Genomic DNA, 122,921 nt, shown 5'->3' with positions numbered 1-122,921 from the left:
TGAGTTACATAAGCTGATTGGTTTAGATGGGTCACTAAAATGCCAAAATCAATGATCACCTTGTCATCTAAGGGATCAAATATGGAGCCAATCTAAAAGTAACATTTTCTTACAAAAGATGCATTCGAATGAGACATAGGAGATGCTAGAGAGAGAGAAGACATGGTCGGAGAGAGAGATGGGGGGAGTTAAGGAAATGCCAAAGAGAGAGGAAGTTGAGAAGAAGCCGTCGGAGAGAGAGAAGAAGAGTTGATGAGAGAAAAAATGTCCGAGAGAAAGAGAAAGTGAGTTAGAGAGACACTAAAAATTATCATGTCAATGCGAGTGCATATTATTTGTTAGATAGGTGTTTAAATGAATAATTTTTTTTAGAATCATAAAAAAATTTAAGGTTCCACAAGAAAGAAACCAAAAGTTTAGAGGCATAAATATACTTTTCCTCAATTTATTTTATTATTGTCACATGCTATCCTATTTTTTGTTTTAGAAGTATAAATTCTTTTTATTCTTATTTGTTTGCTACTAGCGAAAAATAAATGGGGACCTAAGAGGCAACCTAGGCCAACATAAATACCCTTCAAAATTTTGTCAAGCATATGCACCATTTTGATATTTTATTTTGTAGAAAAAAATATTTTTATTATTATTCATTTACTTTTTATGCTGGTGTAATATATTTAATCAAATTAAAACTTATGATTGTTGTTGTGATGATATAATTACTAACTATGGTTAGTTATAGGCCGAATGACAAGTAACTATTAACTTTTACTTTATTAGAATTTAAATATATAGTAATGAATGAAATTTTCAATTAATCAAACAATTAGAACATGTTGATCAATTTTAATATGACCAAAATAGTTTCTTATGTGTTTCAATTTATTACTCGAATAAACATAATTTGTTTCAAACTATGACATAGTTATAAATTAATGAGAAAAAAAAAAATCACCTATTATTAAGAATTAAGACTAGTTATTATATGCCCCCACGGATATAGTCCAGCGGTTGAGGGCGAGCATGAGTTGCTCCCAAAGAAGCTTGAACTGTTGACTATTATATAGTTAGTTGTAAGTTTCGTATTCGAACATTGACCATAATTTTGTGATTTAACCCCGCTGCAAAAGTCTTGAGGACTAAGTTACGGGGTCCCGAGGCGAGAGATTTTACCTTTTGCTCTCAAATACTAGTTATTATATTGATAATAAATTTTAAAATTATTATTATTATTTTTTATGAAATAAAAGGATAAATTTGAATTTTAAGAAATGTCTGAATATAAAAAGAATAAATTTGACCCCGGTTAGCTTCGAGGGTATAATTTCACACTAATCTTCTCCCATTACTGCACCAAGTGCTATTCACGACAATTTTCCCCCGTTACTACACCAAGTGCTATTAATGGCACTAAGAAGTAAAAAAGATGATCATTACTAAAAATTAAGATTAATTATCACGCAGACCATAAATTTTGAAGTTATTATTTTTTTACTAAATAAAAGAATAAGTTTGAATTTTAAAGAGTATCTATATATTGAAAAAAAAAAATGTTTAACCTCTTGTCTCACTTGTTAGATTAAGCTCGACGGGATAGTTCTCACAATAATTTTTTTTTTTTTTATAACGTAAAAATCAAAGAAGCTCTAGCACACAACACCTTTGGCGAGGATTGTCACATTTTCCTTATAAATTGCAAACTAAACCCACACAGACAAGTAGGGCCGGCCAAGTAAGTCTAGGTCAGAATCTGTGCCCTAGCCCCTTAATTAGTAATAATTGACACACAATCGCATTGCCTAGGATTTGAACACGTAACTTTCACATACCTAGTACTTGAATCCCGTGCAGAGGATCACTTTTGTTACCCGAGAAGTTAGTTTCACCCTAATCTTGCCAAGTGCTATTCATGACACTACAATACCCCGGTTAGGTTTCATTAGCAACATCAAGAGAATTGGGGCATGTTTGGGTGGAGTTATTTTGCACCAACACTGGAACTCTCACAACATAAGCATCATGTTATTTAACAACCACAAACTGCTGATACATCCCAAGTCCCAAGTTTTACAATACATTACATTCGCCAAGGAGTTTGAAATGCAGACTCATAATACTGACTTCACAACATCATGTTCAACAACTTGAAGATCACAAACATGAAACCATAGATTCAAGGTCTGTTAGGATATATGGGAACAAGCCCATTTAAGGAGTAATCCAAGTTTTTGCTGCATTGAGGCTTACAGCATCTTTAGCCAAACCAAGACTGGGAGGACTGCCAAGGAATAGCAAAGACAACCGCAATGCAGATAAGCCAAGAATGAATTGCCTAGCAACCAAATGGAGTGGTGGAACAGTGCCCGAAGCAAACCTGCTGTGGTCTCCACCCACAACAGAAGATGCAACGGTAGCGTGCTCCATTTGGTCACAGAAAGGGTGGGGCTGATGCCAAGGTTTTAGCACCAAGCCCATCTGCCCCTTTGCTGTCAAACTTTGAGGTTGCAGCAGCCATCCGCTGCTGCAATCCACTTGCTGGTGTGGCCATGCCGTGCCCAGTATTGATCATGTCAGAGAATGGGAAGACTGATGACCGGAAATGATTCAGTTCAAAGCGGCCAAGATCTCCCCTGGAGAATATGCTAGTCACCTCTGACCCGGAGAAGTTAGATCTGCCGTTGGCTTCCTTTGGTGAGTTCAAATTTCCGCTATCGGATTGCACAACTTCAGAAATCTGAGATTCAGTGGGTTGGGAGATTTGTCCATTCCCAATCTTCTCGGTCTCAGTTCCACATTTACCATCGTCTGAAATCTTTGTGTTGAGGAAGCGGCCACCAATGCCTCTTGGGCGGCGCATCGCATGGAGATGACGCGACAGGTGCAGATACGGCTGTGGAATAAACCAGAACATTCATTATGTCCAACCATAAGGCGAACAGGAAAGCATTTATCAGGAAAGAAAGAAGAAACAGGAAGCTTGTTCAAAGAGAAGAATTAAAATTTTGGATTAAAGCATTAGTTTTAGTAATGGTCCAAAGTAAAAGTGTGTTTGTTCTTAATCCTCCATGTTCAAAAGCTTTTGAGAGAACTTATGAAAGGTAGGCCAATGTAATAAAGTTGAATGAAAGCATAAAACGACGACGAGCCCCTAGTCCCATTGATGATTAAATTAGATCTTACACGAAGAAATTGATATATTGGCCTTTTGATTAGCAACAGAAAGTCAATAGTTAGATGGCACAAGCAGAGCATCAGTTTTTACTTCAATGGCAATTCTTCATTAGAGCTGCACTGTAAGAATCACTTATGCCTGTGATGCAATCATGATCTTAAGATTTGTACATATTCTTTGATGTCACTAACAGGAAACTATCATAGAAAAGGATGAAACTAATACAAGCAAAAAGAAAATGGAATAATCTAGGAAGAAAAAAGGAACAAAATACTAGAAGCGAACATGCTAATACAGCTCGTCAACACAATCAACAAAGGATGCGAGGCAAAATGAAATGTTCTCCTCATCGCAAGAATTGGAAAGGGAAATGGTTAATTACCAGATTCCAAATCGTATAACTTTTTCATTTTCCAGCAGAATGGAGAGCAATATAGATTTTTGTTAAGGATCTTAGAGTTTATACCTTACGGTGAATTCTTGGAACTTTATTTTCTGATTCTGCCTTTGCACGTGATAGCCGACGCCTGAGTATTCCATGATACTGCTTGGCATTTACATACACTGGTCCATCATTTGTGGTCAGATCTGACGGCAGCATAATCCGACCCTAGATGATATGAAGGATAAATTTTGTGAATTTGTAATTGTTCCAACTTTATTGTTGTGAACATTAGTAAGCAAAGATCAGACACCAAACAACGTAGTTTGAAGCACAGTAACCAAGTTCCTTGCCTTGCAAATATTAGATAACAACAACTATCACAAGCCCTGCAGTATCAGATCTGAGAATATAACAACAGAAGCTAGTTATTCTAGCCACAGTCCCAACTATAAAAGTCATTGTTAGTCCAGATTTCTGTCTTTCTGCTTAGGATTTATTTTCAATCAGCTATTTCCAAGCCTTTGCGACAGGAAGGTCGCAGGTCTCAAATGTGAAAACAGCCTCTTTTTGAAGCAATGGCAAGGATGCAAACAAAAATGACCCTCTCTCGACCCTCACAAAGTGGAGAGCCTCATGTATTGGGGATGCCCTTTTTAGCTATTTCCAAGCCCAGATAACAGACAAATATCATAAATGTAAGAAAGTTCACTGTTCAGGACAAAACTCTGTTCGCGTTGTCCATATCCCATTCCCTTTGCTTAACATTTTCTTGTTTTGTTAAATAATAAAAAAAAAAATTCCACCTCTCCAGGTTTCTTTCCTCTTTTACATCACACAATCAGAGTCTAGCATCTTCAATACGGAATGCAATTTTCTCCATTATCAAGCCTTTTTGTCACCAATGGAGTTTGCATTCTGTGATGCTATACCACTGTTGGTTGAACCAAACCTGAAGGTATTCCAATTAAGGTCGATTCTGGTAATGTCCAATAATTCAAGAAACAATCACTTGCCAAAATTGAGTTTAAGATCTTTTAATGTTTATTCTCATACTAATCACCAACCACTAAAGTCTAGAAAAGTTTGCATTGCTAGACATTCTTATATTACTTGATCTCCTTTGGAAGATTTATTACATCATATATCCATTTGTTTCTTCTTTGGGATTTCCATTTTGATGTTCTTAACTTTGTATCTATTGACCGTTTGTGACTAGTTTTGTTTCAAGAACAAGATTATTTGCCTTTCCATTATACCGGGTAAGAGTTAAGCGGTAAGGCTGAAGTCTTTTGGAGAAATCCTACAACAGCGGTTCATTTTCCTTTGATTTATTTGTTCTGGTGCTAATTGCACACCAATAATGAAGTTCTCCTTATCTTATTCTTTTCATAAATTTCTTGCAATTTTGTGAAGGAGCATATCACTTATGATCCTATTTTTGAATTTTGAGAGTTCATAATGCATCCTTGACAAAAGATTAACAGTCTAGATTCAATCTAAATGAATGACTCGAACGACAAAAAAAAAAAAAAAAAATCCACAAATTTAAAATAATAGTTGCTAGTTATTTCTAAAATAGGATATAACAAGAAAATATACATGTCCAAGAAAAAAAGAAAATAAAATAAATAAGTACACAGATTTATTCAATAGAACTGCTTAATTTAGATAGACAGGAAAGGTTAAAATATATAGTTTATGGGCTGAGAAAGAACATCAGAAGGAAGACAAACCGTAATCTGAGATCCATAAGTTGAGAGTACACCATAATACTGATCTCCGTAAGGATACTTTGTGCAGATCTGTATCAGTGCCAGAGACCAAGAAATTGTAAGCACCGGTTAACTAGAAAAATACACACACACACAAATGAATGCGGCTTAAAGATATTACCACAGGTTGACCAAATCCTAGCTCAAAATGGCTTCGATATCCTGGTGTGGCTACCTGCACAGGCATGTTCCCTGAAGTTTTGCAATCACCTGAATGAGAGACTACTTGGATGGTTGAGGAAAGTTAGAAAAGAGTGACACAATTTCTGTAGCAGCTCTCAGAAACTTATTCTAAGCTTTACAACATGATCTACACACTCAATTTGAACTAAGACTTCCTCAACTACTTGGGGTAGGCTACAGTATTCAAACAAGACCCAACAAGCGCAAGCATAAGAATTACTATAGGTGTGGGTTGTTTCAAGAAATGAAGTAACCAACAGTGCCTACAAAGTTGAGAAATATAACTTTGGCATAAAGTTAAGCATCCTTCACAGAATTGAAGCACATGACAAGTATGAATTTGAGGACAGAAATGTTTAGTAGCTTAGCATGCCTTTGGCTTCGCCTTAATAAACAAACAAGCATAAATGATTTAGTAGTTTAGCATCGACATTCTTTTAGTACTTAGTGTGGTGGAAAGTTTCTCTTACAACATATTACTTTTATTTAACAATTCATTTTCCTAAACTTGGAACAAGTTATGAAAGTTGAAAAGAACTGAGTTCTATAGGGTTCAGATGAAGAAAAGACTAAGCTACTTGACAGAACTTGGTTTTGGATGCAAAAAGTGCATACTAGAGTAGTTCGCGGAAAAAGCTCTAAAATGGGGCACAAGCAGAGCATATTTCAAGCCAAGGAACAAACCCAGAAGAGCCAGCTCAAGTAGCACAGAGAATTATGAATTCCTGTCAACCTTGGTTTTCCAGATTTCCTGTTCAATACAAGATCAAGTCCTGCTTGAATGAGGTCATTTGATTCCTGTCTTAAATAGAAGGTTGTATTGGCAAGATATTGTGATGGATGCGAACCCACTACTTCACTGACTTCTATATATATATATATATATATATATAAAATGTAGGAAGTTCAAGGTGATACCAACAGAAATAGAAGAGCTCAAAGTCCAATCTATTCAATTGTGAAAACAAGCATCCAAATACCTATCTTCAAATGAAGATTTTTGGTGATTAATGATTGGTGTACCGGATTTCCTTAATTTTGACTGGTATTAAGAAGTTGATACATATTTTTAAGCATCTTGGAGAACAGGATATGAATTCAACAGGGGTATATCTATTAGGTTATGAAGACAACTGGTTGGGACTGTAAGTTGTCTTTTGTAACTCTTGGAGTTCATTATAGTGCTTGCTACTTGCTAGGTGAGGAGCTGGGATCGGTCCTGTCATTTCCCTGGATTAAGGTCCTCCATGTAGGTAAATAGATAGCATCTAACCACATCCAAAGTTGAACAAGAAAATCCACAGCTAAAGTTCATATGCCAGCAAAATTTTTGCAACATATCAATCTTAGGCTACTATTACATGGAAGTCTAGAATTCATATAGCCGACCCCACATAGTGGGATAAAGGCTAGATATGTTGTTGTTGTTGTATATCAATCTTAGGCTACTAGAAATTCCAACATGATACCTGCAAGAAGACATGGCTAAGAAAAAAATCAGCTTAATCCAGCATTCTAAGCCTTAGCAGCAACTTTTAGAAGGTGCCCGGACCACTCAAAAAGCCATGCCCATACTCTATACCACTCTACACAAGGAATTTTCAGAATGTAACCGACTTACAAGTTTCCTTTCTACTGCTACAGGCCCTTGGATCTTAAGAATCCCACTCTATGGATGCCTTGAATTAACAAACTAGGTCTGCTTGCAACAACTTCTCATTTCCTGATTTCCATATTATTTTCTGATAAACTCATCTTCATAAATGCAAGTGATCTTAAGCAAGATGTCTATCACTAGAAAGGCATAAATGTCTCCACTGAACCAATAATTTTGTCAAGAACTGCCGATAAGATCAGAAGATGCTATCCTTCCTTGTTTAACAAAATCTTTATTACATATTTTGACATTCCCACTGTGTGGCTTGACAATTGATATTTTAAATTAGCATTAGCATGCCAACCCCACATAGTGAGATTAAGGCTTGGTCGTGTTGTTGTCAATCTCACAGTGGCTTGACAATTGATATTATTTTCTGACACGATTGTCTAACCACATCAGCTGACTGTGTAAAGTGGGTATTTTACCCAGTTGGCTGACGCGTTTGGACCACTGCATTGGACTCAAAATTATAATCGATTCATATTTAATCACTTGATAAGTTGCTCTGATGACCGTCACAACTGCTTATTTTCTACATTTTCTACACGTAGGTGATGTAGGTAGAATAAATAATATCTTTATCTTCCATGACCATATAAGTTTGGCAAAAGGCTAATACCTACAAATGTTTACCTAACCCATTTGGTCTATTACATTCTATCAACTTTCGGTATGAAGTAAATGCAACAGATCTCTGAATAAATAGAGTATTGGTATATCTTCATGCAGACAGCAACTACACCAAGGTGATGCGGGCAAGTAAGATTCTGCTGTAATCAAGACTGTATATGTTGGCATTTTCAGCTGTGAATTTAATATATTGTGGAATGTGAATGTACTAGAAGTACTCCTCTGGACCAAACTGAATTTTTCTCAGTAATGCATCCAAAAATGGTTGATTTGATCTGATTCGTTAAGTAGTGCACCAGAAAGAATATCTACACAACTGTACACAGGAAAGCAGAGAGTCTCGTGCAGTGGAGACGCTCTCTTTGTGCGTGCGTGTGTGTGTGTGTAACTGCACACTGGCAATAGCAGAAAAATTTAACTTGGAGATAGCAGTATCGGACATATGAGAAACTTGGAAGCAATTTATATTCATTGAAAATTTGTTAGACCATGCTGCTACTTGCTTCCCTATGACTAATTCAATCTTTCCATTCTGAAAATGTAAATTATGAGCATCAATGCTGCAAAAGTGAACAAAATTACCTGGAAAGATGGTGAATGGAGTTGGATTTCCCTTCTCCAGCCCCTTTTCACTACCATTCTCAGCTTGGTTAGTGGCAGTGTGTTGGCTTCCATTGGAAGGGCGTCCCACAGATGAAGACCTAAATTGACCAAACGATTCAGAATGCGACGATTGAGATCTGAGCCCACTCCACCAAGGTGCTGCAGCAGATGATAACTGACCAATGGGATTTTGGACAATCCCTTCATATTCTTTAAGATATGCAGTGTGCATGGCCATTGATTTCCTCCGAATTAGATTCTGGTCTATGGATTATTGAGCCTACCCCCTGCAATTTAAGTTCGTAAAACTTTGTATTTTTCTCCAAAATTGATTTAAAAAGGAATAACACCCTATCAGGTGATCTTCACCAAAGATCTCTAAAAACTAAGTTATCCCACAAATTTAGTCTAAAAAATTCATGAAAACCGTAATTTGATCCAGGGGAGCAGATTAACATGAAACAAATTGGGATGATTTGGGATTATTGAATTTCCTTACACGGAGATGGGGGCTTTAACTGTAGTTAAAATGAAGAAATACCCACACCAAGTTACCAACTCACTGCAAATACAAGATGAAACCTCCAAAGAAAGAAAGAAACATAAAGATCACCCAGATAGTTGCAAAAACAACAAACCAACGTTGAAACAGTTGAAATTAAAACCTCCTATAGAGTAGAGATTTTCCCGAGATCAAACCATAGAGAGAGAGAGAGAGAGAGAGAGAGAGAATCCTGAATTGCGTAGAGAAGTAGCGAGTACAAACAGACATACCCAGCTGCCCAAGAAGCTTGAAAACCTCAGAGAAACAAACCCCATTTGGCTGGAGCCATGTCGGTACAATTTCAAGCAGGGAGGAGAGAGAGAGAGAGAGAGAGGGGGCGGGGGTTGCAAAAGGACGCGAACAAGTGTAATGGAACTACACGGCACGGCCCAATCAAATATAACTTTCATGCAACTCCTTGTTTTGTGTGCAAAATATATATTAATCTCTCTCTCTCTCTCTCTCTCTCTCTCTGTACAACCTTTTTCCTTCCCCCCGCCCCCCCCCCCCCCCCCCCCCCCCCTCTCTCTCTCTCTCTCTCTCTGTACAACCTTTTTCCTTCCTTTCTTTCCTTGTTTATTAAATTGCAGTCGAACCTTGAGGCCACAAATCATCCTGCTTCTGTTCATTTCCCAACCACCGGAGAAATGGTTGTCCCAATGGTACTACTGTTTAGTGAGTGAAATGACCAAACAAATGCCAACCTCTTAACTGCCTACTATTCATAGTATAACGGTAACTGTTTCAAGATCCTAAAACAAGTAGTGGATTTCCTAATTAGTACAAGGAATTGAGGACACGGCGTCCCAAGATTCTTTCTTTCCGTACCATTCATGAGGGCCCAGAAATGGCCATCTTTCAACACTCCATCAAAAAGGGCACCACAACATTTTCAGTGAGACAGAATGTATATAAAGTTTAATTTCAGGCACCATATTTCTCCATGACATTTCCATTCCAAAATGAGCAAAAAAGATTGAGGCACTATTTTATTAAATGAAAGCCCATAAATGAATAATCTTTTATTCATGAATTGATCTTCTTGACATTTTTCAGGGTCTGTTTAGTCATGCAGTCGATCAAACGTAGCTAGAAAAGCGTTTTTCTTTGTTTTTATAAACATTGAACATCTGTGATATCTTTAAGAAATGTGTATTATTAAGTTTTGAAAACCCTAACATTCTTTTTTTTTTTTTTTTTGGAAAATAAATTTTTGGTGGAGTCCGTCTAGGTACTTCTTGATGGTAATACAAGAATATGACTATATATATAAGTGCTAAAACAACTGAACTATACACGAGTCCAAGCCATCTTCCAAACTGCTAGGTCCTTTGATGTGGTCCGTTCTTTCTTCTTGTCACAGATCTCCCAATCATCATTGAATGCATATTCCAAACTGCTTGAATTTCACATTGTGGTCCATGGTTGATTCCTTCTTTGCTTATGGCTATTAGGATAAATTTTCTTTTTCTTGGTTCTAGTGGGTTAATTTGAATTAATTAATTCTTTCTTTGCTTATGGCTTCAGTTGTCACATGAGCTTGCAATCTATATATATATATATAATCAGCATGTTAAGTGCCTATTTAATCTACATATGCTGCATTGATGGGCTCACCATGGGAATTTTTAAACCAGCCTAGATGGATGATTATAGTTGTCTTTTTAATTTGCAGTCGAACTTAACTGTTAATGACCTTGTCAAATTATGTTTAATTAATGATCCTCCAGATGTCAACTGCTAGCTAGCTATTGGAATTTTCTGCAAAATGTGGATGCCTCCAGCCACGGCTTCTAGCCAGAACTGTTTATAATCACCTCAAATGTTAGCTAAGTACAAAGATTTGAAAGGTGTTTTACTTAATTTTCTAAGAAGCTGAAGCATAATTCGCCTTTTTATAGTCAACACATCCTATGTAGAGAGTCTTGTAACTCATCGTTATCGAATATAATGTTGGTTGATCGATAAGTCTTCTATTTATCGCCTTTGTTGTACGTAGTCGTCGTCATTGTTGTCATGTCTTAAGGTTTCTTGATTATCCCATGTAGTTGTCATGTGACACAGAAAAGATTAATTAAGAACTTAACTATCAAAAGTAATGAACATGCCCCGTAATGCGCCAGCTAATAATCCATATCATGCAACTGATAGTTAATACATACTGCCTCAGATATTTTTCTAATTATTCCCTAGCTTTGATGATGTTTCTCTGTTCCCTAATGCAATTTATCAGGGCTGATAATTTCCCTTTTAACTTAAAGTTACTGCTTTTCTATGATGATGATAAAGAAAAAAAAGAAGAAGAAGAAGAAGAAGAAGAAAAACTAGGGTTCTAAAAGTGAAAAAAGCAAAAGAATGGCTGTAACAAAAGGCTCAAGTGGAGCATACTATTCTCGATAATTTCATGCAGGGGAAAGCTGGGTATTATCTGGATTAACTCAAGGCTTAGTGGCATCTAATGTCATGATAATTAGGTTTACTTCATTATTATTGACTTTTGTCCTAATTATCGGATCCAAATACACATATATATATATATATGTAATGGCCAAATGCATAAATAGACAACCTAACTTTCACTTTCGTTTACTGTGATACCCTTAATTTTACTCCTTAACTTTACTCAGCTTCATTTACGCTAAGCTAGTCATTTGTTTCATTTACACACCTAAACTAGTTATTTTCACACCATAATAACTCTCGGCCAATTTTGCTCACGGTGTTTGTTGCTCACGCGCCTAGAGGAGAACGACCAATTTGACCCCGGTCCATCCACGTAGCTGGCCCCGGCGAGCTGTCAGCCAGAGCCACAGCCGTTCAGCCACCGTCGACACTGCCTCCTGTTCGAAACGAGCTGCTTTCATTCACAGCAATTGGAATGAGATGGCAGCAATTGGCAGCTCTATGGAAGCATGGAGGTGGAGCCGAAAGACTGCTAGTCCGGGAACCCTGAGAGAGAGTCCGACCCTGAGATCAGGAGGGAATGCGAATCCGAATTCTGCTCCGGCTAGCTCGAACGATCAAGGTCGGACAAGCCCGACTGGACCTGGATTCCGGAGCTCTTCAGCTGGTGGGTGATAACTTTGTCTGCGATATATAGTAGCGAATGAAAGCAGCTCGTTCCTGACAGGGAGCGGCTTTGACGGTGGCTGAACGGCGGAGAGTCTAGCTGACAGCCGGCAGAGGCCGGCTATTTGGGCCGGGTTCAGACAAGTTTTGCTCTGCTGGTGTAAAAATGGCTAGTTTAGATATGAAAATGGAATCGAGTAAAATTAAAAGTGTCACAATAAAAAAAAAATAAAAGAAAAAGGTGAAAGCTTAGGTGTCTATTTATGCATTTGTGCTATATATAATGTGAAACGATGAGCATAAAGCATTTGAGATGCATTGGCTCCCACTTAGTATCAGGTCTTAGACTGTGATGCTTTGTGTCAAAGTACACATCAAACCTTTTATTTTGTTTGTTTTTGGGTATATTCTGCCACCATGCGAATTTTGAGGAGATTAAGAGAGTGGTGGGTACAACCTTCCTATTCTAGGTTTTTGTTTTTGGTTTTGGTTTTGGTTATATACAAAGAAAGTCAATTCACAGAGCTTTCATTTGGTCACTAAATTAATTAAAGGTTGATAATTATTGTGGAAGTTCCTCCATCACATCATTAATCTTGTTAATCTAGATCGACCCAACTTAGGGTTTAAGGTTTCTCTTAAAAAAATTCATTCTCTGGCTTACTAGCTAACCGCCAGCCACTGTATGAATAGCTGCTTCTTAATTAACTAGCTTCTGTACGTACATATATATCATATATAGTTGCAGGTCAGCATGAAAGTGCAGAAATGTTAATTAAAATTATTTATCAACTAGGTTTTGAACAAAGACTTAATAAATTATACCATAGTACTAATTGAATATTACATATAATTTACAAAAATATATTTATACGTGACTACGAAATAGTATATGTTGTATTTAAGAAAATGGGTCCAAAGTCAATGAGAGGGGTTCAAAAACCTATTGAGAGAAAAAATTTACAAAAGGTATCGAAAGTCATCAAATGAGCAAGAGACTTAAGAGACATCATCAGAGTAACCAAGATCGAATGACTGAGACCAAGAGACAACTGAATGACTTCACTCGAGAGCCTCTCTCAAGTCCTTCAAAGAGTCCCTCTCGAGACCTTATTCAAGAGTCTCTCTTGAGGTTTTTGAGAGACCCCCTCAAGAATTCATATGTCACTCAACCACTACTATTTGGAGCCTCTTGCAAGCCTCCAATATGTATCCTCACCATCTTGAGAAAAGCCCGAAAAATGCCTATAGAGAATTGTGGCTCTCCTCTACTTGTCAATCTCTTCCCTCTCTATAAATAGAAAAATTCTCCTCTAGTAAAGGTATGCTCATAACTCTAATATTTTGCTTCTTTGCATTCTAAACTTTCGTCTAGATACTGATTTAAGTATCGGAAGGCCTGTGGGTGACCTCACTCGTGCCCCTAACTGGTTTATTTATCAGTAGATCTCCCAAAATTAATTATACCTAAAACACTTACCTATATAAATGAATTTATTATTATATCTTAATAACAACACTATCAAAACAACAACATATTCAGTCTTTATCCTATTATGTAGGGTCAGCTACATGAATTCTAGATTTTTATGTATTTCTGTCTTTTGTCACATCTTCATTTAGGTCCATACACTTCATATCAAACTTTAATGTCTCTCCCAAAATCCTCTTGGATCTGTCTCTACCTTTTTTTTGACTAATTATTCCATTTCATCAACTCTCATCACAAAAGCGTCTCTTGGTCTCCTTCTCACATGATCAAACCATCTTAATCTATCAAACCAAGTAGGAGGCACAATGCATAGTACCCACAAGGAGCCACCCCCACATGAGGATGAAACTCTCACATTGCGACTGTCATGACTCGAACCTGCATCCTTGTCTGCAATCTGCTACCTGACTGTCATCTGTGCTACGCTCGTAGGGGCCCTTAAGGTGAGGGACTTCACCTTTTGCAGACAAGAATGAATGGAAATTATTGGATTATATAATTAGTATATATCTTACCGTTATTTAAGCATATATATATATATATATGCCACCCTGCATGCCCTGCGTAGCTAGCTAGCATCAATTGCTCATTGGCATTGCTTCGCAAGTTTCCCAAACTTGCCTTAAAAGTCTTTTAACAATCTTGTAAGTTAAAGTGGCCTTTTTCCCTTCTTTGTTAATTAGCAAAACAGTATGGCTGTACTGGCTAGCCGTGGGGACGGCTTAACACATATATAGGCAGCAGCCTCCACTTGATTAAGCAAACTCAGGTGGTCCAGCACCTCTGCTCACTCATACTTACTTTTTAATTTTAATTGTCCCCCTCTTCTACTACGTACTTGCCTCTTTATGCCATCTCTTATCAGTAACTATTAACTAGCTGTTGGTGTTGAATCCCGGGGAAAGTTAAAAGTATCCCCCATTATGTTTGAGAGCGACGCCTTCCACGTGTCTGATCGAGCTAGGTAGCGACTGACATGGCGTGCATGAGATGGTTCCAAGTGGAATTCTCTCGCGAAAAGGGAAGAAAGAAAGGCATCTGGTTTGGTCTTGCTGCTGGATTTGCATTCCACATCAGGTAGAGCCAACTTTTTGAGCATTTTTATAGATAGCAAACAATACCCTTTGACTCATGTGGATGGGTTAAAGCAATTTTGAGGGCAGAAAGGGATCAGAAGGAGGTAGAGATCGATTCAGCTGGTCATTCGCGTCATCAATGAGCTCAACTCCTCAATGTTAATTTGTTGTCTTCTTTCTGCAATATCATATGTCTCATGCCCCCCACCCAATTTTGTGTACTAGAGGGGAAAGTGTTCTAGTGCCTGGATGCACAGATCTACCTTGTTTTGTTGGCACAAAAATATATACAAGGAAAGAAACTGTGTTGTTTAATTAAAGAGATCAAGCTAAAGTTGATGTGATTCCTACAGTTGAATTGATTGACCTTGCATATCAAAAACCATTTCTTAAATTTGCTTGCTTAACTCTCTGGAAAGCCTTGATCAATCAATTTTTGATGAGCTTTCAAAGGGGTGTCTGTTTAGCTTTTTGTCATATTAATTAGTACAGTACTCTATATATAATATATGTCTTACTTTGGGGGAATTATATAACTATAAAGTCCTAAAGGGTGGATCAACAAGGACTGCCACTAAGCATTCGTAAGTGGATTGAATTTGCATCCCAACCTTTGTCTTTCTCAACTAGTGGTGATTAGATCTTGTGCTGTTACACGATATATATGTATGTATGGTGGTTATTTAATTAATTAAACTTATAGAGAATCTTCTCTACCGCTAAACAATATCAGATTCTTTTTTCTGTGATGGAGGAGCCAACAAGCAAGTGGAATATAATGAATAATAGCATTGACATTCTTATATACCCACATAATTATAATTATATATAGTTTATGGAGGTCAGAAATCAATCAATAATGGTGGATATAATTAAGCATAATCAGGGTCTTTTGGCAAGCACTTCATGTAACCCTGGCTGGCTTTTTTTACGGCGAATGGGTCAAATTGCAGGATTAGAGATAGAGCAGCAATTAATTTCCATGGCCATGTAGAATTATTCTTAAGAAGTATAGTTGAGTCTGCAGGATACACTAGTAGTTTGTTAGTTTGTTTGCCTTGTGGTTTTTGGTTTGCCTGTAGTTTCCTTTTGTTGTGTTTAGTTGTATTGTTGTTTTGATGTTTGCTTGGGGGCATCCCCCAGCTTATTCTGTGTTAATTCTATTTCTGTGAAATCAAAATTTTCATTTACAGAAAAAAAAAAAAAAAAAAAACTCATCTTATGATCATCAGAACATAGATATATATAGTTAATATTTTATATATATCTATAGATGAGTTTTATATCTATAAATAAATACCCAATACTTTGAAATTATGATATCAATTTTATCATAGTAATATCCTTTCTATTTGCCTGTGATTTTTTTTAATTTACATTTTTCACATAAATTTTTTTTAAGGAATTTTGACAAATTTTTATTTTAAAATCTTCCAGAGGTTGTATTCATTATATCTAAGGCAAGTGCTAGTAGATCATTTAAAATGGACTTGAAATGTTTTCTAATATTTAGATACATATCTTATATCTATATTTGGTAATTTCACCCAGAATTTGTTCTCATTTTTTTATTATATCCACCTTTCCTAACATGCTTAGCTTTCTTGGAAAGACCATGCTTTCTTCTTTTTAAGGCAATCTTTCTTGAACAATCATTCACTATTCTAGAAAAGCTATACTTTCTTTTTTCTTATTTGTTTTAGGTGTGAAGGGATGAGTTTAATGTTAGAAAATTTAGATATGAGCAAATAGAAGAATACATGTTGACGAAATTTAAATTTTTATCTTGGGCCACTTGTTAAATCTTTGATGTATAGGATGTCGAATTGACACACTTGAAATCACTTTTGATCCAAAAATGTTTCGAGAGAAGAAACAAAAAAAATATAAATTTTTTTGATTAAATCTAAATTCACACTCATTGATTTAGGGTTTGTGTTCTTATTTATAGAACACTATATAGAAACCTTAAGTGCTATTGGGCCAACCTTAATGTGATAGCATAAAGCCTGATTCAATTATTAATAATGAAATAATTCTATTCATAATATAATTATTTAATTATTTTTATTTATCTAATAAATAAATATGCCAAAATTAGTAATTTATCCTTCTTCTCTTTAAAAGTGATTTCTTATTGGGTGAAACTTTCTGACTTTACAATTAAATTAACAACGAGAATAATTAATTATTAATTCTCGTAAATTATGAGTAACATCTAGCAATATATCATGATTATCCAATTTAATATGAAACGAGTATAGAGAACATTTTACTATGATACCATGTAATGTAATATGATTTTTCTATCATCTTATATTCCGACAAAATACTAGATCATGGACAGCAGGTCAAATCCCTTAATCTCGTCATATAACCAAATATGAAATCAATCTTGATTAATATGACACAACTTATGGAACACACATTCTATCGTCATATTATCTCGACTAAGAATTCATCGTTAAGTGATTATTGGACCGTATAGTATATCCTCATTGCAAACTTCGAGATGATAAATTTCATGTCTGATGCACACATACCTCATACACTACTGAATTAGGCACATAGATACGTATAATCATTCTTAATTAGAACAATCATATAGTATTGCTGATATTCTAATCCACCAATGCACATATATTTGTCATCTCATGCCTAAGAACTAGCTGCACATACACACCTAACATTATATTTTAATCCACCAATGCACATATATTTGTCATCTTAGGTCTAAGAACTAGTTGCACATTCACACCTAACATTAAATCATTGACCCATAAAGAAGAACCCATGTGATTCAATGTTAATAGTTTCATTCAATAAACTCATTTCTATAACGATCACCCACTCATATGTTCATTTTATATCTCATATAGAATGGTACAAAACTCATCAACATTATCTTTCAGTATCTCATACTAAACAAGGAGAAAGACGATGTGTTATCTTTTACGAGTTACTACTATCCAAGTTAGAAACTTTATGATTAGAAATTTGTTAATAGTATAACAAACCGTAAATTAACCATTACTCATATTCTTAACACTTAAGAATGATATTATCTCCTTATTATACTAATAAATATATATATTCAATTTAAATTATATTACAATTTAAATAAAAACATAAATTTATTATTTAAATAATATTTAAAGAATTATAAGATCAAATTCCTTTTATATCACTACAATAGATCTTGAGAGCTTATATTCAACATTTAAGAGGAACTATAAGATAACAAAACGTGTAGATTTTAATGACAATTCCAAATTATCTATTTGGTTGAGCCCATTAATTACCTTTAACATGTGAATAGTGTGGCACATCTAAAGCAAGTGCACCTATTGAGCACTTGCATATACCATATTACAAGAATCACAATCATTGATAAAAAAAAAAATAACTCCCTTTATTGACCTTCAAATTTTGACAATCTTCATAATATTTGGTTAAATTATAAACTTGGTGGAAATGCTATCACTATATATATAAGGTAAAACATTCAATGGAAATCAACCTACCTAACACTTGTAAATATCTATTATAATAATCACAATCATTGATCAAAAAATAGCTCCCTTTTTGACTTTCATATTTTGGTAATCTCCATAATATTTCAAATATTACTAGAAGAGTGGCCTGTATGTGCTATGTACGTGCATATTAAAAAAATAAAAAAATTAAAATTAAATTCATTGGATACACTTGATATAATATAATTTTTACCTTTTTAAGCAAAATTTTAAAAAGTAAGATTTAGTTTAACAGTAAATATCGAGGGCATTTTGGTGTTACGAAACAATGTCAATAAAGTGCATTCCTAAAGTAACTTTTTATATTTTTATTTAAAAAACAAAAATTTGATCTCATGACCTTACAAATATAAAATATTTATTTTAACTATTTTACTAACTTTAACCTTCATTTAAAATTTTTCTTTAAAAAGAAATATAAAAACTAGATAACAATTACTAATTGTTACCTAATAAATCTTTCTTTAAAATATTTTATTTTTTATTTGCACATATATAGCACAGTCCACACTTCCAATGATATTATAAGTATTGATAATTATCCCATTTAAACCATGATACTCATCCTCCTCTTAATGTAAATTAATCTCTCACTCTCTCCCTCTTTGTACACATTATATATATATATATATATTGTGTATGTGCATGTGCATGTGCAGAGTTTGTGCTATATTTTCGCACATTTCTCACCTATAAACTCTATTTAAACCTAGCAGAATACTACCCAAATCTCATATAATACGTCACATGAACTTAAGATTTTTAATAATTTTTACCTTCAAAACACAACTCGAGTGGTTGGATAAACAATATGTTAGTGTCAATCAGGTGAGTTGCAAGTTCGATTCTCATCTTGCATAAGGGTCAACGACTCAACCTATGATTAACTCTCCTAACGTAATCAAGAACATAAACATCAGAGGCTGCATGTACAAGTACGACCATCCCAAAATTTTTAATTCCCATTTGGCTCTTACCCTCCCAAAGTTGTGACCTTAGGTACATTACTTGCTACTATTGTAAATTGGCCTATATTTAGAATTTGTTATACGATTCACATATCATCCATCCAATAATTCAACCCTTCCATGTTATATATTACAAAAAAACTTGGGCATTTTTGTTCTATGTTTACTAAAATACATACTAAAATTTGCAAACAAAACAGCATGCATTTAAGGAAATTTAGGAGGAGCTGGAAACACTGGATGATCAGGTGGCAAATCATTGTCTTCCTTGTTTCCAACCCCACTTCCACTTGTGCCAACAACATTCTCAGATGGCGGCGGCGGCGGCGGCTGTTGAGACTCGTTATCTCCACCACTTGGACCAGCATTAATGCTTTCGAGCTGGTGACCAAATGTCTCCATAAACCACTGATTGTCCATCAACATTTGCTGTATGGACTGTGGGAAAGGCGGCATCGGGAACTGTTGGGGCAGTGTCGGAGCTTGTTGAGGTGACGCATGCACCTCCTTGTGCCCCACAAGCTTCAACTTCTCATCCATCAACAAAACTAGATTATCCAACCCCTCTATTGTATACGGATCAAGATTTGATGTACCTTCAAAGATCCGATTCAACATCTCTTGAGCTTCTTCCGCGTTATTTTTCTTTCTACCTCTATTAATTGCGTCAACTTCTTTAATGGCAACCTCAAAGAGGTAGCTTTCATGGTTCTCCATTTTTTGTGTTTGTTTAGTCGGTGACATCATCATCAGTAATCTGTCAAACATTGGTTTGACAGTTTCCTCAGAAGGCCAAACCGTCCGTTGGGCCTCATCTTGGCTGGTGAGAACAAAGCCAACTTCTGCATCACACAAAGAGGATAACTCCTTAGCTTTCTTGGAGAAACCTTCTTTTCTTCTCTTCAAGGTAGCCTTTCTCGCAGAGTCATTCACTATCCATGCAAGCTCTAACTTCTTTCTCGGCATTTTGCTTCTGGGTAAAAAGGAAAAGGAATATTGAGAGAGAATTGTGAGACAATAGGAGGAGTTTCAGAGAGCACTTTGAGCCAATTGTGTTGCAAAAAACAAGCAATTCCTGCAGTGCTATTTATACTGCTTTTAGAGGGTGTTTGTTGTAGAGTTTAATGAGGGAATTCCAAATTATAACATGCACATGATGATGGTGTGATGGAGAATTCCAAAGTCGTCTAGTTGGTTGAGCAAATGGTGTGGTTTAGAATTCCAAAGTTATCTAGTTGGTGAGTGCATTAATTATCAAAATTCTCCACCAAATTTCACACCCTTTTATTGACCTCTACATTTTGGCAAGATCCTTAAAATTTGATAAAATGAGAATGATTGAAAATGTTTCGTCATATTTTGTAATCTCCGTAATATTTTGTCAAATTATGATTATCGTTGGAATGTTATTGTCCTATAAGAAAATGTTACGAAAAAGATTTTGTAATTTAAAATATTTACATTTCAAACTTAAGTCATTTTAATGAATGCCCTCTTTATATGTATTTCAAGTCATTTCATTTTGTGGGTCTAAATCCACCATGTGTTTGAACTCAAATCTAAATGATTCCAACAATAATATATCCAATTAGGAATTTGAAATTTTAAATAAAAAATGAAATGGTCAAGGACATATATGATAGCACATTCTAGAAATAATTTGTTATTTTTTTTGAAATTTATGCAATAGCATATAACGAAATTAACGGTGATAAAGTTTATGCTATTAGGTTAGGTATCGTATATGTACTTGAGTCCTATTAAAATATAAATACGACATAACACACAATATCATAAATGCCAAATACTTAAATTCGAATACGATAAATTTATTCTACGAGAATTTAACACGACAGAATAACTCACTTAACTAATAGATTCTTTTAGAACAAATTAATAAAACAAGATGTACATTAACTCCGTTTAATCAATGAATATAATACGACATAACATGGACAATCTCTTTAATAACTTAATTATTTTAAAGTTAGTTACATTTATTTTAACCCAACGAATTGTCTAATAAAATAAATAAACGACGACAAAGGGAATATATGTAAAACTAAGTTCACTCGTTAAATTGTAAAATTCAGATAATATTTAACAACAAAAATAAAGAAAATAGTTAGAATAATATGTTATGTTCATCCAAAAGAATGAAATTTGGTACATCAATGTTTTTTGCCAAAATACAACAATCTATTTTTTTTTTGGTGGGAGAATACAATTGATGCGTGGTTGATCGCGGTCGTCTCGCTCAGGCCTCGTGAGCATTTTGAGAGTTTTGTCACCAACACACGTTGAGAGTCTCGTCACCAATGCGCTGTAAGTCTCGTCACCGTGTGCTGAGAGCTTGATGAACAAGTGGGTCTGATAGGTCTAGTGATCTGGTGGGATCACGAACAAGTGGATCTGATGGGTCTGGTGATCTGGTGGGTCTGATGATCTAGTGGGTCTGGTGATTTGGTGGCCCAAGATAACCGAGTGGCCCAAGATAACCGAATGACCAAGGATAACCGAGTGCCCCAAGATAACCAAGTGGCCCTTGATAACCGAGTGGCCTGCAAAACAAGAGCACCGTTAGGGCACAAATGGGGGTCCCCACACAAACCCTCCAATGCCTAAGTCAGCTCTCAAGAGCAAAAGTGTGAAATTGTGTTGAAGGGTCTAAGAGTGTGTACCTTGTGCCGGGAACGTGGCCTCCTATTTATAGCAGAAGAGAAAGGGAGATGTGTGGCAATCGCGACAAGAATCTCGCGGCCCGTTTCGATGATTTCGTGGCCCATCTGAGAGGGAAAATAGGAAAGATTAGCCCAAGCCCACTCGGTCATGACCGAGTGCGTCTTCTTCCCCTTGGCCTCGATGCCTTCTTTGGGCTTTTTTCTTGGTTCGATCTTGAGTAGTTCTCATGCCTAAACTTCATGCCTGATTTATATCTTGATGTAGCTTGAATCTCTCAAAACTCAAAACATGAAATTTGTAGATAATTCTCTTATCTTTCATAGAACTTTGAATCACCTCAATTGAAGCTCATATGAGAGAGTTATGCCCAAAAAACCAAAGTAATATCGTACCAACTCGGTCATGACTGAGTGGGTCTTCATTCCCTTGGATTTGAGGGTCTCTTTTTGCCTTTTGTCTTGGTTCGGATCCATCTTCGCTCCAATACTTGACTTTGAGCCTTAATAATGCGGGTGCATCAACTTAGAGTCCAATTTCAACCTTGATGTGGTTGGGATCTCTCAAAACTCAAAACACGAAATTATAGATAATTCTCTTGGATTTCTATAGGATTTTGAATCACCTTACTTAGTCATGACCGAAGTAATGTCACACCCACTCTGGTCATGACCGAGTGGGTTCTCCCTACTTGGCCTTGGCTTAACCTCTTACTCCTTCGGCTTGTTTCCTTGACCTCTTGCAACCCATTGGCCCTTTGGACTTCATGTTCATGTCTCGCGACTCTTTTAGGTCTTGTGACTTTCAAGTTTACAGGGCATATCAATCATAAATGCCAAATACTTAAGCTCGAACACGACAAATTTATTCTACGAGAATTTGACACAATAGAATAGCTCGTTTAACTAATAAATTCTTTTATAATGAATTAAAAAAACAAGATGTACATTAACTCCGTTTAATCAATGAACATAATACGACAAAATATTTAATAACTTAATTATATTAAAAGTTAGTTACATTTATTTTAACCCAACAAATTATCTAATAAAATAAATAAACGACGACAAATGGAATATATGTAAAACTAAGTTCACTCGTTAAGTTGTAAAATTCAGATAATATTTAACAACAAAAATAAAGAAAATAGTTAGTATCATATGTTATGTTCATCCAAAAGGATGAAATTTGATGTTAAAAAGACACGTGGTCGGCAGGATTCGAACCTGCGCGGGCGAAGCCCACATGATTTCTAGTCATGCCCGATAACCACTCCGGCACGACCACAATTGCTTTGTTTGGCTGTTAATATTTCAAATTAATTAGTGATATTTCCAATAAAGGACTTTGAAGACTAAGAGTACACAAAAATAAATTTCTTCATCCACATAAATAATTCATTCGTGACCCGCTATGATGCATGGATACATCTCGAGGGTGTCATTTTGATATTTTTAAAATAATTGGGACATCAAGAAACACTAAAAAAATGTTTCTGGGTCATTTTTATAATTTTAAAAACATATCGAATCGTTTCGTAATATTAAGAAAATATTGAAAATGTGTTTTCGTTTACAAAAATATTAGGAAGATAAAAAATTATATTTTTAACTATATTTATTTTTATATTAAATAACTATTTTTATATTTTTTTATATTAAAATTATATTTATGAAAAGACCCTTGTATTTTTTTTATTTACGCATTTCCTCATTTTTTTGAAGAATATCGTTTCTCTTTTTAATTTTCATATAATCTAAGTAACCCGTCAACAATTGAAGGTACAATCTAACTAATTATAACGTTATTCTACAAATGAAATTAAAAGATAAAATCTAACTAGTGTTTTAATTTTATAACAACTATAAAACTTATTATTTATTATTTTCAATTTTTAACTTTATGTTAATTCTACAATGATAAATTTTAAATAATTAATACCCTTTTGAGGTATTATTGTATTAATGTTTGCTATTATACTCAGACTACATCTATTACTTTAGTAAGTAGAATCCCATTAAAGATTTTGAAATTCTCTATAAATATTTTAGGTTACAAACCACGACCCTTTTACACTAACTAAGCAAACCTTACTAGTTATTCTAGCACAACCGTTACGAAAGTTTAGAATACAATAAAAACAATGAGAATAATGACTCTCACAAGCACATCGCGCTCTCTAAGATAACAAGCTAATACAAGATTTTTAAAAATAATTTACAATGAGAGAAATAGTTTTGATTGAAAATGAGAGTGAAAAATGAAACACTAGAGTGTTTTAATTGTATACATTTATCATAGAAAATGAGTAATTATCACAATATTTTTTATGAAAATAATTAAATACTCTTAACTTTTTTATAAAAAAATATGTATGGTACAAGTATTTAAAGTTTATTTCTATGAAATTCATTTTCTAAGCAGGTGAGGTGATTTTGTTTTCTAGACAAATATTATCTAGAATTAAATTCTAAATAATGGGGGTGAAAAGTGGAGCGAAATTCCAATTCCATAGAATTCTAATTCTCACTCCACCTCTCTAGGAATTTCAATTCTCACCCCATTCTTAGGAATTCCAATTCCTTGATTTTAAAAAAAAATCTTCACTTTTTAAACTAAGATGGAATTTGAAATCCATGGAATTAAAAAATATTTGATAGAATTTCTTGAAATTTAGATGAAAAATGAATTTCACCCTCATTTTCTACCCTTATCTTATAATTTTAAATAATTTTATTTGAAATTTATAATTTAAAATATTTGCATTTAAAATTTAGTAATTTTAACGAACACCTCTTTAGAATGATTTTAATGAAAAGAAGTCCAATTTTAAATTTTAAATTTCAAATAACAAATAAAATGGTCAAAGACATATCTATACTATTTTTTTTTTAGGTATATTAGTATAGTAGTGACATGTGCTACAAACGTGCTTGTTAAAAAAATAAAAAATAAATAAAAATAAAAATTTATTGAGTACACTTTATAGTTATAATATAATTTTTACTTTTTCAGTCAAAATTTTAAATGAAATAAGATTTTATTTAATGGTAAATGCGAAATTATAAGTTGATTATATTTTGATGTCACGAGGTTAAATCATCTTAACAACTTTTTTACTTTCTTAAAACAAAAGTTACATTAAGGGTGTATTGTTGGTTTGCTCGTTAACATTCTTTGGTTGGTGGGAATCCCCATCTCTACTGCAATATCTTTTTACGCTCAGCAGTGATGTTATATATTTAGGTAGCGTTTGTTTAAATGAGAAAGATAATTTATCTGTAGAATTCAATAATTTATTTGAAGGGAGGAGAAAAATAAATTTATTAGAAAAGTCCAAAATAAGAAGTCATATAATTTTTTTTAGATAAATATAATAAAAAATACTTTTATCTGAGATGCTTTTTATATCCTACTTTCTTTTATCTATATCTTAATTAACAAACACTATTTTAGTGAATATAGAACACATTAGATATATTATTGTTGGAATCATTTAAATTTGAGTTCAAATGCATGGTAGATTTAGAACCACAAAATCAAATGAATTGAAATACATACAAAGAAAGGCATTCATTAAAATGGCTTAAGAGTTTTAAATGCAAATGTTTTAAATTACAAAATATTTTCTGTAACATTTCCTCATATGGTAATAAATAACATTTCAATGAAAATTATAATTTAACAAAATATTACAGAGATTACCAAATATTATGGAGATTGTTAGCATCTATAGAGGTCAATAAAGGAGGATTCTGATAATTAATGCGTTCACCAACTAGATAACTTTGGAATTCTAAACCACACTATTCGCTCAATCAACTAAATAACTTTGGAATTTTGAATCACACCATCTGTTCAACCAATTAGATAACTTTGGAATTCTTTACCACAGGTAATTAATTAATGCACTCAACCAAATATATAATTTGGAATTCTGTCATTAAAATCTACACTTAACATCCTTTAAAAGCAGTATAAATAGCACTATGGACATGCTCTGTCTGCACACAATTGGCTTAGAGTACTCTCTAGAACTTGTTCTATTGTCTCATAATTCTGTCTCCACCTTGCTCCTTTTTACCTAGAAAACCAAAATGGTTATGAAGAAAGTAGAGCTTGCATGGATAGTGAATAACCCTGCTAGAAAGGCTGCCTTAAAAAGAAGGAAACATGGTCTCTCCAAGAAAGCTAAGGAGTTATCCTCTTTGTGTGATGCAGAAGTTGGCTTTGTTCTCACTAGCCAAGATGATGGCCTACGGACGGTTTGGCCTTCAGAAGAAGCCGTCAAACTACTGTTTGACAGGTTTGAGATGTTGCCACCCACTGAACAAACCCAAAAGATGGAGAACCAAGAAAGGTACCTCTTTCAGATTGCTATTAAAGAAGTTGACAAAATTAATAGAGGTAGAAAGAAAAATAATGGGGAAGAAGCTCAAGAGATGCTGAATCGAATCTGTGAAGGTACATCAAATCTTGATCCATTTACAGAAGAGGGGTTGGATAATTTGGTTTTGTTGATGGATGAAAAGTTGGAGCTTGTGGGGTATAAGGAGGTAGACGACGCCGCATCGCTCCAACAAGCTCCAACACTACTGCCTCATGAGCAGTTCTCGTTGCCGCCTCTTCCACAGTCCATACAACAGATGCTAATGGACAATGAATGGTTTATGGAGACATTTGGTCACGAGCTCGAAAGCCTTGCTGGTCCAAGTGGTGGAAACAACGAGCCCTTAATTGGCAGCCGTCGCTACCGCCGCTGCCTGAGAATGTTGCTGGCACAGGTGGGGTTGGAAACAAGGAGGACAATGATTTGCCGGTGGCACCTGATCCAGTGTTTCGAATCAAGCTCCTGAATTTTCCTTAAATGCTATTTTGTATGCAATAGTTTTAAGTATTTTGGTAAACACAGAACCATATGGCACATGTTTTTTATTGGATAATATGGAATGGTTGAATCATTAAATAGATGATATGGGAATTAAATAACAAATTCTAAATATAAGTCAATTTACAATACTAGCAAGCAACCAATGCACCCAAGGTCGCAACTTAGGGAGAGTAAGGCTGAATGGGGAATTAAATATCTTGAGTTTAAGCCATGTGTTGTATGAGATTTGGGTAGTATTTTGTTATGTTTAAGTAGGGTTTAATGGTAAAGGAACGAGAAAAAAATAGCACAATTTATGCGTACACATACAATATATAGAGAGAGAATATATATAGTGAGAGAGAGAAGGGAAAAGAAAGAAAGAGAGAGATCAATTTACAACAAGAGAATGCACACGAGGGGATAGCTCGGAAAGAGTTTGATTTGTAAGAGGGGTAATAAATTTTGAGATTTGAGTAATGTATTTGGTTATGAATGATCAATGCTTTATAGACACAATAGGTTTTTAGTGACAAAAATATAATAGAAATGGTATTTTGACATTGTTGAGTGACACTTTATATTAATAAGAAAAAATCCATAATCGTCTACATAAACAAGTCGGGACATACTCCGCTAGGAAACAAGAAACAAAGCAACCCACTCACAAAAAAAATAAACAAAATGAAAACTAATGCAGCCTCAAACCATGAAAGGCAAAGGGGATGTATTTATGCAATAGTGTAGAACGAAACTAATAGTGACAAAATTTATGTTATTTGGTCATGTACATATATGTATTTGAGTCCTATCAAGTTATAGCCAAATCAATATTTTTGTCCATGTATTTTTATATTTTTTTGTTTGGCTAATTAAATTTTTTATTATTTCAATTATACCTCAAAATTTAATTTTTAAGTCAATTTAACCATTATACTTTGACTTTTTTTTATGTAACAATATGAATTTTTCGTTGATTTGATTACACTCCTACACATATATTTTTAAATCAAATTAACTCTTGTACTTTCATGTGCCAAAAAAAAATAAAATGAGAGGATAAACTACACGTTATACTTTATTTACGTCAAAGTTATACTTTATTTACGTCAAAATATAAAAGTTAAATTGATTCGAAAATAGAAGTCTAGAACTTAATTGAAATAATAAAAAATTTAAGTTGTCACACAAAAAAATAGTCAAAGTATAAGGGTTAAATTGATTAAAAAATAATAGTTCAAGGGTGTAATAGAAATAATAAAAAAGTTCAAATAATCATATGAGAAAAGCTTGAAAGTAAAAGAGTAAAAATATAAATTTGGTCGTCAAACTATAAATATAACATAACACAACATCATAAATACCAATTAATACCTAAACTCGAACACGACAAATTTATTCTACGAGAATATAACACGACAAAATAGCTTGCTTAACTAATAGATTCTTTTAAAACTAATTAATAACATTAGATGTACATTAACTTCGATTAATCAATGAATATAGTACGACATGACACGAATAACCTCTTTAATAACTTAATTATTTTAAACCTTAGTTACATTTATTCTAACACAACAACCTATCTAATAAAATAAGACAAATGGAATATATGTAAAACTAAGTTCACTCATTAAATTGTAAAATTCAGATAATATTTAACAACAAAAATAAAGAAAATAGGTAGTATCATATGTTATGTTCATCCAAAAATAAACAAAACAGACACGTGGTCGGCAGGATTCGAACCTGCGCGGGCAGAGCCCACATGATTTCTAGTCATGCCCGATAACCACTCCGGCACGACCACCGATGGAGCTAAAGCTAGTACTTATAAAATGTGTTCTCTAAATTGTTATCAAAGTTAATTGAACCAAGTTTAGTTAAATTCAGACTTGACTCATCAAATTGGGTTTTATTTGGTCTCAGTGCCTGACTGCGATTTTGTTCACCCCTTTCACTGCTTTTTTGTGAGGGTGAAAAATAACGGAATGATATGAGGATAATATTTTATTGTCGTTCCATTATTTTTCACCCTCACAAAAACAATGAGAGTGATGGTTACCCCTGTTAAAGGGGATGAACAAAATCGCACTCGGTGCTCGCTCGTCAGAAGGTATTAAAGTTTGATAATTTATATTAAATAAATATATTAATATATTTATAAACAAAATTATTCGCTAACTTTTAATCGAACTTATAAATTTTCACAAACATGTAATCGAATATCTTCGTTAAGTTTAATGAATCAAATTTTATTGAGTTTAAACTTATCTGATTTACAAATCAAAATTTAAAATTAGACTTAATCTCAATTTATTTATCTTAACAAATGAATTTAAATAAACTTTTATCGAGACAAACATTGATCTGCTCACGAACAATTCAACTTATTTATGACCTGTAATAATTTTGTATAAACTGTGTGTGTATTTATTTGTTGATTTATTCCTGTATTGATTTTAATAATTATGATTGTTAAAATTAATATGAGAGTATATTAAATATTTTACTCATAAAACTTTCAATTTTGATGTGAAATTTGGATATTTAATATGTTTATATATTTTTGTAATTTTAACAAAGTTATTATACTAAAGGCATTTTAAGTAATAATAACAAATAAAACTTAAATTTTAAATTTATTAAGGTGCAATCGGTGCATTTTACATACAGATAAAATATATATTTATTACATCTTACTTTTAACATCTAAACAATCTAATTGATTAATTAAATATTTCAAATCATGATAAATTTATTATCAATTAATTAAATTATTTAGATACTAAAAATAAGTGTAATAAATTTATTTTACCTAAAAATAAAGTGTGTTTATCACATTTTATACACGACGAACTTTGAAGTTATTGAAAATCTCTTAAGAAGGGTTTCAATTGACATGAAACAAGAATTTTTATGACCGAATTCAAATTCTTCACTCATTTATATCCGTGACAATTTCTTACTTCCCACCTATCATCAACAAAATCGACAATTAATAGTCGGATTAACAATACAAATATTTATAAAAAGGATAATGAGTGTCACACAATTTTATATCGGATACCCTAATTGAGCAACTCTTTAGCGAAAAAATATTAAAATATATTCTAACATCATGATTTGAAATATAAATGCAATTGAAATATTTTTAAATATTTATTGATTATATTCATCAACCAAATAAAGCATTAATTATAAATCTCCTAAAAGATCTCATAAGATTTGGTTTGATCAAAAGTCTATTTCTAGATTGAAATTCTATTGTCATATAAACTAAGATTGCATTTGAATAGATGAATTTGAAATATTTACATTTTAAATTATGTTATTCTAATAAACACCATTTTAATACTTATGTATATCAAATCATTTAATTTCTTAGGTCCAAAATTTAAATGCTTTTAACAATAACGTATCCAAATAATGGATTTGATATTTCATTTTCAAATGATAAATAAAATAGTCGAATGATTATATCCAAACACAAACTAGGAGATATTTAAGTCTTTTGTGATTTATTTAGATTTTATTAAGGTAGCGTTTATTAAAGTGAATAACATAAAGTTATATTAATATAAAATTAGAATGATCAAAATAAAACTGTAAACTATTCTAAGATTTTTATTAAACTATTTGTTAAATTTTTTGGAATGCACAAAAAGACACGTGCGTTATTTTTTCTTATTTGTAAGAACCAAGATAAATTTATATAAAAAAAGAAAGATAAATTTATCTTAAAAAAACTCAAATAAGAAGTCACGTAACTTCTTTTTAAAAAATCGTCAGATAAATTTAACAAATACAATAAAAAATATTTGTATTTAAAATACTTTTCATATCTTATTTTTTTCAATCTATATCTTGATTAATAAACATTACTTAAAAAATATTTTTTGAATATGAATTTACCTAATAGTGTAGAATGAAACTAGGTGTGACAAATTTTGCGCTATCATATTTTGTATGTGCCATATCAAACTATATATATAAATATAATAGAAGAAGCATGAATGAATGTCAAATTCCTATAAACCCAAGCCCAACAAAGAAAAGACAAATATTTTCACTACGAAGAAATGGTAACAATACAAAGTCTTAGATTTTTTAGACTCAGAATATTCCCATACACTCTAAAAAAAATCACATTTGGGTTTTTCCCCAAATGATCTGAGCGAGGTCAAATTCTGATAACGGACTCAAATCTAAGAATCAAAACACATTTAACACATATTCATTCAATCGTTGGTTACACCATAGTTTCCTGCATCACTATCATCAGTTGGCTACTTTCAGTTGAAGATTTGTCATCTTTTTCCTGGTTGGCAAGAACAGACCAAGCCCAATGACTGCTTTATTTGGAGAACTCTTCTAGTCAATAACTAACCAAGAAGATGCATTTCTACTCCAAGATTAAACAGACGTAAAGACCACAAGAAACATATCAAGTGTGGGATACTCCGGTAACTTACCCTAGTCTATTTGAGAGATCGTCAGTAACTTCAGAGCTCATCGCGAATCCTATGTTCAAGCGGTACAACCACCTCGGGAGCAGCGTCGTCGCGGCGTCCAACGAGGTTTACGCCATCTCTATCACGTCTTAGTTCAACAACGTTTGCTGCTTGTCCAGCCATGCCAGCCTTCAGAGCGGCAGTAACTTTCCTCTGTAACTTGAGTATCCCCATGCGCTTCGAAACAACATAAAGAACCACACAGGAGAACAACAGAAATCCAACGGCAAGTATCAACCTGCCCAGCAAAAGCTCAGCTTGAAACTTGCTTTGTAGAGATCGTGAATCATTATGAGGAAGAGGAGCGGGAAAGAGAGAGAGGGTTGTAATGCTTCTTTCCACTCCATACCTGTCGAGGACATCCTGACGTTGCATGTTTGAGAGTAGGTTTCTGGTTCGCATGAGCAACGAGCGGTGTCCCTTGTATTCACTTTCAGCCTTCCTCAGTACTCCAGTTGATTCCTCTGCAGTATTCACGCGTAAATTGTCATCTAGAGTCGTCTAGTACCCACTTCTCAAAGAAATGCAGAGGAGAAGGCTAAAATTTTCAACTTTGCAACTACTAGTTTTCTGACAAAATATCACTCCCTCACACTTCAAGGAGCGATCATCTATCAGAACTGATGCTATAGGACTCACATATGACAAACCTAAACAAAAAGAAAATGATAAATCAAGTAATTAAGCATATGATTTAACCGACATGATGAACCTATTTACCAAACATATAGCTCACATGTCAATATATAATTTTACAAAGCAAAAATGGTTTCCCTTAGTTGATGATAGGTAAATTTGAAGGACCAGATTACATACATGGCTAGAAGCTGAATGCCGAGACTCAAGTATTCCATGAATTTAGCCAAAAGCAATCATCAAGTCAATGACCAAAAAGTGGCAGGCTAAGGATTTAGGCTTAATTCAGACCCTATCTAGCAGGGACAGCTCAATCAAACTAAACTGATCCAGCTCAGTCAGAAATGGGCTTTGGAAGGCCCACAGTTTTTTACCTGCAAAATTGAGCTCAAATGACAAAAGGGGAAAATTTGTCCTTTAGAACTTATTTGATTAGGGCAGTAATTCAGGCCCCTGGCAATCAGACCCTCTCCAAATTTGACCTAATGGAAGTTATGTTATTGGTATCCCTGACATAGTTGAGTTTATATAAAAAAAAAGGCACCAATGAATATGGTTAAAAACAATAAGAAACTATGTGAAGCAGTTTTTTCTTTATACAATTTTTTGAACAGCCCCAACATCCTTTTTTAAGCTGGGTGGCAAGATGTACAGGGGTAGTTGGAGAGGAAATATTGATGGCAATCAAGACCTGATTTCATAAAAGGTGCTCAACACCATGCTAATTGCTCTTCTTCATTCAATTATAGCAAGTTAGCAATCTCAGGAACATATTGAATAGTTAGTATAATTGGTTTCAACTGACATGAAACAAGAATTTACATGATCAGGAACTAGGACCATATGGATATTTACAAGAGCCAGGGAGAGGAACATTGATGTCAAACTAACAGGAACCCAGATGTTTCAGGTTTACATTGGTAGATGCAAATGATATTGCAATGAGCAGAGGTAATTTAGACATTCAGGCATGTACATGTATTTCCATAATAATTAATTTCAATGATGTGGAGCAATCATGCTAGTCTTGTATGAAGTGAGATTCTTTCTCATATTGGCATCTTCCTTTGGCTACATGTTACGAAAGAATGGGATCAGCTAAATTCCCAAAAAAAGAAAAACACACACACCAAGCATTAATCCCAGTAAATGGGACAGGCTCCATGGATTCAAGCTTGCAATTCTCTTTAACCATGACAATTCATAACACAGTCGGGAAAAGCTGGGCAATTGGCCCAAAGAATAATGAACAAACCAGCACAATTAGTTACGAACAATTGGCCATTTATTCCATCACTTCATACTGATCAGATTCATTGCAGGGAAAATTAAAAGCCTTCCCTACTTCTTCTGGTTGTGGTACTGGTACCATAATTTTTATGATTCCTGAAATATCTAACTGTTTTCCCTCCAAAAACATCATTTGCATACAAAAAACTTGCAGGTGGGTGCTATAAAGTAACCCTTAAAAGTGCAAGAGAAGACCACCAAAACAAATCCAGCAGAAGCATTGGCATTTTTACATGTTACGGCAGATTTATGTGGCTTCTGAATCAGAACACAAGAAGTAAAAAAAATCATACCAACAGTCGCAAGTGTGCTTGCACTTCTTTCAACCTCCTACAAGAGATAACAGCAGTAACTAAAAATTAAAACAGTTGGATGTCCAAGAATAAATCTAATAAAGCCATCCAACTTTCATGTGTTATCTATCTATATATATATATATATATATATATAGAGAGAGAGAGAGAGAGAAGCACTGATGATAACCTGAACCATCAGTTGACGAGTTCTCCGAAGGCTTTCAGTGATGCTTTCTGCAGCTTGTGTCATTCCAGCTTTTGTCCTAATCAGCAATTAGCAATCAACATTCTCCACCGTGCATTTATCAACAAGAAGAAAGATAAAAATACAGATGTCCCATCCATGTTGATAAAGGAGTTGGTCATTCACTTCTACAACTACCATGCTATGACAATGTGATTCGAGACATTTATAGATGAGTAAAATGAAATACATTTGCTAAAGCCAACACAGCAGCACATACTGTAAATTGCGCCGACGAATTGTGGACTCTTCTCCTCCTCCCAAAAGACGTTCTCTCTGCAATTAATACAACCATTAATATCAACCCACACTGCACCATACAAATTTTCTAAAACAGGCATCACATAGAGGCAAAATTTCAGTGAATCTCAAGTACTCGGGCATAAATACATATGCATACATATGCACGTATTGCTTCAAATTAAACCATAACTACCACCAAAAAGGAGAAAACGTATATTACTGATAAAGTTAAATAATCAGCTACCAACTTCATAAGATCAACTTAATTGCAATTGATTATACGTTAAACGCACTAAACCAGTAAACATTTGACAAAGGTGGTTGATTACCTCTTCCTGAGCTGTTTTCCTCATGTTAGCCTTTGCTTGCAAATTAGCATTTCTCAAACTCACCCGCAAACTGAATAAACAGATTACAACAATAAGGAAAAAGAAAGAGCACTCCTATTCCGAGACGTACATAACTATTTAACTCATTTGGCAGTCCAGAAAATGCAGGAAAAGGAGAAACAATAAGTTCATCCCAGATCTTCAGTTAACCGATCCCATGTAAAATCTTGAACTTCCTCTAATTCAATTCCGGAAAATACGGCCAAATATTCCTTCCTTTTTCTAAAAACATTTACTTAACAACTTGTCAGGTAGGTGACATCACTTGTTAGGATCAAATCTCGCACAATCACATAAAGATGTCAGGAGAAAAATATATGGTGTTTCAACCTCAATCATGCCTACATCCACGATCTCATGACAATTGGATAATCCACTCAATGTATGTTACAAAAACTACATTGAGTGGAGCGATCGAAAGTGGACATTGAGGCTGAACCACATCTTAATTTCTGTTTTCTCTTTCTATTGATTTCTGTATATGATTGTGCATGATCTCATCTTGACAAATGATGTCAGAACTACTCTAACAACTCACACAAACAATTGATGCCTAGATAGAGAGAGAGAGAGAGAGAGGGTGCGTACGTTTGGATTTGGGTTTTCCAGGATCCGAGCAAGGACTGGGCGGCCTGAATTTCATCGTCCGTGGGTAGCTGAGGGGCGAGAAGATCGAGATTGAACTGCAACGCCTTGAGTATAGCGAGGTCGTCTTGTGCGATCCCATTCAATCTGGGAAGCGAATTCTTCTGCTCAACAGTGGGCGTTCCCGTGGATTTACCGTACTCTTCGATCGACTTGATCGTCTCTTTGATTCTTCCGCACGCCTCGTCCCAATCCTTCTTCGCCTTCTCCACGGCCACCACAACTTCGTCCATCTCAACGATGTTCCGTTTCCGTTTGTTTGTTTGGGAGGCGAGAAAACGCTCGGGAAAACGAGCAGCAGCTTCCACGCATTCCAATTTGTTTTTCAGTTTCCAGAGAACCACATCCTATCAGCAGCGTGGCGTACAACTCTGGCATGCTTCAAGGAGTTGTACACTGGAGTCGTCACTAGCCAAAACTAGAAAAGCAAAAGGTGAATTCCTATTTTGCTTAATTTAATGAGTTTTAATTGACAATTAAATATAAATTTATCTTTATTTAAAATTTTTAGCTAAAAAATGAAAAACAATTTTTAATATGCATTCAATAACTATATGATTTTTTATAATTAAATATTATTTTTGTAATATTTTTTATTTTTATAATATAAAAATGTATTTTTATTAATTAATTATTTTTATTATTTCATTTCATTAAAATAACGGCATACCAAATATAATAATAAAATGTAATAGTGATTCTATTTGGTTTTCATTCCCATTCTGATACTTTTTTCATTTTTCATTCAAAATATTTCCATCTAACTAACGACTTATTTGAAAGCATACATTTTCAGCATTCCATTCCATTCCAAAATTTTGAAATGGGAACAATAAAATTGGTGTTTATGTTTAAAATTTATTTTTAAAATTTAAAAATACATTTATGAAATAAATTCTCAACGATTTTCATTCCTTCCATTCTTATCTTTACATTTCAACACTATCATCTTTTTTTCTCTTATTTAAGAATTGAGAACCCATTTTCATCGTCGATCAATGCATGACAGAAGACACTATATCAGTTCTAGTAAAGTCAAGTAATCATTATGTTCTTACAACAATGTTTTGTGAACAAAACCAAATTATGCAATTGCGACCACCGAAGTTTATCAAATTTGGTTGATTTTTAGTGATATCAACCAATTATAACCTCTAGTCCCAATGAACCCCTTGAAATCTAGTCATCCTTCCAATAAGTGCCACTAGATCCAACCATTCTTGAGTAACATCGATCGTCCTCAAGTGAATTCAAAGAACGATAATTAAAGCGAACTTAAACATTACAAATTCAATTACAATCAAAGCAAAGTCAATCATTCATTATTTAGTTTCGACAATAAACTCACCAAATTCACATAACGATCACTTAGGATGCATTTGATAGACATAGAAAATGAGGGTGGAATTCATTTTTCATCTAAATTCTAGAAAATTCTATCAAACAGCTTTTTAATTCAATGGAATTCGAATTTCATTTTAGTTCAAAAAATGAATATTTTCTTTTAAATCAAGGAATTGGAATTCATAGGGGTTGGGGTGAGAATTAAAATTTCATGGAATTGAAATTCCACCCTCATTTTCCAACTCTATCAAACGCACCCTTAGCATGAGTGGGTATTCTAATAACTTAAGGCTCCAATGAGTTTTTTTTTACAAGTTGTAGCTGAAAATTGTAATTTGAATGATTGTAGCTCAAATAATTGTTTTTAAATATACTTAAAACTAATAATAAGGCCAAGTTGGGTCAAGTATAGCTTATGTTCTAGTGGAAATAAAGTTAGGTCAAATCACAATTGAACCATGGCACAATGGGTTGCTACATTATAAAGAAATAAGGTTACTTCTCTATTTACAACTTAAACTTTTAACTTGATGATTAGTATTTGTATGATTCAAATGATATTGGCCTTCTAATTTTTCTTTGTATTTTTTTTCTCTATTTTCTCTTTCCTCTTATCCCATTTCAGTCTCTTCTATTGTAACGTCCCATTTTTTCGAGCGTTAAATAATTTAGGAATTTTAGAATTTTTTTTTTTCAATATAAACAATTTCCCGACAATCTCGTCTTACCTTCCCAACATACTAAATAAGAATCAATAAGTCAAAATAGGTAATCATCATAAATGCGAAAGTTTAAAATCAAAACCTAATATGATACATAATTGAATTCACTTAATCATAACATAAGAATCTGTACCATCATATCATTAAATATTTAAATACATGGAGATTTATCTGTACAATCTAATGATTTCTCAGAAATACATAAAATCATAACAATTATACATGATCATCAATATAATAATATATCATTAATCCTCATGAGGAAGCAAATACCGAGACAACTCGCCAAACCTATCGGTCACGTCATCACTTGACGTTATGTTTCAATCATCTCCTTGCCATATCTACAAGTCCTAACTGGAATGTTTGAATGTTCTAGAGGGCATAACCCGATTAAAAGATGAATCTTCTAGTGATGGTTTAGAAACATGATACATGAATACATTATGCAATAATATAAACAATCATATGCCCCAGTGTAACTTCTCTGGCCCACCAGTCCGGCACGGAACCTTAGGCAAAATCTCGACCTCCTTTTCAGGATAATGCTAACGTTGTTCCATCATTTTCTATTGGGGAATTACGGCTACACTATCGGGCAACATCTCAATTCCATGCACGAGTATCAATATGCCAATAATATCGTGTAATACAAAAATCATGACTTTCCATTCAATATGACAAAATGATCATAACTTTAATAAATATCATGCATAATGAAGCAATCATGTCATATATAGGTTCTTGGGACAAAACCACTCACCTCACCACAAAATTCGAAATACCTCAAAAAACGTGCATCACCTCAGTTTGCGTGCCAACCTAAAAAATAAAGCAAATCGTCAAGATCATTGGCCAAATCACTTCCTAGCCAATCATTTCAAAGGAAAAATCAATAATCTAATTTGTTCACACTTTCTTATTTTTTCTCTATTTTTTATAGTCATAATTTCTTCCAAAATCCAAATAAATACTAATCAAGTAATTTATTGAATTTGTCTTCATGAAAATTCCTAAAATAACATTTCTAACATCCATAAAGTTTCTGGGAATTTTATTAAACCTCTTCCTATTTTTTTCTAATTAAATTTCCTTTCAAAAATTCAAAATAATTATTTTCTCATACAATTTCCCAAATAAAAATTAATAAAAACAAACTATTCATTTTTTCTGTATTTATGGACATTTTTCCAGAATTTTATCCATGTTATTTTTATTTTTACTCTATTTTATTTTATTTTTAGTATTTAAAAATAATAAAAGTTATCTTCGATCATCTTCTCCGGCGCCGGCATACCGAAAAATCAAACTAACTATACCAGAAGATAGGTCACCTTGATTTGATCACTCTGGCCAAATTTTAACTTGAAACAACATCCCAAATACCTCTCTCATAGCAAAAATCAGTGCGGCTCTGACGAGATTTGATTTTTCTAGCGAAGCTCCAATCACCCCTCAAATGAACTCTAAAATTTCTCAAAATTTTCAAAAATAATCCTAACCTCATGAGTAACAAAAGGCCTATGGTTTGGTGCCTCAATTTATTGAAAATCGATGTCGATTTGAAGCTCAAATCTTGCAAAACTCTCACCCAATATATCCTCTATTTATAGTCAAATTTGAACTCCAAAATGACAGATCTCGAGCAACCCAAGGCCTCTGATGTCTTCCATTGCCATATATCCATCCAAAACCCACCGAAATAGCCCTAAAAAGCTTGATTAAAGTGGCCAATTTTTCGGCTACTTTCGGCTAAAATTTGGCCATTTCGGTCAATGCCAAAGCCGATTGTCGACTTAGTTGTTGCCCCAAGATCCCTCAGCCCACTCCCTCGAGTCTTACTCCACAGAATTCGGTGATGGGAAGGGTGGCAAGAAGCTTGGTTTGCCGTGGCAGCTTTCAAGTTTTGAAAATTGCACTTTTGCCCAATTCATTTTTACTTTTTTACTTTTTGGTCTTTCCATGAAGCCCTGAAACTTTATATAACTTCCATTAAGTCCCTCAAGCTTTGAACTCTTCATTTCATTCTCTAAGATTCCGAAAAAATGTCATTTCGACCTCCCTCTTCCAATTTTAAAAAACTACACTTAAGCCCAAATCTTCATTTTGGCCGTAAACCCTTTTATTTCTTCCTGAAAACCACTAAAGGGTTGTCCTATATACCGAATATGAGCACTCTCAAGGTTCCGTTGATTTTTTAGAAGTCTCTTACGATAATTCGATTTTGCAGCTTAAATCGCAGTTGCATTTTAGCTATATCAAAAATCGTTCCTGATTCAACTTCTCTCGATGCTAAAAATCATTTCTCGAGATTCTCATTAATGTCACATCATTTTTCTTTAGCATCTCGGGTTCAGGGTACTCCTTGCAGTTGATTCAGTCAATATTTCAAACTATTTAGATACCAATTTTTTTCGAAATTTCATTTTCTTAATAAAACACTTATTCTCCAATAATCTCAATTTCTTGAATATTACATCTATCTCATTAGAAGATTGAAAAAAAAAAATCTAGTTGTTGCAATTGTTAGCTTTCAGTAGTCGAGTCTAATGATTGATCGAGTTACGGTTTGACCCAAAAGTGATGTCAAAAGACAGACAAAATAACTTTTATTAGGTTACTTAGATTCAAATAACTTATCATCAAACTATTTCGACTTTGGCAAAGAATTCAATTCTTACACTTTGAAAAACAATGAGGGATGGAGAAATTCTGTCATTACTAATGCTGTCAAAAAATGATGGAGAAAAAAAAGTTGATAGAAAGAGAGATACAAAAAAATTGAGGATTTTTTGAATTAAAAAACTCAAAACGTCTGATTTTTTAAGGAGGGCATTTTTGATATATTAAGAAATTTAATTGTGAGTAGAGTAATTTACTCAATCTAGTTTAGTATTGATTTTTATTTTAAAAAAAATCAAAATACGTATGTAGAGAGGGCTTTCACAGAAGAGTCCAGATGCCCTCGGCGTTGCAAGCAAGGCATTTTATTCCAAATAAAGCTGGAACGACGTCGTGATGGAAGGGCAAAACGATATATCTTCCACTAGCATTGCTGGCTACACCTACCAGTCTTACTCGGTGCCAATTCAACTGTCTCTCTCTCTCTCTCCCTCTCTCCTCTCTCTCTCTCATACGTTAATGCAAGAGCATATTTCTTCAATCTGATACATATTTCTCGCTTGCTACAGATTGGAGAAGCGATGGCGGTGGCGATGTTTGACTTGAGGCTTCTAGTTTCCTTCGTTCTTCTGTCGGTGTGCCTGCTTCCTACTCAGGCTCAGGCCGGCAAGGTTCAGTACTGCGGTGAGCGGATCTCACTTTTCTACTGTGATTCACAGTGTTTCCGCACAACATTGGTGAAATACTTAGATTCACGGCCGGTTATTCTTCCTGATTTCCTGTCGTATTTGATTGTGCCATCGGTGTTAGGTTTCTGAATCTGCAAATATCGTGGTATTATTTTTTTGGATTGGTTGGATCGGTGCTCGAGGTTTTAAGATCACGTGTGACCCTTTAGTCTATTACGAAATTTTTCTGGTGTTTGGGAAATTGTTAGTTTTGTCAATCCCGATTGATTTTTTTCTGATTTCTTTTTTTCTTTTGCTGTTAAAGAAAATGGGAAACTGAGAGAAATTCAACTCATACTTAGTTTCAATACAAAGAAACAGAAGTTCAACAAAGAAACGATGCATTTTAGAGACGGCTGGTTCTGCTAAAAGATTAGTAGAATTTGGATTTTAACCGACTAGAAAAGCTTGCTATTTTCATGGGGGTGTTTGGCTTACCCTTTTTTTCCCCTAGCTTTTAAGTTGTATAAAACTTAGAAGTTGGATAGTGTTTTAAGTTTAGGGTTTGGATAACGTGTTTGAATAAATATACTTTTAAACTATCAATTAATAGTTATGTATTTAGTTTGAAAGAGCTGATAAGCTATCAAAACTTGACAAAAAGACCAAAATAGATATGGTGTTGAATGATATAAAATTTTACCATTAGATTTTGATTAATTATACATAATTATTAAAAATATATTAATACAATATTGCTATATGTATTATATATGTTATATATAACAATATATATTGTTATGTGTTATATATATACAATATGCTATATGTATATATATATATAACATATGTTTATTGCTGCTTTATATATATATATATATACACACACACACATACATACGCACACACACACAAACAATGGCAGCGGAGAGGAGATGAGGGTGGGGAGGGCGACGGGCAGCGGTCGATGGGGCGATGAAGGAGAAGTTGAAGCAGATGGGGGCGATAGCCGACAGAGGAGATGAGGGGGCAGCGGCCGGTGGGGGCAATGGCTGACAGTGGCGGCTGGAAGAGCTGGGGCGACAGGTGGCAGGAGGCAGAGGTTGAAGAAGAAGGGCATGACTGAAAATTAGCAAAAACGATGAGGGTAAAATTGTAAAATAATCGGTCAATGCAGCTTATAAATTAGCAGCGTTTTGCAAAAGCTCCCCTCCACCAGCTTTTGCAAAACGCCATGGTAGTAGCGTTTAAGCTACCTATCTTAAATGCTGGTGAGGTGCACCCAAACACCTCACCAGCTTTGTTTGATAGCTTATAAGCCAACAGCTTATAAGCAGTCAAACCGGTAAGCCAAACACCCCCTAAGTTGATTCGTCTCTTTTGGCTTGTTTCAGTTACAGTCACATAGGAAGTTAATGAAAATTAAATACTTGTAATTGGGTTAAAACGGTACAGTATCAATTAGTATTTTTTTTAATATTTTTATGATATCTTTTGTTTTATTTATTTATTTATTTTTTGCTTTTGGTGGGGGGGGAGGAAGATGGAAGAAAGCAGGTTTGCTGCATTTCTCTTTTGTCATGTCAAATTGATAATGCAACTGATATATTTAGCTGTTTGAATTATATGCAGATAAGGAAACGAAGTATGCTGTTAATGTCAGTGGAGTTGAGATATCTCCTTATCCTATATCCAGAGGCAGGCGGACCACTTTTAGCATCTCAGCATCTACAGGTGGACGGTGGACCCTAGTATTTCTCTTTAATTTTGTGATTTCCGTTTCTCAGGAATTGTAGGCCTAACGGCTTTATTTGCATGGACTAGCCAAATTCCTTCTTGCATGTTACTCACTATCCAATTATTTTTCTAATGGATGACAAAACATTCACACACATGCTGCAGTTTTTTACTGTTTTATATCTTAGAAAAGCATATGGACATGAGAATACAAGAACAGAAAGAGAAGTAGTGCTGAGTAACTTTAGGCATACAATTTGCTGCCTTATGATGATTTAGCTGAAGAATACCCTTCCTTTCTGCATCACATTTGTTGGGGATTAAAAATAACAATAGCAACAAGAAGAATGCCTTCCAGCTACCATTGCTTAAATTCTTTATTCGTTCTAGGGTTACTTAGATATGTGAGGGAAAAAGATATTGGAACAGTTGAGACCCTCCCCTCTCTATATCAATCTATTAGTTGGGGTAGGGGGATTTTATATTCTCCTTGACTTTTGTGTGTGCTTGTGTATATAAATAGTATGCAGATTCTTTTCAATTCTAATAGTATTTGATATCTTAGGTTTGTGGTAAACTGAAAGGAAGATTTGATCATTACTTTTTGGAATTATTATTATTTCTTTTTTGGGGGGGGCGAGAGGGGGGGGGGGGGGATGGGGGAGGGGGGGGGGTGCAAAGGGTATGCAAATGAAGGTATTTTATGATTAGATTTTGTTTGATATGGTGTCATACTATGCAAGATGTGTTCATTACATAAATTGCTAGAAAAATCTAGTCATCCAAAAACTGAAGAAAGGAATGAAAAATAAAAGCACGTTTTTATCTACTCCACACACACAAAAAAAAAAAAAAAATATGAGAATGGTTCATTCCAAAAGGCCAAAGAATGCTCAATATTCTGGAATGGCTCCCATTATAAATACGTTACATATTGACAGCTTGTTTGCAAGCAATTCTTATAGAATTGCAATATTACATAATTCTATTAATTCCAACAAAATTGGAATTTCAATTATTTTGTTTGGAAGAAAACATCAAAATAGAAATTGCATTCTAATTATATTTGGAACTGAAAGAAAATGAAGTAAATAGATTGGCCATATTATCGTTAACATCTTGAGCAAATGAAAAAACTAATATACAACTAAAAAAAATTGACTTTAACTTTTAGATGTTACACTACAAAATAAATAACATAGAATTAAATACTCCTTTGTCATGGAAGAAGTTTAGTGAAAAATTAAAGTATCAAAAATAAGAATACATAAAACCTATCTTGCTGGAAAAGTTATGATTAAAACACGTAGTCCATTAAAATACTGCTAAAATATATTATTTTAACAAGAAAACTGATTACATAATAGTTTTAGTGTTTTTCACAACTTCCAACCATATGTCAAGTTGTCAATCTATTTCACAAACATATATGAGTCATAATATTTAATTCCTTAATTTTTTTTTTGGGGGGGTTTGAAACTCAATTATTGCTTAAAATTTGAGAGTCAAAATTCCATTTCTTGAGTTTCCAAATTGGTTGTGTTACCACAACAGCAACAATCATAAGCCTTAATACCACAAGGAGGGAAGTGATTCCATTATATATAAAAAAAATTGCTTATTTGTGCTACAGACTGCTTATCCTTTATGTTACATAAATTCAGACAATCAAGAAATTACACTGATGTTGTGGTGGAACTTATTTGAAGACCAAGTATGCTGGTATTTAAATCGCCTCCTATAATAATCTCCTCTTTTCTAGGTATCTCTTGTACCAAACCCCCCTAAATCTTTCCTAAAATTACCCTTTATCTCATCTCCTAACCCAAGTTCCAGTGCATATGTACTAACAATGTTCATAATGTTTTCTCCCATTAACAACTTTAGCTGCAATAATCCTATTTCTTGTTCTCTTCCCATCCACTACCTATCTTTTAAAGTCTTATCCATTATAATTCCTGTTCCCCAGTCCATTCGTTGTCTAATCCTTCCCTGAGTACCATATATTAGAAAATTTTGGTATTTTGTCAAACATCTATTCTTTGCCATATACCAGAATATTGACAATACATTGAGCTTGCCGTTCCATTAAATGCATTTCCTAGTATTTATCCTCAAATATGAGGTGCTAGGATGGGAAAGTTGAGTATAAATCTGTACTTTGACAAAATTTTGATAAGGTGGCACCCTCAATCTCACATTTGAGTGTTCTCATGCTAGTTCAACATGGGATTTTTAGGGACTCCCCTTAGCTTGGACGTAAACTTGTAAGCCAAGACTCCTTTATGGGGCACTTGGTATCTAACTCAGAGATGAGGTAAAATGGTGATGGGATTAAATATTACTCATGTTTGGTATAAGGAGGTATAATCGTATAAGCTTTAGGTAATACCATCCCATGTTTGGTGTAGTAAATTTTGAATAAGGTATAGGTAGATTTTAACGGCTAAATAGCTATTCGCCCATGCACCAAAATCAATCTGTTGCTGCTGACAACCTGCCACTGCCAACGACATAGCATTGAGGTCTTCACTCGTCAATGACTCTGACATCGTTGGTGCAATGTATCAGCCAGAGTGGGTGATCTTCTGCCTTGAGAGAAGCTCCCAAATGTGAGAACAAACCAAATTCAACAAGGATGATGCTACCAAAGTAACCGAACCCATCCAATACAATATAATACAAATAGAAATCTTCATCTTCTCCCCAGAGCCAGAACATTTTCAATTAGTACATATTTCCGATATTGTTTTGGATAATTTGTTTGGAAAATAAGCCCCCAAACCAATTGTTTTCGATTCAAAAGGCACAATCAACAGTTGGATGCATCAAATTGTACTCAAGCAACACCCACTGGATCTCAAAAGAACATCCCTAAAAACAGACTGCTCATATACCTATTCTCCCAAAAACAAAACCCATGGTGGCAACAGGATCCATGGGAAGACTTGTGAATACCTGTGGTTCACCTGCATGGCCTTTCTCTGCAAATCCCATTATGAGGGGATCCACGATGGCGACTTGTGAATAGCTGTAATTTTTTGTTGTGTTTTATTTCGTGTTAGTAGCTCTCTAAATGCTGTATTGAAAGTCCTTTGTGACCTTTGGCTTAGATCAATGTTTTTACCTCTTGCCAAAACTGAAGTTATATATGTAGTGTACAGGATACATCTTTATTTAGCCACATGAAAATAAATTGCCAACAACCTCTATTGTCATCAATGCTTGTACATTTGTTATTTCACACGTTTATTTAGAGTTTTGGATCTACTTCTGTTAGTTGATAATGATTGTGAAGCTTCACATCTTGTGGATCGGTACTGATGTTCCACATGAATGAGTGAATTTACTTGAAAAACCCCACCCTACTAAGCAAACTTTCTTTGGGCTTTCTCCTTCTGATACCTGCAAGTTTTTTTGTTGTTTACCATCTAGATGAAGTGATCTTTGGAGGAAAAGTACAGATTGATGTGCTGTACTTTGGAATCAATGTTTACAGTAAGATCCATGACCTATGCGGGAAGACATCTTGCCCTGTTGCTGCTGGTGATTTCGTAATTTCTCACTCTCAATCGTTGCCTTTCTTCACTCCGCCGGTAATTCACGTTTCCCTTAATTGTTGTGACTTTATTGTGCTTTAACATACTGCTTATGTGGTTTATGCATAGGACGCGATGTCCAATTCTCAGTTCCCATTTGTGGTTGTACGGTTCGAAGACAAAGGCTTCCTATATCATGTGGAAGTCCTCAATTCTTAACCTTTTCTTTTTTGTGTCTCAGGCTATAAATTCAACTTTTAATGCAATGCATTATCATGTTTCCTATTGCATGAAATTTTCAGTTGGTAATCCCTCTTGTTTATGTGCCACTAAAAGCTAACTACTTGCAACTTTACAAGGGTTCTATTTGCCTTGCATATTGTTGAGATTAGTGGTGCCAGAATTTTGTTATCACTAGAAACTTCCACAACCTCCCTGCATGGACTTAGCAGTCCCTCAGATTCCAACTTGACCTATTGTCCTTGTGAAGTACGAAGAATTGAATTGTATAGTTTTTATCTTAATGGGAAATAAATGTTTTGGAGCAAACCATATCAAGAAAAGCAACTATCAAAATGGTCTGTATTTTGCTTCACTTAATTGGAAGAAATTGATGATGACTACCAAGAGTCTCAGATATAGTATTGCTATAAATACTAGAATGGAGTGGAATGTAATTGAATGGCGGTTATGGAGACAAGTACCTCTACAACCTCTGTTTCTTTTCTGCTCAGTTTTTAACCTCTGTTTAACCCTAGCAAGAGGGTAGCTCGTTTTAGAGAAGCAGCCTACTTGGGAAGGATAACAATTGTACTCTCTTAATTTTATTGATACTCTGCTGAGGCATATTCGTGGTTACCTTTCCCCGTTGAGCTTACATATTGTCTGGGGTATGCAGGGCTCTTACACACTTCAAATGAAGATGGAGGATGAAAGCAAGCATCAGCTGACCTGCATCACCTTTGATTTTAGCATTGGGTTTTTAGCATCGGATGAGGTTATAGCTGATTCTTAAGTCCCCTGAAGTTGGTTTTAAACCGCGTATGAAAACCCTATGATCAGTGTACATAGACAACCTGTTATGTACTGTTTCAGACAATGCATCTATTTGAGCTTTGCCGGTGTCATGTCATGTGATGCTTACGGTTGGTGAGGCTTACTTTGAAGACTATTACAAGTTGAAATCGTTTTTATGCGTTTCTGGACATAACTTGTGATTGGATTGCTGGTCCATGTTGACATGTAGTTATTTCACCCTCTGATATAGAACTATTTACATGTGATGGATATGGAATGTGGCAATAACTGAAAGCTATGCTCTGCAGGGACCTTTGTGCCCTTGTGTGTTCGAGAGGGTGGGAAGTAATGTCATTGGATGGAATAATGATACAATTGCTATCCCATTGTCTAGTGATATAAATACGTGAATATGCAAACCATTGTTTTTTTTTTTTTGGTTCTTTTAACGCTAGTAACAGCAACTACTCCAAAATGTGTCTCAAAATTCTTTCTACAAAGACCCAGTAACTTAACCCAAAAGAATATATATATGCACAATGACCCAACAGTTTGAACAGAAGAGAAGATATTCAAATGCTTCACAAATGAAAAGAAATTCAAGCATAGGAGTCTGAGTAGTACCATCTCAACCAGTAGGTTAGGACCCAAAAAAACTTGCAACGGAATTCAGCAAAGCTGCTAGAAACAGCTTTCCCCTTTTTACTCTCTGATCACTGAGGTTGAAGTCAGTTCCTGGTACACAGGATTCAGTCACTACAGTTGCTTTATGCCCAGAGAGAGAGAGAGAGAGCCCATTGATGATTTAAAGAGAGAAAAGAAGAAAAAGTTGCTTTTACCCCCCCTAGTGGCTGCATTATAGCTCCTTGGCGCACTCTCCCTGAGTTTAGCTCTGAACCAGTGCATCAATATCCATCATTCTTGGCTAACCAATCGGATCATGCCAAGCCATGTCGCATAAGAACTGAACATTTCATACTTTCTTATCTTTATCCTTTTCATAATGCTTAGGCATATGAAGCATACTAGTTCTACCACCAAGAAGCTAGTTAGCAAGATAAATCCTTTGTTACATCTGCTTCCTAGCAAAACATCCTAGTCATTTCATCCAATGCTTTTTTTTTTTTTTTTTCTTTTTTGTGTTAAGAAAAGACACCAACGAGCCCCACTGCCCCTCTGGGTTCGTAATTGCCCACACCTGTGGACTCATATTAGGGACAACTCATTAGATTAGCCATCTGCAATGGGAGAGTGAAGGATGTAACCAGGCCTACACCTTGAAATTTGACAGATATTCAACAACTATTTTCTGCCCGATATGATATGGGCTACCTGCTTGGTGTGTGAAGATGTCTTTTTTAAATTAGGTCATCCTGTCAATGAAAAGATTCTTGATGCCATAGAAAGAACAATCTTAGCCAAGTCACCTTTTTGTGGATTCCCTTCATGGGCTGTTCTTCTGGCTGAAACCACCCTCTTGTCATCGAAGGAAGCTAAAGGAAAACCTAATTTTTATGTTGCTTTCAGTGCACATTCAGAATATTCCTTAATTTCTCTGTTCTTTTAAGTTCTTCCCCACTTTAACAAGAATGACACACAAAATTTTAATCTTACTTGATGGGTTCGGTTATGTAGGATATGGTTCGCTAAGACGCTAACATTTTATTCTTTGGCCAAACCCGCCTAAAATCTTAATAACCCCAAAATATCTCTTGACTTTTGCAGACAGAAATATGAGATTTACAGGTTGATAAAACTTGATGATTGTTAATTCTAGGAGATTTAAGACCAAATCCTGCATTTATTTGGGGATGGGGATTGAATGGCGAGGAGAAGTCCGTCCCCATTTCTGTAAGCTGTCAATATGTGACAGACTCCACACATCAAAAAGTTATTCCAATCTCTTGGATCCATAAATTATATTTTTCTTGAAAGTACTCCCCAGCCCCACTGGCCACTTTGACATGAATTTTCAAACCTAGGTAACTCTTAGTAATGCCCGGGTCCACTTTCTAGTAACTCTGTTGTATTCACTCATTAGACCTACCTGCCATAACTAATTGCAGAGGCTTGCATTTGGGTACCAAACAAATATTGAGAAATGAATTTATAAACCATTTCTGTTCCATAAAAGACCTAGCCCCCCCAGTGGGCTAGTGAAAAGAAAGAGTCAAAATACAAGGCCTTTTTTCTGCCAAAACCTTCTTGTCCTCTCTTTTGGTAACTGACCCACTCAACCTAAGTGTGGGAAAAGACAGCTTGATTGGAAGCCTCAACCCACCAATTCAGCAGTATCTCATGGTTAGAATGAACATCCTCTAAATTGAAGCTGACACATTATCTGGAATTAATCAATGCAGTGGGGTTTGATTTTGCCGACTGGGTTTTGGCAAATACAAAATTGAGTTTATTCTCAGTTTAGTAATATTTTTGGTTTAGTCTAATTTAGACTTAGACGATCATGGGTGAGCCTTGGCAAGGTTACTCTTTTGCCGTTGAAAGGTAACAGTAGCACTCATTTTGCAAAGTAAGGATATGGGTGCTTGTAAAAAGAATCAATATCAACCCTCTCAAAGCGGGATTATCTTGTATTTGGATGAGAATATTTAGTTTGTACCATCAAGAAATGAAATAGGGGGGTTTGGGCATATTTCAAGACGACCATCTAGCTTCTCGTAAATCTCCTTATAATCAATCCCAAAATCTATGTCAAAATATCTGACTTTGTGCTATAAATAACTTAAAATATTTTATATTCTTCGAGTTAATACGCTGTGTGAATTCACCAAGAGAACTTATTTTTTGTATATGTGGTTACAGCTTTTTGAGTTTATTTAAGAAACACAAACATTTCTTAAGAGTTGTCATACCAGTGTTATTAACTTGTTGAATATTATGGTACCTTACTTATATGTGTCAAACATGCTCACTTTGGCTTGTCAAACATTTTTTTTCAATTTTTTTTTAAGAGGGCACGAGAGGAGACACACACATGCCCCCTCTGCGAACACTTTGAAGACATCAAAAGTAGAGTTTTTTAAGGACTCTTCAATTTCTCAACTAGGCATTTGGCAATTGCACGGCTCTTCACTATTCCACATTTTCATGGCACACTCTTCGGTTTTCACACTCTTCATGTTTGTATCCTCTTCGTCTTTGAACATCAATTGGATTTTGACGCGTTTGCATCCTCTTCAATTTATTTCTAGCTCTAGTCTTTATTTTCTTTGAATCTTAAATGCTTGTTTTGATGTTTGAATTTGAAATGAATAATGACTTGTGAGTTGGTTTGCTAATTAGATTAGAGTTATTGGCTTGGATGCATATTTATGAGTTTGAGATATAATTTTGATACTTTATTGTGCCAAGAAAAAATATAAAAATTAATATATTCTGATCATATCTCGTCTTATTTTTTTTTATTAAAGATGTCGTGCCCAGTGTCTTGTGTCCTGTGTCCCTGTATATACGTCCGTGCTTCATAGTACTGGTTTCTCAAATTGGAGCGCTCCTAGATTCATCACTAGTAGAATTTTGCTATAGAGCTAGCCAGTTTCAGATCTCCAAGATTACATTTCAACATGCTAATATATCAGGCTAATCTGCTAGTTCCTCTAATTACTTGTAGAAGGATTCTGCAGCTGATACATTTACAAGATTACAAGACCATCAAATTCTAAGCACCAATTTGATCTATACCATCTAATATACAACCAGAACCAATTTGAGTAGCATAAAGTGGTGAAGTTGTCAATACTGGAACTGGAGAAGGGAAAGGTGATTGATGATGACGACGACGATGATGATGATGATCATACATTACAAGAACAAGACATTATTTGTAGAGAAAAGGTTAGATGTTTCAGCAGCAAATTGGGCACTCAGTCAATCCATTTTCATTACACACTGAACACCTAATGGGGAATTCATTGGCTAGATCTTGTGGATTCACTTTACAACTACCATGGCAGCTGAGACAGACGACAAAGCGCATACCGCCACACCCGCTGCAGGGATTATTGGATGGCCTCTGTGGGATTCCATGGAAGAGCTTCCTCAGCCTCCCCTGCTCATGCAATCCAACCACCTCATCCGCTCCTCCAATGTCTCTCCCTTTGATGAAAAGCCTCGGGGGGACTACTCGGCCGCCCAAGATCTTCCATAGCTCCTCCCGGAACTCCAAGTGCATCGACACATCCCTCTCATAGAAAACCACATGAAAACTCTCCAACAGGAACCGAATGCTGCTGCAGTCCTCGAATGTTTTCCTAATCCCTCTCAAGCTTGTTGTGTACAGAATGATTGCCTGGCTTCCTCCTGGTGGACACTTCTCCTCAAAGTCTAAGAGTGGTGAAGATTCTTCATTTTCCTCCTCATCTTCATTGACACTTTCATGTTCCATGCCCATTGGCTCAAATGGAACTAGTGGTTCTGGATCAAAGAATTCCTCAAAGTTGTCATTTCCTTGCTCTGGACTCTGTAACTCAGTGTTCAGTAATTGGTTAGGCTGAGAGTGGCAGGATTCTGGTTCTTCAAATAATTGTACAGAGGGCAATGGAACAGTATGAGCATTAGTGCTTCCAAACTCTAACGTAATTGGGATCTGTGAATGGTCTTTGGTTTCCCTGTTACAGCCATGGAGAGCTGAATCAATTGCTTCATCTTTGACTTGATTCCCCACTTTGGGTACACTGATACTTCCGGGAAAAAACTCTTTGGGATAGCCATTTTCATCTGCTTGATCATTGTCAAGAGCTGAGGTGGGGAAGCTTTGATTTGAGGTGTTTACCTGGAAAACTATGCCTTGCTTGAGAGCAGATAATGTTGAAAAGGATCTTATTTTCTTGAGGAATCTTCCCTTCATGCCCTTCATGGTTTACATTATCTCCTGCAGAATGGCTTGATCCTGATACCCATTTAAGGGACTGAACAAAAGCAAGATAAGTGCTGGCTGAGAATGGGCAGTGATTCTAGTGAAGGAAGGTGGAGAAGATAGGGCTGATAGAGATTTTTCATCCTTTTCATTCAAATTGCTTGAAAGTGGAAAACTGGTAAGCTGTTGCTGCTTGCTTTTTTAAGTTTTGAATGATTGCTGGACAGACTGAAGGCTAGGCTGTACTACTCTGCATCTCTTCCTCTGGTGTCCACTAGCTCAATATCCAATCACAACTAACTACAAAACCACTCAAATGGGGTTGATGGTAATTTCACCATGGACAGAAATTTACCATCCCAGCAACTTAGCAAAGGAATAATCTCGAACCACCAGAGTGGTAGCCCAAGTAGCAATGGTGTTGATGACCTTGAGAAAAGGTCTCAAGTTTGAGTCTTTCTGCTAGCAGGGGGTCTATATAATGCTACTAAGAAGGGTCCTAATAGGGTTTCACCCGGCGCACGCAAATGGCCCAACAAGTCATTCCTAAGAGAGGTCTATGGGGGCGGGCGTTGCCTGCAAAACCCAGAGGGTTGGCCGGGTGCTCCTAGTCCCTCAATTAACCGTTGATGTCCCTTTCTTACCCAAGAGAATAAGGGTAATCTCTATATTTGGATGAGATGGCTAGGATGTTATTCCAGAGCTTCATGATAGTAGAACTTGTATGCTTCACATGCCTAAGCATTATGCAAAAGATGAAGGAAGTTTGAAACGTTGATTTCTTATGTGACATGGCATGGCATATCTGATTGGCTAGCCAAGAATGATGGATCTTGTTGCACTGGATCAGAGCTAAACTCAGGGAGACAAGGTGTGCCAAGGGGCTATAATGCAGTCACAAGGGGGCAAAAGCAACTTTTTCTTCTTTATCTCTTTAAATCAATGGGAACTCTCTCTTGATATAAAGCAACTGTAGTGACTGAATCCTTTTTGTACCAGAATTGACTTTAACCTCAGTGATCAGAGTAAAAAAGAAAAAGCTGCTTCTAGCAGCTTGCTGAGTTCCATTGCAAGTATTTTAGGTCCCAAGCTACCGGTTGAGATAGTACTTATTCATATAATTGAAAGTGTAACCCTGTGCTTGTATTTCTTTTCTTTTGTTAACCATTTGAATATATTCTATGCCAGCATGAATATGCATCTTCTTCAAATAGCTGTTCTAACTTTTGGGTTTTCGTATAATGAGGTTTTAATGCAATATTTTCAAGTACTCAATTGCCTACTAAAGTTATTCTCCGTTGGGTTATTTTTTCCATTTACATCTTGTCTCAAACTCAAATAAAAATTAGATTGTTTTTTCTATTTACATCCAGATAAAAAAAAAAAAAAAAAGACTTGCATTATTAGGTAATTGTCAACGTAAAACTCATCAAATCAAACACTAAACACCTATCAATGAAAATTTATAAACTACTAATCCACCACCTTTGGGTGTATATTATCAGGGGCGGATTTACATGTGCGCTGCTCTGGGTAATATAAAAAATTAATTTTTAATAATAAATTAGATAAAAAAAAATTACAACCCACTCCTAAATTTGTAATGTACAATTTTACATCTTAAAAAAAAAATTCAACCTCTCCTTATATAAATTTCTAAATTACTATTATATATTATTGACTACATCCACGGATAAACCCAATAATATAGAAACAGTATAATCCCAAATAAATCATGTCATTGGACAAAGTTCTCTATACAATGATTTTAATAATATCAATCTGTATCTATTCAAGTATCAATTCATTCCACGTTCCATATTCCCCACATGTGAAGACTAGATATGGGTTCAGTGAAATAACTAAAATAAAAAAGGCGGCCCCCAGTAACATTGACCCCGCAATCCATTCATAAACTTGTAATAGACTTCAAAGTAGACCCCAACAATCATCAACATCACATGACAGTCGAGGGCAAAAGCTCAACTAGAATATGCAATGTTTGAAACAGTGGATTAAAGTTTGTCTATATGCATTGATCACAGGGCCTAGGAATGCCACTGATGAGTGATAACCAACTTAAAAGACAAAAGCCCAATGCTGAAAATCAAAGTTGATGCATGTTTCCATCTTCTTCCACCCTCTCATCTGCAAAGTTTAAGAACATGCACCCCACAGTGTAAGTAATCCCAATGGGAAAGGTACCATGAACCTGCTTTCAATAGGCAGCCTTCCCTTGCTTTTTTTTTTTTGGCAAAAAGGTGGTTTTCATTATTCGAACTTGTGACTCCAAGTCACGGAGAAGCAACCTTATTGCTACCAAGATTAGTGGAATAGCATGCTAATTCACTTGACAGATGTAAGCTTGGAGATCTGAATCTGACTCTCAGGACATGAACACGTACAGAACTGCAATTGCATTAGCATTAGCTCAAAATATTTGAAGTATTTTTGTTATATTTATAGCGAAAAGTCAGAGACGCTTTGACATAGGCTTTTGGATGGCTGTCTTGAAATATCTATCTTCTTTTAAGAGCATGAGGAGACCAAGTCCAGTAGCCTTAGAATTATATCAGGCCTCCTATAAAATCAACATACAAGACCAACATAAGGATCCAAAGTAGGAAAGATTGTTGGCCCAAACTTTCCCATTCCCATTATTCAGTGGTCTAAATTGGACCAAACCAAAATATTATTAAGACGAGAATAAACTCAGTAATTTTATTTGCAAAAACCTAGTTGGAAAAATCTGTCGCTTTATACTAATCCAACTGTGATCTCACACACTTAGAGGGTGTTTGGGGCAGCAGTTTGATAGCTTATAAGCTGTAAGCGAAGCTTAAACGTTATATACCCTATTTAGTTACACATTTGTTAAAAATTAAAGAATTTAAATTTTGTCAAACTTAAATGTTATTTGACATCATTTTAGAAAAGCCCCCCCTCCCCCCAAGCTTTTCTCAAAATGCTATTTATAGCCTTTTTAGTTGACCAAGTATTTTAAAGTATTTTCAACTATCATAAAATATTACAAAACTCGCTTTGCTTCCCTCATTTCCTTCTAGTCGCCTCCTCCATCTCCTCCACAACGATCATTGCCTTTAGCCCTATCCCCATTGTCGTCGCCTCCATTGCCACCTCCTCCATCGCCTCCATTATTGTCCATTGCGTCGCCATCTCCTACCCTTCTCTCTGTATGTATGTATATGTGTGTGTATATATATATATAGTTAATATATATATTAATGTCTCAACATATATATTTAACATTTTTATGAAATATATTTTTTAATAATTATATATAATTTATCAATACGATAAAATTTTAATTAGTTGGACATCAATTTATAATTTATTTTTATTAAAAATTAATATTTTTATGAATTTTATTTATATTATTCAGCAATATATCTATTTTAATCTTTTTATTAAATTCTGATAACTTATCAGTTTTTTCAAATCAAATACATAATTATATAAATGACAACTTAATGCATATTTATTTAAATACGTTATCAATTTAAACGTTAAATAACTTTAAAACTTTATATAATTTTAAGTAGAAAACCTTAAAAGCCATCTTAAAAAAGGTAAGCCAAACACCCTCTTAGGATTGAGTGGGTAGAGAGGTCCTCTTGTCACCAAATGAGACAAGAAAAGGTTTTGGCAGAACAAGGCTTCTGATGCAGTCACCAATTAAGACTTGGCCCAAGGCCGATCCAACCAAACCAGAACAGTATCACCAAAATAGTAGTGCAATAATGTTATTTTAATACTTCTTAAGTTTTAGAATTCTACTTGATTTAGGATTCTACTTTATATTTCTACTTGATTTAGGATTCTATTTCATGTTTCTACTTGATTTAAGATTCTACTTCATGTTTGATTGGGGTTTTATTTTTATTAGAATTCTAATTGACTTTTATTTAGGATTTATTTCTATTAGAATTCTAGTTGGATTTTGTTTTCCAAATATTAGATAGATTTGGATTAGCCAAACACTATAAATATAACTAGGATCTAGAGTTTGTAATCAAGTTTTTCTTAATCAAATTTCAGCAACCTATTTGGATTTTCTTAGCAAAACAATCTTGTTTTTGCGTCTTCTTGAAAGTCAAACTTCAATGGCCGAAGCTTGGCTTTCAAGAGTTTATTTTGATGTGTTTTCTTCACACACGCGCTACACGCTGCGTCGGTTCATCAACCAATCAGATGGCCAATCTTGAAGGTAACGGTAGCAACCAGGTCTCATGACAGTGATCGGGGGCTGCCCGCGGTTTAGAGAGCAATCGAAGAACAATGGGAAATAACTCGTACAATGGAACAACAATTGGAGCGAATCCGCAACCAATTGAGCGTTTTACAACGAGTTAAGGATAATCGGAACCGACTAATGGCATGAATCAAGCCGATTATGTTAAACTGGGAAGACCAGCCATTAATCCTGTCCTCATTAATCCTAGAAGACCAATGATGGATGATAGCGACGATGAGGATGATCTTGGTCGTATAATAGCCAACCCTAGTGGTAAAGGGGTTAGGAGGAATGCGCAGCAACACAACCATTGGGGAAACGATGAGTATAAACTAAAGAATGACTTTTCGATGAGTTTGGAGCTTGATTTCGAAGATTATGTTGTCCCAGCAACCTCAACGTCTACAAACTCAGGTCTGATTTATGCTACTAACGTGACAGAAACTCCAAGGTTATTGACTCATACTGGGGTATTTTCCAGTCTCGAGGGCTCAGGCATTGCTTCACAACCCAATGATGGTAGCGTTTCTTCTAATCGACTTGCGACTATAAAAGAGATGGAGGTCATGGTAGCAAATCCTTCTACAGTTTATTCAAGCTCTGGCATGGTTGAATCTAAGGCAATAAGAACATATTCACCTTCGCAATTGCAAAAACAAGATGGTCACATGGGTCGCTTTGTGGATAGGGGTGTTGGATCTCCTAGGCTAGTTAACTCAACTGCTGTTATAGCTGATCAAGTGCTTAGACCAAAGAGGATTCAAGTATCAATATTTTAAGTGATGGAGAGACTGCTGGTAGTCATGGAATAAGTTTTTATTCGAAATAGTTGCAAGAGAATGCTTCTCCAGGCAAGAAAAATTTATGGATGAATTCGGAAGCTGTTGAGAAGTCAAAATCAAGAAAGCTGATGAGAGGAGAAAGACATATGATAAGATCTACCAAATTAGAGAAGCGCTCAAGATGGAAGGTTCAACGTCCTCAATCTAACAGTAATAACACAATGGAGGCGAAGGGCAACAAATATGGTGATGGTTGGACCCATGCCAATGCAGATATGGCTAAGAAGGGGAGGAATGTCTTTGCTCATGTTCCCTTAGCAGAAAAATTCAAGCGGTTCAGGAAGATGTCAAGCAAAAGTTGCACAAATAAGAAATATAAGGCGACAGCTGACAAGCATAGGAAGTACAAGATATTTGAGATTGGAGATGAAGTTATGATCTTTTTTAAGAATGAAGGAATTTCAGCAGGAAAGCAGAACAAGTTCAAACCAAAGAAGTATGGTCCTTACAAGATTCCCAAGAAGACCAATGATAATGCTTATGTTGTGGATTTGCCTAATCAGATGGGTATTTCCAAACATTCAATGTGGCTAATCTCTCTTCATACTTATCGGATGTGAATTTGTCCAAAGAGGATCAAAATTCGAGGTCGAATTTTTTCTCAAGTGAAGGCTTCTAATGCAGTCACCAATCAAGACTCGACCCAAGGCCGACCCAACAAAACCGAACAGTATCACCAAAATAGTAGTGCCATAATGTTATTTTAATACTTCTTAAGTTTTAGAATTATACTTGATTTAGGATTTTACTTTATATTTCTACTTGATTTAGGATTTTATTTCATGTTTATACTTGATTTAGGATTCTACTTTATGTTTGATTGGGGTTTTATTTTTATTAGGATTCTAGTTGACTTTTATTTAGGATTTATTTCTATTAGAATTCTAGTTGGATTTTGTTTTCCAAATATTAGATGAATTTGGATTAGTCAAACACTATAAATATACCTAGGATCTAGAGTTTGTAATCAAGTTTTTCTTAATCAAATTTCAGCAAACTATTTGGGTTTTCTTAGCAAAACAATCTTGTTTTTGCGTCTTCTCGAAAGCCAAGCTTCAGCCATTAAAGTTTGTTCTTTCAAGAGTTTATTTTGGTGTGTTTTCTTCACACACACGCTACACGCTGCGTCAACTTCTGTCTTTTCAGCAAAGTACTAGCAACTACCAATGGGCTAGTTTTTTTATGGAACACAAGTGGTTTGTAAATTCATTTCTCAGTACATGGTTTGGTGCAAAAAGTGCAAGTTTGGGAAATAAGTTCTCCAAAACCCTATTAACTCATTGCACACTGCAATGAGTTATGGTACGTATGTCTGATGAATGAATACAACAAAGTTACTATAAAGTGGAACCAGACATTACTAGGAGTTACTTGGGTTTGAAAATTTGTCTAAGCGGCCAGTGGAGCTGGAGAATACTTTCAAGAAAAATTAAATTGTGGATCAAAGAAATTGGAATGACTTACTTGATGTTTGATATTTATCGATATTGACAGGTTTCAGAACTGGGCAGCTTTCCCTTGCCATTCCACACTCATCCCAGATAAATTCAGGATTTGATCTTAAATCTCCCGGAATGAACAGCATCAAGTTTTATCAACTTGTAAATCTGAAATGTCAGGTTGCTGACATACATGTAGGACATAGATATAGTTTAGCATACATGGGAGTTTCAACTGCAACAATATAATATCATGCAAGTGTTTTGACCAAAGATTTGAAATGTTGGCAAGCTAAAACATGCATAGCAAACCGCATCTAGTGAGATTAACATGGCGTGTTGATTCAATATTAAAATATTGGTAAGCCAGGAAAACAAATATTCTGCCTTCCTCTGGTAATGGGGAAGAATTTAACAGAACAGAGAAAGGAATATCCTGAATGTGCACTACAAGGGGCTAGCGCCCTACACATCACGGCACAAAAATTAGGTTACTAGGGTGACAAGATGGTGGCTTCAAGCAGGTAGAACAGGCCATGAAAGGGAATCTACAAAAAGGGTGACTTGGCTAAAATCTCTTTAAATAACGTGAGGAATCTTTTGATTACCTGCATGACCAAATTCAAAAAGGACATCTTTACACCTACAAGCAAACAACAATCGCATTGGGAAGGAATATTAAGTCACAAGTTAAACAATGGAAAAAGAAATCCAGAGCACCAGCCAATTCAGATCCCATAACTGTCAAACAGGTCAGGTTTATTTACAGAAAAAAAAAACAGGTCAGGTCGCAACAAAATAAATATTATGAAGCACCACAAAAAAGGAGATTATTTGGAGGAATGCAAGAAAAGGAGAGAGGAATATCAAGTTAAAAAGAGTTGATCCAATTAACAAAACAGAAATTATAGTCATGTACAGACTTTATCAAACGAAGTTAAGGGAGCACCAAGACAGGCAGCATACAGTAGGGGAGATTGGTTCACTTCCAAGCCAGTAATGGGGGAAAATACAACTCTCCTCTCGCAAACCATTCAAAAAGCTGAAACGGGCTTCTATTTTTAGCCCATTTGACCCGTCATTAAAGAAAATAAAAACATGTTAGACAAACATACATCCCAAAATACATAGCAAGCCTTTCTAAGCAACAACCAGTGATATGGCAACTTCAGCTACTTGTGGTGGCAACTTCTTGGCTGCTTGCCTCTATAAGCGGAAGTTCGGCTTGTGGTGGTTGTAGCTGGGTGTAATGAAACTCGATCTGTAACCGTTGATGAAGTGGTGTGGTAGCCATCAGACCTTTCTTAATATCTGCCTGCAATTCCCTTATTGGGATTGCAGCCAAGAAGCATTTTATATACTCCTTGCAAGACTCCTTTCCTTGGCACAGAACCTCCTCATGCTCATCAGTCTTCATTAACTCGGTCTTGGCTAGGGCGTCACCTTCAACAACACCCTCCTTAAGGTTAATCTGTTGTTGAGCCGGTTGGTTCTTGGGTTCTGCCGAAGCAGCAACACTCTGCTGATTGCCACCAGGTTTTTCTGCACTAGGCAGCCTGTAAATTGTCGAATCCCTGTCAAATTTCAAGATGTAGGCCTGGTTACATCCCTCGTAGAGCCTTTCCCCCAATGTGTCAATGATGTAGTAAGCTTCTGGTTCAACCTTGAGGATGAAAAAGTGATCATTCCAACTGACAATGTAAACTTGGGGATCACCATTGCTGGGGCATTCAGATCCGGTGTGGCTAATCTCATCCCATATGTTGTCAAAGGACATGGCGCCATGCAAAAAGTCAAATCTCCCCTCCTCCATACCATCTGGATGGAAAAACCCAATGAAGGACTTCCCAGGAACTACTGAAAGAGGGCGTATTGTGGCTTGCAGGACTGTTTCCAGATCAAAATGCTTGTCAGGAAACCGAACCTTGTAGGTCTCATTATCACAAAGGTTCCTCCATTCCAATGAACCTTCCCTGATCAGGCTGTCAAACTGAGACTTAATCGGCAGAAGATCTCGGTTGTTCTGAAACCAATCAGCAATCACAGCTACAAGGGCTGTACAAGCACTCTCACCAGCTGCCCTTTCACTCCGCTGATCAATAGAAGCAAAGAAGACCTGGGTTTGAAGCTTCATATGCCCATCACGACTTATTACTTCTTTCTGTTCCCAACTGCCAATAGCAAAATTGTCATCCCCAAATTCAGATATTGATGATCTATTTGCGCTTGAGTCTTCATCTGTCTTAAGCCACTGCAAAAATGGAAGCCCATTATTTTTGCAAGCACTTTACATGGTTATGTTGGAAGGAAATAGAATTTAAGGATATTTAATTAATATCTTCTAAGATCATTTCAGAGAAGGATCACAAAATATAGAATCTGAAACAACAATAAGAACATTATATTCCACAAGACAGCTGAGTTTCTAAGCAAAATGAAACCCAGTTAAATGGAAGGCAGTCTCCCCAAAGGGAAAACAAGCAGTCTACTAGAAAGTACAAAGACTGGACTATCTTTAACTGTACGGCTGCAACATTCAATGGTTATGTCACTTGCTAAAGATATGCAGAATCTAAGGTTGTTGCTCTTTTATTTTTCTTTTTGTAGATGTACACTCAATAATAAGCGCACAGAATGTAGAATGACCATGACAGAGCATTTGACTACAACTACTGATAAACAGAGAGGTTTCAGTTCAAGAACTTAATTCAAAGAAATATTAACCATAATTATACACTAGAGTTAGGACAGGAAAGAAAATAATTCTTACCCCGAAAGATAGAGATTCATCAGAGCTTAGCTGCCGACGATCATAGTCAATGTCATCCCCACCTTCCTCTCCATAGGCCTTCTTTAGTAGTGGCTCCCCTTTGACCTTGGGAGATCTGAAGCTTAGCTTTCTCTTCCTCCAGGGCAAGATACTACGCTTTGAAGTCTGGAATAAAGATGGGTCAACAGAGATGGAGGAAGTTAAATCCTCCATTTGTGAGCAACCCACATCTGACTTGCGATTGCTGTAGTAGATCCAATCTTCATCCTCACCATAGATCCTTGAATTGGAGTAAAATGATCCACCAGCACAGTTTGCATATGCCAATGTACCATAACTAAATGATTTTCTCATGCTAGAATCCTCCTTGCCCTCATCTGATTCTCGCATCTCAAGCTCATCAAGTGAGTCTGAGTCAAAGGTGTAGGTGTAATCACTGTCTTCGCTCCTTGCAGAGCATCTTCCCTCACTGCCCTCTTCCTCACGGCAAGCCTTTTTGGCTCTTCTAGCTGAGACATAATCTGTAAAAATTTTCACCTTTTGTAAACCAGCCTTTAGTGCAGAAAGTTCGTCTTTCTCTGTTGGTAGCGGGTCTACTGACTGTGCATGGAGAGGTGATGCAGCAGGAACTATTGATCTCGGAACAGAATCTGCAGATTCTTGACCAGTCCTCAGCTCCAATAAACTAAGGGATAGCTGCAGTACAACAAACGATTTAAGGTAAAAACCAAAGGGAGAAATAATACATTATTCTGCTGCTCCATCATATTAAAAAATAAAAAAGGAAATGCAGCAAAATCCATTAGACTTGAAACTAAACCAGGACATACACAAAGTGAGGGATGAGGTTCAGCTGCACTGCATGAGATCAGAGGGATGTTAAGTTCAAAGTCTTTTTCCTCAGCTTTAGAAGCAAACTCAGCAAGGTTCAATGACGCTGTTCCAACAACTGGCACCTTAATTTTCGGCCCTTGGTTCAAGCCCTGTACACATATAAGAATATTCATGACATCCCATTGTAATCACCATTAAATACAAAGAAAAGGCCTCAAAGTTATCATTGGACAATATATATTCGAGCTAAAGTATCCATCCAAATTTCAATGCAGACAAAGCACCGTGGAGATAATTATTTCTATCCAGAAAGCACAAATCTCCAATACAAGACATACGCGGTGACGTAGTCACTCCCAGGTAATATACAAGGAGAAGGCTAAATAATTGAAAATCATAAGCCACAAAACTGGCAACTATATGATCAAAATTCCAACATAGAGCTCTATAACAAACAACACCAAGACATTGTCGCGTAACAGGCTGCCTGCAGAAATATGTCTAATGTTGCAATCACTCGATAGAAACCAGAAAACTAGTCAAACGTAACCTCCAATCAACTAAATTAAAAATTAGGAAGTCGCATACTGCCAGTTTTAATCGGTCCAATCAGATCATTGCAGAAATCAATGCATAACAACAGATAATAAAGCAAAATCTCCATCAGCTTTTTTTTTTTTTTTTGGCTAATTGAGAAAGGGGAAACCCTATGCACGCAAAGGACACTAATGATCTGCCAAGGGATTTAGAACACAGACTGTGCCCGCACCAGCTGACCCCTCTTAGGGACAGTTCATTGGGCCATCCAAGCATGCTGAATGAAACCCCCGCTAAGCCTTGGAGATAGCATCAGGGGCTCCTTTCCCCGTTAAACCCGCCCAGGGAACATCCATGACACAAGGGCAGAGTGTATCTCCAAGAGCACTTGAGCAATAGTCCTCCTAACAGCCCAAGTATTTCTATATTACTTATCTATTTGCTAGCATTCATACATGATACTCCCACCCTTCTATTTCTCCTCGGATATTCTCGGAAAATACAAAGGCATTTCATCCATGAAAAGGGAAACATTCCACAACCTCGTTACAAGCATCAATCAATTCAAGATCTTATCAGGTTTCTAGTTCTCTTCATCTCTTTAGATACAAAAAACTCTCGATTCTCTCACTCTCTCCATATAAACGCACAAGAATTCCTTTTCAAGTGTACCCATACAAAGACCAGCAAATTAGTAACCCCCACGAAGTTCTTGAGGCAAGGCCACGAAAATATGCAAAAATTAGACCAAGAAAGAAAAAAACCCTAAATTTTGCACACGAGAACACCAGACCTAGAAAAACACAAACGAAAAAGACTTACATTGAAGACAGTGAAAGCGATCTCCCAGAAGTGGAAAACATTGTCTTTGTGACCGGAGAGAGTGCAAGCACTCTGAAACTCTTCCTCGTCCCACTCGACGACGCCATTTTCGTTCACCCCGGCGTCCTTGGTGAAATTCCTCTTCACCGTCCGGCGAAACGCGCCCAGCGCAATCTTCGGCCCCTTCCACCGGATCTCCACCGCCAATCGGGGCGCCGAATCCGCCGACGCCGGAACATAGCCCTCGAGCCGGCGCACAGCCAGCTTTACCTCGTACTTCTTCGAAACCAGAGGGGGCCAAGGCCGCCACCTCATCATCTTCACCACCATTTCTCAACGACAACAGTGTACGGGGCGGTTTCTAGGGAAAAGGAGAGAAGATCTGCATAAAATTACTGCTGAGAAAGGGAAAGATGGGACGGTGCGGCGGATCTTGGATAATCTTCAGCGAACCAAACAAAAACGGTTGTGGTGATAGAAAAATTAAATGGGAGTTAAGTTGTGGTCACCAACGGGGAAAATATAGAGAAGAAAGAACATCTTTCAGGAATTGGATTTTCTTTCTCCTGTGGAACAGTCAATGACTCAAAAGTGGGGAGAGAGAGAGAGAGAGAGAGAGAGAGAGAGAGAGAGTTTGTGAGGAATATGCCGTTATTTATTAGCTGTGCCGAGAAAATTTCAGAGAGAGAGAAAGGTTGTTGTGTAGGGGCTTCAAATGTTGTTTGGTTTGACGGAAAGTGAGCGAGAAAATTTTGATTGGGGCCGCTACGGTTAAGGAGACTCGGGTCCCTGGTTAACTGGATAGCGATATATACACATATACATATATATGTATCTACCATATATACACCCCCCCCCCCCCCCACTAGAATTCAATGAATATATTTGAATTTATGATTTATTTTTTTCTAAATTTAAATTACGTAAAAAAAATTAAAATTTTATTTTTTATTCAAATTTATGTTATAGCGATTATTGACAAAGAACAAACATATCGCTTGAAAAATCATCACCCAACATGTAATTAAGTACGATGTGTCTTGTTACGCACATCAATCGTTTTTTATGTACGGACATCATTAACTTTACATGGCATAATTGGAGAGCGATTTTGTTCACCCCCTTTATTGTCGTTCCGTTACTTTTCACCCTCACAAAAACAGTGAGGGTGATGGTCACTCCCGTTAAAGAGGGTGAACAAAATCACACTCCATAATTGAACCTCTTGTTCATCCAATATAACTGTCAATAATATTAGCAAAGCAAAATCGTAAAGAATATTCCTCAAGAAATTGAAGCTTTGATTAACAAATATGGCATTATTAACAAATATAGCATCATTGACAAGATGCAAGGAACAAAGAGTTAAGTTTCAAATAACTTCTTATTTCAATATTTACCATACCCCCGAATAGGGTTTTAGTAGAATTAAAAATCTAAATATCTCGTGTTATAAAATTCAAAAATCGATGAATTGATAAGCCATGATATTTTGCTATGCATCTTAATTTGAGTTTGACTTTGAGTTTGCTTTGTCGATCATCCTTTTAAAACCATAAAGATGCAAAGGTTTGACAAAATTAGGCATTCTCTCAATAAAGAATGGTGGGATTTAACAAAATGAGAATGTTATATGAACACTCAAACTTAATATTTATAGTAACAATGTGTATCGATGATTATTTATTAATAAAATAATTATCAATGAATATCTAACCATCAATATAAAATATAATCACAAATATCAAGTAAGTGTGATTTGGTACGGATTTTTGTCTTTTCCTATTCTACTAATGTCACAACTAGCTTAAAATGTCAAACCCCTATGGAACCATTGACAAAAATCTTAATGAAATCATTCACAATTAATTTCAACCCTATGCTAATAAAATACTAGTTAAATACTACATATTTTTGTATTTATCATAATGAATGTGAAAATCTCTTCATCAATACCTATCAAAATAATCTTAAATAAGATCGAATTGTAAATTAAATAATACAGATATTTAACGTGATTCAATTTTAACAAACTTATATATCATCTCATTATAATAAGAAAATCCAACCAATCGATGAAAAGTACATACAAAAATCGTAAATCATCTTTATCATTATAACTCTAGTTAATCACTCTCTGATAACTCTAATTATCACGTCGTAAGATACGTTATATTTAACTCTACTAAATAATGGTCTATTTATAGGGGCACCTACCCTAATCGGGTCTCTTACCATTTTCTCTTCCTATATTCATAATTAAATTATTGGGACTTCATCTATGTTAAATTAGATTTTTATTAAATCTAAAAAATACTAATTACACCCAACACAATACAAGATCGAAAATAAGTCCTCGAGAGCTGAAAATACCATAACTCTCCACGACCTAAATAGAAAGTCATAATTTCTTACAATTATCTTTACCTTATCTCAATTTAAAAAAAAATATCTCACATTATAATATATGTTCTTCATTAATAATATAATTTTCATGGCTAACCATAAGTCAATGCTTGAGATGATCAATATATATATATGTATGTATGTATGAGGCAAGAATAAGAAATGTATTTTTCTTATGTAGGAAGTGATTATGCATGCATGCATGTGCAGTGATGCCATGGGCATATGGTTTTTTGCTTAAAAGGGTGGGTTGGAATGGAATCGTAGACTTTTGGACAAGCAAGACCTTGTGATGTTTTGGGAAGCACACAAGAAAGGCGTGCCCTTTATTCAAGGGGCAGGTAATTGGCTTTACAGGTTGGCAATTTCACAATTGTGGCTTTGGAGCCATTGAATTTGGGAGAATTAATGATTTGTCTTGTGTTTGTTCCAACTTGAAAGATAAAATATCCCCCCCACCATTCATCAAATTGCATTTTGATCCATAATAGTACTCATATCTATGCTAATTCTATCATAATAAAATATCTTTCTTTCGTGTTGTCAAGTTATGTCAATAAAGTATTTTTTTAAAATGCTTTAAATAAAAATGAACTATGCTAATAACCAGGGGCAGATCTAAGGGGGCAATCACGGGCTGCAGTCCGTGCCCGCTCCAACCCTCTCCCAAATTTATCATGGAATCTGGATCATTGGAGGTTGAAATGGTTTCTGGATCTGGGGGCCAACTCTTCTCCAGATCCATCACTGGATCCGCCCCTGCTAATAATATTAGAATTCGTAAACTCTAAATAATAATTATTTTTTTAAATAACTTCACTACTCCGCTAAGATTATCTTATTTAAAATTTTGACTAAAGAAATAAATTGTAACAATTAAACACCACACAATAAACTTTCGTTAAAGTTTTTTTTTATATGTGTAACACGAACTATCTCTCTAATATATATTTAAATAATAAATATATAGAATATTCTAGAAACACTTTATGCATGGATGGTAATGTGTGGTTTTAGGTGAATCTTTTACATTACTCGTTCAAAATTAAAGGAGTACGATAAAGACATTACGTTTTATCTTCAATCTGTGAGCTAAAGTGATGAATTTCAACTCTTACAATTAATACCAAAAAATTATATTGATGATAATTTAAAATTTTTTAAACGACGACTTCATCTATATATAAACCTAATTAATCAAGCAAATTTGAGCTTCATATAGCGAAGTTTAATTAGTTTTATATTTTGTTTTAGTAAAATTTTTATTTGACCAATATATATGGGGTTCAACTTTTGGTCTTGATTGGGTCTAAGACCAAGAATTGGTTAAAAAAATATTTAGAATCGGTCACCGAATATTCAAACTAAACACCTCTAATTAGAAAAAAAAAATAAATAGATGAAAGGGAAAGACAAATATAGCCGATAAGTTGTAGCGGCGGTCACCGAAAATATAGCTACTGTTTAGTGACAATTACAGATAAGGAAATGAAAAGGTTCCACAATAAATATAAAGGTCGCTAATGGTAAATGGCCAATGGGAAGAAGCCACGTACTCATAAATGAAAGCAACTTAAAAGAACCCTTTCATATTCTCCATTGCAGAATAAAAAAATTATATCTAAAGGTTGATTTGTTTCTCAATTTTTATGTGTCGAATTAGATCAAGTTTATCGTCACCATATTAATTACAAGAATTACATAATTTTTATTAATTTTTTAAAAATAATTTCATGCATAGACAAGAAGGGGTACACAATTAAATTATAATTTATTTAAAAATCTAAATATATATAATAAATTCGTAGAAATTTCGTCCCTAATAAGATTTTAGAAAAGAAAATTATGTTTGTATAAGAAAAAATAAATAAATAAAAATCATAGTTCATTGTACATGTTCAAAAGTTTGACTTATTGTAAGATCGTGAGATCGAATTTGTCTCCATATAATTATTGATAATTTATATTTATTTTATGAATCAGATATTAAGTTTTTGACTATGACTCATTCGTCTATTCATTCAAGTCGAAGAAGTGTCGGATACGAATTTTAGAAAAGTTGAGATAATTTTGATCAAAAATTACGCGTTAATCGAGAACCCTCGAGTTTTTTTTGGGAAGAAGATACTTTTAATAAATTTGAATGGAGTCCATTACCCAACCACCATGGTGTGAATTTATTTTTGCTTGTACCTACCTTGATTGATGCTGATGATAATAATATTAATTATAAGTTCATCTGGAAGCACAGAAAACAGTCAAATTCAAGTGAGCCTTTTTCCATCACTAGTTTTGGTCAAAAAAGTGCATGGAAGACTTCTATAATATAAAGTCGCCTTCCCAATTTATATATATATATTTATAAAATTATAAATAAATATATTAATATATTTATAAATAAATTTATTCATGAATCATTTATAAATTTCTAATTGAGTATGTTTACAAACTCTTAATCGAGTATATTAGTATTCACGAGATTCTAATCGAATACGTTCGCGAGCTTTAACGAGTCAAAATTTATTAAACTTAAATTCAGTTCGTTTATAAATTAAGATTTAGACTTAGCTCAAACTCAACTTCTTTATCTTAATAAATAATTTTTTGTCAAACTAGACATTGAACTATTCATGAATGGCTTCGCTCATTTACGACCCTAATTGTTAGTAAAAAGTTATCAATATATACATTATTATTAAAATTCCGATTTTACTCGTACGATTTTACGCTTTGGAGACCTCCAAACGATTCAAGTCCCATCTCAAATTTTATTTGAGATAAAATCCTATAAAATCTCGATTTTAGGTGTACAATTTTACACTTCAGAGATCCTCAAACGATTTTACGCTTCAAGTATAAATTGTAACTTAAATCTAATGGAGAATATTAGAATCATCCTCTAAAGAATTTTAAGTTATATTTTACCTCTAAATTGCCTATACTAATATGTTAATTTTGAACTATATTTTGAAAGTATCATCTTTTGATTTACGATGAGGAATAATTAGGTTATTAAATTATATTAATTTATTTTTCATAAAATTATGTTATTGTAAACATATATTTATAAAAATTAAATGATATTTTTAATTGTCTCTAAAATTTTACGATTTTACGATTCAATTTTATGATCCGATTTTATGAATCTTCTTTCAATCTTATTTAAAATTTTGATTTTAATTACCTTGAATATATATATATATTATAAAATAAAAAAATGAAAAATTTTAAAACAATGGGTAGGTAAAAAAAATAATGAATTAATTATTAGGAATATGATAATTCAAGTGAGAGTGACAGGAGAATTGAAATATTTTAAAAATATACTATGTTTGAGTGATGATATGTTTTACTTAATATTTAAATTTATCTCCCTTAGAACTCCATTGGTTGGGTACAGTCGTGGGAAGGAGAGCCCTCTGGGCTGCATGCAAATAGTGGTGTCATAGGTAACATCAAAAACATAAATATAGTAGAAGAGATAAAAAGAAGAGGATGCCAAATGTGACAAAACAGCAATCAATACCATTATTATATATATATATATTTATAATAATTATGAAACAGATATCCCTTTCAAATTCCAAGTCAGTCAGTCATGGAGAGGACCACCCACAAAGAATAATATATATATGTGGAAAATATTATTGAGTGGACACTAAGTCCCTTTCAAATTCCAAGTCATTGAGAGGAACACTAAAACATTAATACCATTTTAACATTTAAGACTACGAGGGATTAGAACTTTGATTTAGTCAAATTAATCAAATTGAATCGATCTAGTTTGTTAGTTTGATTTGATTTTTTTTTTTTTTAGTTTGGTTCGATTAATTTTTTTCTTAAATTTAGTTTTTGATTTTTGGTTCGATTTTATAGTCAGAATAACAAAATTAACCAAATCGATTGAATTTTAAAATGATGTTTTGATATTTATACAATGACGTCGTTTTTTTTTTATTTAGTGTGTTTTTTATATGTTATTTTCGTATTCTTCAATTTTTTTATATTTCTTCAATTTAATCGGTTCAGTTTGAATTTTTCGATTATCGATTAATTTATTTTTTCATGTTAATCAGTCGGTTCCGTTCAATTTTGCTTCGCAGTTCAATTTAATCAGTTAGTAAATTTTGATCAGTTTGATAAGCGAACTGACCGTTTGTATACCCCTATTTAGGTAGCGTTTGTTAAAATGAACAAAATAAGGGGATATCAATATAAGTACGGAATGATTTTCAGACCAAAATATGGAATGATCAAGATAAAGTTGGGAAGTATTATAAAATTTTTATCAAACTGTTTGTTAAATTATTTGGAATGCATTAGAAGACACAGACGTCATTTTTTTCTTATCTATAAGAACCAAGATATGCTTATCTTAAGGGAGATGAGAGATATGCATATCTTGAAAAATCAAGATAAGAAATCATTAATAATTTTTTCAAGAATTATCAGATAAACTTAACAAACATATTGGAAAATATAGAAAGTTCAGGATGCATCTCATATCTTGATTATATCTTGACTAACAAACGCCCCATTAAGAGTGATGTTTAGTATGATATTTTTATATTAGTATATTATTTTACAATACATTAATATAAAAATATCACAATAAGTATCACTCTAAATAATATTTTTAATTATAAATATTATTAAAAAATTATAATTAAGTGTTTAAATAATATTTTTAGATAAAGTAATTACCAAGCATGTGCACCTCCAAAATCCAGAGGAGTATTTACCTCTAGAAGATCATCAATGAATACAACAGCCACACAACAAAAATGCAGTGCCGGCAGTGGGCCTTCATCACCAAGAAAATTACAATATATATATATATATATATTGTTGTCTTATGTGCATATAAGTTAAAAATTACACTTGACAAATTTAATATTCTACCTTTTCTAGACAATATTTATATAAAGATAAATTTGACATGTATATTTTTGTCATTATACTTTTATATATTTTATTTTTTAATTATATTTTTAAATCTGTATTTTTAACTTAATTTAACTCATATATTGTGATAATTCTTTCGTGTAACAATCTGAACTTTTCATTGTTTCAATTATATCCCTGAACTTGCATTTCGAGTCAATTTAATCATTGTGCTTTGATGCGAACAGATTTTGATTAAAAATACAAATAAATACAGGTGTGTAATCGAAATAACGAAAAGTTCAGATTATCACACGAAAAAAAAAATCAAAGTATAAAGATTAAATTGACTCAAAAATTAGATTCAAACATGTAATTGAAATATTAAAAAAAGTACAAAATTCAGAATATAGATTGAACATAAATTTGGGTGTGATGGCATAATTGATGTCAAATTAATTTGATGTTAAATGTAAGGTAATGTATGAGAATGCCTTTATAATTAAGGTGCCAACATCAATTTGTTTCTGTGAAATTATGTCAAGAGGAACCCTAAAAATTGAGCATGGATGTAATAATTAATGATGTGTTTTCATGTTGGGCAAAGTGTCTCTCTATGTGTATTATATTTTATGTCTGCTGAGACATCCTGTCTTCGTCTTCCTGATTAGGCCAATCAGATTGGACAATTAAAGGAAAGTAGGTTTGTTGTGAAGTTGGAAGATTATGGTTGGGATAAAGTATTAAGGTTTGTCTCCATATCAGTATGGCAAGAAAAATATTGAGTCTAATTCTTTTAATATAATCTTTTACGTTAAAGCTAAGAATGAAAGACAAATGTATAGTAAAACACTTATGAGTTAGATAAGAATAATGACAAAGGTACAAACATTTATAAGTTAGATGGTTTATTTATAGAGTCCTGAGATTATTATATATCTTTTCGAGATCTCTTATTACTTCTACCCTCGATTTTGATATAAGAAGAAAATCGTAGGTGGAGACTTTGCCTCATTACGCAAGGTTAGGAATCGAACCCACAACCTACTGATGTGAATCTCAATTTATTGTGATCTAACCATTTAACATGTGCCATAATTTATCTATGGAATTTTCCCTTTTATATAGGTGAAGAGAGGTAGAATATTCAAAATTATTTTTAAGATTTTCATATTCAATTATTATAGGTTGGATGGGAAGTTGTCATATCAATTTTTTTTTTTTTTCCAATATGGAAAAGTTGACAAGTTCCTAATCAATGCAATCTTTGGCTGAGACGGTCCCACCTTCTCTAAAACTTACAGCTCGACATGTCCTTGACCTAAGTAAACGGACGGATGAATCTCATATCGAAGCTTGAGGCCTAGTCCTTCAAATAGAAAGAGATTATCAACAACTACAAAGAGGCAAATTTGATCCCACGATCTTGAGATAATTTAAATTCCTGAATATGTGCGGTGGACTATCTACGCTACCCCCAAAGAATTTGTCATGCCAAAATTATATCCATAATCTTAGGCCTAGTTATCTCGAACTGCCTGCAAACTCTCAAGGTTGGTTATCTCTAACTAGTAGTGAATTTGTCAAGTTACCTTGGATAGACGATGAATTTATTAGGCCAAATTGATATAAATCTCAAATTCTACAAATAAGATTATCTTATCTCTTATTAAATAAAAGAAAACACGTGGCCACGAAGGATTAGTTACTTTTTATAGCATCCACTTCGAACAAGTGTTTTTTTTTTTCTTTTTTCTGGCTAGAGAATTAAATCAAAAGATATATATATATATATATATATGATGAAAGTGACTTGTGAAAAAAGTAATCAAAGAGATGAAATAAAACAGCTTGAAGAGACAATGTTTTGTGGAAAAATTAGTAGCCACAGACTAAGAGGCTGAGTGGTGGGTTGATGATTCATTTGTTGAGACTTTAGATAGTGCCACTGATAATTACATCTTAAATTATTATTGACAACTGCCTCACCATTGAAAACATTAGTAACCCACTACTAAATTGAAGTTTAATTTAGAAAATTAGAGTGGAATTAGGGTTATTAAAAATATTAGAAGACCACTGTCTAATTAAGCATAATTTTTATTTTCTAAGTACAGTTATTTTTTTCTAAAACAACAAGTTAAATTATTTTGATATTATTAAAAGTAAGAGATCTGTTTTTCTTGTGGAACTTAACTTAATGGATCGGGTAAAGACCTAAAGTCACATTTGATTAGACAAAAATGGTTTAGAGTTTAGAGTTTAAGATTTAAGATTTATTTTTTGTTATATTTGTTAAAAAAAAAATGAAAGATCGTGGTGATTTCTGGCTATATACAATAATAAAAGAGCATGTTAGTGACAATGGTGTTACCGACAAAGAAGAGGGGGTGGTGGCAACAATTAGATCTCCTTTAAAAGGATTCTTCCTTATTCCATGAAATAAGAAGACTTTTCGTTGATAAATGAATATAAAAAATTCTTAAAATTCAAAATTATCCATTTTACTAAAAGTAAACTGAAGCATCTATGTACCTAATATATGGTCCACACAATATAGGAACATGTAAAATGGAGCTTCAATTTGCACCCAAATCTTTGACAATGAAGGAAGAGGAGTTCCCATCCCTAGGGATCCAAAATTACTGTATAATCATAAATGTTAATAATACGACCATGTATATGTTTTTATGCTTTAATATCGTGCTTGTACTAATAATTTTTTTTACAATAAACAAATATTCTTAGGTCACGATGTTACAAGAACAGTCACTAATTCTTATAGTTTAAATTATCATAGAGTCTCGTTCTTGTACAATAAATAAAAAAAATTATCCAAAGAAATTTGTAAAATGAGAATTGGTACTTAAAGTGAGATATATCTTAATATAAATAATTTCCCACTTAGTCTTGTCCATATGGGGCATTGTCACATACTTCTAATAGTAAAGGAAAATGCTATTCTTATTAATGATGCATGATGTGCCATCTTTGAAAATTGGTGACTGAACCAATCGGAGAGGAAAGTTGACTGTTGAGTTGGATAACAAATAAGAGTGGTCCACTAATAAAGCCTGCCTCCACATAATTTTGGGATCAGTTTTGCACATGACTTGTAGATTTAAGGGTGGTGAAAGTGCAAGAAATCATCTCCCAAAGCATAACTAAAAATATATTGGTGTTTTTAAAGATTTAGTGGGTTAACAATAAAAGCAATTAATAACTAAATATACATGTATATTATGATTTAATCTCGTATTAATAGTCTACTAAGAGTCTATTGTATCACAAACGATATTAGAATTGATGCTTCAATTATGTGATTTAACTTCAAATAATGCTATAGGTCTTATTGAGAAATGAAAAACTTTTCAAGTCCCAAATAACTATCAACTATATCTGATGTTGCTGAGAATAGGACCCTAGAATACCAAATGTTAGAATCTTGTACGAGCGAGGCCTTTGTTTTTCATAATGGGCTCCAACGATCAAGTCAGGAATTAATATTAAGAGAGCGAGTAGCAGAATAATGATTAAGTTCAAGAGTAATTAGTTCATACATTTTATATGGTCCGACGTCTCAACTAATGAGCGAGATCCTTAGCAAGATTTGTCTTTCATGAATCTCGAGCAAAATCCTTGATAATGATTAGCTTGGGCTTGATCCTTAGATTGGATAAAGAAGTATTCGAGAAGTGGGTAATTTCTTCAACGAAATAGGGAAAGAAAGTGAGACATGGCACTCTTAATAAGAAGATAACATGTCACTTTGGAATTGACTCGTCACGATTCAAATCATTATTTGAACCATTAAAAAACTGAAGCAAACTAACCACCCTCCCATCAATATCAATTATATTTCAATTCAAATCATTAATTAAATTAATTAACCGATAAATAACAATAAACATATTTGTCTTTTACTTATAAGATAGGAATGGGTCCAAAGTGTGAAATTGTTCCAACATTGTGGATTGTTCCAAAAGTGCAATTAAGGAGACGACTTGACTTAAAAAGAAGAGGGTCCCATGTCCTATAAAGCGAACTAACCACCCTCCCTCTCTATCATTTGTGGATTACTAATTATCATTTCATTGCTTGTTAGTTTCAAAAGAACACATCTCCTAGTTAATTGAATGAAAGAAACTCTTAAGGCTACATGGATTGAATCTCTTTATAAATTTCTCTAGAGTGATTTCTCACACAAAGGTTTGTATTTTAATTTATTTGATGTGGGTTATTTGTGTGTCGTTACACATATTCAGTATACACTCCAATAATAACAAATATAACTTTTCATCGATCCCTAAAAAAATCATTATTTGCATCTCATGCATATACCTATTATATATGATTAAGTTAAATGATAGATTGTATTTTGAAAAAATTATCTAGTCATAAAACAAAAAGTCCAAATTGATGACTAACTCGATGGCTTTAGAGATGAAATTTATACATATGCATCTATATGAGGTATATAATACACGGGGGTATATAATATATTTGGTCTTTTAACTTTACGTTCTGTAATGCAGTAGTTCTTGTACTTCAATTTGTCTTATAACAATTTTTAAATATTTAATTTCGTTACAATTTAGTTACTCTTCAAAAATTTTAATGAATTCTGTTGAAAAATTATCATGCAGCAAATATATAAAATAAAATAAAAAAATGGTGAGAATTTTTCGATAAAGTAAAAGAAAAACCGACTTAGAATAAAATTAAAAATTTCTAAAAAAGAAAAAAAAAATACGACAGTTACTGTTAATTGCTACTTTTATGTATTTTCTATATCATATATATATAAATGTGTATACAAACTATAAATTAAAACAATGGAAAAGGGTAGAGTGATAATTAGGAAAGGTAGGTATTGGATCCACATATTAATTATGAAGCCCCCACTTGACCCGGAATGCCTGGGACAAGATTAAGATGCCAACTCCATTTACGATGTCTTAATGTTCACACAAGCTGTAAAGAACCAAAAGTGGAGAAATAATAAAAATAATAATAATAAAAATATGCCCCCTCTTTGAGCAATCTCTTTCCCAAGATAAAAAGACACTAATTAGGGATCAATTGAACTAAGTCCTAGCACCTCGGAAAGTTATAAAATGTCACAACACACCCACACAACTAGACCTAGAAGTACTAATGAAACTAGGTTTTTCTAATTATATATATATTTGTATATAAATTAAAATGTGTAACGTTATTTTTTATCTGTATAATTTGTAAATTTATATGACATACGTAATAACTCATAAATTTATAAGACATGCGTGATAACTCACAAACAAATAAATGTATAATAATCTATGTGTGAAGTCACTTGAAAATATTTGAATGTTGACTTTCTTAAAAAATATCTTTATATATTATGCGAACTTGTCGGATATAATTTATTATTATGTAATATTAAAAATGAACCACACAATTAAAAGAGATAATATAAATGCTATGATCTATAGCCATCTAGATCTATTTTTAGTCAAATTATTGGTGGGTACTGACAAATTGAGTTAATGTTAAAAAATTCTGGTATTCTGACTAAGTGTTTTCTCTCTCTGCTCAATATTTGTATGATAATTCTCAACAAGGCAAACCCATAAAAAATCGTGTCCTAAATGAAAGAGAATGATCTAATTTTAGAATTTTTTTAATTATTCTATCATTGGGCGATTTAATAATTTACAAATTTTCTACACTCTTTTTTTTATATCATGAATAATTAAATATTGAGATAGATTTAGGTCTAAAAATCTATTAGATCATTTTAAGTGGGTTTATCAGTGAAATCAATTCATTTTTTACAACCAAAAATTTTAATTAATAATAGCCCATTTGAAGAAAATTCTAACAAACCCTTGAAAATAACTTCAGACTTTTAATAACCTTTCTTGGTGTCATATATATCAAGTTTATACAAGAAAGAAAATGAAGAAAAGGGAGGAAAGGATATATACCATAGCTCCAGCTAGCTGCCTGTTTGAGAGATGCCACCTACCCTACAACTAAAACAACCACATTAAAATGAGAAACAAAGTCACTAACAATTAATGTTGACTCATGAATTCAAACGAATAAAATTAATTAAAGATATATTCTACCTTGAAATAGGCCAAAATCCTATTTGTTCATATTCAGCATTTTTTTTTTCCTTTTTCTAATGATGAAAATCATGGAAGTTGGTTAGGAAAAGGGTTTGTTGTTAGTGAATGATTAGTAGATGCCTTGTAACTTCTGCAGGCATGGAACTTTTGTCAAGATAGTGTTCAAATTTTAGAGAACAAGCATGAGACAGTGATAGTAAATAGATAAAAGTCTTAGGTTCTTTTATCTTCGGAATTATTGAGTTTATATAGTTTGATATAAGATGATCAGACCATGATTTTCACTTAACTATTTCATGTAATGTAAATTAAGAGTATAATCTTGATTAGTGTCTCGTCCATACTTCTCAGTCCACTCTAAAGTCCATATTTATATTAATTATATAAAGAGATATGATGACACGTGACGTATTGTAAAAGGAAAGACATATCATCTAACAATTAGATTATGTTATCTTGATCTCTAAGAGATGTATTTATCTTTTATAAAGTGACTTTTAAAAATAATAAAATTATATTTTTATTGTTTCTTAAAGCTACGTTTTGTTTTTAAAGATGAGCTTATGAAACTAATTTAGCAATTGCATGTCAGTTTGTTTCATTAAACCCATAAATAATTTTGGGAATCATATCTAAAATGGCTTAAGATTCTTCCTTTTTCTCTAATTCTTAGTTGGGTTAGAAAATAGGATGAAAGTGAGAGGGAATCAAAACCCGATCCACTGCCACTTAGAAATTGGGTCAAATGCCACGCCCGGATAAGCATGAATCCTCTAGGAAGAGTTAAACTGCCATTGACTTCCTTTTTTCAAAATTTACAAAAGAGAACAACCATTTGATAAAGTCTTTAGCCTTTTGCCTTCAATTTTCAATGTTTATTTTTAATTTTTGGACAAAAACAAGTAACCAATCACAATTAAAACAATAGACCGAAAACGAAAAGTAAAATACGAGCGGCCCCAAGTTTGTGAAAAGACCATACAAGTGAGCAAAAGAATTCCACAGAAGAAAAATCAAGCAGCTCTAAAGAGCCAATGAATCCAACTACTGTTTCTTTCTTGTGCTTTCCTCTCTGTTTCCTATGGTTCACATTTGATGTGGGTGTGAGTGTGATTGAACTGTGAGAGAAAGGTAGTGCTTGGGGACGAAGAAGACATGATGGGGTTGAGGTTTTGACTTCAAAAATGGAAGCCATGATTACAGAACATAAGTGGGTGGATTGAGCAAATATATATATATACAGTGAGAGAGAGAGAGAGAGAGAGAGATGTAACATGCTCATGGCCACATATTCATTTGGTCTTTTTGTATTTGTGGGGCAGAAAATGGAGGAATCCTACAAGTGGTGCTTTCCCATTTGGTGACAATTTTCTTTTTGGCAGTGTTAAAGGTTGAAATTTTACAGACAATTGCCATGTGCGATCTCCACTATGGCATTACAACTGTACCAAAATCATTTCTTTAACCAATCAAAGATTTAATCATATCCAGAAGAACAAATTCCATATTTAGGGCATAAATTGTCACCATACAAAAAATATATTGAAGACTTAATTTTGATTTTATATAAAATCAGTTAAATAAATTCTAACTTACAAGTCATATTATCCATCATCATGTCAAAATATATGTAAGAGAAACCGGATTAAGCATACTCTTGAAACAGAATGGATTATAGAGGATTATTATCAATTTTCAAGACAAAAATTGAAGTGCTTTCTGATCATTTTATTGAGCCTTTTGCACCTTCTGTACACATGTATCCACAATATATTGGGCCTTTGTCAAACCATATCTATCCGATTAGCTGTTTACTCGTGCAAGCCCATGGATGCATATCTTAGCATGTTTGACACTCTAAAGTTGACCAAATCAAAGATATATCAACACAATGGCCCCATGGCTATATCTTAAACATAACTGACAATTGAAGTATAATTTCACATGTATACCCAGTTGTATAATATCAGCTGTATCTTTGTTGCCAGCAAGACATCTAACAAACGGCTAACTCTTCCTCGGTCTTGATGCCTGCTTTATTTAATTGCAATTTGAAATTGTACGAACAAGCAACTGGCACACAGATAACAAAGTATTAGAATTTAAAAGTTTCAGCATCCAAAAGAGCAGAACCCTTATTCTTATCATAAGCTGAGAAAAAAAAATGCTGTTAGTGGACTGTCATGGACCCAGCCCAGAGGGAAAAACACTATATAATTGGTTACTGTCATGGACCCAGCCCGGACATGAAAGCAGGTGCAGCATCAGTTTGTCTCACAAAATCATGGGTTTCTACCAGAACGGAACAAAACTATAGGTGTTGTTCTCTTTTGACTGTGTTGCCGGCAATCATTTGTCCTACTTAGCCACTGAGCCAACGGGATCAATTGCCTGCAGTTAGGTCAAGAGACAAAAAAAAGCTACTACCTTGATCCTAAATTGTACAAATCTTTTACTCAAAGCCACCTTTGCAAAATTTCACTGGAGGTTTAAGAGAGAGGGAGGGGGCGGGGGGTATCAAGATGTAGCTAGTACCTATGCAAAATCCAATTCTCTTCAAGAAAGGCCAGTGAATATTTTAGAAAGACTTATAAGATGTTTATACATAATCTTAGAATATCTCAAGATTATTGGAATAAATAATATATCAACTTATTATAATATCTTAGAATATTCTTGTACGTATCTTCCTGATTGGTCATGCAAAGACTCGTATATAAACCCCTGTGTATACAGTCCTTAATTGACATGAAATAGAATACGGTTCCTTTCCACACAATGTTCTCGTGTTTGTGTTCTATTGATATCAGATTTTAACTTGGTACCAGAACCATCTTGGCCGTCCAATTCCCAAAATAAACAATCTGAGTCATCCATTTTCTATTTGATTGAATCCTCCCCGATTAAACAATCAGGTTAATCCACCAGTTGGAAGATCTTACCTACATCAGAATGACGACCTTATCCCTCTTGCCGGTCGACATCAGTCGCAATGAAGCCCTCCTCCCTCTTGTTGGTTGACGTCAAGTCTCCATTGGTGAAGGTGTCGTATGTTACTGTTTGGTTTCATCCCGTGAGCACAACTCTTGTGTGCTCGTTTGTCTGGTTGGCATCTCTGTTGCTCGAAGTTGAAGGTGATGTGGGCACACAGATTCTTCTGTGTGCTAAAAGTTCGACTTCTCCCTGTCCCGACAAAGGAAACTCTGTCGGTATGGCAGCTTCTTGACCTTCTTCTTTGCTGTTCAGTTCTGATATCTGTTTGGTTGCTACAAGTCATTATTTTACAGACGATTCTTCCACCTCTGCTTCTCATCATACAATTGCTATTATCACTATGAATCCTCTTAATCTGGTTCTTCTAGTCCCATTGTTCATACTGCTGATAATTCTCAAATGAAAATCTTTAAAATTGACACTAATACATCATTGTTGCATGATATGTTTCAATGTTCCAAAACTCACCCTAAACCTCATATTTGTTGGACAATTGTGTGAACTTGGACTTGGTATTCACTTTTCTTTTTATAGTTGTAAGCGCAGGATTTTCAGAGATGACAAATATTTGGAACAAGTTGTTGGGTTGGTAGCCTGTCTGAGCTTGTTTCACTAAATATTCCCTCCAAGTACCTTGTTCAGTGTGCAGTCATGCCTCTTCTACCTTATGGCATTCATGTCTTGGTCATGTCTCTTTAACTTCAATACATCCTTTGCTTTCTCGTGATGTTCAAGATTTTGTTAAAAATGAACATGTTGATTGCACTTCATGTCAATCTGTTAAGAATCATGCTTTACCCTTGCATAATAGTAATTCTCTTTTTCTTCAACCCTTTGATTTAGATATTAAATCATACCATGTATGGATTTAAATAATTTGTGATTTTTGTTGATAATTATACTCATTATACTTGGCTTTATCGTATCAAAACTCATTATGAATTGTCTCAAATCTATTCAGACTTTGTTGTCATGGATCAAGCTCTATTTTCCAAAACATTTAAAGTTCATTGTGCAGATAATGCCAAGAAAGATAGGAAGACTGCCTTTCTTCAATCTTGTGCTAAACAAGGTATATTCATTCAATGTCCTTGGCCAGGACCCTCAGTAAAATGGACACGCTGAACATAAACGCCAAAAGATTCTCAGCATTGTTTGTGCTTTGCTTATCTCTAATGCTTGTCCTGACAGGTTCTGCAAAGAAGCTGCTCTCACTGTTGTCTATACTATCAATAATGTTCCTTCTCCTGCTACTGATAATGTTTCTCCATACTATGCTTGCATGGCTCTATTTATAATATTCTGTGTCCTTGGATGCATTTGTTCTGTTTTCCTCCTACTATGAACGCACAAAACTTGAACATAAAGGGTATCAAATGTCTTTGGCTGTTTCATCATGTTCTTTTTTGAGAACATAAAACGTTCTCAGAAATTTTCAACCTTCACAGGTTAAATTCTTCTCATCCTTCATTCTTCACTAATCTTGATATTGATTTATTTCAAGCTAACTCCATCTTTACCTCTTTAATTGAATTCTCTTATAGTTTAGGTACAAGCTCCATCAGTGATCATCTGATAGCCTCTCTAGATGTATCTCCTCCTGAAGTTCTTACACCTCAAGCTTCTGCATCACAACCTGAGGAACATTCTTCCTCTGCTCCACAATAGTTCATAATCCACCTTTTCATTTTCAAGATTGCCACTATTATTCTGCAATTGTCCCTTTATACAGACATCACACTTGTAGCTAGTACTAATTCTCTTTGGCAGCAAGCTGCAGTGGAAGAATTGCGGGCTTTGGAAAAGACTTTGTACTTGCGACTTGGTTAATTTGCCTCCTGAAAAATCTATCATTGGTTGTTGATGGGCCAACAAAATTAAGACCCAGTCAAATGGTTCAGTAGAATGGTATAAGGGGTGACTTGTTGCCAAATGGTTCACTCAGGAGTATGGGATTGATTGTGGAAAAACATTTTCACCAGTGGCCACAACACAAGGTCCACCTGGATATTCTCATCCACAACATAAGGTGTGTAGTACTCGATGTGCATTATATGGTCTCAAGCAAACACCATGAGACTCATAATTTAAATTTAGCTCCATTGTCATTAAACTTGGTTTTCAATCTTGCCCCCATGACCATGCTCAATTTGTTCACCCTAAAGTCAAATCTTTCTTTTGCTTTATGTTGATGATATAATTATCACTAGCAGTGATGCTCAAGGTATTACAGACTTGCAACACTCACTTCATCAACGGTTGGGGATGAAAATTCTAGGCTCTTTATTTTATTTTCTTGGCCTAGAGGTCTAGTCAGAGTGTTCAGGTTACTATCTTTCTCAAGCTAAATGTGCTACAGACCGTTTGTCCCATTCTGGTTTTACTAGCAGTAAAAGTTGTTTCTACTCCAATTGAGACTAATGTAAAATTCACTCCAATGGATGGTATGCCTCTTGATGATCCTAGTCTTTATCGTTAGTTAATGGGAAATCTCATTTTATCTCACACTTACCCAGCTAACATAGCTTTATGCAGATCACGCTGTTAGTCAATTTGTGTCTGCTTCTAGGTCTACTCATTTTACTGCAGTCTTGCATATTCTTCATTATGTCAAAGGCAACCTTATTTCATGGTCTTCATTTTTCTACTCACTGGTCTCTTGTCCTCATAGTTTACTTAGAATTAGATGGCAATTTAGCTGACAATCCTACTGATAGACACTCTACCATTGGTCCATTGGTTATTGCTTTTTCTTCTTTGATTCCCTCATCTCATTACATAATAAGAAGCAATCAGTTACTTCATAATCCAGTAGTTAAGCCGAGTGTCATGCAATTCTTAATACTGCTTATAAGCTTCCTTGGTTATGGTGGTTAAATGGGTGCTCCACAATCTTCTAACACTATGATAATAGAAATGCCATTCAAATTGCCATAATTATGTTTTTTATGAGCAGACCAGCACATTGTTCCTGGTGCTATTCAACTTGTTGCTACAAAATTCTCAAAAACCAAACTACTAACATTTTCCCTAAGGCTTGTTCACCTGGGCGCTTTCAGGAGTTTGCAAACTCAAGTTGGTAGATCTTCCATCCTCTTGAGTTTGAGGGGGGATGTTAACATAATCTTAGAATATCTCAAGATTATTGGAATATTTCTTAGTTTATCATCTTGAATATTTAGAATATCTTAGAATGTTCTTTTATATGTTTCCTAATTGGTCATGTAAAGACTTGAATATAAACTAACATGTAAAAGAATGCAGTTCTCAAAGCTCTTGTGTTTGTGTTTTGTTGACCTCAGATTTTTACTTATGACATTTGCATAGACACTAAGACGCAAATATGGGAGAGAAAGAAGAGAGGGGGGGGGGGGGGGGGGATGCATGAAAACAAAATGTAGCCTGAAGACATTTTCTATTAACAGATCACTTAAAAAGAATGGAACCTACAAGCTGAATGAGAACAGAGGCTTTGTGCACTGACCTGACAAGATGGGAATACACTTCTTTGAGTTTGACTCAGGTGCTTCAAGAGAGTTCAGATTAGCTCACACCCCATTGCTCCAAATTTAATAAAAGGACATCCACATCAATGAAGCATAATTGTTTAGCTATGTACGGTATTACATAGCATCCAGTGGCAACTAATACCAATGTGGTCCAGAAGTTCAATCCCAGAAACCAACAGAAGTGAGGTCTACAGACTCCTTTTATTTTTTTTTCTCTCCAAAACCAGATATATAGGCTTTCAGTAAGGCAATAAATATCATGTTGGACAAACAATTAAAGCAAGCACCACTCAGCCAAGCCTTCATCCTGTCATCAAATAATCCAGTTTATATCAGATCACACAGCCGAAGCACCACTCAGCCAAGGCTTCATGACATGGTCTGATTAGTCTCTCAATTGTATATCCATAAGCCATCTGAACAAAAAATCAACTGCTATTTATTCCTCAAAGTCAGAACTCCAGCCTATGTTGTAATTAAAAGAAGGCCTATAACCAGCATCTTTCATCTTCACAGCCAAGTCTTCCAATGTTTCATAAATTTCATTGCATTGAGGATGATTTTGATCTCTACACACAAAACAGTTTACATGACCAGCAATATCAATCCAACTGCAGCCAATATCCTTTGTCAAGCCCTTCTCTCGCATCCCTTTTCTCAGTCTGTTAACATGCTCCCAGTTCCCTTCCTCTGCATATATATTTGACAGCAAAACATGATAACCTGTCATGCTCTTTCCCCTCTCCATCTGAAGCAACTTATTGGCAATAACTTTTCCCAATTCAAATTCTCCATGAATTCTGCAGGCTGCAAGAAGGGATCCCCAAATTCCCATGTTATCCTCTTCACCCAATTCTTTAGCAAACTCATAAGCCTCAACTACCCTCCCAACTCTCCCCAACATGTCTGCAATACAACAATAGTGCTCAAGTGAGGGCCCAATCCCATGTTCTTTCTCCATTGACTCAAATATTCGAAGGCCTTCATCAACCAAGCCAGCATAACTGCAAGCAGACAAGACAGCAACAAAGGTAACAGCATCGGGTTTAATACCAGATTCTTTCATTGAGTGGAAGAGGGATACAGCTTTTTCACCAATCCCATGTTGACCATAGCCCAATATCATGTTGGTGTATGTAACTGAATTTTTCTCAGGGGACATGCAAAACACGTTTTCTGCATAAGCTATTGCACCTGATTTAGAGTACATGTCTACCAGAGCAGAGCTAACAAAGATATTCTGGTGTACCCAGTTGCGAATGGCAAAGCCATGCAGTTGCTTGCCTATAGTCATACTTCCCACTGGATGGCAGGCAGGGAGAATCGATGCTAAGGTTACGGCATTAGGTGTTACATTCTGTTTGTGCATCTGCCTAAAGATGTTGAAAGCCTGCCCAATTAGCCCATTTTGTGTATTCCCAGCAATCATGGCATTCCATGTGGCCTGATCTCTACCATGCATGCAGTAATTTCCAAATAGTCTTTGAGCAGCCTCAATCAGACCACATTTAGCATACATGTCTATAAGATAACTTTCCATTCCTTCAGAGTGAATTTTGTTCCGAATAATGTAACCATGGGTTTGTTTTCCAATTTCCTGGTTCCTGATATTTGATGCCGCTGAAAGCAGGGCAGTTACAGTTGCAGAATCAGCCTTGAAACCTTGCTTCTTCATCTCATATACAAGCATCAGCCCTTCATCATCAAACCCATTCTGCACAAACGCTGAAACCATGGTATTCCAAGAAACAGTATCTCTTTCACTCATTCTACTAAAAACTTTGAAGGACATCTCTACCAAACTGCACCTAGAATACAGGGCAACTATTGCATTTAGTATGATCACACGTGACACTGATGAATTCTTAATTAAATATGCATGGAGCTGTTGAGCAAAATCTAAGCATTGTAACTGTGAAGCTGCAGTTAAAGCTGACAGAAAAGTCACATCGTCAAGAACAGTGTCTTCTGACTCTAGAGCTTCAAGAAAAACAGGAAGTGCTTCAACTGGACTATTGTTCTGAACATATCCACCAATCATAGTATTCCACACCTCTGTATTTCTATCAGAACTGTGGTCAAAGATCTTCCTAGCAAATTCAAGACAACCAAGCTCGGCATACATGAAAATTGCCGAACTCAATGCAAACTGATCGTTAGCAAATTCACTTCCCAATTTAAGAAGCAAACCATACAGCACATTCGCCCTCCTAATGTTACCCATAGCTGAAACAGCAGGGAAGACATTGACAAAAGTCACGGCCGTCAATCGTATTCCCATTTTCATCATCAACCAAAAATGCCTAAATGCTTCTATAAATCTTTTCGTTCTCACGTACCAGGAAATCATAGTATTCCAAGCAATTACATCTCGTTTACGCATTGTATCGAACACTCTACTCACTAAATCATTTTCACAATAATCCAAACCCATTTCATTGTCCATTGAGCTCAAACATGTGGAGTACATGTTCAAGAGCGAATTGCCGACAATTCTACTGGGAGATAAATGAGAACGTAGCACGTGGCAATGCACAGCTTTACCTATCTTAAGCTGCCGGGTCTCGGCACAAGCTTTGAGAACGGCAGAGTAAGTGTAGAAATCGCATTCTGTATCTGGGTTTGACCTCATGCGGGAATAGAACAACAGGGCTTCGTGGGGCAAGCCATTGCAGACAAACCCGATTATGATTGTGTTCCAAATGACTGTTTTTGGCTTCGGAATTGCGTCGAACAGTTGGCGGGCAAGGTGGGGCTGGCCGTCCCGGCACAATTGGCTGAGGCGGTACCGAATGGTTCGGGGCTGGTTCGGTGGGTCGAGCGAGTTGTGGAGATTAGAGTAGTCTTCGTAACACAATTGTTGAATTTGAGAGGCTGATGTCGGTGAGAAGGAAGATTGGTTAAGATGGTGAGTGTGGGGGATGGAGGGGGTGGAGAGTGGTAGAGGAAGAGCAGAGGATAGCATGGCGGGTCGCATTTGGAGCGACCTGTGCAAGGTGAATGAGATATGAGCTAAAGCTGAGGCCTGAACAAATGGTGAGAAATGGATCGGTATGCTTGGATATGACCACTTTTAGTGAAATTCTTCCCCCCTCTCTTTCTATTTAACGGTCAAATGCATAAATTCACACCTCAATTTTTATATTTTTTTTATTATAATATTCTCTACATTAGTTAGTTCTAATTATACCTCCAACCAGTCAATATAGCTAAAATTCGCCTCTTAGCTTTCATTTTTTTTTTTTAATCATGATACCTTAAAATTTTTTTAGATGACATTCAATCATGGATGCCCTCATTACTCGACCCCATGATTCTAGCAATGTAAATCAGGGAATCGAATAACCAAAATTCGAACACTGACACACCGCAAATGTGATGACGAAAAGCCTTTATCTATACTCACCCTAACCATTAAGCTATGCCCCTAGGGTGTCCCTCAACTTTTATTGGTCCCTAATTACGCCCTTGAACCAATCAATCTCATACCATATGAATACTTGACTAATTTTAGAGTTGCGACTGATATTTTCTCATTTCTGATAACTGTTGGAACGGGAGGTGTTATGGCACACACCAAGAAAGGGGTGAATTGGATATTTTAAAAATCTTGATAGAACTTGAAAACTTTTTGACCCAATTGAGGTTTTAGTGATTTAAAATATAGAACATATGAAATGACAAATGTAAAGCAAGAAGAATAAATGAGACAAAAGATTTATAGTGGTTCGGCTTAAATCAAGACTAATCTACTACCTTATATCCCACTAAGGATTTTAAACCAATTCACTAAAACTAGAGTCGACAATTTTGGACACGACCCGATTACACGACACGGAGTTAAGCGGGTTAGGGTTGGGGTTAATCGGGTTCGGGTCATAAATGGGTCAACCCGTTTATGACACGATTATTTTCGTGTCTTAGACGGGTCAACTCGTCTAACCCGTTTAGACACAAAATGACACGTTTAATTAAACGTGTTAACGGGTTGACCCGAACACGTTAACACGATTATATACAAAATGACACGTTTAATTAAAAGGGTTAGTGGGTTAATCTGAACACGTTAACACGATTATACACAAAATAACACGTTTAAAATTAAATAACACGTTTAACAGGTGACACAACATGACCCATTTAAATTAAACGGGTTAAACAGGTTAACAGGAGACATGACATGACATGACACGACACGTTTAGTTAAATAGGTTAAACGAGTCGTGTCGTGTTACACGTTTAATAAACGTGTCGTGTTTGGATTTAAAGAATTTGACATGATTATTAAACGGGTCGTGTTCGGGTTAGCCTGACACGTGTTATACGTGTGTCTCGACACGACACGATTACGACCCGCCAACACGAATTGTAACCCCTAACTAAAACCTCATACTTACACAAGTAAACCCTCTAGTTACACAAGATAGGAAATACAACCTCCTACTTAAACTAAGTAGGCTCTCTAGCTACACAACCTATGAAATACAAGAAGTATACAATTGGAGAGAATCTAACAGATGAATCTCTTAGTTACAATATCTCTCAAAAGTGATACAAGGCTTGAATAAAATAATACAAGTTAAAATCAAAGCCTTGAAGAGAGAAAATTAAAGCACAGAACACTATAAGCTCGACTAAAATGATTTTTAATTTCTAGATCAACTCATTTCCATCCATTTGTCTTCCCTTGATCATCCTTGAGTTGTATTTATAGGCTTCCCAAAATCTTTGACCAAAACTAGCCGTTTTCTGACCGTTAGAGATTGAAAAACTAGCCGTTGGAAGCTTTCTATAAATGATATAGTCGACAAAAGAAAATGCATAGTTGACTATATTTTCAAGTAAAACAAGATATAGTCAACAGACAAAAAAGTATAGTCGACAGACACAAAGACATAGTCGACAGATGCAAAAATATAAAGAGGATTTTGAATTTCATGTGCAAACATAGTCGATAGAAGAAAAGCTATAGTCGACTATCTTTACATGATAGTTAACAGAAGGCTTAAATAGTCGACAGATCAAATCAGCATAATTGATTATCCTTATGCATAATCGACTATTTTCAGGCATAGTCAACAGAATGAACCACATAGTCGACTATCCATTTGAAAAGATTTAAAACTTAACAATTCCTCATTTTGATTCTTTTGAAAGCAAGTTGAGATTATCAAAAATATATTTATTTTAAATCAAAACACACTCAACCACACTTCAACATTTCTCCTATATAAATTTTCATAACTTTGCTTCAAGGAGATTTAAAGATTGATTTTCTCATACATATAATCCATATAGTAGAGATTGATTTTCATATAGTCATTATCAAAACTATTTTATTACCAAGAGTAAAATATCAATCTCCCCCTTTTTGATGATGACAAAAACAAATATGAAAATCAATTCATTCATTTTATCTCCCACTTTTTTGTCAAAATCAAAAAGATTAATACTCCCCCTTTTTGAAACATACTGAGAGCATAAATAAAAGAGGCTCCCCCTTAAATCAAATCCTCATAGAAATCATTCATCAATTTAAGCATATATTCAGATGCAAACATTCATTGGCAAGAGTAAAATGTCAAAATTTATCTATATTTCATAAACTCGAAAGCAAACATCCAAGACTGCCAAGATAAGCATACTTATATCAAAAGATTTGTTCTCCCCCTTGATCAAAGCATAAAATTTGAAAATCATTTTAACATTATAACTCCCCCTTAATTTTAGAAACCAATATAAGTTTTCAACAAAATCATAAAACCACACTTATAACTCAAGATCATCAAAACTTATAAACACAGAGAGTTTAGGGAAATAAATATACCACCAAAGATGAAATTTAAATATCTCTTACTCTTTGTTGGTAAAATGAGAATTTAATGGAGATGATTTTCTCCTTCATCCTTCTTTTCTCTTCATGCTTGATACATCCATACAAATTTGACTTTGAGTCCCATTTGGATGATAAGCAACCTGCAAAAGTAACTATCCACAAGCCTTTGGTGCCCCAACCATTTTGGGTTTACTATTGTTAGCATTGAACTCCTCCTTAGGAACCCAAATTTGTTTAAACTTATGTGGATTATTTCTTTCAAAGCCTTTGCTTCTAAAATGATACCAATAGCTAGGATGTGAAATAGAGAATTTTTGTTTCCTTTTTATGACGATTGTTTGCTTCTTATCCTTATGCACACTTCTCTTAAAATAAGAGTTTTTAGGTATCAAAACATGATTGAATCTTTGAGGATTAAAATCAGAAACATTAGATACCTTAGTTCCCTTAAGAATCCATTTCAAATTAGGACCACTGGATATTTTCCTTTTAAAAGGACAACAAAATGCAATGTGGCATTTCTTGCAACAGTAAAAACATTTAGCATCATGAGAGGTGTGACAAGATGAGCTTTTGACATTATCTCTTTGACTATAAAAGTTTTGAACACCTTTGTTATGATCATAAGAATTTGAAATCTCTTATTTTAAAATGGATTTCTCATTTAATGCACTGTTCGAGAATTTCAATTCAAACTCTTCCAAAACTTTTTCCTTTAAATTTTTTTTATTGGAAGTAATCAAATATTCATTCTTAGATTTTAAAACTTTCAATTCTTTTGATAATAAATCTAATTTCTTTTGAACAGTTTTATTTTTCAAACATAGCTTTTCAAAATTTTCATATAAATCATTCAAAGCATTCAATAACTCTTCATTTGAAAAATCATTCTCACTGTCATCATTATTATCAATAACATAAATAGAAGTAGAGGTTAGCTCCTCTTCTCCTTGAGCTATGAGACACGAGATAGGATTAGAGCTTTCTTCATTCTCTCTTTGTTGATGATTCAATGAATTTTCAACCTGTAAATTTTCATCAACATGCTCACAAGATTTGTCAGAGAGATATAATGAATCAAGAGTACTTAATATCTCTTTAGCACTAGAGCACTTAGAAACTTTACCATAAATATCATCACTTAGGGCATGTTGTAAAATATTCATAGCTCTAATATTTAAAGAAAAATTCATTTTATCACGATCATCCCATTCCATCCTTGGTTTTGAAACAAAACCCTTTTCCATAATATACCACAAATAACAGTCTATGGATGTCATGAAAATACAAATTCTTTTCCTCCAAAAATCATAATAAAAGCCATCAAAATAAGGTGCCACATTAATAGGATAACCTTCCTTAAGAGCTATGGATCTCTCCTTAAGTTGTTAGACCTTGAAACAAGGAGTTAGGCTCTGATACCAATTGTTGGAACGAGAGGTGCTATGGCACACACCAAGAGAGGGGTGAATTGGATATTTTAAAAATCTTGATAGAATTTGAAAACTTTTTTACCCAATTGAGGTTTTAGTGATTTAAAACATAGAACATATGAAATAATAAATGTAAAGCAAGAAGAATAAATGAGATAAATGATTTATAGTGGTTCGGCTTAAATCAAGCTTAATCCACTACCTTAGCTCTCACTAAGGATTTTAAACCAATTCACTAAAACCTCATACTTACACAAGTAGACCCTCTAGCTACACAAACTAGGAAATACAATCTCCTACTTAAACTAAGTAGGCCCTCTAGCTACACAAGCTAGGAAATACAAGAAGTATACAATTGGAGAGAATCTAACAGATGAATCTTTCAGTTACAATGTCTCTCAAAAGTGATACAAGGCTTGAATAAAATAATGCAAGTTAAAATCAAAGCCTTGAAGAGAGAAAATTAAAGCATAGAACACTGTAAGCTCGACTAAAATGATTTGTAATTTCTAGATCAACTCATTTCCATCCATTTGTCTTCCCTTGATCATCCTTGAGTTATATTTATAGGCTTTGCAAAATCTTTTCCCGAAACTAGTCGTTTTGTGACCGTTAGAGATTGAAAAACTAGCCGAAGCTTTATGCAAAAGATATAGTCGACAGAAGAAAATGCATAGTTGACTATATTTTCAAATAAACCAAGACATAGTCAACAGACAAAAAAGTATAGTCGACTATCTTCTAACACAAATTTCTCATATTTGACAGACACAAAGACATAGTCAACAGATGCAAAAATATAAAGATGGTTTTGAATTTCATGTGCAAACATAGTCGACAGAAGAAAAGCCATAGTCGACTATCTTTACATGATAGTTGACAGAGTGAAAAATAGTCAACATAAGCCTTAAATAGTCGACAGATCAAATCAGCATAGTCGATTATCCTTTTGTATAATCGACTATTTTCAGGCATAGTCAACAGAATGAACCACATAGTCGACTATCAATTTGAAAAGATTTAAAACTTAATAACTCCTCATTTTGATTCTTTTGAAAACAAGTTGAGATTATCAAAAATATATTTATTTTGAATCAAAACACACTTCAACATTTCTCCTATATAAATTTTCATAACTTTGCTTCAAGAAGATTTAAAGATTGATTTTCTCATACATATAATCCATATAGTAGAGATTGATTTTCATATAGTCATTATCAAAACTATTTTATTACCAAGAGTAAAATATCAATAACTTGAGGTCTATTACCTTGAGATTTTGATCAAGAGTTTTCGACGTTCAGAGTTGGTCGATCGTGATTTGTAGGACCGCAATGGAAAAAATGAGCACAATATCAAATAGGAGAAACAAATGGAACGAATGACAATCAGTACGCAATGAAATTTTTATGTGATTCGGCTAGAACGATACATACTCCATAACTATTCTCTGGTTATTTCGGCATAATAATAGTATATCATTATTCTCCTTCTCATCATTTTCAATAGTATTTTTTGACCCTTATTTATAGAGTGTGGTGTCTATAATTTACATAAAATTCAAAATAATAGGATAATATTATGGAGACAATATGTCATTATCAATTCCATAAAATCGGGAGTAGATTCCGCATTATCAGGGATCTGGTTTGCCTTAGATAAAGTAGGTGGGTCTCTGCCTCCGATTATTTTGAGGTCTTGTTGTTATGCGAGCTAGACGATTAGGCCAGCGAGCAGAAAGCATTACTGAGAGCTCCTTAGTTCTGCGGCCTGAGCTCGGGTCTCGGCAACGTGTGACCTTATTTTAATGAGCTCGGCCTTGGGACTATTAGACTTCAGGAGATTGGCCCTGCCCACTGGGTCAAGTTCAACCCATAAAAAGCAGTGCGGAAAATATCCATAATAAGAGTACAATCTATTGTTTATGTTAATAGGAACATAATTCAAACTTTGACACTATTTTCGTTTTGTTTTTGAAGTTTCTTAACATAATCCAATCAAATAATATTACTTATGCTCCTACTCTGTCTTCCGATGATGACAATGAAGGTGGTGATTGGATTAGGAATTGAGTGGGGGATTTACTTGATTTCTCTGGTTTTGGTGTTACAAAAAGACCTCATTTAATAAAAAAGAAAAAGGAAATAAATAAATTAGATTTATCTCTTATTTTGATTTTGAATTTTTTAATACAAATAAAATTTACATCATTAACGCTAATAACCGATCACTTTCTACCAATAAAGTGCACATCACATGTTGTGAGTCACACTAGCCAAGAGTTCATATAGAATGAAATTAGTTCGTTCATGGGTACAATTTGGATCAAACAAAATCAAGAGTTATCCAATAAAAAAGATAAAAGTTGAAGGGTGAATTTACGCCATATAAGATGGTTTGGGATGTAATTCGAACCAAGTAAAGTTGATAGTACCACAATAAAAGAAAGTAAATGTTAAAGGGTGAATTTATACATTTGACATTTTTTAAATAGAACAAGGCAAATGAATTTACCTAATCCAACATGTAACGACACATCCAACATGTAACGACACGAGGAAAATTACCTAAAAGAAGATAACTCTTCACATGGCAATATCACAATATTCATTTAAAAAAAAAAGTATAACTGATCTCAACACATTTTATCTATTTTAAGGAAAAACACGCTGACTATTACAAACTACAACTAACCAACTATGTGAATCTCATAGTGCCAACAAAGTAGCCATTTGGCGTTAATGGCATGCCGTTATAACAATGGGTGGTACCATTTTTTTAAACGATGTGCTTAGTTAAGATGAGCAACGAATAGAATTTGATTTGATAATGCGATTGCCCAATGTGAATTGGGCTGATGCAAATCATGGACAAATCATGGCCAACTATGAGACAACGACATTCAAGTTAATTAATAAATATTTTTTATGACAAAAATTAAAGATAAAAAAGATATTTTATGTGCCCTTGGTATGCAAAACCGTAATCTCTGATTGCTTAGTTAATAATAAACACTTTTGTGTAGTGGTATTTATTTAATTTGATTAGGATTAAAATTTTAATTGATTTAAGTATTTATATTTTTAAATTTTTAATATAAAATTTTAAAAAATATGTATATATCATTCAACAAAATATTTTTATAAAAATTTTAACTTTTATAATGTATATTACATTGCATATTATATTTTTATTAATTTTTAATCAAGTTTATTAAATTTTAAAATTAATAAAAAAATGTGAACAGAAGAACGAACCGAATTTCGACTCTCTAGTCCAAGGAGAGGGAGAAACGAGAAGCGTCTAGACATGGCGTCCGACCGGAAGGTCACTCGCAGCTCTTGGCGCGTGAACTTGGCACGCGCGTAGCTCTTGGCACAAGCCCGAAGCGACGGTTCTCGTTCCAGCGTCGAGAACAAGAGCCGCATGGTCCATCCGGCTGCCACTCTCTCTCTCTCCCTCTGGTACTTTCCTCTCTATGACCAATCGGCCTCCTCCTAATCAGGACTGCTCGCCGCCATCGTCATCGTCTTCATCGCAATCAACAACTCGGCTGACCCACTCCGTCCGCTTCTCTCTCTCCAGATTCGCCAACTTCCTTTCCTTTCTGCTCTCTCCATTCCTCAAGAGACTCCTTTCTAAAACCCTAGATTTCATCTCCATGGACTCCTTCCTCTTCTCCTCTAACGACGGTGATGGCTTATTCGACCGCGATGCCGCCGGGCAGACGGCCCTCGCTGACGTCGGCGGCGGCGGTGGCGGCGATGACGAGAAGCTTTACTTCGTTCCCTTCAGGTAGCGGTATCTGATGATCCCCGCCTTGTCCCCGAAACTGCGTCCGTTTTTTTTTGTTTTTTTGTGTTTTTTGGTTGTTTGCTTAGGCGAAGCATGCCTGGATTGCTGTGCATTGGATTTCAGGTGGTGGAGTGAGGCGAAAGAGGCGCTGTTTCGGGGCACCGCAGACGTCGAGGGCGTTTCTTATGCGGTGAAATCTTATGGTGCTGCTTCGGGCCCGACTGGGATTGGGGGTCATGGGTCCGAAATTGCTCTTAGTATGAGGAGAAAAGATGATTCCCTAAACCACTCTTGTGAGGAAGAAGGTGCTTATGCGTTGCTTGCACAGTGGATGTTCTTGCGAGCTCTTAAGTGGTAAGGGATTTGAACTGAATGACTATTTTGTGTGCTTATGTATATTTCATTCCTGTTGAGATTTATGAAATCATTTTCCTGTCAGAGAACAGACCCTTAAGATGACCAACGTTGAATAAACATCAATCAACGAAAACAAAAAAGACTAAGAGGATTAGTTTTATTAGTTTACTTGCCAAGAATGCGGTAACATGTTATCGGCATCCCATGGCTCTGTCTTCTCCTGTTAACAGCTTACCATCCAAGATGGCTCAACTTGCGGCTGTTCATTGCAAGAACCAAGCACTAGGCTACAACGCCATTTTCAGACTAGGGGCTTAACGAGTTAACCCAAGTAACTGCTACACTGAGCTTCAGATCTGTGGGCTTACCTGGATTAATCTAAACCAGCTTGTCTTTAGCTTGTTTCCAAATCAACTTCCGCCAATTGGATTTGAACAGAAAGTTATAGCTTGGGCCAAGTGAAGTGGATTTAGCTGAGGCTTTTCCTCATGCAAGGCAGTTGGAGGTGTACATGTTGAAGTTTAATGTTATTGCTTCTGGATATTCATAATTGATGATAACTTTCTTTAGGTGCCGTTGATTAACAAATAACACTGGCTAGGATCTGAATTCATGATAGTTTTCATTATATTTTATGCACATTTGTTTACTCCCTGAGATACTGAATTTATCCCAAGGAAAAAGAACCTGAAGAGAGGGGTGACTTCTAATCATAGTCCGACTTTAGGAGACAGAGTCTCTAGCAGATGTGTTACCTTTAACCCTTGGAGGAGACATAATTAGGAGAAATTTTTCTGTCAACACTTGCACATACACCTGCTAGACCCAAACCCTATATTACACGCCAAAATACTAATATTTATAAATCTTGTTTTTGGCGCAAACTAATTAATGCAGTGCTGCCCATATGCTGTTAAGGTGAGGTAAGGTTTCTTGGATGGGTGAGTCTTTCAGGTGTAATGTGCTGGAAAAATCAATGCAATGCTGACCATATGTTGTTAAAGTGAGGTAGGGTTTCTTGGATGGGTCTTTCAGGTGCACTGTGCTGAGATTGATAATTGGATGTCTTGTTCTTTTTACTTTATCATGCGGATTCTGGGGAAGGAAGACAATATAGGTTATAATATGATCCTTGAAAAAATGTTTAAATGATTGTGTCTATGATTGAAGAAGAGAATCAGTGGATCATCTTGTAATCCATTGTTGGTGGCAAGAAATGGTAATGCTCTTGTGTTGGCCGTTTTTGGTGGGAGGTTCAAGGAAGTAGGTTGAGCTAATGCAGTGTTGCAATGGTCTCAGCATTGGAAGAAGGCAATACAGGCTGAAGGTGGTCTCCACGCGTTGAAGGTGGATGCACTTGAGGGAGAAGATTCATTGTATTTTTGACGATGAAAGGCACCTACTTTGCAGTTGAACCATATTTTGTAAATCACATGCATTGATTTTTTTTTTTTTAATCGTGAAGAATTTTTTGAATTATCGAGAGGGCTCTGAAAGCAATGACCCTCTGATGCTCTCTAATAAAGTTTTTGCTTATCAGAAAAGGCTGAGGAAAAATGATCTTATTTTTTAATATTAATTTAAAAAAGAAAAAGTTTGCTGGGATTACTATTCATGGCAGGCTTGGCAGCTTGATTAGCTATCTTATATAATTGATTAATTATATCCATAAACATGTGATTGCAAGATGTATTTAGTTGACCCAATTGCCAATAAGCTTAAGACACAGGTGTAAAAGATATATGAGGATACTTTAACAGAGTATTTGTTGTTTTTAAATCATTGTATTTTTGCTTACTTGTATTTTGTTTGTTGTTATTTTAGTTGCTGTTGCTAAGCAATGGCATTTTTGTAATAACATTGTATTAGTTTAGGGCTATTATTTAAAGCCGAGATCTCAGAATAAAGTGGATCAATGAGGCATAATATTTCTCTCGTGTTTGTCTTCTCTTCCAATATGGTATCAGAGCATTCAAAACCCTAGGCTCATGTTTCCTTCTCCGTTGATCTCCGACGAGCCCTAGGTATGCTTCCTTTCTTCGATTGACGTCGTGTATCATAGTTCTGGTGTCGTGAGTCTTCGTTATTTGGAGTTCTGTTTATTTTGTGATCGCGATCTCTTTTGATCAGAGATCTACAAATCAATCTTCCTCCGGCAATAGTGACTCTTGCGATCTCCTGCTATCGATTTCTTTTTCTTTTCCTTTAATTGATCGTCCATACTCGTTCTATGGTGACTATGTTTCCAGAGATTTCTTCTTCGTCAATGAGTAATTCCGCCATTGATGATGTCTCAAGCCCCTATTGTCTGCACCACTCCGACAGCCCTAGCTTGTTGCTGGTGTCATAACCTCTGACGGGAGACAACTACGCGTCTTGGAATTGTGCCATGCTCATTGCACTCTCAGTAAAGAACAAACTAGGGTCTATAAATGGCTTGATTTCTTGGCCATCAGGTGATGATCCGATTCTCAATTCTTGGATCAAGAATAATAATATCGTGATTTCATGGATATTGAATTCTGTCTCTAAAGAAATCTCGGTAAGTGTTATATTTTTTGAATCTGCTTATGATATATGAATTGACCTTAAGAAAAGATATCAACAAGCTAATGGTCCTCGAATTTTTCAACTTAGAAGTGAATTGATGAACTTACAACAAGGGCAGCTATCAATAAGTGCCAATTTTACCAAATTAAAGGTCATTTGGGACGAACTTAGCAACTATAGGCCAACTTATTCATGTGGAAAATGTACATGTGGTTCGAAATCTCTAGTAGAATATTATCACATTGAGTATGTTATGTCCTTTCTCATGGGTCTAAATGGCACTTATTCTCAAGTTAGAGGACAATTGCTGTTGATGGATCCTATCCCACCAATCAATAAAGTTTTTTCCTTGGTTACATGAGGAGAACCAGAGGCATATACATAATACAGTTGGTAGTTCTGATCTTGTTACACTCTTTGTCAAAAATGACACACATAGGCTTAATTAGGGTAAAACTCAGAAGAGGGAGAGGCCTATATGCACTCATTGTGGTTTTAGTGCGCATACCATAGATAAGTGCTACAAACTCCATGGATATCCTCCCGGGTATAATCCTAGACAAAGGAGCAATAATTTTCGTCAAATGGCTACTCATAATCACTTTAAAAATCCTGTTGTGAGTCAAGTGTTTGGATCAATCTCTATCTCTTCTCAGACTCAGGAAGTAGAGGGATTTATGCAGTCACTGAGCCCACTACAATACCAGAGTTTATTGAGCATGTTGAGCTCTCACCTCTCGGTTGCTAAGCAGGCCAATGCTAAATCCTGTTCTCCTGATGCCCCTTCTTCTGATTAGGCATCAGGTACCTGTCTTTCTGTTAATATTAGTTTATTGCTTAGTAATCCTAATCATTGGGTGTTGGACTCCGGAGCCACAAGCCATGTGTGTTTCAATCATGCATCTTTTGTTGAGTTGAAGCCTATTCGGGATACTTATGTTACTCTACCAGATCACAAACGGATTTTAGTTCAATATATGGGCCGTGTTAAGATTGCCTCACATTATAGTGTTGGACAATATCCTATATGTGCCTCATTTTAAGTTCAACCTCATTTTAGTGAGTGCATTAGTAAGGCAAATTTCCATGAGTCTCAATTTTACTTCTCATGCTGTCATGACCCTATGAACAATAAAAGGGTATTATTGTAATAGGATAAAATAGTTTGTTAGGGATATTTTAGCAAGTGGTTAGAAGCACATGGGAGCATGTGCTAGGTTGTTAGAAGGCAAATATGCCTATAAAAGATTGCTGTAATGGTTTGTTTTGTTATCCAAGAAATTAATGAATTGAAAACCTGTTTTCCTCCTCTTCCAAATTCTCTCCCCTTTCTTGATCTTCATCTCCCTCTTTTCTGTTCTTCTAATCCCCCTAACACTTCTTCTAATCTCTCCCTCATTCTTCCAATTTCCTTCTTAATCTCCTATGTTCTTGGCTTTAGCTGAATCGGATTCTTCCGATTCCCAAACTGATCCTAGGTTAAGCCCTAGGATCATGACACATGCCTATATAATACAGGCTACACACACTTTGAAGATGATTGGTAAGGCTGAGTTGATTGAAGGAGGATTATATGTCTTGGATGCTGTTTCTGGTGTAATTGATTTTGGGAGTTTTCCTGTAGCCATAGTAGCTAATGTTAGTAAGACTGCTTGGCATAAGAGGCTAGGGCATCTTTCTTTCACAAGACTGGATTCAATAAAATCTCAACCTCAATACAGTAATAATGGTCATGATTTATGTTCTGTTTGTCCCCTGGCTAAACAAAGGAGATTGTCTTTTGTCTCTCATAATCATCTATCAAAGGGTGTTTTAGATCTTATTCATTGTGACACTTGGGGTCCTTTTCATGTTCCTACTTATGCTGGACATAAGTATTTCCTAACTTTGGTTGATGACTGCACGAGATACACTTGGGTTTTCCTTATGAGACATAAAACAGAGGCTAAGGACATTATCCCCAAGTTCTTTTCTTTGGTTGAGACTCAATTCAATATGGTCATTAAGAAGTTTAGGTCAGACAATGCTCATGAACTTAAATTTGCTGACTATTTTGCTTCTAAAGGAGTTATACACCAGTTTTCATGTGTTGAGAGACCCGAACAAAACTCCAATGGTTGAAAGGAAACATCAGCATCTTTAACAAAAGACACATTTGCAGATTGACCCAGACAAATATTAGACTTGTGTCTGGTGTTGCTTGATTTTGGAGTTTTTTTTTTTTAATTTCTTCCTATGCTTCTTTTCATTAGTTATTATTATTATTATTTTTTCCAGGGGTGGTTGTTGTGCTTTCTGCTTTAATGAGTTTTTATATAGTGTCTATTTTTTCTGATATGTGCTTTCTCTTCTTTAAAAATTGGTTTTATATATGTTGAAATTGAGTACTGTCGATACTCAATAGTTCACTCAAATTCTCATCGAAACACCCACAATACATGCACGAATCAGAAAGTAAAATAAATACAGAATTGAAACAAGTAAAGAAGATCAAACCACAATTACTGCACACCGATTTTTTCCCTGGTTCATGCCATGGAAATAGCACTACATCCAGCAACCTCCAGCAAGAGAACAGTCCACTAAGAATGAATAGAAATCAGTACAATGGAATCCCTCTCCCTCTCATACAACCTGAGTACAATCCTCTCAAAGAATCCAAGAACTGTCCTTCTCACAGCTCTCTCTCTTTTCACTGTACTCATATAAGAGTTATAGAATGAATGATTGATGTCGCACAACTGATTCCCTGCCCTCATATTTATAGACTATGAGGCGGATTATCCTAGGGACATAACCGACTTTACAAAGTCTATTCTACCCCTAGTAAATACAGATATTTACAGAAATATCCTGCACGCTGTTGGCACTCGATCACCATTATGAACTCCTCTGATTTCTTCTTAGCTTCCAGCATACTAAACTCAGGCAAAACAACAACAATATATCAAAATTATTCTTGTAAAGATGCCATTTTTTTGGGAATAACTAGTATGTTATATATCAGTGAAAGCCACCAAGGTGGTGCCACTAACATGCCATTTCTTGTTCAGTAGCTTGCATATAAAAATTCTAGCAGTACTATTTCCTTCCGGCGTATGTTGATTGGCATTTGAGTTTTCTTATATCTGCTTGTCTCCTTTGTGATGGGAGAATCATGGGTTCAAATTGTGGAAACTACCTCTTTGCAAAGCAATACTTAATCCTCTGACCCTGGCAAAGCGCAGAGCCTTGTGCACTGGGAATGCCCTTCAATGTTCATTATATGTAGAAAAAGATGAAACAAGCTGAAAGAACTGTATATTGCTTGCTTGATCTATTCTTGGGTAGTATGGGGTATTTATACACAACACCTAGGTTTTCTCCTATAGTCTAGGAACATATTTGAATTTTTAGAAGATAAAGACAACAAGAAGAATTTAAAAAACTACTGAGATATCTGGAATTATCTGCTGCCTTTATCCCTTTATTTTTGGAGTTGTCTAATCTCCAAATCACATTATCACTTTATCCTTTTATCTCCTATTTTTCAGCCATAAGATTAGGAGAGAAATCCAACTCTTACACAAATTATCCTTTGAGTAAATTGTGATATTTCCAACATTATGTATCTGGCCTTCAGGATTCATTATTATGTAACTAATAATTTTTGTCTCCATGGCAGGCATAATGATGCAAAGGAAATAGAAGGTCTTTTAGCGGCTGAAGATAACATGTGGGATCTGTTCCCTTTACAAATAAGTCTTTCTGTTTGCAGGGAAACAAATTCATTGGTTGTAAAGATTCGTCAAAAGGTCTCGTGATAACTCGTTCAATTGTGATTTAGTTTTGCTAAATGAATTACGTTACTGAGTTATAGAATGGTTTGTAATAAAAATGCATTTCTTTCTCCAAATAATGAAACTCCATTTGTTTGGACAAAAAACAAAAAAGTATCTCAACAGCTCACTTTTCTTGTTTTGTCTATAATTTATAGCCCTTTGCTTAACTCTCTCCCATTCAAAATACTAATAAATAGAATATATCAGAGTAGGAAAGGCTCTATGAATAGCTTTATACAATATGTCAAGGGAGGAAGCCATGTGACAAATGTCAAAAAGCTAATGAATTTTATGTTCAAAGCTGATGTTTGGTTTTGTTTTATAATGGTTTATGAGTGCCCAAGTGTGAGGTACTAGTTATGGAGCTGAAGGAGATTGGAAAAGCCCGGTAAATTAAACATGGGATAAATGGTTAATTTTTAAGATAAATGAGTTTTTAGATTTTAAGTATACAAGGATCTTGGTATCTAAAGATTTTCTGGGAATCTCTAGGTCAATGGTGAGGACAGATGATTCATGTTATTGTACAGCTCTTAGTTTCAAGCCTCTAGAACTGAAGTAGAAGGAAATTTAGTTACCTAAGAGATCAACGTAAGGCAGGGTTAACATTTATAAAATTGTACAATGGGTTGTTTGTCCTTACCAGTAAAGTATTAATAGTGGTGTTTACAGAGGTGCTTTGTTTTCTAGCTGCTTGTTTGGTCTCATGACAACCTGTTGCTATTAAATAATTTGCAAACTTATTTTTGTGCTTGTTTTATGCTGCAAGCTATTCAGTTTTGATTTCTTCCAAGTTTTTCTGAACACAAGTTGCAGTTATCACCCCCAGCAAGTAGTGTTGGAACTAAATTAAGCAATGCTTCATTGTTTTTTTTTGTCATACTTGTAACTATGTTCAGTTGATGGAGCACCTGCATTGTAAATATGAGAATGGAATTATTTCTGACTGTGCGATAATGTTTCTTTCTTCTTTTGTGAGTTCTCCAGGATAATGAAATTGCAGATTTCCGTAGAGCTTTTGATATTTTTAATGTTGAAACAGGGCAGGTGAGATAAGTAATTAACAACTGATGTAATTAAAATTGGGTTATTATTTTGGCTAGATTAACAACTGACTTCATTGTTTGACAGTTGACCATCTGGGATTTCTCAGGGCAGACAACCCAGCTTTTCATACATGACAGAATCAAGTTATCTGATGATTCAAACCAACAAAACGAAGAGGTAATTAGTTAATGTATTCCATATGTGAAACATCTTCTGCTTGAACTTGTGCATTTTAACTTTATGTATATTAACAAAAAGAGGTGCTGAGAGGGGGCAGACCTGGACCACCAAAATCCTAGCTACAAATTATGTCTTAGTAGTGAAAGTAGGAAGTGAACAGCGAGAATACTCCTTCAACCATAGAAAAGGAAAAAAAAAGTTCAGAGCACTGTACCCTCGTTCAAAGGCCTTTGATGCAGGATCAAGAAGAAGAGAAGAGAAGGAACTAAGGAAAAGGAGGAAAAGAAGGGGGAAAGAAGAAACGGAATGAAAGAAACCGAGGGTTCAAAGGAAGAGACAGAACAGAGAAGAAAGAGGCTGAGTTATCCAAAAATCAATTTCATTCAATATTTAGATTAAGTTATTAGTTTGCATCCGCCTGTCATATATTGTTTAAAACTCTTAAATAACTAAAATTCTTTCAAAAATAATCTCATCTAATCAATATTACTTAAACTTTATCATAAAATATGTTAAAATTCAATACACCAACAATCACACATCTTAATCCCAACTCAGTGTGGTCATCATACAATTCTAGATCTCCAGCTACCTCCATCCATGATTGTATCCTCAGTATGACTATTGTATCTTGTATCGTGTCTAAAGGCTTCCCACCAAGTTTTCTTTGGTCTTCCTCTCCTTCTTTTACTACAAAGTTCCTGCTCTTGCCTTAACAAGTTTTTTTGCCGATCTTCTTTCTTATGTCCAAATCATCTTAATTATGACTCTCTCATCTTATCTTCAATAAACATTGCTCCATCCTTATTACATTGATCTTGTTTCTTATTTTATCTGTTTTTGTATGGCTGCACATCGATCATAACATTCCCGTTTTAAGCTAATCTCATATTTTGCACATGTTGATACTTAACAACACAACATTTTGAGACATAAATGAAGATGGACATATAGTCATTTGGTAAAATTCTCCTAGATATGCTTCTTCTCTTAAACCATTCCACCTTGATTTTATGAGTAATATCCTTCATAATCTCCCCTCTTTTTTGAATAATTGATCCAAAATATCAAAATTGTTCTTTGGTGGTAACTTGATTTCTAGGTTTAATAATGATTTCATGCACACTTTTATTTTTATGTGTTGTTAAAATTCAAAATATAAAAATCCCATAGTAAATTACATTGGGCACTCTTGAGGTTTAACCTAATTACAGCTGGTGCCCGCCCACATTGTAAAAATGATAGTGACATTCCATGCTGCTAAAAAAATAGGGTAAATTGACCATTTTGCCTCTGCTATTTTATAACTCTCTCCTATCTCTCTCTAAACATATTTTCTAATTATGGAAAATATATTTTAAAAAATATATAAATATAAATATTTGAATATATAAACTAAATATTTAAGAATATATTTTATAAAAGATACTTTTTAGTTAAAATTGTTTTTAAATTATATTATTTGGTTTTATATTTTATATAAACAATATTCTTAAATAAAAAAAAACAGGTTTTTTGTTGGTTGCCATCACTGGCATGAAGGGTTCAGCACTGCGCCCCATTGTTGGGATCAGAGAGAGAGAGAGAGATCACTGCCCCTGTCGGCATTGTTCCTTTGGGTTATGTATCAATATTTCCTTCTTTCACATGTTGTTTCCTTTAGTTAGTAGGTTCCATTAGAATTCTAATTAGAGTGGGATTATGGAATCCTAGGTAGAGTAGAATTTTAGCTACTAGTATATGGTGATTAGGCTGTAACTGAAAGTAGCCCGTGATTTTTGGCATTAATTATTGATATTAAATTAGAGAATTAATTTGAGTTTTTTTTAGTCTATTCTTGTGTTGTTCTTTTGGGTTATGTATCAATAGTTTCTTCTTTCACTTGTTGGCCATATTTCTATTTATGTGCCTGTTTTGGAGTTGAAGTCAATATAAGATACCGTACCTTGAATACAAAGGTCTGCAACTTTGTTGCTCAGGCTGGTAAGGTACTAAGGATGAGAAGCTGAGTGCAAATAATGTTGAGAAAGGTTTATTCTTTACCATCCTAACGCCCTGATTTTCTGTCACCATAGTGGGGGTTGGAACATGGAGGCTGACTTTGGTCACCGAATATTTTATGATGGATCTTTTACAGAAGTTACAGTTGATCAAATTGCAGCTTTGTCCATACCTGTATGCTGGGGTTGGTAGACTTGGGACTATATCTGTGGCTACTTATTCAAATGTTGGTAGCTTAAAAAAACCACACTTGTGGTATTCTTACTCATAAGTTGTACTGCTTTGTATGTTGGAGTGGTATTATCTATGTGAGCCATATCTGATGTGATGAATTTCTCAACATGTTGGATTTAAAAATAAGATATAAGATTGTTTCTCCCTTCATGAGCTGAGGGTGTCCCCAGAGTTTTTACTCCAGGACTTCTCAGAGACAGCAATCTTGGTTACCTGAGCTTATGCCTTTAAGTTTCCACTAACGATGGTGCTGAGTTGAGTTTAATGCTTATTTTATTTTTTTCCCTGTCAAAATGAAGAAATGAGTCTGATTGAGCGTTTGTTTAATTTTATTTGATTTACCAATATTCTTTATGCCTATTCTTTTATTTCCAAGTAAACTAAATATTCTTTTCTTTTGATAGGCAAGAAAATTTAAGTAAAAATTAAAAAGCATCTAAGGAGATGCTATCAGTATACATTCATGAGTATATGTAGATTTTTTTTTTTTCCTTTTTAAACCCCAAAAATCTATACCGATAATTTTGTCTCACGGTTGTGCTGAATTTGGAAACTTTTTAGTGGTTGGCTAAAACCCAAGAACCAATCTATGTGAATGCTAGATGGCAGCTTTATCAAACTTTTACCATTGTTCTGCATGGTTGGCTTCCTGATGAGCTCTACTATTTGGTTCCTACACTGTGTGCATTACATGGTACACCCCTGAGATATTGTGAAAGAATAAAGAGTACCCTGCATGTTTCTATAATTAAATTGACTGCCTTTGATACATTATGTCTTCCAGAAGTTAATCGACAAATAACTATCTTTTGGCCATTAAAATGAAAAATTTGTATTTATTGGAACACTTGTAGGCATCTTGAATTAAGTTAAAAAGCCAAATTACCCTTTGGTGTTGATCTGACAGGCATAACTTGTTTATAACTTGCTTTAAGTTGTTGAAAAACTGAACCTTGAAGGTCATTGATCTTGACTCCAGATGAAGTGCAAGTATTTTGGATTTTTTGGAAAATAGCAGTTTGTAGGATTGGCATTTAGAATTTTGTTTGATGGGCAATCTTGGAATCTGGTATTTAGGGTTTGATTACATCCAGAATAGTTTTAGAATTCATTACCAAAGGAACCAAAAAATATAAAATTTGGCAGTTTACAATTGCAAATTGTAGGAGTTACTTTTGTATTTTTCATTTTCACGGAGGGTGAGCCTTGGGAGCACAGTGAGGTTGCTCTCTGTGACCAGAAGGTCACGGATTTGAGTTGCGGATATATCCTCATTTAAAAAAAAAAATAAGTGAAGGCTGCGCATAGATGCAATCCCAGCACCAAGCTCAAAGCGGGGAACCTCATGCATCGGTTTCTCTCATTCTTCATTTTTAAGCCTCATTTTTAAACTATTTATTTGATTTTGTTCAACATTTGCATACTTTGTGCAGATGCATCTGGAGTTGCAAGTCTATGGATCCTCACATTTGATGAGTACCAGAGAAGGAAGGAAACATGCTATGGCAGCAAAACAATCTATGGTTGGAAATTTCCTTCACAATGGTCCGCTTAAGATGAATGGGAATATTGACCATGTTAACTCATATTTTAGAGTTAACAATGCCCCTGGTAGTACGTACAGAGAAGGTTGTAACCTGGGCTTGACAGGGTTGTACAATCTTGGTAATACTTGTTTCATGAATAGTGCCATTCAGTGCTTGGTGCACACTCCAGAGCTTGTTGATTATTTTCTGGGAGACTACCGAAAGGATATAAATTCAGAGAATCCCTTGGGCATGAAAGTACGTATAATTGGAATTTTGCACGAATTTTCCCTGCTTTTAATAAGGATTTTGTAGCGTTTCTCCCTGTTTGCCATGCTAAACTCCTGTAGTGGGCTTCTTATATGTGTGCTATTCACTTGCTTTGAGAAAATCTTGCTCTCTCTCTCTCTCTCTCTGAATTTATCAAGGTGCTTCTTTTGACTAGGGTGAACTTGCTTTACAATTTGGTGATTTACTGAGGAAGCTATGGGCTCCAGGAGCAGCTCCAGTTTCTCCAAGTGTGTTCAAATTGAAACTTTCTGCTTTTGCACCTCAATTCAGTGGCTATAACCAGCATGACTCCCAAGTTAGTGAAGTTTCCTTGCTTCTGGGAGCAGAGCAACTGTTATTGTTTTCATATTTTGAGACAGAATACTCTTTGTAATTCGTTAACACAGTACTCATAATTTGTTGTTTTTAATGTAGGAGTTTCTGGCTTTTTTGTTGGATGGACTCCATGAAGATCTTAACCGTGTGAAATGCAAGCCCTATATAGAAGCTAAGGATGCAGAAGGTCGTCATGATGATGAAGTGGCAGAAGAATACTGGCAAAATCATCTAGCTCGGAACAACTCAATCATAGTTGATCTTTGTCAAGTGAGTTCTCTGTAGTAGTATGTACTTGAAAATTTGCTACTACCAACTACAATTGGTTCTCTAATGTATCCAAGTTGTAGATTTTGTTTTGGATATGTATAGTAATTGGATATGGTTGGATTGAGACATATGGAGGTATAAAAATTCATGTGGCCGACCCCACCTTGTGGGATTAAGGCTTGGGATTGTTGTTAATAAGTATATTCATTGTACTTGAAAATGACCCATCATTTTTGGGTTAGCCAACCCCACAGTGGGATTAAGGCTTGATATGGTGTTTTATCATGCGTTAGGGTGAGCCTCGGCAGCAATGGTACGGTTGCTCCCTTGGATTGGAAGGTTATGGGTTCGAGTTATGGAAATAGCCTCTTGGCTAGAAGAAAGATAAGGTTGCATGAAAAAACAACCATTGGAAAGTAGGGAGCCTTGTGCATTGGAGGCACCCTTTTGATAAATATGCATCATTAGAAAAATCCCCAATAAGGAGCAAACCCTGTATAAAAAGAGGATATCCAAGTTTTAAAATTCCCTATTGTTCTATAGTATGATGTTGAAGTAGTATTTGGATTAGTTTACTATATCTCATTGCATCTCTCAACTGTATCCACACTGTAGAAATGGCACCCTTTTAAATTTATGATTAAAGCAATATTTGGTTAAGTTTACTGTGCTTTGAACTTGAAGTTTCAGTTTTATATGTCATAACATTGCTTGTTTTTTTCAACTGAGTGCATTCTCTTTTCCTTTTTCTGATAGGGGCAATACCGATCAACATTGGTTTGTCCAGTTTGCAAGAAGTTGTCCATTACATTTGATCCATTCATGTATCTTTCATTACCTCTGCCTTCAACAACAATGCGTTCAATGACTTTGACAGTCTTGAGCACTGATGGTACTACTTTACCATGTCCTGTTGCTGTAAATGTACCAAAGTATGGGAGATGTAAGGATCTTGTGCAAGCGTTAAGCACCATGTGTTATTTGAGCGAGGATGAGACACTGTTGGTAGCTGAGGTATGTTTTCTGGCCATGTGGTGCTGTAAGTTTACCTAACTTACTGTAAGTGCTTGCCTTTTCTCTATATCAACACAATACACAACTTTCATTAAGGTCTGACAATTTTTTGAGTTTCAATCATTGGCAATTGCTTGATGATGTTGTGGCATATGGGACTTCAAGGACCTGAAACTGGTCATGAACATTTGACAAGTTATGTTATCTTCAGTGGGTAATCAAAATTTGACATGTTGCATGGTGATATGGTGTGTTACATAGCGTTCCTTAGGAAAGATATTGCATTTGAGCCTTAATCTGAAGCTTCTTCTTCAGGCACCATAATAGGTGAAATGTGGCACTCATATAGTTGTAATATGCAACAAGCTTCATGAAAGGATTTGTACTGCTAAAAATATGTAATATCTATTGCTAGCAATGGCTAGAGGTCTAGAATTCGTTGGCTGACCAACCTGGTGGGATTAAGACTAGCATTGTTGTATTTCTTTAGGGAAATCAATGATAAAATGTAATAAAGGGGTGATCTAAAATTATATAATCGGTACCTATTTATCTTGTTTATTGGTCTCTTTGCCCTAACCTGTCTGTTGGATGTCCTTATCTTAGTTTTATAAATGTTTGATGCAGAATTGGCTAGAGATACCTGTATATTTAGATGTTATTTGATTTTTGACATGATTGTGCTTGTAATACTACCATATTGACATTTGAGCTTTTGGTGTACTTTGCAGATATTCAACAACCGAATTCTTCATTTTCTGGACAAGCCCTCAGATACAATAGAGCTTATCCGGGATGATGATTGTCTTGTTGCTTACAGATTGCCAAAAGGCAGTGAGACATCTCCTTTAGTTGTATTCATGAATGAATACATGGAAGGGTTAGTTTTTCAAGTTATCCCTTTGACCCATTGATTTGAAAGTGATTTCAGTAGGGGTCTCAGCTTGTCATGTGGAGTCTTGATAACAGTACTCAAAATGTTTTCTTTTATCCGTCATGGGTTCCCCGTAATTTTTTTCATCCTTTATTCCCCTTGCTCTGGTTAATTGTTTGCAAGGATTTTCCTGGATTGTGTACTGTCTTGTAGATCCAGTTCTTTTATTCATTTTGGTGACAGCAAGCTTTGGTAGTAACAGTAAGGTTGCTCATTTGTGAATTGTTACTGGAATGTCTTAGAGTTTAAGTTTTGGACTTTATGCAAAATTGATCTCTTCCCAACCCTTGCAAAGTGCAGTGCCTCGTGCAATGGGGACACCCTTTTGTTGAATCTTTTTCTTTGTCAATAGTATGACTCCATTGAAGGGCAAGTAAACCTTCAAAGCTGATTGGACCAGCATTAGTCCCAATTGAAATTTATATAAGACAGAAGTTAAGTAGTCATTAGTAATTTTGTAATGGGATATTCATTAAACAATAGTACTGCTATCCCCATATTGTGCTCAAGTTATTTGCTCATATAATGGGCATTGAAGATAGGCAATTCTTAATTTTGAGTAGACTTTGGCCATAAAAGCTACGCATTTTATGTGTGTATAATCTTGTGGGTGTGTTTTGTTTTTTTTTGTTTAGATCCTTGGTCAATGCAAAAAAAATTTTATACCTATTTTCAGAAGTTTGGTATATATTATTTTGATTATTACCCTCATTTTATTGGTTAGGCATTACATGCGTGCAACTTCTTCAAAAATGTTTGGCACTCCCCTTGTGGCGAGGATGTCTGATCTCTCTAGGGGATCGAACATACGTAAAGAGTTTCTAAAATTATTGAATCCATTCTTAATGACGGTGGAAGATTCTTTGAATGATGACAATGGTCAACACAGTGCTGATGAAGATATTGAGATGGAGGATATTGCTAGCTCCAGATTATTGGATAGAGATGCAAACTCAGGGACTGGATTGGATGATGACTCAGAATTGGGTGCTGATTTCCAGTTTTACTTGACTGACGAGAAGGGATCATTGAAAGGTCCTAAGATACAGATGAACGAGCCAGTACCAAAACTCTCAACATTAAGCAGGATTGTACGTGTGCTTGTTTGTTGGCCAGAGAAAATGAGTAAAATATATGATACCTGTCTTCTGAGCACTTTGCCACAAATTTGCAAGTCTGGGTTACTACAAAAGCACCCTCAGGAATTTGTTACACTTTATAAATGCCTTGAAGCCTTTCTGAAGGAAGAGCCTCTAGGACCTGAAGACATGTGGTAAGTATATATCCTAATAGTTAGATTGTTCTAGATATCATATTTGCATATCTGTTAATGTTGTCAGTCTTCTTCCCTTAGCATCTGGGGTATGAAAGGGTGATTTGGTAGTGTAACAGGAAAATTTGGTGTGCTACACAATTCTGTTTGCCTCACTTCTATGTGACAATTAAAGGGGGAAAGTGGCATAAATATTATTGCTTTTGTCAGTTTAATTGATTCTTTACATGCATGTATACTAGTTTCACTTGTTAGTAGGCCCACCTAATGCTAGATGTTATCATCCTCTTTTATTTTTTTAGGTACTGCCCTAATTGCAAGAAGCATCGACAGGCCAGCAAAAAGTTAGACCTCTGGAGACTACCAGAGATTCTCATTATACATCTAAAGAGGTTTTCATATAGCCGTTTCTTCAAGAACAAGCTTGAAACTTTTGTCGACTTCCCAGTTGAGGATCTTCATCTCTCTGATTACATTGCTAATAAGAACATCCATGCGTCCCATGGTTACATGTTGTATGCAGTTTGTAATCACTATGGCGGCATGGGTGGCGGTCACTACACTGCATTTGTCCAAGTAAGTGTTGCTTTTATTTGAAAGGTTAATACTGCATTTGCTTTTGGAAGTACTTAGTTTAGGTGGTGTTGTGAATCTGAATAAGTTTATTATTCTGGTATTGTCCTTTCAGAATCAACATGACGTGTTTTTATAATTTTGCTCACGCATCTTCTCAGATAATAATCAATGATAATGTTCCTTCAGACCTAAATTGACTAATTGCACACTGCAATATTCATTTATCAGGACATCAAAAACCTGATTTTTTTTCCCTCCAGGCTAACTAGGGGCTTCTGGTAACGATAATACTATCTAATTACTTGAAGTATTCCTCCTTGGGATCGGCATGTCTGTTGGGAATGAACCATAGTTGCATCAGCTTTGTATTTGGGTAGTAGTTTTTGGAACTTGGGTCTGGAATTTACTTGGGATGGTGGATTTTTAAACTTGAGCAGATGTAAGTATCGTGTTGGCAAAAGCATTGCATGTGCCATTAATTTATAGAGACAAAATTTGAATGAAATCCAAAACATGATTGTGCAATAAATTGGTTAGTGGATATCATTTATCAATGCAATATTTTCTGTTATTGAGATCCACTATCGTAAGAAATGTTGCTGAAAGTTATTTCAGACTCCTGGATGTGTTATATGAGTTTCTTTCTGTTCTATAACTTTTCCACAGTGCAGATTATTTCTATGAATACACTTTTACAAGTTATTGTATACCTGTGCATTTAGAGGACAGGATTGCTAATATATATTTCTCTTAAGAAAGAGTAGTAATATTATCTCCATGGCTTTTGGATCTTTTGTGTCTTACATGGAGTGACCACAGAGGCTTTTGTGAAGTTGGTGGGGTGGGAGGGTGGGAAAAAGGGAAGGGCATGAATATTTTATCCTTGTTTCTTGATGTCATTAATTATCCTTTTTGCTTAATGTTATTAAACATTTTAGGCCATGTTCCTTTAGGTATTTAACACCCTTTTTCTGCATTGAAGTGCGGCTTTCCATGTAGTCTGTGTATTTGGCTTTATGGCAAGGGCGTAAGGCCTAGGTCACTTTAAGATGCTGTTTTTGTTGTTTTTGCAAGTATCACATAGCCTTCTGGTTCCTTCTTGTTTATATCCTTCCTGCACCTGCATGGAATCCCCTTGATGAGTTACTACCATTATGCAACTTGCCAACAAGAATTGTAACTATGAACAGTATTGGAAGATTTTGTATGGCCATTTTCCTTGGCGGCGGTGTTAGATTCAATATGAAACACTGAAATACATTTTCTTTTTTCTGGACTGGCTCCATTGTTGTTGACAGTTTCTAGTACCTATACTATGTTGCTAAGCAATCCAAGTTTGGGATAACTGAAACCTACTTCTACTTGAGGTTCATCATAATATTTACTTTCCATTAACAGAAACCTACCTAAACCTTTTTTAACCTAACAAAGACCTACCAACGTTTATATTTTTGTAGACCAAGATTCTACAAAAATGGTCAAACACACTTTCCAAAAGTAGAGAAAAGTGTTGGCAAAGTTGTAAGTTAAAAAAAATTATTTGAGGGTTTTAGGTATCTAAATCCGCCCCCTGTAGTTTACTTTGTTGATACTTAAAACTGCTTAATTGATTCTTCACTTTTCAGCTTTATGTAACAATAGAAAATTGCAGCATGCTCTTGCACTTGGTATGAGTATGCTTCTGCGAGTTAAATTTTTTTGTTTCATTCTTAGTTTTAGAAATTTTTCAATCATGATTGGCCTAACTCTGCTTGTTTTCTGCAGCTTGGGAATGGTCAATGGTACGAGTTTGATGACAGTCATGTATCACGTGTTAGTGAAAATGAGATAAAAACATCAGCTGCCTATGTTCTCTTTTACAAGAGAATTACAGATGTGTAAAATGAGTTGGCCACAGACATGGTAATTACTTTGCAAAGGCCCGGCCCGGAAGAGAAACTTACTGTCACTTTTTGAACTCGCTCATTTCTCATTTCCACCATTTTTTGGGCCATCGGTTTCTAAATACAGGGAAACCCGAGAGTGGATGCAGTTGAAGTTTTGGGGCATGCATACCTGCTAATAAGGGCCATGGCAGGTATGACAAAATTCTTACAAAGAAGCTTTTACCCCTCCTGAAACCAAATATAGAAAGCTTTATATTGTCCATAAACTTCTCTTAGAATTCTCTCTTTTGGTTCTTAGTGAATATTTGTAAGTGTGTGTACATACATGAGATCTGTTTTTGGGAGCATAATGAAGTGTATTTTGTATAGAGCCCTCAAGTACCCTATTTCCATTCATAGGAGGGGTTAAAGTCCATCTAGTCTTTTATTCCTGTATCTCCTTCACTACATGAGCAGCTTTATCTCATGCTTATGGAATTAGGGATCATCATTTGTGGAAGAAAAACTAAGGGTTGGGGGTAAGCAAGTTACCCGAATAGGAGTTTTATTTATTTAATTCTCTTTTTATTCTTGTTGAAAAATCTAAACTCTAAATAAGGCTACTTATTCAAATTTGAAATATCTAAAAACTCTGTTTGAGTAATTCCTATCATTGTAATGGTTAAGCGATATTTAATGCGTATTTATTTTGTATAATGTATGTTTTTTTAATGATAGATATATTGTATTTTGAATTACTTAAAATAATTAATGAAGTTATTTGAATGTTAAGAACAAGATGTACATTATCTAAAAATAATATGTATCTATTATTGCTTAACTAATGGTTAGTATTATACTTTTAAGGATTAAAAATGTTATATTCATAAATAAAGTTAATAAATAATACTCACAAATTGACTTGTAAATTTACAATAATTCTTTTTAAAATTAATGTTAAATATATTATTATGAATTATTATTAATTTTAAATAAAATTATTATGAATTTAATTGTGTAGATTTATTGTTTATAATATTTTTTTTGTAGCACTTCCCTCCAAAATAGGGCAAAATAGCAATATTTCAAAAAAATATAGGTTAAATTTATATTTTTTTCTTTTGTATTTTTCTTCGTGTGGTTATTATAATTTTTTTTGTTTGATTATATTTTTAGATCTATATTTTTTTAGTTAATTTAATTCATATATTTTGATTTTTTTGTGTGATAATATTGGTTTTTATTATTTTGATTATATTTTTAGATTTATATTCTTAAGTTAATTTAATTTATATAATTTGATGTATGTATATTTTGTTATTTTATTTTTTTATATACATAAAAATATAAAGATAAAATTAATTTAAAAATATAATTTTAATTATATAATTAAATTAACGAAAAGTTTAAGTTATTAAAAAAAAAATTATAAGAGTTAAATTGATTTAAAAATTAAATTTAAATTATAAAAATTAAATTAATTTAAAATTTAAATTTAAAGATGTAAGTGATATAAAAAAGTTAAATAATCACACTTAAAAAAAAATGTGAAAGTTAAGGGGTCAAAAATATAGATTTAGCAATATATATATATATATGTATAAATTGGAGGAAGGAAAGCAGGGGGTGAATGGTATTTAAGCCCTCGGCACACCCTAGTCGGCACTGTCGGCAAAAATTTCATCCTCCAACAATCTAAAGGACGGGGGCACCGCTATCGGCCATCTGGTCTGGTCTCATCGTCTCTCAGATATTTTCCTCCTCCTTGCTTTTCACTTCTCACAGGTACGGCAGTCGCTGTCTCTACCTTCGTATTTCGACTAGTCTCGATTGATTGATCTGTGAATCTGTTTCCTTCTCGATTTTTGATCTGCTAGGGTTCGAACTATGACTCGAACGCGATTCTTGAGTTTGTAAATGATCGATCCACTATCAAAAAAAACTTTTAGTGTTTTTCTTTTCCCACCAAAAAGAAATTAGGGTTTTGATATCGAATTCGGTTCTATTGGGTACTGATCCCAAGTGTTGCTTTGTTTTTACTGGGGGGCTGCCTACGTAGTACACATATGCATCTGTGAATGTTATGTTCCCATGCGTATGCAAGTTTATGGATGCCGCCTGTGTTGGTATGTCCATGTCGGTGTAACTTGATCTCACTAATATTGGCACATAGATTCGGTTTCCCTGTTTTGTAGGTATTTTGTTAGCGTCCCTGAAGATATCTGATTGAATGTGGTGTTTATTAGTAGTTTTCTCAACCTGAAGTTTGATTTTATTTTTGTTTTGACTGTGCTGGATGTGAAAGTGGCCCGTTTACTAGATGTGATTATCAAATTAAGTGAAAAGTCTACTAGATGTGATTATAAAATTAAGTGAAGAGTAATCTAGATTGCTTCTTCTTCTTGGCATGTCGCTACAGTTTGGTGAATTTTCTTTGTCAAAAATGTCTTCTAGCTTCTGTCCATTTTCAGAATCTGCTGCTCTCTTTTTTCTTTTTTTTGGATAAATTCAGAATGGCTGCTAGTACTCTTGAATTCTTCTTTTAATCTTTAGGAAGAAATAAAGAGCACAATCTTACATAATTTATGTCCAAGTTAAATGAACCTTTGTATTTATTATATGTGCAATTGTGTATGCATATCTTCTACCGCAGACTGTTGAGTAAAATTACCCTTTGTTGAAATATCTGTTCTAAACTCTATGATTGGACCTTGAAATTTAGGTGCTTGACCTACAAGAGGAAGGCAAGTGAAACCAACCAAGTTTAGATCAAACTAACCATTCTAATTTATGTGTGCACCTGCGCATTTGTGTGTGTGAGAGAGTATTTTTGCAGGTAAATTTTCCTGTTTATATATTATTTTGTATTGATTAACCTTGCATACTATCATAACTAGTTGTTCTGGTTATTTTCCAACACTGCCTGAGCTGGTTTTTCAGTTTGTTAGTTTTCCAATTCAATTTATTTTTTAAATCTTATTCTGCTTTGGTATTGGCTTTGTAGAGAATGGAAGGTAGTTCTTCTGTGATTGAGAAAAATACAGATGATGGCCTTCAAGAGGTTGAAGAAGTTTCAGATGTTAATGTGTTAACTCCAATTGCTGGTATGGTTTTTAATTCTGAGAAGGAAGTTTTTGAATTTTACAATAGGTATGCTCTACAAAAAGGATTTGGTTTAACTAAGAGAAGTACTAAGAACGGAGATGATGGACAGTTAAAATACTATTCTCTTGCATGTGCTAAAGTTGGCAAGTATGTAAGCAAGGCAAAGAATAGTTACAATCCAAGACCATCTATGAAAACTGCTTGCAAGGCCAAGATTAATGTATCTGTGAGTAGTGAGCGAAAATTCACCATCACCCGTGTTTACTTGGATCATAACCATCAACTTAGTCCTGGGAAGTCGCGTTTCTTCAAGCGTAACAAGAATAAGGATTCATCTGTAAAAAGAAAACGCGAAGAAAATGAACAAACTGAAGTTCCATTATGTAAGAATTCTCATTTCATTGTTGAAGCTGGGGGTTATGAAAATTTGCCAGTCACTGGAAGGGATTGCAGAAATTATATTGCTAAAGCAGGACAAATCAGGCTTGGGACTGGGGATGCTGAGGCACTTCGTAATTACTTTTGTCGCATGCAAAAAAGAAATTGTAATTTTTTCTATCTCATTGATATGGATGGAGAAGGTCGGTTAAGAAATGTGTTCTGGGCAGATGCAAGATCTAGAGCAGCATATGAATCTTTTGCTGATGTTATATCATTTGATACTACGTATCTAACAAACAAATATGACTTGCCACTCACTCTCTTTGTTGGTATTAATCATCATGGACAGACGATGTTATTTGGATGTGGTCTGTTGTCAAATGAGGATACTGAGACATATATTTGGTTGTTTTCATCGTGGTTAGAATGCATGGGTGGTCGTTATCCAAATGCCATAGTTACAGATCAATGTAAGGCTATACAAGTGGCAATTGAAAGAGTATTTCCTTGTTCACAACATCGACTTTGTCTTTGGCATATTATGAGAAAACTCCCAGAGAAGCTTGGAGGCTTGTCTCATTATAAAGCAATCAAGAGAACTTTGAAGAGTGTTGTCTATGAGTCAATAGAAGTTGCTGAATTTGAAGAGAGTTGGTCTAGAATGATTGAAGAACATAATCTTGATAAAAATGAATGGTTGAATTCTTTGTTTACAGATAGACAGCAGTGGGTTCCTGTATATGTTAAAAGTACTTTTTGGGCTGGAATGTCTACAACTCAGCGGAGTGAAGGCTTAAATGCTTTTTTTGATGGCTATGTGGGTCCTAAAACATCTTTGAAGCAATTTGTGGAGCAATATGATAATGCTTTGAAAAGCAAGGTTGAAAAAGAAACAAAGGCGGATTTTGCTTCTTTCCATTCTAGTATCCCCCTGATAACTGGTTGTCATTTTGAAAAACAGTTTCAAGAAGCTTATACAAATGACACCTTCAAATTGTTTCAAGATGAGTTAAGGAGCATGTTGTTTTGTAATTTAGTGCATTTAGAGGATGATGGACCAATTTCTAAGTTTCAAGTGACAGATATTTTAAGAGGGAAAGATGGCAAACCAAAAAGACAAGTTATTTATAATGTTTTTGTTAATGAGATTGATCATGAACTTAAATGCTCTTGTCACTTGTTTGAGTTTAAAGGTATTCTTTGTCGACATGTGGCTAAAGTGCTACTTGAGAAAAATGTGGCAGAAGTTCCCCCTCAGTGCATTTTAATGCGTTGGAGAAAAGACGTTAAACGTCGATACACTTTGATTGAGAATTGTTATGATGACTTTGGGAACAACGAGCAAAAACTACGGTATAATACATTATGCTCCCATTTTCACAAGGCCGCAGAGATTGGAGCACAATCTAGTGAGAAGTATGTATTTTTGATGAAAAGTGTGGATGAAATGATAGACAAGCTTATAAGTGATATCAATGTGTGAATAGATCAATCCTGACCAAATGGCTTTAGTATCTATATTAAAAGTCGATGATGAACAAAATGCTTCAATTGGAAAGCTATTATCTCCTTAGAAGGCACAAACAAAGGGATGTCTACCATCAAAAAGAAAGAAGTCCGTTGTAGAACAAATTGTACAGAAAACCAAGAGAAGCAAGAAAAAGGTACTGATTACATGTTTTTATATTCTAAACATGTGCAAATTTATCCCCATGTGAAACAATCCCTTTATATTCTTTTTTCTGCGTGAAGTGGATTTCATTGATATAAATTCACAAAATTCACAAAATGTTTTAAATTTGTACTGTCAAAAAGGTATAGTTCAATTACAGTAAACACTTCCTCCTACAAAGGGTAATTATTACCTTCATTTTCTATTGTTTTACTTATACACAGAGACACAGAATTTACAAGTTTCTTGATTGACTTGTGGAACTGCCAGTGCCCAGACATTGTTAGTAACAATCAGTGCAAATTTTCCATTATTTTCTGTCTCAAGTTTCTTATGATTATGTGGTCTTCATGTCTTCCCATGTATGCAATTCTATTGCCCAGCCATTGTCAGTTTTTTTTGTTTTTTTCATGACAAAAAAGAAATTATATTGGTTTCAATGTTCATTGTGGAAAGGGATTTTTGAAGAGTCTAAACCTTATGGAAGATTTAGGGAAGGATTCTGCACACTTGCAATTTGTTATTGGAGATTATTTTAATTTTGTTGTGCTTCAGTGTTTCTCTATCTGGCAATTATTGCCAGGTCTTGCTTTGGGATCCGTTTCGTGAGCACTCTCCAGAAAGCTACTGGGTAGATCTTTGGGCGAAAATTATAATGCTTTTGTAGTCGTGGAAGAAAAAATTTCCTCTCCTTTCAGTCCATTCTACCTTTTCTTTTGTTCATCTTAGAAAAGGATTGCCATTTATCTTTCAAGATTAATTCAAAAGAGAAATGGACACAAATATATTGAACTGACTGCTGTATTTTTGCCGAGTGTTTTACTCCATGCTATTGTTTCTTGTTTCACATTCTACTTGATGGAATGCATTTAAGCATTGGATCTTTGTTTATGAATGTGTATATTTGTACGTACATACATTTAGTTCCATGTCTATCTTAAAGTTTGTAGTGCTAGGAGTTCATTGGTAAAAACTGATCACTCTACTCTAACAATAATGGAATATGCAGAGGCAAGAGAGGACTGATGTTTCATGGGGCTGGAAGAAAGGAAGCTAGGTCAGAAGCTTTTGGTTGATGTGGATGCGCGGATGGATCTCTGACCAGCTGGTAAATTTAACCACTTGCCAGGGTACCATCAGTTACACAGAGATACGTTGGTGAGCAACACCTCTGAATCATCATTCTCTGTTTTATTTGAGACCAAAATATATAATTAAGATATGGGTGACAATTATTTCAAAATTTAACATTGCTTTCTCTAGGTTGATCAATCAGGTCTCCTTGCATCGTTGTTCATAAATGTACATATTTATACACGATAGTAACTCCCTTGTGAGACTCTAAAGAGTTTCAGGTGTATCAGAGATTGAGATGTCTGAATCATATTTTGCTCAAAAAATATTTTTTAGTTATTCCTAATGTTACCTTAATACCCCATTGCAATTACTTTGAGATCAGCGATTATAGGCATGGATGATGGTACAGTAACGGCACACTTGGAAGAACTTGCCTTATTATTTATTAAGTGTGTTACAGTATAGAAGATTGCACCACGTTACATGGATTTCTCTAAAATGCACGATGGATACATGTCATCAGACATGGATCCATCAAGCATACTGATAATTTGAATGCTACCGTACAACTAAATTGATCCCTGAATTGCTTCAAATGGCTTATGATGTCCATGCTTAGACCTATGAACTTGTTTCTCAAACAGCTGGAATCAGTGTGTACTTCTGGCATCCAGCTATGCTTGCATGTGTACATTGAATATTCGTTGGTAGAATCCTTGCTTGATTGCAGACCTGCTTTATGATTATTGCTATTCCTGTTTATCAATCTTTTGCTATGAGAATCACTTTGGCTTACCCTTGGAGTTTTAAGGAGTGAAACTATGACTCTTTTTTGAGTACTCTTTCTTTGTTTTTTGTTTGCTGTTTTTTTGGGTCTAAATGGATTGTCAGATGTCATGAAAGAAGTAGAAGGGAACCTAGCGAAGCTTGTGTTTGCATTATTCAGTTTTCTTTATTTTTTATTTTTATGATTCTTCTTATGAGTGCTCATCCAGTACTGATTTGATCAACAGCATAGTGAGAGAAGCCCTTTGAGGGAGCACCTAAGAATCTTCCGGAGTCTGGCTCGGCTCATAGTCATAGCATCTGCTACGCCGACCTAGTATCCCAAGATATCTGCAGTGAGTCAGAGTTTTGTAAGCCTCATGTTGCTGTGCGTGGCCTCTTCTGTACCATATTTTGGCTTTAATGCTCAATACTAATACTAATCTTGTGAAATTATTCTCAAGTGAGACATTGTTAAAAGGACTGATACCTGGCTCTTAGTCTTAAGACTAGTTTAGTTCTAATGAAGCAAGGGAGATGTTCATGGTCTGTAAATCCAATAATTAGATTGAACTAATGTAATTGTGTTAGTTTGATTGAAGCTTTGTCCAAACCTAGTTTGGTTCTGGTTATAATTTTTTTAGAGCTGATTAACATTAGGTGGGGTCTCGGTTAGACCATCAGATTTAGATCTGGACCCCCTTTTTGTACTCTAAAATTGCATTTCTTTTTATTAATTATGAGAACATGTATTTTTAGAACATGTTGGAAGGGTCTTGATCACTGCTGCCATACATGGAGGTCTACTTAGGAAACAAGACTCCCTTTTTTTCAAGCATTTCAGGGTATACTTGAATATGCCTATTGTTGTATTCAAAAATTGGGCCAAAGATAGAGATTAGGCATTGATGTTATGCATTTAACTGACAGTTTAAACTCGAGGACATGGATATAGAATTTCATCCATAGTAATCAAGTCTTAAAAATTGGATCTAAACCCAAACTCAATAAGAAAAATATTTATAATTTTTACTCAATAATGAGTCATCTTATGTTAGTTAATTTGGCCTTTAAAGATCATCATATTAATTGGTTACAAATTTTTTGGGTAAATTTGCCGGCTAAAAGGGTACTTTGATTTTCACAAGTAAATTTCTCAAACAAATTTTGTTATTTAAGATTTAAAATATTTGATAAAGGGGGGAATAAAACTCAAAATCAAATTTAAAGTGGAGCCAATCAGCCAAAGTAATCCTTTGAACTGTAGGAAGCAATAAATTATTCTTTGATGGGGGTGATCCGGACCCAATCAGACGACTGCTTGATCCGACTTGAAATGGACTCCATTCTTGTTGCTATATATGCTTGGCAAGAGTCGGGAAGAAGATAGAGCTTTAATTCGAACACACAATTTCCGGCGGCGAAGTAAAGAGGGGATTTCCGGTTCCGGCGTTGTGGGTTCCCGGCGAAAAAGCAGTCATGGCATCACTCGCAAGCGGCTCGACTAAGTTCCCAGTTTTCCTCGTTATGTGAATATGCCTAATTGTTGTGTATGTCTTCATCGGTTTGTGAATGGATGCCTTGAAATCTGTGGTGTTCAACGAGTTATGAGAAGGCAGCAGGTAATGGGGGCAATATGAGAATTCAGGAGGGAGAAGAGAAGTGGCGTTTTATGAATGAATTTACTTCTGTATTTGTACTGTTGATGAAGTCGCTGATACAGAAGGGTGGGTACTCTTCCTCCCGCAAAGCAAACCGTAATACACACATAAATACAGAATTTTTTTATCTTAACAGGTAGTGTTCTTGATTGACTCGTGGGACTGCCAATGCCCAGACATTGTTGTTAGTAACAGCTGGTGCAAATTTTCTCTTATTTTCTTTTTCTCAACTCTCTAATTATTACGTAACTCTCTCTGTCTTCTTATACATCATACTTTTTGAAAAAATATTTTTGATAAATCATTGTGTACATTTTGGACTATATAATGATATACCAATATCTAAAATGTCCTCACCCAAGATAGTAAGGCGTAGTGAGACGATAGGTATTTACATCATTTATGTGTCTTGTGTAGCTCAATGTGTACATAAATGATGTACAAATAACATGATCCTATTTTTTGTGTTGCCTTCGTGCAAGTCTATTGATTTTAAGTCAAGTTTTGATAACTGAGTTATGCTATCGGTATATCATTTATATATACCTTGAACTACATAATGCATGTAAATAACAAAAATATCTCTCGCGTCTCCTTACTTCTCTGCGCTTTTAGTGAGGGATATTTTAGATATTTTAATATCATTGTGTAGTTAAAAATGTATACAATGATGTACCAATAGTATTTTTCTTTGATAACAATAATAAAGTTAATTTTTTGTAAGAATCATGTTACTTGTATATCATTTATGTACATCTTGAACTACACAATATATATAAATAATATAAATACCTCTCGCTTCACTACGCCTCATTGTGCCTTAGGTGAGGGCCTTTTAAACATTAGAACATCATTATGTAGTTCAAAATATATACCATGATATATCAATAACATTTTTCTTTTTGTAATTAAGCAGGTGACATGTATTGGTTTTAAGGCAAGTCTTGATATCAATAATAAAGTTATTTTTTTTGTAATTAGCAGGTGATGTGTTTTGAGTTGTAAAAATAGTCTCTTTAAAGCAAAGGTGAAGCCGCATAGAATACAATTCTTCCTCAACCTTTGCAAAGCAAGGAGTCCATGCACTTAGGATGTCCTTTAATCTTTATGTAATTGTATTAGTTCAGAGTTCATTGTTGAAAGGGACTTCGGAAGAGCCTTTAAACAATATGGAAGAATTAGGAAAAGGCTTTGCTTACTTGACTCTTTCTCTGTTTTCTCTCTTAGTTCTCCCTTTCTTTTTATTCACTCTCTTTATGTAGTGACTCGTAAATAGTAAATTAATTTAATTATTAATTTATTGTGTTAATCTAAATTAAAAAGAATATTAAAATAACTTGTTGTTATAAATAATAATAAATTATGTGATTTTAAGAAAATAAGAAATTAGGGTAATTAATTATGTTATTTTGGAATATTTAAGGAAATAGGAAAAATTTGAAATAAATTAAATTGTGTGGTTTTTGATAGTTTTGGGCGTTAGTGTAAATAATTAAGGGGGTGTGCGTGTAAATTTTGAAAGTTTAGGGGTGGCTGGTGCAATTTCAGAAAAAAGACCAAAGGTCCCCTTAAATTTAATGGTTGCGCTATATGTTTGAAGGTAGCAGCTAGAGCAGGCGGTTCGCGGGCATGCGGGCGTGGGTGCAAATGTGGGTTCGAGACGTGGGGGGGGGGGGGGGCGCGCGCGAGGCTAAGGGAATTTGGCTGATTTTAATCAGCCTTGGGCGTCCGAAACGACGCCATTTTGGTTGAGGCGATGGCCTCCTAGCGACTGCCACGTGGCTCCTCCTCCGCTCATTTTTGCTCCTATTCAAGCCCAAATCGGGCATTTTTAATTGCAACAGAAACAGCAACCAGATTGGAAGAAAGCAGCGTGCGCGAGCTCGAAAAATTGGGAGATTTTGGTGGAAAAAATCAAGATTAAATCAAGTTTAATCGAAGATTTAATTTGCTAGGTATGTAGAAAAACTAGTAATAAATATTCTGTACGGTCGAAATTTCGTTTAGAGTCAAATTTTATTAATTTTGGCAAATTATTGGGGGTATTGCAGTTTGTATAATTTTTACCGCGTTGGGCCAAAATAAGTCTAAGGATATCTTCGTAAAGGCAAGTTCT

The 122,921-nt window shown here is 34.8% G+C and overlaps 11 protein-coding genes and 2 non-coding genes across 22 annotated transcripts; 5 read left to right on the top strand and 8 right to left on the bottom strand.

Annotated features, from left to right (window-relative positions):
- Nucleotides 1–2,001: 2,001 nt before the first annotated feature.
- On the bottom strand, nt 2,002–9,350 carry LOC127806871 (nuclear transcription factor Y subunit A-10). Its single transcript, XM_052344431.1, is given in 7 exon segments — nt 2,002–2,542; nt 2,545–2,890; nt 3,639–3,782; nt 5,291–5,359; nt 5,451–5,551; nt 8,385–8,692; nt 9,180–9,350. Coding segments are annotated over 6 exon segments (972 nt in total). The 5' UTR covers nt 8,644–8,692; nt 9,180–9,350; the 3' UTR covers nt 2,002–2,489.
- Nucleotides 9,351–19,297: 9,947 nt separating this feature from the next.
- On the bottom strand, nt 19,298–20,056 carry LOC127806333 (agamous-like MADS-box protein AGL80). The gene has a single exon (XM_052343557.1). The coding sequence runs from the start codon at nt 20,054–20,056 to the stop codon at nt 19,298–19,300; it is 759 nt and encodes a 252-aa protein (XP_052199517.1).
- Nucleotides 20,057–22,974: 2,918 nt separating this feature from the next.
- Nucleotides 22,975–23,056, bottom strand: TRNAS-AGA (transfer RNA serine (anticodon AGA)). Its single transcript has one exon. It is a non-coding gene; the product is annotated as a tRNA-Ser (tRNA).
- A 2,810-nt stretch (nt 23,057–25,866) lies between these two features.
- Nucleotides 25,867–26,625, top strand: LOC127806332 (agamous-like MADS-box protein AGL80). Its single transcript, XM_052343556.1, has one exon. The coding sequence runs from the start codon at nt 25,867–25,869 to the stop codon at nt 26,623–26,625; it is 759 nt and encodes a 252-aa protein (XP_052199516.1).
- A 1,742-nt stretch (nt 26,626–28,367) lies between these two features.
- TRNAS-AGA (transfer RNA serine (anticodon AGA)) lies at nt 28,368–28,449 on the bottom strand. Its single transcript has one exon. It is a non-coding gene; the product is annotated as a tRNA-Ser (tRNA).
- A 2,238-nt stretch (nt 28,450–30,687) lies between these two features.
- Nucleotides 30,688–35,201, bottom strand: LOC127806280 (uncharacterized). Of its 2 annotated transcripts, none has more exons than XM_052343478.1 (8): nt 34,840–35,201; nt 34,192–34,261; nt 33,840–33,895; nt 33,563–33,638; nt 33,373–33,409; nt 31,503–31,617; nt 31,115–31,391; nt 30,688–30,991 (listed from the first exon to the last, which is right to left on the bottom strand). In XM_052343478.1, the coding sequence occupies exons 1-7, from the start codon at nt 35,127–35,129 to the stop codon at nt 31,145–31,147; spliced, it is 891 nt and encodes a 296-aa protein (XP_052199438.1). In that variant the 5' UTR covers nt 35,130–35,201; the 3' UTR covers nt 30,688–30,991; nt 31,115–31,144. The 2 variants fall into 2 exon arrangements, with proteins under 2 accessions (XP_052199438.1, XP_052199439.1); XM_052343479.1 differs by having other exon boundaries at nt 30,688–30,960.
- Nucleotides 35,202–40,007: 4,806 nt separating this feature from the next.
- Nucleotides 40,008–46,815, top strand: LOC127806279 (uncharacterized). Of its 2 annotated transcripts, XM_052343476.1 has the most exons (5): nt 40,008–40,057; nt 40,154–40,268; nt 41,885–41,986; nt 45,425–45,585; nt 46,427–46,815. In XM_052343476.1, exons 2-5 carry the CDS (start codon nt 40,166–40,168, stop codon nt 46,541–46,543), a joined length of 483 nt encoding a protein of 160 aa, XP_052199436.1. In that variant the 5' UTR covers nt 40,008–40,057; nt 40,154–40,165; the 3' UTR covers nt 46,544–46,815. The 2 variants fall into 2 exon arrangements, with proteins under 2 accessions (XP_052199436.1, XP_052199437.1); XM_052343477.1 differs by lacking the exon at nt 40,008–40,057 and having other exon boundaries at nt 40,076–40,268.
- Nucleotides 46,816–50,055: 3,240 nt separating this feature from the next.
- Nucleotides 50,056–51,971, bottom strand: LOC127805933 (uncharacterized protein At5g39865). The gene has a single exon (XM_052342780.1). It carries the CDS (start codon nt 51,416–51,418, stop codon nt 50,408–50,410), a length of 1,011 nt encoding a protein of 336 aa, XP_052198740.1. The 5' UTR covers nt 51,419–51,971; the 3' UTR covers nt 50,056–50,407.
- A 6,849-nt stretch (nt 51,972–58,820) lies between these two features.
- LOC127806741 (uncharacterized) lies at nt 58,821–63,643 on the bottom strand. The gene is made up of 4 exons (XM_052344224.1): nt 62,918–63,643; nt 61,555–61,707; nt 60,725–61,420; nt 58,821–60,205 (listed from the first exon to the last, which is right to left on the bottom strand). The coding sequence occupies exons 1-4, from the start codon at nt 63,245–63,247 to the stop codon at nt 59,123–59,125; spliced, it is 2,262 nt and encodes a 753-aa protein (XP_052200184.1). The 5' UTR covers nt 63,248–63,643; the 3' UTR covers nt 58,821–59,122.
- Nucleotides 63,644–77,998: 14,355 nt separating this feature from the next.
- Nucleotides 77,999–85,897, bottom strand: LOC127806811 (pentatricopeptide repeat-containing protein At3g22150, chloroplastic). Of its 3 annotated transcripts, none has more exons than XM_052344334.1 (2): nt 82,802–85,897; nt 77,999–78,396 (listed from the first exon to the last, which is right to left on the bottom strand). In XM_052344334.1, the coding sequence occupies exon 1, from the start codon at nt 85,801–85,803 to the stop codon at nt 83,266–83,268; it is 2,538 nt and encodes an 845-aa protein (XP_052200294.1). In that variant the 5' UTR covers nt 85,804–85,897; the 3' UTR covers nt 77,999–78,396; nt 82,802–83,265. The 3 variants fall into 3 exon arrangements, with proteins under 3 accessions (XP_052200294.1, XP_052200297.1, XP_052200295.1); XM_052344337.1 differs by lacking the exon at nt 77,999–78,396 and adding an exon at nt 79,432–79,578; XM_052344335.1 differs by lacking the exon at nt 77,999–78,396 and adding an exon at nt 79,525–79,699.
- LOC127806812 (uncharacterized) lies at nt 79,316–82,659 on the top strand. 2 transcript variants are annotated; one of them, XM_052344339.1, is made up of 3 exons: nt 79,316–79,532; nt 80,336–80,389; nt 81,088–82,659. In XM_052344339.1, the coding sequence occupies exons 1-3, from the start codon at nt 79,316–79,318 to the stop codon at nt 81,219–81,221; spliced, it is 405 nt and encodes a 134-aa protein (XP_052200299.1). In that variant the 3' UTR covers nt 81,222–82,659. The 2 variants fall into 2 exon arrangements, with proteins under 2 accessions (XP_052200299.1, XP_052200298.1); XM_052344338.1 differs by having other exon boundaries at nt 80,324–80,389.
- Nucleotides 85,898–93,479: 7,582 nt separating the features above from the next.
- Nucleotides 93,480–114,956, top strand: LOC127805975 (ubiquitin carboxyl-terminal hydrolase 8-like). Of its 4 annotated transcripts, XR_008024256.1 has the most exons (15): nt 93,480–93,890; nt 94,014–94,244; nt 100,462–100,591; nt 101,606–101,665; nt 101,750–101,842; nt 105,514–105,864; nt 106,052–106,192; nt 106,312–106,482; nt 107,239–107,496; nt 108,228–108,376; nt 109,155–109,703; nt 110,006–110,279; nt 112,044–112,181; nt 112,290–112,356; nt 114,867–114,955. XR_008024256.1 is itself a non-coding variant. In XM_052342851.1 (14 exons), exons 1-13 carry the CDS (start codon nt 93,574–93,576, stop codon nt 112,158–112,160), a joined length of 2,841 nt encoding a protein of 946 aa, XP_052198811.1. In that variant the 5' UTR covers nt 93,480–93,573; the 3' UTR covers nt 112,161–112,181; nt 112,290–112,817. The 4 variants fall into 4 exon arrangements, 2 of the variants coding, with proteins under 2 accessions (XP_052198811.1, XP_052198810.1); XR_008024255.1 differs by having other exon boundaries at nt 112,044–112,356; nt 114,867–114,956; XM_052342851.1 differs by lacking the exon at nt 114,867–114,955 and having other exon boundaries at nt 112,290–112,817.
- On the top strand, nt 113,732–119,745 carry LOC127805976 (protein FAR1-RELATED SEQUENCE 6-like). Of its 2 annotated transcripts, none has more exons than XM_052342854.1 (4): nt 113,732–113,929; nt 115,149–117,294; nt 118,312–118,460; nt 119,393–119,745. In XM_052342854.1, exon 2 carries the CDS (start codon nt 115,152–115,154, stop codon nt 117,111–117,113), a length of 1,962 nt encoding a protein of 653 aa, XP_052198814.1. In that variant the 5' UTR covers nt 113,732–113,929; nt 115,149–115,151; the 3' UTR covers nt 117,114–117,294; nt 118,312–118,460; nt 119,393–119,745. The 2 variants fall into 2 exon arrangements, with proteins under 2 accessions (XP_052198814.1, XP_052198812.1); XM_052342852.1 differs by lacking the exon at nt 113,732–113,929 and adding an exon at nt 113,937–114,270.
- The last annotated feature ends 3,176 nt before the right edge of the window (nt 119,746–122,921 follow it).

This window comes from Diospyros lotus, chromosome 7, assembly GCF_014633365.1.
Source record: "Diospyros lotus cultivar Yz01 chromosome 7, ASM1463336v1, whole genome shotgun sequence".
NCBI classification, from domain to species: Eukaryota; Viridiplantae; Streptophyta; class Magnoliopsida; order Ericales; family Ebenaceae; genus Diospyros; species Diospyros lotus.
Note: the sequence above shows the minus strand (reverse complement) of the source record. Positions and strands in the feature narration are given on the sequence as shown.

Excerpts from the sequence above, each read along its gene's own strand:
- LOC127806741 (XM_052344224.1), bottom strand. The coding sequence starts at position 63,247 with ATGGTGGTGAAGATGATGAGGTGGCGGCCTTGGCCCCCTCTGGTTTCG. Across the intron at positions 61,708-62,917 it reads TCGCTTTCACTGTCTTCAAT|GGCTTGAACCAAGGGCCGAA; the intron begins GTAAGTCTTTTT and ends ATATGTGTACAG. Across the intron at positions 61,421-61,554 it reads AACCTCATCCCTCACTTTGT|CTATCCCTTAGTTTATTGGA; the intron begins GTATGTCCTGGT and ends GTTGTACTGCAG.
- LOC127806333 (XM_052343557.1), bottom strand. The coding sequence starts at position 20,056 with ATGCCGAGAAAGAAGTTAGAGCTTGCATGGATAGTGAATGACTCTGCG.
- LOC127805976 (XM_052342852.1), top strand. The coding sequence starts at position 114,223 with ATGTTATGTTCCCATGCGTATGCAAGTTTATGGATGCCGCCTGTGTTG. Across the intron at positions 114,271-115,148 it reads TATGGATGCCGCCTGTGTTG|AGAATGGAAGGTAGTTCTTC; the intron begins GTATGTCCATGT and ends TTGGCTTTGTAG.
- LOC127805975 (XM_052342851.1), top strand. The coding sequence starts at position 93,574 with ATGACCAATCGGCCTCCTCCTAATCAGGACTGCTCGCCGCCATCGTCA. Across the intron at positions 100,592-101,605 it reads TTGTAAAGATTCGTCAAAAG|GATAATGAAATTGCAGATTT; the intron begins GTCTCGTGATAA and ends TGAGTTCTCCAG. Across the intron at positions 106,483-107,238 it reads TCATAGTTGATCTTTGTCAA|GGGCAATACCGATCAACATT; the intron begins GTGAGTTCTCTG and ends TTTTTCTGATAG.
- LOC127806811 (XM_052344334.1), bottom strand. The coding sequence starts at position 85,803 with ATGCGACCCGCCATGCTATCCTCTGCTCTTCCTCTACCACTCTCCACC.
- LOC127806332 (XM_052343556.1), top strand. The coding sequence starts at position 25,867 with ATGGTTATGAAGAAAGTAGAGCTTGCATGGATAGTGAATAACCCTGCT.
- LOC127806812 (XM_052344338.1), top strand. The coding sequence starts at position 79,316 with ATGAAGCCCTCCTCCCTCTTGTTGGTTGACGTCAAGTCTCCATTGGTG. Across the intron at positions 79,533-80,323 it reads CGACAAAGGAAACTCTGTCG|TTCATTGTGCAGATAATGCC; the intron begins GTATGGCAGCTT and ends AAACATTTAAAG. Across the intron at positions 80,390-81,087 it reads TCAATCTTGTGCTAAACAAG|CAAGCTGCAGTGGAAGAATT; the intron begins GTATATTCATTC and ends TCTCTTTGGCAG.
- LOC127805933 (XM_052342780.1), bottom strand. The coding sequence starts at position 51,418 with ATGAAGGGCATGAAGGGAAGATTCCTCAAGAAAATAAGATCCTTTTCA.
- LOC127806279 (XM_052343476.1), top strand. The coding sequence starts at position 40,166 with ATGGCGGTGGCGATGTTTGACTTGAGGCTTCTAGTTTCCTTCGTTCTT. Across the intron at positions 41,987-45,424 it reads TAGCATCTCAGCATCTACAG|ATGAAGTGATCTTTGGAGGA; the intron begins GTGGACGGTGGA and ends TTTACCATCTAG. Across the intron at positions 45,586-46,426 it reads TGCCTTTCTTCACTCCGCCG|GGCTCTTACACACTTCAAAT; the intron begins GTAATTCACGTT and ends TGGGGTATGCAG.
- LOC127806280 (XM_052343478.1), bottom strand. The coding sequence starts at position 35,129 with ATGGACGAAGTTGTGGTGGCCGTGGAGAAGGCGAAGAAGGATTGGGAC. Across the intron at positions 33,896-34,191 it reads GGAAAACAGCTCAGGAAGAG|AGAGAACGTCTTTTGGGAGG; the intron begins GTAATCAACCAC and ends TATTAATTGCAG. Across the intron at positions 31,618-33,372 it reads AAGCACACTTGCGACTGTTG|AGGAATCAACTGGAGTACTG; the intron begins GTATGATTTTTT and ends TGAATACTGCAG.